This window comes from Sorex araneus, chromosome 7 (genome assembly GCF_027595985.1).
Source record: "Sorex araneus isolate mSorAra2 chromosome 7, mSorAra2.pri, whole genome shotgun sequence".
Taxonomy (NCBI): Eukaryota; Metazoa; Chordata; class Mammalia; order Eulipotyphla; family Soricidae; genus Sorex; species Sorex araneus.
This window is the reverse complement of record NC_073308.1, coordinates 57,146,893-57,291,071: the sequence shown is the minus strand read 5'-3', so window position 1 is coordinate 57,291,071 and position 144,179 is coordinate 57,146,893. Positions and strand designations below refer to the sequence as shown.

Genomic DNA, 144,179 nt, shown 5'->3' with positions numbered 1-144,179 from the left:
AAACACAAACCCAGAATTCATCAGTTTTTATTTATGCCAGATACAAACTAATAATTTGAAAGCCTATTAGAATTTCAACAAAAATTCTAAGGACCTATAGAGTGGCAAAAATGTCAGCTGTCTTAATAGTTTGTCAATTTTTATTAAATGTATTAATCCCCAAGATAAAGTGCTCTCTTTCAGCCTATTTATTTATGTGACATTTGTAACTCTATCTCAAACCTATCTAGTGATAATAAATCTTTGTTTATTTTACTCCATGTACTGTACTGTTTTCTGCCTTCATTTGTTTCAGTATGAGACACACCGGGATGGAGACAAATTGCTTCAGGAAATCAGTTGTTCTAAGACTTTCTCTCCCTTTGTTTTGATATGTTCTAAATTCTGCTCTTCTTGTGGTTAGTATTGGCATCTTTTTTGACTTTTCTTATCTGTAATCTTAGAAGGACAAAAACATTGTAGGTTTAAAAGAAACCCCAAATTCAATAAAGTTGAAAAATCAATATTTAAATGTCTCAGATAGCTGTGAATTACAGCAAAGCCTGAAGAAGCCAACCAAGAAGTGGGCACTCAAGGTTATAAATGCTGGTGCTCATCCAATACACTTCCCAGTCATTTCAGTTAGAAAGTCATCGTTGTGAATTTGCATAAAAGGTTTTAGGCTGCTGGTTTGTCCTAACAATTGTTGTAGATAGCAATATATGTGACTAAAGGTTTTAATTTCTTTTGTGCTTTGTGTTTTGTAAATCTACCATGCATCTTTCTGTGTGACCAAATCTTTGGTTTGATATTAAATAGTTTTGACAGAATTTTATAGTTCTGCTAGAATGGTGTAAGTTTGACAAAAAAGGGTTATGAGGACAGTAGCAAGGTAATTGGAAAAAAAGGTACAAATAAGTTTTGGAATAATTTTGCTTTAAAATAAACCAAGAAAATAAAATAAAGCATAATAATTGTGAGAAAAATAGGTAATTTTGTCCCTAAAAACTGTAGCACTGTAGCACTGTCTTCTTGTTGTTCACTGATTTGCTCAGGCAGGCATCAGTAATGTCTCCATTGTGAGACTTGTTACTGTTTTTGGCATATCGAATAACATACCACGGGTAGCTTGCCAGGCTCTGCTGTGCAGGCAGGATACTCTTGGTAGCTTGTCGGGCTCTTCAAGAGGGACAGAGGAATCGAACCCTGGTCAGCCACGTGCAAGGCAAATGCCCTACCCGCTGTGCTATTGCTCCAGTCCAAAAGAAAAAACATTTTTACACACTAATGAGAATGACCTAAGGAAGAGAAAGAGATGACCGAGGAAAAAAGAAGTGGAGAGTAGGTGGGATCAAATTCCCATGTGGAAGGACCAATTTGGACTGCAGCTTGGCTATCGAAGAAATGCTAAGCACATAAGAACAGGATATGCAGGTGCAGAGGTTGGTGGCTGAGTAGATACAAGTCAGGCGTTCTGCATTTGTCTTCTAATTTCTTCCATTTATTTAGTGATGCATGAATAAGGTTATCAGTTGAGAATGAGGATGGTAGGTAGAGTTGTAGGGTTGAAAATGAGGAAGTGTTGAAAATAAGAAGACAGATATCAAAAAAAAAGGGGAATTGAATGGACCAGGGATTGTTTATAGTAGCAAGGCCTTTAGAAATGAAGCCCACATCCAGTTCAATTCCAAGTTGTATACATTTCAATGTAATTTTCTCAAATATAACTACTTATTTCCTTATCCATAACTACCATAGTTTAAGCTATCATTGTCTCTTACTTCAACTGTGTCACTGTATCACTGTCATCACTGTCATCCCGTTGCTCATCGATTTGCTCGAGCGGGCTCCAGTAACATCTCCATTGTGAGACTTGTTGTTACTGTTTTTGGCATATCGAATACGCCACGGGTAGCTTGCCAGGCTCTGCCAGGATACTCTCGGTAGCTTGCTGGGCTCTCAGAGAGGGGTGGAGGAATCGAACCTGGGTCAGCCACTTGCAAGGCAAATGCCCTACCCACTGTGCTATCACTCCAGCCCTTAAACTATTAAGTTCAATTCCTCCTTAAACTATTAAGTTCAATTCCTAGTTACCATAAAATAATCTTGCTTCTCTGCAATTCATTTCTATCTTTGTCATTAGATTTATATTCTCATTCTACATTTGTTTATGATAACACTGTATTTAAAACTGTACTGGCAGCTCTGCTGTGAAGGGTCTCCAGGGAAGAAGGGCCCGAAAGATGACTCAGTGGTTTAAGAAGTGCCCTGGTCAAGAGTGAAGCCCTGCCCATTATCCCCGCTGCCAACTTGCCCCCGGCTATTGTGGCGAGGGTGCTATGTGTGTAAAAACACAAAAAAGAAAAAGAAAGGGGCGAGGAGCACCTCACCGCACCGCGCCGGGCACTGGGCACAGGGCAGCGGAGCTGACTCTCCCTCCACCCACGTTCGGTAGTCACCAGCTGCTTCCCCACCCCAGGGAGGTTGATGGCGATGATGAGGCAGGAGAAGGAATGGAGGCAAGCCGTTTGGTCTCAATCGCAGTTTATTCCAATCTCCTCTCTATACACTCCCGTCTCTCTCTGGGCTTCTTCCTCCCCCATCCTACTTCATTCTCCTCCTCTGGATCTGCCCTAGAACTCACCCCCAGCCCCCTCATACAGCCACCTTAAATCCGAACCCCCATGCATAGGTGTGGTTACAATCAATAGGGGGTAAAGTTCTATCCCTTAGGGGATGCTTTCACTAGGACAGAATCTCTTTCAGCAGGACATCCGCCCAAGAGTGGAATCCCTCCAAGAGCGGAATCCCATGGGTGTGTTTCTCCTCTCTTTGTCCAACTAACATAGAAGTATTCATATTATTAATCATTTTGTATGGACATAGCAAGAGATGTATTAAGCTTATAGAATTGCTCTCCTGGGGTCACCTTGATCTCAGACTACAGTGCTCAGGCCAGATTAGTCTTTCCTAGCCCTAGCAGGGTCCTAGTCTCGTCGTTGCTTTTGGATCATGACATGACATGTCCATGACCAAGCTCTTAACACATAGTTAAGCATTAGGCTCTTTGGCCAGGCCCATCTCGATGCCAGGGTAGCACATAACTCACTGCTTGCCCTGGGTATGTCCCATCCCTCATCGGGACCCTGCTTTTAGGGGTGCTAGGAAGTAAGGGCAGCTGAGACTTAAGTCCAGAAAGCAGATGCCCGGGAGTGAATAATATTTGAAGCCAATTAAATCCCATGTTACCAAAGCATATTAATGAATGTCTTTCTTTGTCCATACAAAAAGGATATTGTTTTAAAATAAACTATTCAAAAGACATAAGAGAGGAGAAAGACAATATTAACTTACAATACAAGTTCACTGTCCTAGCAAGGTCTGACCTTACAAATTAACAGAGTTTGATTAGAGGAAGAGCAGATAAACTGGTAGAAGTGGTTACAGATAAACAAAGGAATGGGAGTGACTCGGGAGCACTTTGATGGGCGTGACTGATATACCTAAGCTCCTAGTGGCAAGGGGAGCAGGACATACCAATGTAGTCTAGAATTGTTTAGAGATTATTACCAGATAAACCCAAACTCTGTGGCAAGGGAGAAAGGACAAACCAATGATATTCAACACTATGGTCTGGGAACCACTGCAAGATAAATATATATGTGCATATTGCATATATTTATGTCACATGTAAAACTGTGATACATTCTTCTTTGGGGGGTTTCAGCTTCAACCACACCTAATAATGCTCGGGGGCTCCTCCTAGCTCTGTGCTCAAGAGCAACTCATGGCAGTATTCAAGGGACCATACATAGCACCCCAGATCAAACTAGGGTTAGCTCCATGCCAGGCAATCCCTTTATTACTGGTCTAATGATACATTTTTCTTCATTTTTTTTCTTTTTGTTTGTTTCTTCATTTGATTTTTGGTTACACCCAGCAATGTTCAGAACTTACTCCCGACTGTGCTTAGGGATCATTCCTAGTGGGGCTCAAGGGACTATACGTGGTGTCAGGGACCCAACTGTGCCAGTTTTATGCAAAGCAAACTCCTTACCCACTCTACTCTCTCCTGGACCTTACACTGTTCATAAGAATTTGTATCCATTATTAAAGTATATTTGGAAATGTACTTTGGGAATATACTTTTTAAAATTTTCAACTTACAAATATACCAAACTTTATAAAATATATACCAAAAAAGGGAAATTCTTTTAGGTACATGTTTTTATGAATAATAAATGGAATTCTAGACTTTCTGTAGATAGCTTTATGCCCTGACATCTGTTTCTGAAAAGTGTAGAATATATAAATCACATCAAATTTGGAAAATTATGTTTTAATGGATATTATTATTCTAGTATAAAACAAATAAAATGTGGAATTTTATGTTTCAAGTTACATAGTTCCATAAAATAAAATCTGTGCTTCCTTTCCAAAACAATTTTATAGTACTAATTCACTACTGATGAATGACATTTTTAGGTCTTAATCTGCCTGTCAACTATTCAAATCAAGAGAACATCAAACTACACACTCAATAATTAATATTGTTAATTTTGAACTGACCCAAATGGTATCATCCCCCCAGGCCACTTACATGGAAAATATCAACAATTATGCATCTTGGCAGATTAATAAATAAATCTCTAGCCATTCAGGGGGCTAAAATACCTGCTACTCACATGCCATCTATTAGGAGCAAGTTCTCTTTTCTGGCCCAAAAGGATATAACAGGACCACCTGTTGCAAAGAACTAAAACTAACTCTAAATTCCTCAGGCATGGCAATCAAAATACTCAATACTGTGAAGCCCAGTGGTGGCTTCACAGTATTATATATTCAGTAAGGTGAATAGTGATTAAGCTGTGTGACTTCCCATTAGAGACACGCATCAGAACTGAAGGAATAGGGGCTGCAAATAATTTCAAATTCCTTAGGGGGAAAACAGCAGGAAGTAAACCCTTGACCACAGTAGGCTGCATTAGGTATATTTTGGGGTGAATAAATCCACAGGGGTGTCACATTAGCTCAAATGATAGGGCTTGGTTAAGTAACGCTAGTTCACATTTCCTAAATGGCAAATTGCTCTCACAGGGGCATTTATAAATGCTCAGTGACTTATTTCCCACTCATACAGGATACCACTCCTCCCTCTTTCACTTTTGCATATATGCTCATAAATTTACAGGATTGGTGACAGGCCATTGCTTCATATTTATAAGGTAGCGCCATGATTTCTAGAAAATACACTATTTCACCAAGGATATGAGTAATGCTCCTGGAAGGACTTTGGGTACCCTGTGCCAGGCTGACCACAAGTCACCACCCTAACTTCTCGGTGCTAACAGGAAAGTCAAGGTAATATTACTCCAAGCCATCTAGGGCTCCACTGACCTTTCATACTCTTAACCAACACAATTTCTTGGCTCAGTTAAGATTTAAGTGTCCAGATTCCCCACTGCTTAAATTAACTGTAGATTCAAAAGAGTTATTTGGGATAAATAATCACCCTTTTGGCTCCCATTGATCTTCTTGGATTATTTGTAGATCTTGGGAACAAATTCCAAATTCATAAGACCCAAGGCAACCAAAAGTTTGGTCCTTTGTATTCAGAACATGGTTTTGAATTTAAATCTCTTGTGCGGAAGCTAAAAAACGCATAAATCCTCCTAATCTGATTTCCAAGTAATAAGGTACAAATCTGAGCTTGGCGGCATGTTCTTATCGGCCACGCTAACACAATCAGCAATAATTGTCCAGTCACCACTCACAAAGGTAGGAAAGCTGAAAGCGTAGAAGTATGGGGAGATGTAATTCTTCACTATCTCATTCCCTCCATACCAGTTCCATGTCATTCTTATCCAGAGAATGTAGTTGGTAGATCTAGACTTGTAGATAGAAGGAAGGTTAGAGCACTTCACTGGAAATTCATATATAGACTCTGATTTTGTTTTATTTTTTAAATTTTAATTGCAATAATGATTGTTTTATATTCTTTAATTAACATTCTTGGTAAGTCACAAAGTATATTACATTCCTTCTTTCTATCTTTCACAAAACTTGATTATGGTAGCTGGCTGCCCACTCTTATGATGTTTTTTTTCTTTTGGTGTTCAGTTTTACATATATTTATTCATAAGGTACAAATACTAAAATGACTCCTCTAAAAATTAACTTAGTATTCTGTCCTATACTTAGAAAAGAGCAGCAATAGGCCTGGAAAATAAGCTTTTAAAGTTTACTATTCCAATCTTTATAACATAATCGTGTATATATTCAATCTCTTCACTAACACTGTACTACTAATGTTCAATTCAGAAACTGATTAAAAAGTGGTTTTAGATGACAATAATTCTAACATCAAAGCCAATGTAAATTTTATGACTAGCAGAATACATTTTAAATTAAATTAAGACTCAATTTGAATTTCTTTGGAATAATTTTGGCTTATACTTAATTTATACATTAGTTTTACATTTGCTTGAAAGTTGTAGAAATACAACTTCTATGCAAAATGGTTTTAAATATATGTAGCATTACCAAATTTAGTTAGTTGTCTAGGTCTAAACCCTAGGTTTTTTCTAAATTTTATTTTATTTTTATAAAGTTTTCCACAATAATTCATTGCATTTAATATTCTAACACCAACTACATATGCCCACGAGCGTATTTCGAATGTTTTCATGCCGACAGCCATACCCTGCCCCCAAAGCAGCACCTAAATAATTTATTTTGTATTGCTTGTTATGAATAATCCACTAGTGATCCAGAAGCATTTCCTTAGAGGAAAGTCTGTGAAGATTGTTGTATCTCACCCTGGAGCCAGTAAGCACTTGTATAAGAGATTACTAACATATGAGATGCTGCTGTTTGGTGCTCCAGGAACTTTAAAATTTGGAAAGTCCAGAGCATGAGGTTCTGTTGTTGATCACGATTTGTACAATTCATAACTGCAGATGTTAGCCATTAAAATTTTGTGATTAAATAAGCCACTGAAAATGAATGCCTTTATTTCTTTTAATTATGTTCACCCATAGCGCAGCGGGTAGGGCGTTCACCTTGCACGTGGCCAACCAGGTTTTGATTCCTCCGCCCCTCTCGGAGAGCCCGACAAGCTACTGAGAGTATCTCCCCGGCTTGGCAGAGCCTGGCAAGTTACCTGTGGCGTATTCAATATGCCAAAAACAGTAACAAGTCTCACAATGGAGACATTGCTGGTGCCCACTCGAGCAAATCCAAATCGATGAGCAACAGGATGACAGTGACAGTGATTTCTTTTAATTACTTTTTATATAAACAATGTGGAAAACTTAGTTCTTAAGGCTGAGTTTTATAAGATATTAGAGTTCTTAGTTCTTAAGATCTTAGATCTTTAATCATAGCATTCAAGAAAGGATTGGAATTGGCTCATATCAATGAGTGAATTTTATAAGGAAAATTCAAGTAATTAAAGGAATTCACGAATCACAAATCACAAAAATCTCGTTAATCACCAATTTCTCGGGCGGGCTCAGTAACCTCTCATTTAGTCCTTTCCCTGAGATCTTAGAAGGCTATCTTGACTCGGCCCTCCCAAGGATGTCCCAATGTGTCAGGGGAATGAGATCCAGCTTGTTACTGGATTTAGCATATGAATACACCATGGGAAGCTTGCAAGGCTGTCCCATGTGGGCAGGAAACTCTCAGAAGATTGCCAGTTTCTCCCAGAGAGAGATGCAGGCTACATGATATCACTTCTGGGAGCTTGCTTTTAAGTCTCTCTCTGGATGTTGGCTGTTTATGGGATTACACACACCTTGGTTCCTCTGCCGGCACCTTCATGCATGAGGCCTGTCCGAACGTGTGGAGAGGGGCCTCACTCAGCATGGCTGTAGCTAGGTTCCGGTGGTCTTCGGCTGCCAGGAGCTCTGCTCGGGATGGGGAGGGAAGCTGGAGCCCATCCCCTCTGAGGGGCCTTGGGGAAGACAGCCAGGCATGTGGGCAAGAGACTCTGCATCACTCTCTTCTGAGAGCTTGCTTCTAAGTCTCTCTCTGGACTTAATTAAAGGAATTAGTGAAGGCAAATTTTAAGAAAAATAAGTGACATATCTTTGAGCACAAATAATTATGACAAGTCCTGTAAAATAGAGTGGAGTGATGGAAACCTTTTAAACTCTAGTTAGAAGAATGGTTAATGACATTTACTATAAAAGCAAAATGTAATAGTTGATTTACAATGAAGGACTAGGTGTATGAAGTAGATGTGACCAGGAGAATCTCTTTAACAAATGATGCAAGTAAAACTGGATAAACATATGCAAAAAAGGAAAAGAAAAAAAGAAAGAAAGCCAAGAAAGAAAGAGAGAAAAAGAGAAAAGAGAAAAAGAAAAGGAAGAAAAAGAGAAAGAAAGGGAAGAAAGGAAGGAAATCCTTATCTCATGATGCACACAAAAGTTAATTCAAAATGAGTAAAGAAATCAGTATCAAACCTGTATCTATAAAATTCACGAAGAAAAACACAGTCAGTGCTCTTCACAATTATCGCCCTCAAAGGAATCTTCAATGACATAATTCCATTGGCAAAAGGAATACAAAAATAAATAATGGGACTACGTCAAGCTAAAAATGTTTTGACTTATTAATTAAATGAGGCCTACAGCAAAAATACACCCTGATAATTGTAATAAAATATGTGCACATTATACATCATAAATAAACTAATATTCAAAGTATATAAAGCATCCTCAAACTCAACCACAAAATAAGGCAACGAAGAAAAAAATGGGAGAGAAGATGAACACTTTCTCAAAAAAGACTCATCAAGCTGATGATCAACTTTGATCATAAACTAAAATGACAGTGAATATATCACCTCACACCAGAGAATGGCCTATATCCAAAAGTGGTGTCAAAAGAATTTGTCATTCGCTGTTGGTAGGACCACTGTCTAGTTCAGTATTTTTGGAAGTTGTTTTGGAGATTTCTCAAAAATTTGAGAACAGAGTTTCCAAGAGACCATGAAACTTCACTCCTGGGCATCAGTCCCAAGAACACAAGAACATTAACTCAAAGGAACATAGGCACACCAAGCTTCAGCACAGCATTATTTGCAAGTAGCCAAGATCTGGAAACAAGTCAAATGCCCAGTAACAGATGAATGGATAAAAACAGTGAAGTGTATCTACACAATAGAACACTACTCAGTTAAGAGTAAATAAAACCTCACATTTCTCTGCTACTTGAATATAATTAAAGAGTGTCATTCTAAGTGAAGTGAATCAAAAATAAAAAAGAACTAATTCCAGGTGCCTTAGCTCATATTTGGGGTACAAAAAGAAAAAGAGAAAGAGAGGGAGAGAGGAAGAGAGAGGAAGTGAGGGCTGGATGGAGAGAGGGGGGAAAGGAAGGAAGGGAGGAAGGGAGGGAGGGAGAGAAGGAGGGAGGAAGTGAGGGAGGGAGAGAAGGAGGGAGGGAGGGAGAAAGGGAGGGAGGAAGAGAGGGAGGGTGGAAGGAAGGGAGGGAGGAAGGAAGGAAGGAAGGAATGAAGGAAGGAAGGAAGGAAGGAAGGAAGGAAGGAAGGAAGGAAGGAAGGAAGGGAGGGAGGGAGGGAGAAAGGGAGGGAGGGAGGGAGGGAGGGAGGGAGTAAGGAAGGAAGGAAGGGAGGGAGGGAGGGAGGGAGGAAGGAAGGAAGGAAGGAAGGAAGGGAGGGAGGGAGGGAGGGAGGAAGGAAGGAAGGGAGGGAGGGAGGGAGGAAGGAAGGAAGGAAGGAAGGAAGGAAGGAAGGAAGGAAGGAAGGAAGGAAGGGAGGGAGGGAGGAAGGGAGGGAGGGAGGGAGGAAGGGAGGAAGGAAGGGAGGAAGGAAGGGAGGAAGGGAGGAAGGAAGGGAGGAAGGAAGGGAGGAAGGAAGGGAGGGAGGAAGGAAGGGAGGAAGGGAGGAAGGGAGGAAAAAAGGGAGGGGGGAGGAAGGGAGGAAGTGAGGGAGGAAGGAAGGGAGGGAGGAAGGAAGGAAGGAAGGAAGGAAGGAAGGAAGGAAGGAAGGAAGGAAGGAAGGAAGGAAGGAAGGAAGAAAGGAAGGAAGGAAGGAAGAAAGGAAGGAAGGAAGGAAGGAAAACCTGAGATAGGGTCAATATAATTTCGGACTGAGGATGGTAAAAGAGAGGGAGGAATGTGGGACAATGGTGGAGGCTCTCTGGTAGTAGACATAGCATCACTGCAAATAAAAACCAATAACATTAGGTTAATTGTAAATGTTGAAACCTCAATATGAATTTATTTGAGAAAAAAACAAATGTGTTTTGAGAAATTAAAAATTTAGAAAACCCCACAAAATGTAACATTTGTAACATTCTTTTCCAACAACACATTAGAAACATGAAAGTATGACAAAGATTTTAAAAACACACTAATATTCAAAAGCAAGAATTCGTACACGAACAATAAGGACTGGGGCTGCTAAGACAGTACAGCGGGAAGGGCATTTGTCTTAGACATGACTGACCTGGACTTGATCCTTGGTACCCCATAGGGTCCCTTGAGCCCTTCCAGGAGTGATCTCTAAGCACAGAACAGGAATAAGCCCTGAGTACAGCAGGATTGGCCCAAAATCCTAGAAAAGAAAAATCCCTGCTTTTTAAGAATAGTAATGACTTCTACATATGTTTATTTTATAATCCAGTTATGGAAATTGGTATGGAAATGTTGACTTTTAGAGAACTGCCTTGTCATATTCCCTTTTGCAGTTTTAGTGCTTAACACTGTTGACATCTGTGGGACTCAATAAATATTTTGTAATGAATTAGTGTTTGAATTTATTAAAGGAAGAGTGAAAAACTGAAACTATGTCTTTGAGGCTCTTGCTGATACAAAACTCAGAATCATTGTAAAAAATCTGAAGATTCTACAAAGTCTGTGTCTAGCTTATTTTTTAATATGCAGAAAACTTAGAATCAGATAGTGAATTCCTGAAGTTAGTTATTATGGCTTCACTGTATCACTGTCATCCCGTTGCTCATCAATTTGCTCGAGCAGGCACCAGTAACGTCTCCATTGTGAGACTTGTTACTGTTTTGGGCATATTGAATATACCATGGGTAGCTTGCCAGGCTCTGCCGTGTGGGCAAGATACTCTGCCTGGGTAGGCCACATGCAAGGCAAACGCCCTACCCTCTGTGCTATTGCTCCACTTGACATTATGGCTTAGTCATCATTTATCTTTCCTCCCACCATTGCTCTTCAAATCAGTACCAGCTTAAAAAAATCCTACTCTATTCCAGGCATTTTTCATTCATCTTACTTAGTATTATAGTCAGCTTTGGTTGCTATCCTATATATATATATATATATATATATATATATATATATATATATATATATATATATACAGACACACATATGCATACATACATATTTATGTATGTATATATATGTTGACTTGAAAGACAGAACTAGAATAAAACACTGTTTAATTATATAAGTCTGTCCAGATTTCCTTCTCAAAATTTTCTTGTCTCTTCACTCAGGCCTGGAGTGATAGCACAGAGGGTAGGGTGTTTGCCTTGTACTTGGCCGACCTGGATTCAATTCCTCCGTCCCTCTCAGAGAGCCCAGCAAGCTACCAAGAGCATCCCGCCTGCACGGCAGAGCCTGGCAAGCTACCTGTGGCATATTCGATATGCCAAAAACAGTAACAACAAGTCTCACAATAGAGAGGTTACTGGTGCCCGCTTGACCAAATCAATGAACAGTGGGATGACAGTGCTATAGTGCAGTGCTTCACTCATTAAAATTTACATTTGTAGACTTTTTTCTATTCCATGTAAACTCCAAAATACATCAGTAATTTTTAAAATAACAGGGAAGACTTGATTATTACCACAATGAGACCCTAGTACAAAATAAAACATAATGCAATATATTTCAGATGATAGAATTGAAATGAGAATGGGCATTATATTGTATTAAATTATTTGAATTTCTTTATTTCCTTTAAGTTTGGTTGGAGCAAACAATATATAGTAAATTTGTTATGTGCCTGCTAAGGGGCAAACTGGGGGTGGGGGATGGGGAGAAATCTGGGGCCCATCGGTGGAGGGAAGTTTCCTCTGGTGGTGTGATTAGTACGGGAAAATTATAGGCCTGAATCAATTGTGCTATGAACAACTTAGTAAATCATGGTATTTTGATAAATGAATCTTATTTGATAAACTGATTTTAAAAAAAATATTTTATAAAAAGACAGAAAATTAGTTTCTCACATTCTAGAAGTTGGAAATCAAAAATCTCAGTAATGACATGGCGATGTTCTGGAAAGTGTGCCTTTCCTGGTTGCTGACACCTACAAGAGTCATATGTCCTTTGTAATCTTTTTCTTGTGTACAACTAGGGGAGAGAAAATTTGAGAAAGAAATGGAACTGTCCAAGGGCACTAATTTCATCAGTATTACACCCTCATGCACTCACCTAACCCTGGTTATTTTTCAGACTCCATCTCCAAATTGCATTTTAGGGGGGGCGGTGGTTAGAAGTGCAGCATGAAATTGGAGAGACACAAACATTCAATGAGGGACTTCACTAATTATTTATCGGGTTTTCTGCTAAAATTATCGAGAAAAAAAAACTATTCCTGACAGGTAGACTTTGGATTATTGATAAGCAATAACCTACAGAAAATCTATCTACTACAGCGCAATGGCTGAAGCTTTCCCAGCTCACAATTGCGATATCTCTCACAGGATACCATCATCACTTTGTATTGGATCACCGTTGCGTGCTTGGCTGAAACGAATTTCCTCTAGTAACAGAACACCTAGGTTTAAATCCCAGTGCTGCTCTTATGAAACCTTATGCAAATTACTTGGTTACTCTGAATGTCACTTTCTTGCAATACAATTCTTTCTATGGTTATTGGTTATTGTGAGAATCCAGTAATAGGAATAAAGTATGAGTGAAAATTACTGAATGCTTCTTGGGTTTGCCTCTCACATTAATAAAGTGAATTGGGGGCTGGAGTGATAGCACAGCGGGTAGGGCGTTTGCCTTGCACGCGGCCGACCCGGGTTCGATTCCCAGCATCCTATATGGTCCCCTGAGCACCGCCAAGGGAAATTCCTGAGTGCAGAGCCAGGAATAACCCCTGTGTGTGGCCGGATGTGATCCAAAAAGCAAAAAAAATAAAAAAATAAAGTGAATTGTTCTCTGGGTGCCTATTATTCTTTCCCTGCACTTTTTGTGTCTTCCTCTAGGTGGAGTTTGCTTCTCTGTCTGGTTAATTTAGCTTGTTTCATGGGATATAAGAGGATGTGCTCTATTTAATCATCAAAAAGAAATTTTAAATGAACTTTAGCACTTCAGTTTTGCCTCTTGAGTTTCTGCTTTCTGCAAAGAGAAGAATAGATCTTAGTGGTCTTCTTTAAAATTTGAAATTAGAATGCACACGGTTACCACAGCCTAGAAACGCTCGAGTCAATACAGGTACCCTTATATTGTGTTCAAGTAATATTTATCGCTAAAAAACAATGATACTTTTGGTTATGCATGTTGCTGCGATGCGGCAGAGAAGCTCATTGATGCCAACAACTTCTGAAACATGTGCCTTGACTTTAACACCAGTATGACAGCCAGAACGGAAGTTCTTCCCGATCAGTACAACATTGCTATTCCATGGTATGCTACACTTTTTTTTCTTTTTGGGTCATGCCTGACGATGCACAGAGGCTACTCCTGGCTCTGCACTCAGGAATTATCCCTGGCAGTGCTCAGGGGACCATATGGGATGCTGGGAATGGAATCCAGGTTGGCCGTGTGCAAGGCAACCGCCCTACCCGCTGTGCTATGGTATACTACACTTTTTATTTTTTATTTTTTTATTTTTATTTTTTTGAATTTTTTTTTAAATTTATTTATTTTTAATTAGAGAATCACCGTGAGGGTACAGTTACAGATTTATACACTTTTGTGCTTATACTTCCCTCATACAAAGTTTGGGAACCCATCCCTTCACCAGTGCCCATTCTCCACCACCCGTAAACCCAGTGTCCCTCCCACCCTCCCCAATCCCATCTCCCCCCACCCCACCCTGCCACTGTGGCAAGGCATTCCCTTCTGTTTTCTCTCTCTAATTAGCTGTTGTGGTTTGCAATAAAGGTGTTGAGTGGCCGCTGTGCTCAGTCTCTAGCCCTCATTCAGCCCGCAACTCCCTTCCCCCACATGGCCTTCGACTACAATGTAGTTGGTGATCGCTTCTCTGAGTTGACCTTTCCCCGGAACGTGAGGCCAGCCTCGAAGCCATGGAGTCAACCTCCTGGTACTTATTTCTACAGTTCTTGGGTGTTAGTCTCCCACTCTGTCATTCTATATACCATAGATGAGTGCAATCTTTCTATGTCTGTCTCTCTCTTTCTGACTCATTTCACTCAGCATGAAACTTTTCATGCCCATCCACTTAACTACACAATTCTTGACCTCCTTTTTTCTAACAGCTGCATAGTATTCCATTGTATAGATGTACCAAAGTTTCCTCAACCAGTCATCCGTTCTGGGGCATTCGGGTTTTTTCCAGATTCTGGCTATTGTAAACAGTGCTGCAATGAACATACATGTGCAGATGTTGTTTCGATTGTACTTTTTTGCCTCTCTGGGATATATTCCCAGCAGTGGTATTGCTGGGTCAAATGGGAATTCAATATCTAATTTTTTGAGAATCATCCAAATTGTTTTCCAGAAGGGCTGAACCAGTCGGCATTCCCACCAGCAGTGAAGAAGGGTCCCTTTCTCCCCACATCCTCTCCAACAGCGGTTGCTTTTGTTCTTTTGGATGTGTGCTAGTCTCTGTGGTGTGAGGTGGTATCTCATGGTTGTTTTGATCTGCATCTCTCTGATGATTAGTGATGTAGAGCACTTTTTCATGTGCCTTTTGGCCATTCGTATTTCTTCCTTGGTAAAGTTTCTGTTCATTTCTTTGCCCCATTTTTTGATGGGGTTGGATGTTTTCTTCTTGTAGAGCTCAACCAGTGCTTTATATACCATTGATATCAACCCCTTATCTGATGGGTATTGTGTAAATATCCTTTCCCATTCTGTGGATAGTCTTTGTATTCTGGTCACTGTATCTCTTGCGGTGCAGAATATACTACACTTTTTAAATGATGCTCTTTTCTAATTATGCTTTAGTTGTGATTGCTGGGGCCAGAGATGCTGCTGTTAGAGTGGTATATATTTTTTATTAATAAATTTTACAGTAATTGAGGTAATGTGGTTATGTCTTAAAGTTTTTAGTATTGATGTCCAAAGTTACTGCACACGACAAGTACCAAAGTGTCCATGACCTTCCACCACTGTCCTTTATTATTATTATTTCTTCATTGAATCAAGTGAGATACACAGATGCACAGTTACAAGGTTGTTCGTGATAAGGTTTAAGTCATATAATGTTCCAATACCTGTTCCTTCACCAGTATCCATTTCCCACCACCAATGTCCCCAGTTTCCCTCCCACCACACCCCAACTACTGCTCTGGCGGGCACTTTTCTTCTTTCTCTCTCTTTATCTTCCACCATTGTCCTGTCCTGTCATCTCCAGTTCAAGCTTCATTTCTCCTCTTATTTCCCCACTGTTTGTTGATAATTTTTGTAATTATTTCAAATTTTACATTTTCTCATTGGTTTGGGTGGCATAAAAAAAACACTATTATATTATAGTCCGCAAATGTAGTATTGTGCTTTTATCATTGTACATTTTTGTTGAGTATCTTTTTGTATGGGGGGGGAACTTAGTGAGGCTCAGGTATTCTCCTGGCTCTGTGCTCAGGTATCACTCCTGTCAGTGCTCTAGAGGCCATATATAGTGCCAGGATCAAAGCGGGTTCAGAGGCATGCAAGGCCTTATCGTATGCATTCTCTCTTTTAGCCCTTTTCTGAATATCTTCTTTTAAAATGTAAATGGCTATATCATCATAAGAAATGATTGCTTCATTTCTTTACTGCTAATCTTTGTAAGTCATTTAACTTCCAGCCAGTTTGATTAAATAATAGAAGTGATGACGGGCATCCTTATCTTATTTAAGACTTCAGTTGACTAGATTTAAATTTGTTTCAGCCTATACACAGATATTAGCTAGAAAGCTTTTTAAAAAGAAAAGCATCCTTATCTCCTTCCTTTTTTAAAAATTTTCAATTATTTTGATATGCCCTGGGTAAGTAAGAGAAGATCATGCTAAATATTATTGTCATAAAGGTGGTATTAAAAGAGATGCTACTCTGGGTAGATGAAGAGTTGGATGAGTGACAGTCAGGTGGAAGATCAAGGAAGGGGCACCGATAGCTTCCAGCTTAAATATAAACAAGTGATTATCCCATGTTTGCCAGGAAACCCCAGCAATTGCCAGCTTCCGGTGCATGTCTTCAGCAGTCAAGCAAAACCTAGTAGAGAAAATCTGGAAAATTGTGGCATTTAGTTGCCACAATCCCCCTTGAATGAGGACCTCTCCGCCAGTTCACTTTCCAAATATTGTGAAAGATCCTCATGTTGGCAAACGCAGACTGAAATAAGGCAGGGAAGGAAGTCCTGGAACATGAGGTTCAGATTTCTGCAAAGCAGAGGAGACCTTAGACGAGAGTGTAGTAAGGCAAAGTTGACAGCTCACGATCTCTTGCGTTAGAGCGTATTGACATTCTCATATGTACTGAGATGGTTGCACAGAATTTTTTCCTTTTACTCTCCGTGGTGAATTGCTTTGGTAAATCTTTTTTTTTTTTTCTTTTTGGGTCACACCTGGCAATGCACAGGGGTTACTCCTGGCTCTGCACTCAGGAATTACTCCTGGCGGTGCTCAGGAGACCATATGGGATGCTGGGAACCAAACCCGGGTCAGCCGCGTGCAAGGCAAACGCCCTACGCGCTGTGCTATCACTCCAGCCCCCTGCTTTGGTATATCTTTCTGATGTGCTACTTCTTACTTTCCTAGATTAAGTACTATTTGGTCACAGTGTAGCATTTTAAAATATACTTATTTTATTAGCTGAGAAAAAATTGGGGAAAAAAAAACCACTAAGAAGTACATATTTCACACAGAGACAAAAGTTTCTGTAAGTAATTTAAGAGGACTAATTATACCAGGAAGGGAAATAAATTTAGAAGAAAACTTTGTTTTCAAGCAATTTTTTTTCACTGATGAGTTTACTTGTTTACGTAGCTCACGCATCTCTGCCTGATTCTAAGATCTCTGCCTGGATTCTAAGATCTTGGAGAGCAGAGCTGTTCACTTCTTTCTCCCTCTCTGCTCTCATTTACAGTCTCTTTCAAGAGGTAAGTGCTCAAGAATTGCACTGAATAAGTTGCACAACTTTCAAAATGAACGAATCTGTAAAAAGGATAAAAAGAATATTTCCATTGCTAATTAATTTATAAGAAAAAAGGCTTTATAACTAATACTAGAATATATGTTTTATTTTTTGGGTTTCTTCCCCCCCCCTCACTTTATTTAAACACTATGGTTTACAAAGTTGTTCATGATGGATTGTTACAGGCATTCCCTATTCCAACATCAATCCCACCATCACTGTCTGTCACCTTCTCTCTCCATCATATTGTCTCCATTTTCCCAACCAGCCTCGTCTGCCCACAGAGCAGGCTCACAATAGTTTATTTTATATTGCTTGCTACTACTAAATGGCTGATGGAGTGATTAAAAACTTCTTCAAGTAAAAGAAAATTTGAGAAAATGGCATCTCATCAAGGTTGATTAATATCATAATTAGAGTAAAAGTACTGTGTACCTAAATTTAATAATATACCTATGTCACACCTTCATTCACCCTAATATGAATCTATATTCATGTTAGCTTATGAATATAGATTCATATTCATATCATATATTACTTCATCTACTACAACTGAGTGTAAAATAAAGTGTAGCAATAAAGGGAGTATTTATTTACTAAGTCCTTGTCTGAGGGTTTACTAAACTGTTGTCACAAGTGAAGTCTTCTGTGTTAATGCTTTTGTTAGTCAAGATTAGTTGGTTTCTTTGTAATATTTCCATCCAATCTGATGTGCTCCCGCTGGGATGTTAGCATTATTGGAGATGTCCTGCTGTGCGAATGCAGTCCTATGTTCTAGAAAATCCAGAATATTTAACAGGGCAGTCCGGCCAGAAGCATGCTGGCAGCAGTTGGGGTGTGTGTGTGTGTGTGTGTGTGTGTGTGTGTGTGTGTGTGTGTGTGTGTGTGTGTGTGTGTGTAGCTGCTGTGACTTTGGTAGGATGAGAACTTGGCCAGACCCTCCTGAGATCACTCTGGGGGTCTCAGATAGGACTGGACAGCCAAGAACTTTTTGTGGCTGGTTGATGTCTTTCAAAATATATTTCTGAGTTTCTGGAACAGGGTAGGTGGATGATCGTCCATGAAAGTAGCTGTGGGATGAGAGTGACACCTAGCAGTGCTTGGTGACTACCCTTAGACCTAGGGTATGGGGGTTTGATACTGATGCTGCTTAGGGGATCTTACATTGCTGAATATAGAAATTGGGACTCCTGCATGGCAAGTTTGTGCTCCAACTTTTCAAGCAATTTCTCAGGTCCAGAGATAGTACAAATAAGCATGTACTAGATATCAGAGTTATAAATTGGTGAAAATACTCCCTTTATTGCTATACTTTATTTTACACTCAGTTGTAGTAGGTGAAGTAATATATGATATGAATATGAATCTATATTCATAAGCTAATATGAATATAGGGTGAATGAGGTGAATGAAGGTGTGACATAGGTATATTATTAAATTTAGGTACACAGTACTTTTACTCTAATTATGATATTAATCGACCTGAAGCCGTAGATGTCCCAGGTGCTGCCCAGAGATGCAAGCAGGTGGCTGTTTGTCAGTGTGCAGATAGTTACAACATGCCAGTCGACCAAAAGCTTACATTTAGTAGACTGGGAACACCTATAAGGTGATTAGAGGCTGCCCCCAAAGCCTCCATCCCTCTCAAAGAGCCCGGCAATCTACCGAGAGTATCCCGTCCGCATAGCAGAGCCTGGCAAGCTACCCGTGGTGTACTCAATATGCCAAAAAACAGTAACAATGCTATTTTGTCATCATTCCTCTGACCCTGAAAGAGACACCAATACACCATCAGGCTACACTTGACAGAGATGAATAATGCTATTGGTGCCCGCTTGAGCAAATCAATGAAGAATGGGATGACAGTGATACAGTGATAGAGTGATAAAGGTAATACATTATCTTAGAATGATAGGTAACTACCCTCTATTCAGTAAGTCTGTATGAAATGCTAAAATAGAGCAGAACTGTCTGGCATATAAAATGTGCAGTTTTCAGGGACTCAGACCCACAAATATTGATTATCTGTAGGTGGAACTCCATTTCCAAGGGATTCTGACATAGGTGCTTCATTATCTTCATCTAAGAAATTTTGCCATCTGTGAAAAGTCACATTATCTTTAGGTATCACCATATGGGGGTTTTTATTCTCTTCATAAACCCACATGTATCTGCAAATGATTTCTTACTGCCCAGAATAAAGCACTTTATTCACAGACCTGTTATAGGGTACCTAGAGATACACTGATTATTTTTTAATCAACATGAGATACAGTTACAAAGCTTTCATATTTGAGTTTTAGTCATACAATAATAGAACTCATCCCTCCATCCCAGTGCACATTTTCCATCACCAATGTCCCCAGTATCCCCCCCCCACTTCCCAATCTTCCCCCTCCCTCTACTGTAGACAATTTTCCCCATACTATCTCTCTACTTTTGGGCATTATGGTTTGCAATACAGATACTGAGAGGCTATCACGTTTGGTCCTTTATCTACTTTTAGCACACATCTCCCATCCCAAACAATACTTCCAACCATCACTGACTTAGTGATCCCTTCTCTATTCCAGCTGCCTTCTCCCCAAGCTCATGAGGCAGGCTTCCAACTATGGAGCAATATTTCTGGCCCTTGTGTCTACTATTCTTGGGGATACACTAATTTTTAAGGGAGTTAAATCTGGTAGTACTCAAGGCTTACTCATGGCTCTGTGCTCATGCAGTGCTGGGTATTAAACCAAAGTCAGCTGCATGCAAGGCAAGTGCCTTACCTGCTGTATTATTTCTCAAGTCCCTGATTTTAACATCTTGAGGAAATGTTTATATTATCTATTTTTCTCTTGGGTTTTATCCAATTTTTGTCTTTTTGCATGCTTTCTTATTTTGTTTGAATGTTAGACATTGTGTTTGAAAAAATTACAGAGTTAATTCAAGTCTCTGGATGTAATTATTGTCTTACAGAAAAGATTTGCTTTTACCTTTGGCAGACAATCAAGGGAGGAACAGGAGAGTTTAATATAATATGAGTCGATCTGTTTTGAATCTGGACTTCAGGCTTTAAAAGTGTTTATATAATTCCTTTCTACTCTTACTCGTACAGATTAGTCTTTTGTACTTTCCTTCTGTTGAAGGACTGAAGTGATTACAATGCTCTTCTTCCTCCACTAGAGCCATATGAGATAGGCTAAAGCTTAATTTAGCTTCTATTATGTTCCTGTTGAGGGATAAGATGACATGTGTTGAGATTATAAGAACTGACCTTTTCCCTGAAATCTTGGTCTCAGATCTTTCTAGCCTTGGTAGTGAGCACACTTTATTTTGATGTTTTTTTAATTTATGATGAATAGTTAAACCAAGTAAAACTCCTTGAGTTCTTGCTTCATTGCTGTGCTCTCTGTGAGATCTAAGAAGAAAGTACTCTCCTACAAAAAATTGATTTTTCTTTTTCTTTTTCTTCTAGTTGCTTCAAAGTGCTACTTTGTTAAAATCATTTGATTAAAGTTTCTTTATCTTTTCTGTTTTGCATGCAAGAAAACTATATTTAGTCTGAACATTGTGTTGAAGACTGAAAAATGGTTCACATTACTCATGTGACCACTTGCCTAAATAGGATAATTGATACAAGATAGTTTGCTACTGTCTTTTTTGAGCAGGATTCTGAGAATAGTGCATTATCTTGTGAACATGATATTTCTACCTTTAAGAGGGAATTCTCTATACACAGCATAACTTATTCTGAACCTTTTGTAAATTTCCTATTTTTGTCACAATGAAATTTTGTCATTTTTCTGCAAATACTTTCAAGATGGCAGTTTAGTGTATACACTTGATTTTTTTCTTGATGACCTGTTTTCACTTTGTCACTTTGTTCAGTATTTTCTGTTAGTGTATTTTTAGGTACATTTTTATGCTCTTCTCGATAGAAATACTTTTTAAAAAACCAACATAATTTAGAAAAAATGTGCTTTTAGTACTTAAATAGGCTAGAGCGATAGCACAGTGGTAGGGCGTTTGCCTTGCATGCAGCCGACCCGGGTTCAAATCCTCTGCCCCTCTTGGAGAGCCTGGCAAGCTACAGAGAGTATCTCATCTGCATGGCAGAACCTGACCATCTAATACAAGTGGTATATTCGATATGCCAAAGACAGTAACAACAAGTCTCACGATGGAGACATTACTGGTGCCTGTGCAAGCAAATCAATGAGCAACGGGATGACAGTGACAGTGACAGTGACTAGTACTTAAAATTTGTTTTTGGTGGAATGGAGAGGACTGGAAGATGACAACTTCTGGTAACCAACGCCTATTGACTTATATTTAATAAAATTTTTTTTTTGGTTTTTGGGTCACACCCAGTGATGCTCAGGGGTTACTCCTGGCTCTGCACTCAGGAATTACCCCTGGCTGTGCTCGGGGACCATATGGGATGCTGGGGATCGAACCCGGGTCGGCCGCGTGCAAGGCAAGCGCCCTACCCGCTGTACTGTCACTCCAGCCCCAATATTTAATAAAATTTTGAGTTTAGCATAAAATGAACTTTCTAGGCTCTGCTGTTAAGGCATATGAAATCATGAATAAACTTCTTTTGCAGTAAAATCTACCTCTTCTAACTCAAGCAGCCCACCGTTCAAGAACAGAGGCATCCTCCAGGCCCAATGCAGTGCCAAGAAGGTGAACATCTTAGGCCCCGAGGCTGCTCCATTTTCCCAAAGAGGAAATCCAAGTTTTCCCTTTAGTTTTCATCAAGCCAGGAGGTCATAGATGACCATAAATATAAAGTAGACCATTTTTCAGTGGGGCTATACTTCAGTTTAGGATACCTGTCTGCTTTCTGGAATTTTGATGCCTATAATAACATTGATAAATTGAGTGCAACCATCCAGGCTGATGCCATCTCCCAGAAGTTCTGTTTACCTCCACAATATCTTGATTGTAGTATTGGGAAGCATTTTCGTATTTCTCATTGGCAGACTGTTTGCTTAAGAGGAAACTGATAGCTCACAAGTTACAGAGAGCATTGGAAAAGAACTCAAAAGATTAAGAGAAAATTATGTTTCAAAGCCTTCTTAATCTCACTTCTCAGGATTGTAATAAACACACAAATGAAATCTCCCATCTATGACAATCCAACGTGAAATAATGTATAAAAGAAGAAGAAGAAGAAGAAGAAGAAGAAGAAGAAGAAGAAGAAGAAGAGGAAGAGGAAGAGGAAGAGGAAGAGGAAGAGGAAGAGGAGGAGGAGGAGGAGGAGGAGGAGGAAGAGGAAGAGGAAGAGGAAGAGGAAGAAGAAGAAGAAAAAGAAGAAGAAGAAGAAGAAAAGAAGAAGAAGAAGAAGAAGAAGAAGAAGAAGAAGAAGAAGAAGAAGAAGAAGAAGAAGAAGAAGAAGAAGAAGAAGAAGAAGAAGAAGAAGAAGAAGAAGAAGAAGAAGAAGAAGAAGAAGAAGAAGAAGAAGAAGAAGAAGAAGAAGAAGAAGAAGAAGAAGAAGAAGAAGAAGAAGAAGAAGAAGAAGAAGAAGAAGAAGAAGAAGAAGAAGAAGAAGAAGAAGAAGAAGAAGAAGAAGAAGAAGAAGAAGAAGAAGAAGAAGAAGAAGAAGAAGAAGAAGAAGAAGAAGAAGAAGAAGAAGAAGAAGAAGAAGAAGAAGAAGAAGAAGAAGAAGAAGAAGAAGAAGAAGAAGAAGAAGAAGAAGAAGAAGAAGAAGAAGAAGAAGAAGAAGAAGAAGAAGAAGAAGAAGAAGAAGAAGAAGAAGAAGAAGAAGAAGAAGAAGAAGAAGAAGAAGAAGAAGAAGAAGAAGAAGAAGAAGAAGAAGAAGAAGAAGAAGAAGAAGAAGAAGAAGAAGAAGAAGAAGAAGAAGAAGAAGAAGAAGAAGAAGAAGAAGAAGAAGAAGAAGAAGAAGAAGAAGAAGAAGAAGAAGAAGAAGAAGAAGAAGAAGAAGAAGAAGAAGAAGAAGAAGAAGAAGAAGAAGAAGAAGAAGAAGAAGAAGAAGAAGAAGAAGAAGAAGAAGAAGAAGAAGAAGAAGAAGAAGAAGAAGAAGAAGAAGAAGAAGAAGAAGAAGAAGAAGAAGAAGAAGAAGAAGAAGCAGCAGCAGCAAGATTCCAAGGGGAAAAAAACCACGAACAATTTGGATATGAAGTAATAGACAATGAAAGATAGGAAAACATAGGCAAAAACAATGACAAACCACACAACAGTAAAGAGGAGAGTGACAGTTGTACAAGGAATCCAGAAATCAGGAGTTTCTGTTGCAGGTGATGTACTACTGATCAGCTGTCTACTGTAAGGAAATTACCTACAGCTTCATTCAAGACCAATCAGTTTGGTTATAAATTTCTTTGGGGATGTTGTTGCTATTGTTGTTGATGGTGGTTTAAATTAGAATAAAGGCCATCAAGTTCATCACTGTCACTGTCACTGTCATCCCGCTGCTCATCGATTTGTTCGAGCAGGCACCAGTAACGTGTCTCATTGAGAGACTTATTGTTACTGTTTTTGGCATATCCAATACTCATGGGTAGCTTGCCAGGCTCTGCCGAGAGGGCTCGATACTCTCGGTAGCTTGCCGGGCTCTCCGAGAGGGGCGGAGGAATCGAACTCTGGTCAGCCACGTGAATACCACCCTGAACGCTCCCGATCTCGTCTGATCAAGTTCATACCTACAGATTACTTTGTTGTTGCTGCTTTTGGGTCACACCCAGCCCTTCTCAGGGATTACTCCTGGAGAGTCTCAGATCATATGCAGTGCCTGGTATCAATTCTGGGTTGGTCATATGCAAGGCGAGCACCTAACAAGTTGTGTGATCTCTCTGGTCCCTAGATTATTTATTATTAATCTTTGATTTGGTGATAGCTATAAGTGATAAATGTTCTCATTTACTTATCAAGGATACGCCGCTAAATATGCAGACAGGAATTTTACTTTGCATAAGAATTTATAATGTGGTAGTTTATGTCATGACTGGAAATTCGAATATAAAAAAAAGAAAAGGGACAATATAGTGGTAGTATATGCATTCTAAGTAATGCTGTGTTTAGCGTTAGTTTTTTTTATATTTGTGGACTGTGAATAAGAATGCTACAATAATACAGATGTTTTCAGTATTAACAGCTTTTTATTTACAGCTCACAAGAGCTCAACAGCAAACTGTGGCCAGGACAGCAACCCCAACAACTCAGTTTAGCCATCCCATTACCTGTACTTACATACTTTATGTATCCCCATCCCTTAGCCTTTTCTGTTGTCCAGCTGTTTATATACTATGTGAATGAGATCTTGATTAACTAACCAATCTTATCAGCTACAAAAAAAAACTAACCAGATCAGCTATATAAAGACGAATCAGCTTGTATAAATAATGACCAATCAGTTGTCTTGATAGTTGACCCTGCCTTCCCCATTTGCAATACAGCATAAGTACTAAATGTAACAAAATAAGTACATACATGGATATGTAAGCAATATGTGTTTTTTAAAGGAGGAGAAAAAATCAGTTTCAAAAAAAAATTTACCCCATTCTCTGGAAGTTTTTTTAAAACTATAACATGCTTAGAAATTAATTTTGCATTGCCTTAAACTTATTTCCTGGTGTAAGTCTAATGTATGTATTGTTTGTAAAGACAAAATGGTTTTTATTATGTACATAAAACAATTGATTAATATGGAACTGAGGGCCTCACACTTGCAAGGCATGTGCTTCAGCTAATCTACATCCCAGAACTCAGAATGAGATGATTTTAAAGTGTTTATTATTCAAGTCATGCTGGTGATTAAAATATATTTTCTGGATGTTGTAAATGAAATTTATTAAATGTCACAACTGTGTCTTAGAACTGTTGTGGAGCATACCAATGATTTAATATGAGAGAAAGCAATTACATGATGTAATCCAAGACATAAATGCATTAAAGTGGAAATACTAGTCTTGGGAAGCATACAAAGCAAAAATAAAAGATGGAGCAAGTAAAGGAAAAGAAGAGAAAAGAAAAAAGGGAATATTGGAAAAGAAGATGATAAAAATATTTGCTTTTTTAAAAGGTGATATGATTGTTACTTTTTGTGGAAAGACTTCTACCAATGTCTTAATTTTTCAATTTTCTTCCAATGACTGTTAGGAGTGTTTATTTTTTAATAAATTTCTCTAAGCCAATTTAAAATAAATATATTTGATTTTTACTTTTTATATTTCTTTTTTCACTGAGCCACTCTTAATTGATGATGCTTATCATTCTCTAACATTAGCATTACCAAGATAGTAAAATTATTAATAAATGAGACAGAGAAAGGCAGTTAAAAATCTTTCCCCTCTAAAAATCACTAAATTCAGCTATTTTTTTCCCTTCATTTTCCCAAAAGTGCTGTTCAACCTAGAGTCATTGTTTTACATTTCCTCTGTGCAGTACTCCATTTGTAATTAGAGAAAAATACAAAGCTATGGGCTGCATGTGTCCACAAATATTAACTATCTAAGAAATAATAGTATTAAGCAAATCCAAAGATTAAGGTATGACACTATTTTAATGATTGGAAGAAAATTCCTGGAGATATTTCAAAGAGTTTTATTCTCAATAGTTGAGAATTTCTACTTATAATTAATTTTTCCAGTCGTAAATACAAAATTAGATACCCCACCTTCTTGCTTTGTCTTCCAGTCCGGGGCTTCTGTGCTCACTTTTAGAAAGAGTAGGGAGACAAAGGAATTGTACCAGATTTAACATTGTAGTGAAAGAAGTTGGGAAATTCTGAGTGTAGTCAATGTGACAAGATCTCAGAACCATTCTCTAGTCAGAACCTGGTGCTGTGCTCAATTTTTATACTTTGTTCATGATATTAAAAGCAATTTAACAAATATTCTATTTGTTTGAAAAATGGAAAGCGGTGCTAAACATTCAAAACAGATGAAAAATGTTTCGTTTCTCCTGCTCTGGTAAAAATTTTGAGGAGAAAAAAATGGGTAGAGTCTTGAACCTGTTACTGCAAAATCTTCACTCCATCAATTTTTTAGTTTAGAGATTATTACCTGCTTTACCATACTCCTGCTTTCAGAAAATGCATCACTTATGATATACCACAGAGCAAAAATAAAATCATGCTTGAAGTGAATGGAAAAGTTATTCATTTTCTTTTTTACACAAGGAGCAATTTGATTTTCACATAATCCAACACAGGAACAACAGAATCCAGTAAATTCAGTGTCCTTGGCTTACTTTTGTCCTCATAATTGCAAAATATCTCCTATCCCAGGTATTCTAGCATCAAGGCTGTATTCCAGAAGGGAAGAAAGGCATGAGTTGGTCAAGTCTATTCCTGCTATACATGCCCCTAGATGCCCACTGAATGGTCTTTTGTGCTGTCTAATGGAATGAGAAAAACAGAAAATGGTGCTAAATATTCAACAGAGATCAAATATGTTTTGTTTCTCTTCTCCTGGTCAAAATTTTGAGGAGAAAAAAGTTTGTTTCTTATGTACCTCTATAAATCAAAGAAAAAAGTAATATGTTGATTCAACTAGTGCCAGGCTTTCAGATGGATCTCAAGTAAAACAAAAATGTTATAAATAATTAATACAAGGAAATTGGATGCTGGGCAGCCAGTTGAGCACAGTTCTCTGTGTGGTATATAATCCACTTTCTGGTAGTGGCACTGATAGGATCATATATTATTGCTACTTTTCATCTATTTATTGTTTCCCAAGAAGACACACTCTTAGGATAGTGTCCCTGATTCCTTGAGCTGAATCAGAGTCATCTATTTACTGATGAGCCAATAACATGAAGAGAAATGATGTGCATCATTTCCTGATGGAAAACTAAGAACTTGTGTGCATTTCCTAATTTGTTACAAAGCTGGCAATATGCCTGGTGGTATTTTCTTTATCAACCTGGATCCATGAGCCAGTAAAATGATCAGAGCCTCCCTGATGCTCACGATAAGCAAAGACCATGCAACTCCTGGACAGGATCAAGACACAAAAATTTGCCTGTTCTGTGTTCTAGCCTACCGTGAGAGTTGCCTTGTCACAATCAATTCTAGAGAGATCTGTTCATTTATGTTTATTATTTTTTCATCATTTCCTTCTCAAGTATTTTCTCTTTTCCTCTTTATTTCAAGAGTTCAACATGATCCTCACCACCCCTCATATGACAAACACACACTAATGTCTTTCCAAGTGTCGCTGCTGAATAGCAACTAGTGCCATTATTGATACTGGGTTTAAAACAGCTACTTTCACTGAGTTATGAACCAAGAAAGCACAATTTATAGTGGTTATGTCTTCCTCACCTATAACACCTTAAGCCAGTAAACCTTGTCATACAAAGAATAACATACGTCATCCTAAATTGTCTTTATTTTTCAGTTTCCTTCTAGATGTCTTGATAACATTGAATTTGGGTACAAAAAGAAGACTTTACTAGCAATTTTGTTACTTGATTAAACCTGATGAAAGCTCAGTGAGTAAATGATGATTTTAATTTAAATTTCTGTAACACTAGCCAAGAATGTAGAGGATAAATAGGAAAGCGAATGCCGGATTATAAGAAGGCAGTTCTGAAGTGTAATTGAATGACATGAGAGCATATCTCTCACAGCTTCATACATTCTGCTTTAGAGTAGTACTAATTAGCTATATATTTCTATATTTAGATGTCATGATTATGTTGTGTTTTCAAAGTAGAGACAAGTAATACCTTCTAATGGTAAGAAAGATTTTATGTTGATTACATTCTACAGAAATTATAAAATTCTTGCAAGTGTATCTAGTGTTAAAAGCAAGATATGTCTAGTAATTGGACCATAATAACTGGGTTTGCAATGAGCATATTAAGTGCACATTTCGGGCTAGAATAGAGGATGAGCAAGACTGTTGGAACTTAGAACTAATTTTTGAAAGTTTAATTATGCTAACTTGGAGAGCATCATGCAATGATGATCAGGAACTAAAAATTTTTCTACCACCATATTCTAATGGTTTAGGAGTCTTATTTTTCTTCTTTTCTTTTTTTCATCCTCTCTCTCTTTCTCTTTTGGATTATACTTTATGGTGATGCTCAGAAACTATGCAGTGCTAGAATAGAAACTGGATTCCTAGCCAGAGTAGTAGAACAGTAGTAGGGCACTTGCCTTGCATATGACCTATCTGATTCAGTCCCTGGCATCCCACGTGGTGCCCTGATCCTGCCAAGAGTGATTCCGGAGGACTGAGCCACTTTTTGTGGCCCCCCCGCAAAAAGAACCTGTTGTTCCTGCATCAAATCATCCCTTTGAACTATCTTTCAGCCAATTAAAGACAATTTTTTACAAACATTTTTTTTTGCTATAGACAATTTTCCATTTATATATCAGAAGCTACACTAATTTACTCAAGGTAAAATAGCACCACTAAAATCCAAGCTAATCATTCTTCACATACAAGCAAGAGTAGGGTCCTGGGACATAGCCCAAAGGACTGGAACAAATAATTTGCTTGGTGGAGTCCCAGGTTCAATCCCCAGCATCACATGAGTCCCCCAAATATTGATGAAGCTCTACTGGGTATGACCCTCAAATCACAAAAAGCATAATTATATTGTAAATCATTATAAATTATATCATGTAATAGGTACTAATTATATTTATTAGTTTATAATCTTTTTCTAAACACCTATCTTTGCTGGGTCTTCCATGGTAGTCAAGATTTCTATGGTTTTCTCTGTGTTGCAGAACAGTTTTTCATGTTGTATTTAATTTGCTAATGGTTTTTTTTAAATTTATTTTATTGAATCATCATGTGGAAAGTTACAAAGTTCTCAGGCTTATGTCTCAGTTATACAATGCTCAAACACCTGTCCTTTCACCAGTGCCCATATTCCACCACCAAAAAAAAAAAAACTCCAGTATACATCTCACCCCCCACCCCCCAAACACCCCCCCCCGCATAACTGATAAATTTCACTTCCTTTTCTCTTTACCTTGATTACATTTCATATTTCAACACCAAACTCACTATTGTTGTTGGAGTTTCAACACAGAACTCACTATTCTTGTTGGAATTTATCCCCCAAGAATACGGCCCTATTTACAGGGAAATATTTGATAATTAGTTTTCCACTGATGAGAATGAAGAGATAAAAAGTCTCTTCATTGTAAACCAGCCGCGGGTTTACAATTTCTGTATTTTAGTAATTAAGCCCAGGGAGATTTAAGTTGGAAATTGAATCATTTCCCTTCCTGGTGCAGCATGGAGCAAAAGCTTAGCTCACAGTCTGGATACATGGTTGCTATCACTCGCTGGAACCCCAAGTCATATAGCTGGCTCTGGATCCTGCTCGTTCAGCAGCCAAGCAGCTGTGCAAAGGCATGGCCACCCGGGTCGAATCTCGGCGGAGCTCTAGCAGGCTCCGGCCCCGGCCTGAGACTGCCTAATTTGCTAATGTTTTCAATGTAGCTTTTCATCTATTTACAGAAAAAAAGTTGGCGTGTAATAATCTTCTATTTTCAAATAATGTCTATAAGATTTTAGTATTATACTGGTTTCAGAGAGTGAGCCTTTATGCTAACCTCACTAAATAATTAATGCAAGGTCAGAGTTATTTCCTCCTTTAGTAATCTTGATAGAATTCACCAGAAAAATCTTCTGGACCTAAAGATTTCTCTTAAGAAGGCTTAGTTAAAAAAAATTGTAATTCATATAATGAACATAGATAATTTTCTTTCTATGCTTGGCAATAGCATTTTTCAAAGTATTTCTCACTTCTTCTAAATAATGACTTTGTTGCATAAAATGATGATAGTTTATTTTATTTTTATTATGTTTGTTCATTATTCTTCTTCAATTTTTTCAATCATTATTTAACATTTTTTTAAGTTTCAAATTTTGATACCCTCTTAGCTTTGATTTGTGCTTCTGTTCTCATTGGTGAGCTAGCAGAAAGAAGTATTATTGATTTCCATAAACTTTCAGGAAAATTATAGCTAAGCCTGATTTCGTTAGTTGATTTTGAGCTTCACACCCAGTGGTACTCAAGGTACAGCAGTACCTAGGGAACCGTGCTGTGCCATAAATCGAACCCCTGACTGCCCTTTTAAAAAAAAAAAACTACATTTTTTTCCATGCTTTTCTCCAGCCAATTATTGAGAATTTCTGGAGATAAGGCTTTGGCATTAACATACCCAGAATTTCCCCCATGGCGCTAATGTGCAATTTTAGTGATTCTCTAGTTGAGAATCACTACTGCCAGCACTTACACACATAACCTAAATATTAATTTTTTAAAAAATGTCTTCCAGAAGTACCTGCACGACTCAGGTGTGAAGCTTCCAGTCAACCCGACAAGGCAGTCACCAAGACGCCATTGAGGTTTGTTTGAGCTACATAGCAGAGTGCTTGATTTCCACCACTGGAGTTTTCTAACAGCTGTGGCCGGAGGCTTGAGTAAGGACTTGCTCTTTGGAGGACAAGGTAAGTATGAGGGGAGAGAGAAAGGAGTATGAGAAGGGAGGGAGGGAAAAAACATAACATGTTCAAGTAAACGGGAGGTTTCTCCAAGGGAAGCGGGTCCTGCTTGATTTTGTAAAATTGGGTTTAGTTTGGTTTTTTCCATGCACTGCCCTGGCTTGGGGTTTTCTGTGTCGGTAAGTGTGTCTGGCAAGTGTGTTGTTAAGGGAAATAAACTTGGAATTTTTTATGTTCTTTCAAAACCTTAGGGCTTTTGGTGCTGGTTAAAGCTTCCCTTGTCTTGAGGAGATCAGTGCTGGCACACGGTGCAGTGAGTTTTATTAAGCCTCATTTTCTGCATCCCCAAAGAAGCTGGCCTTCCCCTCTTGAGGCTGCATTAGGGCTGGTGGCAGCATAGCTTTTATAGATTGTATCTTAATTTTATTACTTTCTAAAATTCATTGCTAGGAGTCCCCTATCAACTCTCCTTTAAAAGCAAACCGTTAGGGGCTGGAGAGAGGACAGCTTGTAAGGTAAGCCCGACACAATGCCAGTCCACTAAGATTCCAGGCACCACATATGGTCCCTCTCAACACCTTGGGGAGTGATCCCTGAGCACAGAGCCAGTGGTAAGCCTTGAGTAATCAGGTCCGACCACAAAAAATCTAAGAAAATAACAACCCCCAAAATCAAAATGAACTTAGACTCTGACCATAGAATTGAGCTTCCCAAGGGGTGGGGATGGGAGTCAACCTCACTGTGTCAAGAGGTCAAGTGGACTGAGGTGGAGAAATATTGACAGTACAGTGATGGGCATGAAAAAGTAACATCATATTTCAAAAGCCTAAAAGCATTTAACAGTTTTGCAAACCAGTGTCTAAAATAAAACGCAAATTAAAAAAGTAACTAACACACCCATGTTCTCTCAATAAAAAATAAATCTAAAAAAGTGGGAAAAAGAGAAAAATGTATATTCATGCTCATACAAAGCCTAAGGATAATGTGGAAGCACTATGTAAATTAAGGGAAAGACAAATCTCAGAGGAGACCACTAAGATGGGCTGAAGAAAACATCAGGATAGTATTTATGCTACGGTTTCACATCTCCTCCCTCAGATAAGTGAAAGCATGATGCTGTTGCTTCAATCCTTGAACCATCTTTTAAAGTTACATTTTCTGAACCTACGCACTTGGGATTTGAGCACTGTAATAGACATGTGATCAGTCTGTAATGGTGTATACCATTTGGCCATTACAAGTTACACATGGTTTTGAAAACATTAATGTGCAAGATTAAATTTGGGAGCTACTAAGCAATCACTGCAGGAAAGAAAAAATTAAAATCTAATAATATTTTTCAGTGAAAACAGATAATACTTTTGCAGAGGAGAAACATTATTTGATTCTCAGAGTATTTTTGTTTGTTTGGTTTCATCAACTCTGGGAACTTTTTCTCGTTCTGAAAAATGGGTTGACTGTAGACTAGAGTTTGAAAATTTGTTTTCGGTTCCTCTAGAGTTTAAACTTTTAGTGGAAGTAATTATGTCTCTCCAAAGGATTCCATTAAATATGGACATCTGGCATGCTAGTGTCAGTGTGAAAGCAGATTTTCCCGTGCTGGTGGGTTCTTGAGAATTGTATGAAAGATTTGCATACAGAACTCAGAAGATTGAAAGTTTATTGTACAGAAAAGTTGGTTGGTCTCTCCCCAGATGTCCAGGTCCCTCCCCAGATGTCCAGGCCTCTCCTTTACCACAAAGGATGACCTCATCTTGTCCCTGATGCTGCCTGACCCCGTGAACGACTTCCCTGTCTTGTCCCACGCTGTCTACCCATGAACCACGACTAGGTCCTGTCCAATGTTACTCTCTAGCCTGTGGACATTTCCCCAGTGTCCTGCCAGAGCCTTGTGTGCCTGAGTAAGATCCCTATGGTCCGGATAGTCTCTGGGCCTCCCAGCTATACCCCAGCACTTACTGTTGGCTAGTCTTGGGTTCCTACTGTTGGATCACGGACATGTGTGCCTGGTGAGAGTCCCGTGCTCAATGCCTTATCCTCTCCTGGGTGCCCAAGCCGTGTCTGGGTTCTGCCCCTATCTGGTCTGAGATGCCCACCGGTATTAGGCCCTGTCCAGGCTCATACAGCCTGACCTGATGTGGAGGGTTCCGTAGAGAGAAGGGTGAGTGCAAGGAATGCGTGTTCTGAAAGGGAGAAGGGAGAGAGGGGCTGGAGAGAGGAAGAAGAGTTTCCTTTCATCTGTAGCCACATGCCACCCCCAGCCATCCCATTCCACATTCTGTTCCATGTGCTGAGGTTTGGAACAGAGCAGAGCGGAGATCATGGAGCAGAGATCCATGAGCTAAGTGACCTGTGGCTCTACACCTCAGCTGTATCACTACTATCTTTATTTGACAACTTTATGGTAGGGTACTCTGAACAAAACTCAGATGCCGAATGCTCTCTGCAGAAGAGGTCGCGGAGACACGAACAGCTGTTGAAGAATGTGGCATTCAAACATTTGTAGGCATTAAACGCTATAATTAAGAGTACTGTAAAGCATGGATACTTTAAATTTAAAAATGTTTTTACATAGATACAGAGAGAACAGAGCATGTTGTAGCCATGGGCCCACTGTGTACTACTATTTCAGATGACTAATGTGAAGGGGGGAGACGAGAGAAAGAACCTGAGAGTGGAATTTTCCTCATTGGTCTTTTTCCACCCAGTTACCCACATTACTGAGGGAGTTTCTGGGAGGGTTGACTGATTAATTGGCCCTAAGAATCCTTCAAGGAGTGACCAAACCACCAGGAAATCAGCAAACAAACCCAAATATATCAGTGTACAAGCTTATATATAAGCTTCATCTTAGTCATAGCTAAAGACTTCAATTTTAAAGAATAAAAAAAAATTAATGAAGATAATCAAGTAAATAGATTTTTACAATGGTTTATATTTCAGAATTATTGTTTGTTTAATGAACTTAGAATCTATTTCTACTTTCCAGACTTTCTTTTCCATGCTGAGTTCTAAAGCTTTTGTTCAAATTAACCTCAAGGAGTTGGGACTTCTGTCTCTCTTTGCAAAATAGAAGCGATCTAGCTTGGTTCCTGGTGACATATGGACGATAGACAGCATCTCCCTAGTTGGCAATTCTGGAAGGCAAAGAGAACAAGGTGATTGTGGTTGAAGGAGCACCTCACCTGTGCCAACTTAATCTGCCTGTTTATAGCTTCTGCATTTTCTGTCAGGTGCTTGCAACAACTGAAGCATTTTATGCATGATATTCCCTTTATACATACATTTGCATGTCAAAACATCTATCATATTGTGTTACAATAAGAAGTAGATATTAGTGTTACCTCTGGTTTCTGGCACAGAACATTATAAATGCCCTATAAATAAGGGTATTAAGAATCTCTCTGGTAGGAAAGGATTAAAGGCCAATAGGAACATTAACTCTTCATCTTTGGTGCCCCTCCAAAAAATATTTCAAGATCTTTGTAAAGCTCAAAATGGTTATTTAACTTCTTTTCTTCTGTTAATGAGAGGGCTGCTGGCTGGAGTCCACGTATCTCCCAGAGAGCTTTTGAATAGCATATGGGGGGGTCCATCAAAGAAAAAACAAAGAGTAATTCCAGGGTTGGGACTCTCAGTTTTTCTCCAATACTTCTTTGTTCTGGGATGGGGTGTTTCCTTGGTGCATAAACCCACAGGCTAAGAGAGTGCCCTTCAACTTCACAGGATCACTCTCGGCATCTTTCAGACTGTGGCCAAAAATGCTACCTTAAGTGGCTGCCAATTTGTGTCCAACATAGCAATTTGACCATAAAATCATAAACATAAATAAGCCTTTTCCTGAGCTCTACATGGTGTTCCAGCAAGTTATCAAATCTGGAGTGGATGTAGTAGAACCCCTGATTTGTAGGCACTTGGTCAGAAATACAGTGACAACTTGGGACTATGACAGATGTCTAAGCTAGGGGACACTCTTGTGGGACTGAGTTCCTCAACTGCGGGTTTACTCTAACAGTGTGTGTTACTGAATGGAATGAGAGACTTTTATCTGGTGTCTGTAGAGATCTTGAAATTGCTTGCTGTAGAAACCCTGCGCTTTTGATGTCATACACATGAGTTCTCCACCACCTTAGAGCAAACACTTTAAGTTTAGGCCTAGATTTCCTTCACTGTCCCATATACTTCCCCCGCTTAATTGCCAAAAATCCTCAAAAACCATCTCGGATCAAACACCGACTGTGGAGCCAGAAATTGCCTGAACTGGTAGAGCAGCTGGGGACCACCGCATGTCCCCACAGCCAGCTCACACAGTGGCCCCTGCAACAGTATTGAAGACATCAATACTTTTTCTCTGTTCCTTTTAAACTCTGAAGTATTTACTGAACAAGACATGTTTGGTCTTGGACAAAAACACATTTAAGATGGGAAGGGGGCCAGAATGATAATACAGCAGGCAGAGCACTTGCCTTAAACTTGGCTGACCCAGATTCTATCCCTAGCACCTCATATGGTCCCCAGAGTCCTGCTGGGAGTAAGCCCGGAGCACAGTGGGGTGTAGCCCCCAATACAACAAATAACAAATAAATAAAATAAGAGACACAAATTATACCAAGAATGTATTTTTCTCTTGGGCGGGGGGCGGAGGGTGGGGGACAAACCCAATGGTGCTCAAGGCTTGCTCCTGGCTCTGTGCTCAGGGATCTACTTCCGGCAGGCCTTACAGGACTCTAGGGGGTGCTGCAGGTCAAACACCAACTGACCACGTGCAAGGAAAGCCTGCTGCACTATTGGCCCAGCCCAAAGATACTTTCTTGACATGTAGATTGCACAAATACTTCATATTGTGGTGGCTTTAATTTTACTTAAAGGGTTTGAGAATAGTATTTTTCTAACGTAGACTTTTCAAGTAACAGAGTAAATACTGAGGAATGCAGAGTGAAAGGTTTAATTATCAACAGATATTCATAATTTCTTCAATTTAGATGCTCTGGGTCAGAACAGTACAGAAATGAAACTTCTAGAGTGCAACCACTTGGATGTGAAATTTCATCTTGAACTCTGCGTGGCCGAATCATCCTGTGTGGATTGAAGAGTGCTGAAGAGCATGTAAAGCCAGCAGGGTTTACGGGGTTTACATACACTGATGCTAAAAATACAAGCTCCCATTTGGCTTCGGAGATTAAGCATTTACTTTAGTGGGCAATCATTGTACGCATCGAATTCTACAGAACAAGAGCATTTCATTTTGTGATTACCAGCAATCTTTCTTCAAAATGGAAGGAAAGAACATTCTAAACTATCAAAGCACACATTTTCCTGCTGTGGTCCTGCTTCCTCTCTGTCAGACATTAAAGACATTTCTCAGTGCCAGAAGTAATGTGAGTAAAATTTCTTAAAAATCACTGTGCAAAAAAGTTTTTAATGCAAATATGCAAAATATTCTATTTAGGGATAATGATTGATGGGGCTATAGGGATAATACAAGGAGCAGGGCATTAGCCTTGCAAACTGCTGACCTGAGTTCAATCCTCAGCACCCCACATGGTCTTCTGAGCACTGCTAGGAGTGATTCCTAAGTGCAGAATCAGGACTAAGTCTTGTGCACCACTGGGTGTGCCCAGTCCCTGCTTCCTCAACCTCCCCCCACCCAACACACACACACACACACACACACACAGAATGGTCTGCCAAAAAGAGAGATATTTTAATGAAAATAGACAAAATATTCCACTTAAGAATAATAATTAGCAAACAAAGCCCAGATGTATAAAGCCCCCTTGGGATGTGCGCTGTGCCTATTAAAATGTAGGAGCCTAACTCTATTGCCAATAAACTATTTCTCCCATCTGTGGACATTGATATGTTCCAAATGCCACGGAGAATTTTCTTGCTACTTGAATATAGCAGTTGCACTAGAGGAAAACTGATGTATTTACCTATCTCAGAAGACACCATCTGTATTTATCAAACTCCCTGAACATGCAGTAATCTGGGCTGAGTGCCGTGCTTACATTTCTCCTGGTGACTTGTTCCCAATGCTGACACAGGAAGGACTCACCCTCCTGAAATCTGAAATCTGCAGGGTATGAGGTGGTGACACATGAGCTCAGAACAGTAAATTCTCAGCTTGTCAAAGGCAGAGGACTCAATCTGTGTAGTGTTCCAGTCATTTTTGGATTTCTTCTCTTTCACTATATCCCAGGACTTTTTTGAAACTATAAAGATGATATGGGGGGCAGAGATGCGAGCTGAAAGTAGACTATAGACCAAACATGAAGGCCACTCAATACCTCTATTGCAGGCTACAACACCCAAAAGGAGAGAGAACAAAAGGGATTGCCCTGCTGCAGAGGCAGGGTGGGGTGGTGGGGGATGGGGTGGGGGTGGTGAGAGGGATACTGGGATCATTGGTGGAGGTGAATGGGCACTGGTGGAGGGATGGGTAAATGATCACTATATGAGTGAAATGCAAACACAAAAGTTCATAAGTTTGTAACTGTACATCAGTGATTCTCTAATAAAAATTTTTTAAAAAAAGATGATATGAGGAGGGATTAAAAAGAAAACAAGGAGTCATTAAAATTCTCAACTACAGTGACTTCTTAAAAATCTGATGTTAACTTTCCTGAGTAAATGGAAGAATACTTACAACTCTACCCACCTACCAATTAAGAATGAAAGCAATATAAATCTAGTTAAACAGAACAGGTTTTCTAAAACTTAGTAACCAAAGGTTGGCTTTCACTCAGACATGGGTTTGCAGTCATTGTACTAAAGAAGCTGAAGAGATGGTAGGGCCCAGCGCCTTGGAGAAGGGATCTACTCCATTCTTTAACTTAAACTTTCTGTTTGAGTCCCGATGAGAAGTTACATTGGCGATAAGAAGTGCTGTACACCGCGTCACATGGCTTCAGATGGGGTCCTTCCCACCACTCTTCTTGTCAGCTCATATGAATCATACAATTCCTACTCAAGCAAGGTGGTCCTGATTCCAAGAAATTCGTGAGCTGTGCCCCCACAGAACAGGGTCATTTCTTTGGATGGTGTAAAAGAATCTTAGGACTGGAAGGAAAGAGAGTCTTCTGCTGAGTAAACAAGAACTAGTAAGAGGCAAAATCATGGACCAGTCTCAAGTCTTCCATTAGAAATGAGCCCCAAACCTTACCTCCTGGGACCTTGTTCAGAGGTGTTTGTGGTACTTCTCACATTAGAATCCCAGATGCTAAAACCCCACGAGTACTCTTGATATGCTGTGATAAGGTGCCTTTTGCCTGCAACCTTCTTCCCCCAAACCCATAGCTCCAGTCCTAAATTATGAGTCATAACTCCATGAGATAAACATCAGAAAAATAACTGAGCACAGTCTACAAAATATCTGGCCAGTGTTTCTCAGACACAGCCAGAATGAGTTCATTAAACCAAAGTAGCACAAAACTCCACTCATAGCTACAAAGTATCTAAGGATTCATGTCAGCTAGACCTAGCACATATCTTGCAGGGGATGCTGTACAAAATAGAGATGCTGAAAGGAATTATATTAAGTAAAGACTTTAAATAATAGGACATTTATGTAGGTTCATCCTTTGTTACAAATGCAACCATGATCATGTATGATGTCAGTATTAGGAAGAAAGGAATTTGTGGAGGTGTTATATTATTTTTAATTTTTATGTAAGCCTAAAATTATTCTAAAATAAACTTTTATTAAAAAATTCTACTCAAAAAGGGAAAAAAATAAAATAAATGAATACTATTTCCCTTGCCTCTATGCTCAGGGGTCACTCTTGGTGATGCTCAGAATACCATATGTGGTATATGTGGTGATGCTCAGAATACTATACATGGTGCCAGGGATCAAATCAGGGCCAGTCATGTGCACGGTAAGCACCTGAACCCCTACACTAGCTCTTTGGGGGTTTTATTAAGCCGAGGTTTGTATTTTCAATTGCTGTTGTAGTTATTTTGCCAATGGCTTTATTGGAACATAAAAAGTAAAGTTGTTTTCCAACTTTTACTAAGTTTACTACAAACTAAAACTGTCTCTGTGAAATCATGATCCTGTGTGCCAAGGTTCTAGAAAATTTGACTTTTATCTGGTTATGAACTCATGCATTTTAGAGCCAACTGTGACTGAGGTAGAAAAATAAATTTTTCAGACATAGTACTTCCATTTTGAGCTGATTCATGTTCCTAACTTTACTTTTTATTCAATTAATTTTAGTTTTCAAGCACAGTGGGTTGGGTGTTTGCCTTGCACTCTTCCAACCCGGGTTTGATTCTTCCCTCCCTCTCAGAAAGCCTGGCAAGCTATGAAGAGTATCCCACCCACATGGCAGAGCCTGGCAAGCTACCCATGGCATATTCTATATACTAAAAACAGGAACAACAAGTTTCACAATGGAGATGTTACTGGTGCCCGCTTGAGTAAATCGATGAACAATGGGATGACAGTGCTACAGTGCTAATTTTAATTGCTTGCTGACTCTTTTATACAAATCATTAATTATGTAGTAGTGGAAAATCCTAGGCTACCTAAGCATAAAAATAATTATATAGAATTAGAAAATAATGATATTTCACTTATTAGTTAACTCTAAAAGAAAAGATGTCAGGAACACTTATTAAAAATTAAGTGTTTGAGTTAATTGCAAATTCACATGCAGTTTTAAGAAATTACAAGCTCAATACAGGTCTCTTTCAGGTTTTAGCTGCAACATCTTACATAATTATTTTCAGCAGGGAAGTAGCATGGATGTTGGCCAGAATATTTAAAGGGATTTTTGTGGTCCTCATTGGAGAAGGCGTCGGACTCCAGTTGGGTTCCAGAAAGCATTTCAAGATGACCAAGTTCATACCATATTTCTGATGTTCTCTCTAGACCAGCTGTCAGTTTTAATGTAGCCAAGACCGCTCGCACGTTCAGATATTTGTCTATTCTCCTACTGGTATTGATTATATGTCATTCTGTTTACTGCCCTACCTTTGCATTGATAGAAAGCTAGCCACTTTATCTTAATCATTCACCACTTCATATCAACTGCAGCTGTTACATCAATGCGAATAATAATATCATCTGTTATGATAATTACAATAGCAGTATATATACATAATAGAAATAGACATTTTTCATTCTGATTTTAGCATTAAAGTGCCAAGTATGACCTAGCATGTTTTCTTAGTGAAATTCTTTTTCAAATTTTACTGGGCCATACCCTGTGGTGCTCAGGGTTTATTTCCTGACTCTGCCCAGGGAAGAACCCTGGTGGGATTGGAGGACTATATGGAATGCCAGGGGATTTAACCTGGGCTGGTCACATGTAAGGCACCTGCTGTACATCGCTCCAGCTGTATTACCTTCTGTACTACCGCTCCAGCTTTTTTAGGCTTTATACAAAAATTTAACTCTATTCATTCAGTGAATTTCTCATTGCTGAGAGTTCCTGCTTTTATGTGAATATTCCCCTTTCCTCCTGCCTATCTCTCTGTTATCAGTTAATTCATGTGCCCCTGAATCACCTGAACATAAGTTTGTATAAGAAAGAAAATTCCTCTCAAGATCCTTATTTAAAAGTTCCATCTCTAAAAACAGTGGTACACTGTAGCACTGTAGCATTGTCGTGTCATTCTTCATCTATTTGCTCAAGCGGGCACCAGTAACGTCTTCATTGTGAGACTTGTTGTTACTGTTTTGGGCATATCGAATACACCACAGTAGCTTTCCAGGCTCTGTTGTGCAAGCAGGATACTCTCGGTAGCTTGCCGGGCTCTCCGAGAGGGATGAGGGAATCAGAACCCAGGCCAGCCCCTTGCAAGGGAAACGCCCTACCCGCTGAGCTATTGCTCCAGTCTAAAAACAGTGGTACACACAAATATAAATCTTTGAGGATGAAAATTTATTTTTAAACAACTGAATTACAGAGTTCCTCCTTTTATTTAATATTTTCTCTGATACTTGGAGATAGCTTGCTCTGAGGCAGCTTATGTGTCTCACTTCTCCTCTCAAAGAAGCATCTAACTTATATGTTAAATATCTTATCTACTGTCCTGAAGTTTCTTAAGTCTGCAGTATGGTGAGAAGAACTAAAATTCAGCTGGGAAGTCTTGTGTGTTTTGTTAATTCCCTTTGACAAACCAATTTGCAAAATATGAAATAGAAGCTTTCTTATGGGAATAAGCTATATCAAATTTGTCTATTTTTCCTAGTCTATCTTGTCTGAATCACCCAAAGGTTGGATCTAGTTGATCATTTTAGACTTTGAAACTCAGTTTGAAAATAGTTAAAGAGAAATATAGTATTCTGCCTCCAAGTGTTATGAAACTGTATTTTCTTTATGATCTAGCTCAACCAGAATAAAAATTAGTTCATTGATGCCTTACAAGAAATATTTGTTCTATATGCTTTGCTATAGTTACCTCCCATAACACAAATTTACTTGTAAAGTGATGATTAGATTGCCTGTAACAAAATGTTTGAATGGGATCCATTGTAGACTGTTGTCCTTTATGAATTCATTTATTTTTTTCCTTTTTGCCCAATCCTCTCTCTCCTGGGACAGATGCAGTACGGTGTATTCCTTGACATTTGCTGATTGTCAGTAAAGCAGCTCTTCAAGAAATCAGGTAGAATAGCTCACAACAAATTGGAGTATTATACGCTTTTCATGTATTTGCATTTCTTACAAAAAACAAAGTCCCATGGATATTGATAGATTTATTTCAAGCATACTAATTTTATCATTTCTCTTACGTGCCAATATTTTCCAACTTTACATTTCATGTAAAGTTTAAAAGCTATACCTAGGCATTTCTTTTAGTTTTAGTTTTAGTTCACTCCTCGCTATGTGAATTCAGAAATATTTTGCGTATATACTAATGACATTTAACCACACTACCTCCTGTGAACTGTAGAAATGTTTGTGATGACAATAAACACAGTACAAATTAGTTATTTATTTCTTCATTCTAATTAATTTTTTATATATATCAAAGCTAATTTATTTAAGTCCTTTGTGCAGCTTGATTTTATGCTAATAAATATAAATGTTTAAGCTACATTTAATGGTTCTATTAGATTTTTAGTGTCCTGATCTATAACTTCTAACATTGTATTGTGATAGTTTTTAATTTTTTATCATAAATAATAGAAAATTATAACTACCAGTCGTAAGAGATTTGTAATGACTTTAAAATTCCAAAATTAGCAGCAAGAAAGAAATTGCAGGAGTAAAGTGCTTATCTTGCACATCCTGCCCAACCAACTTTGAACCTCAGTGCCTCCTGTGGCTCCCTGAGCATTGCCAGTGTCACTCCTGGGCACAAAACCAAAAACAGTGTCTCAGTATCTCTGGATATGGCCCTTTCCCCCAACGAATGCCAAAATAACCTTTAGTAAATAGACATTTGTAATATGAGTAACCATTGTATAGCTGTGTTTAATATCTAGAGCAATCCAGCTTGTTCTTAGTTCATGAAAATTTAAAGATAGTAAAATTCACAGAGCTATACTTACCACAGAAAAAAATCAGATCTTTACCAAATGTATAATATCAAATTTATAACTTTCCATACCAGTAATATAAAATTTGTACAAGTAATAGTATAAAAATTAGTTAATTGCCTTGATAAAAATTATATAAAATAAATCATATAGATCATATAATAAATATGATCTAATTATAGGTCATATGATAAATATGATCTATAGAACTGTAGAACTATCATCCTATTGTTCATCCATTTGCTCGAGCGGGCACCAGTAATGTCTCCATTGTGAGACTTGTTGTTACTGTTTTTGGTATATTGAATCAATCATAAAAATTATGATTTTTTAAAAAACTAGAAAAATAAGATAGAGAGAGTACAGGAGGCAGGGTACTTTCCTTGCATACTTCCCACCTGGTTTCAATCCCCAGCACTCCAGATGCTTCCCCAACCCAGGCCAGAAATGATGACTGAGCACAGAGCTATGCGTAATAAGCCCTGAGAACTGTAGGGTTTGGAACCAAAAAAAAAATTTTTGAGCTGCTACGAAATCCTAAGTCCAGATACTAAAAATATGCTAAAGACCATCAAAATACTTTAAGATCACATATTAGAAATAATAAACAAATTTATTGCTTAATTCTATGCTCAAAAATAAATTAAAATACGTCAAAGACTTACTTATAAAACCTGCAACTGCAAAACTAGAAGGCAACATACAAAAAATATTTCTTGGCTTTGGTCTTGCCAAAGAAAGTTTGGGTTTAACAGGAAAATAAAGGTAAAAGACAAAAAAAATTAAGTGGGACTATATTAAATAAAGGGCTGGAACGATAGCACAGCGGGTAGGGCCTTGCACACGGCTGATCCGGGTTCGATTCCTCCATCCCTCTCGGAGAGCCTGGCAAGTTACAGAGAGTATCTTGCCTGCAGGACACCTGGCAAGCTACCTGTGGTGTATTCGATATGCCGAAAACAGTAACAAGTCTCACAATGGAGACGTTACTGGTGCCTGCTCGAGCAAAACCATGAGCAATGGGATAACAGTGATACAGTGACACATCAAATAAATGCTTACTCCACAGCAAAGAAAACTACACATAAAATGAAAATACACCCTACATAATAGGAAAAAACATTTGCAAGTCACATATTTGGTTTCTCTTTTGTGTTATTGTTGATATTGTTTGGGCGGGGGTGGAATATCCAGTGATGCTCAGAGTTTACTTGTGGCTCCGCACTCAGGAATCACTCCTGTAAGTGTTTGGGAACCAAATGGAGTGACCGGGACAACTCAGGTCAGCTGCGTGCATAGCAAGCACCCTACTTATTATGCTATATTTCTCCGGCCCCTACAAATTACATGTTTGATGCATTGTTAATATCCAAAACATATTCTTGAACACTCATATAACTTGCAAAAATGAAAGCAATTTCATTTGAAAGTGGGCAGAGAATCTGAATAGATATTTCCCCCCAAATACATACAGATTACCAACAGATACATGAAAAGGTGTTCAGAGACACTAATGACCAGGACACGTAAATCAAAGGCACTATGACGTATCATTTTATCCCTGTGAGAATGACTGTTATGAGAAAGATGGAAACAAGAAGATTCTCAATGGTGAGAATAGAGAAAAGAGAACTTTATGTACTAATGGTGGCAATGTAATTGGTGCTGCCACAAAAAAGAAAGTAGAGATTTTTAAAAATTTAAAAAGAGAACTTTAGCTTTGAAACCTAAGAATAGCAATTGTGTAAGCAATTCAACTTCTGGGCATTCATCCAAATGAATGACACCATTTTGAAAAGGTCATTTGCACCTCCATGTTTATTGCAGCATTATTAACAATATCCTACACCTGGGAACAACCTAAGTGCCCACTGATTGATGAATAGAAACAGAAAATGTAGTACAGATAGAGACAGATGGGAAGTACTTAGTATACATGTGTAGTAAACATACACAGATATAGTAGACATATATAATTGGAAATTTTCAACCATGACATAGAAGGGAATCAGCCATCTACAAAAAAAAAACATTGTAGGGTATTATGTTAAGTGAACTAAATTGAACAGAGAAAGACATATCATTTTACTTATATATGTAATCTAAAACTACAAATAAATAAAAGCAACAAATATGGAGCACTGATGGATGGAGGTTGAGGATATGATGGATGGGAGAAATGGACAAAGGTGCTTGGCTTTTAGTTGTTTTGTTTTTGCTTTAGGGCCACACCTAGTGATACTCAGGGGTTACTCCTCGCTCTCTACTAAGGAATTATTCCTTGAAGCATTCATGGAACCATATGAGGTGCCAGGAATCAAACCCAGGGCAGCTGCATGCAAGACGAGTACCTTGCCTGCTGTACTAACTCTCCAGTCCTGGTTCCCAGTTATCACTGTATCACTGTCATCCCATTGTCCATCAATTTACTTGAGTGGGATCCAGTTAAGTCTGCATTTGTTCCAGCCCTGAGATTTTAGCAGCCTCTCCTTACTCATTTTTCCCAACAATTTGAGGCTCTTTTCACTGTCAGAAGAATGAGACCTGTTATTGTTATTGTATTTGGCATATCGAATATGCCACAGGGAGCTTGCCAGGCTCTTCCATGCAGGCGGGATACTTTGAATAGCTTGCTGGGCTCTCCCAGAGATATATATATATATATATATATATATATATATACATATATGTGTGTGTGTGTGATATATGTGATATATGTGTAGCACTGTCGTCCCGTTGTTCATCGATTTGCTTGAGCAGGCACCATCTCTATTGTGAGACTCCTGCAAAAGTCCAAAATAACTTGGAGGGAACATATTCTTCTGAAAAAAACAGGCTCTGATACAATAAAAAATAACCCAGAAAAAATTGTTCAGAAACATAAAGTCCTTTATAAAGATGTTGTCTCTGGTTATTGGATACCAGGAAAAGTAGAAAGGTGGAAGCGAGGTTCTGCTTTTATTTCCACAGATAAGGAACACCTTTGGTGTCCAACCAGAAGACTCAAGCTTCTCCATGAATCCCAACAAAAGACGGCAAATGAAAAGACTGCAGGACAGGATAAAGATTCCGTATCAGTCATCAGGCTCCGGACCAGAATGGACATCCTGAATGCAGACGCCTTCTGCCAACACGGCAAGCAGCAATTCCAACAGGGGGGAACATAAAAGCCCTGACCAGCTGTGCTGAAGAGGTATTACATAATACTAACACACAGAAAACTCCTGAAGCTCTCTTTTCAGCCATCTTATCTCTCCTGACATTACAAGTAAGTGCCTCTTCTCTAAACCTAACCTCCTGGGCTTACATTCCTTAACCCCCTTTACTAAGGGGCGTGTCTTAGATGAAGTGATATCTATTTACAATAATGAAACCTCTTGGATGCCTGGCCCATATGACTATCACGAGCCCCTCAAGTCTGAGGAAGAGGGGACAGTCTTTCCTGAATATGTGACCGGGAAAGTGGGAACGCCTATTTGCATTGGAGCAGGTGACCGTTGCCTACAATTAGCCAATCAGGTCTGGCTGACGTCGGATTTCTCAAATATTCAGCATACACAACAAAGGTTGTTAAAGTTTTCAGGGGGCTGGAGTGATAGCACAGCGGGTAGGGCATTTGCCTTGCACACGGCCAGCCCGGGTTTGAATCCCAGATCCCATATGGTCCCCCAAGCACCACCAGGAAGGAGTAATTCCTGAGTGCAGTGCCAGGAATAACCCCTGTGCATCGCTGGGTGTAACCCAAAAGAAAAAAAAAGTTGTTAAAGTTTTCAGTGACAGGCTTTAAAGCTATTGGATTGGCTGTCCCAACTATACCTATCTATCTATCCCAACTATACCTCTGTGTAAACAGGAGAATGTGAAAGATTCGTATTATTGGGTTTCTTAGAAAAATTGTAGGGGATTGGTTGCAAACACTTATACTGATGATTCTGCTACAGTTACATATTGGAGCCCTGTAGGATAACATTGGGTTTGTTCTTTCAGCCTTGCTGCAGGGAACTTAGTTTACCTTAAAGCAATGTCCTTTCTGTATGGACACAGGAAGACAGCTAATATTGTGCCTTGTAACTTGGGAGTTGATTGACTCAAATAATATTTACACCTGGGCATCTGCCTTCTCGACTCAGTTGCTCTCACTCCTGACTCTGACTCCCTCTGCTCTTACAGTCTTAGTTTATATCACAATCACATAGTGTGGTGATACAAAGACGGGTTGAACACTATCAAATCAACAAAGGGGTAAGACCACTCCTCCAGGAGATTAACTCAAGTATAAAATCTCATCTAAGGAGATTTATCCAGATTACTAGGAGATCAGATGGGCCAGTCATGTAATGCGATCCAGAGATGACTGCTGGACTAGAGCTGTTACCGACTGGATTCCACGGAACGTCAGAAGACCTCGTGGCCGCCCACCAACTAGATGATCAGATTTCTTCGTCAAATCCCTGAATGAACGATTTGAGCCTCTTTCTGTTCCTGGAGCAAGCAGATATCATTGGGCTGCACTAGCACGCGACAGGGACAAATGGAGATGTTACTGGCGCCCACTCGAGCAAATCGAAGATCAACGGGACTATAAGTGATACAAATGAAGTGATACTAGGAGATCCACTTAAGGGTGGGATCCCATCCAGGGTGTGTTGCTTTCTTCTTTCCTCAGCTAGTAACTCACTTAATTAGTTGTGGTAAATCTACTTCTAATATTTCTAGCAATGTCATTCTGTATGAGCACAGTAAGAGATATATAAAACTTAAAGTTTGGTTCTTCCTGAGGATATCTCACTATATATTCCAGACCACAGTCTTCAGGTCAGCTTAGTCTTCCTAACCCCAGCAGGGTCCTAGTCTCATCATTAATTTTTGGATCATGACAGCATTTGTCTATGACCATGCTCTCAACTTACAGTTGAGTATTGTGGTGCTTTGACCTGGCCCATTTTGATGCCAGGGTAGCTCACAGTTTTCCCTGGGTCAATTCATTCCCTCATCGGGACCCTGCTTTTGGGTTGCTAGGAACTAAGGGCAACTGAGTTGAGAAATATATATATATATATCCCTTTACGATGATGTGTCCTCATGCATGAGACTTAGCTCGAGTGGGTGGAAAGCAGGGCCTGGAGCATAGTGGCGGTGGGGTAGTGGAAGTTGGCTGCTGGAGCTGGGTCCCTTGCGGTGGGGAGGGCTCTCACCCGCCCCCCTCTGGGGCACCCCTGGTGCAGAGTCTGGTGGCATGGTTATGGGGGCCTCATTTTATGCTCCCTTCCAGGAGAAGTATCCATGAGTTCTGGAGGATGGCCAATAAGGAGATGATCTGGTGCTGGCAGGAGGTGGCAGGAGAATGTGAAATTAATTAATGCAAATTTTAAAGGCCAATTATATGCTGATTTTCTGACCCAGTTATAAGATTAATAAATATTGGACATGTAATGTTTGCCATTATTTCATTTAATTAAGCAAACATTTATATGAACAATTTTTGGGGACCCCCCGACTAGTGCTCAGGAGGTGGTGTGGGGAGGGGCCCCTTGCTAATTCTTGGCCAATTAGACTGTCAGTTTAGCTCAAAAACCTAAAGGTGTGATGCTGCTTGCACCAAGCCACCCCCAGCAGTGCTGGGGACCTCAAGGTCATAACCTATGGTGCTGGGGGGATGGGCAGCCTCCAGGCCTGCAGCCTGCAGTGCTCAGGGACCCACATGGTGTTGGGAATCTAATCAAGGTCAGACATGCGCTCAACTGATGTATCATCTCCTCATCCCAAGAGTTGCCTTTTTGACCTCTTACTGTCAACATAGAAAACCCTTAGGTAATTATAACTAGCTATATTTTCAGCTAATATTTAGAGTTACATGCCCTAAAATCACAATTTAATTCACATATGAAATTAAATTGCAAAACTAGACATGGAGCAAATATCACCGATTTTGCTAAAATTGGAAAAATTGGGGGTGGAACGATAAGCGAGCAAGTAAGCTTAGCGCTGGCCTGTTCGTGGATGCCTCGAGTTCTATCCCGCCGTCCCGTAAAGCATATAGTCTTTCTTTTATGGTTTTTGTTTTTGTTTTGGGGCCACACCCAGAAATGCTCAGAGATGAGTCCTGGCTCTGCTCTCAGGAATTACTTCTGGCAACACTTGGGGAGCTGTATGCTGGGAATTGAACCCAGGTAGGCTAGGTGTGAGGCAAGCAGCCCTATCAACTGTACTATCTCTCCACCTCCCCCTTTCCCCATATGGTCCCTTCAGTACTGCCAGGAGTAATCCCTGAGCACTGCCAGATGTGATCCAAACCTCTCCATCCATAAATAAAACAATACACATGGAAACAAATCTGCTCATACAAATTGCATAGATATCAGATTCCGTTCACAATAAAATTGAAACTATTATTTCTTCATCATGTACCAATTCAACAAATAATTAATGATTGCCTACTATTTACTAGACATGATTCCAGGCACTACAAATTTAAAACTTGTATGACCTAGTTTTCCAGTCATGTAAGTAACCGAGTGTAGACTTAAGGAAAATATTTGGCATATTAAATCTTGCGCTTATTCAATTTTTTCCTTCATTTTGTTAGCATTACCTCTTGTCACCCTTTTCAGAACCATGTTAAGACATATAAATTGCGTTCCTACAATCAAAATATTTGCAGTGGTGGAGGGTGTAATGTTGTATGCATGAAGTCTTATCACTAATGGCAGAGTAACCAAATACAAAAGCGAAAAATAAAACTAAAATTTTATACATTTTATTTTGGAACAAGTAAATCTTTACTTTTCAAAAAAATATTTAAAGTTACACAAGGGAGAAAATTGAACGTGCATTGCAATACAGCATTGAAGAACTCAGCCTCTCAATAGTTTTACATACAACATCTTGCATTGGTAAATGTAATGAAATCCTTGCGTTGTGGCAAAGGAATCTCAAAGAGAACTTCAACTGGTCATGAAAGAAATAACAGTGATGCTAGCATTGATTTTTCCTGCCAGGTGGGAATTAAGAATGCTGAAGCAAATAAAATGTAGAGTAGCAGGCATGCTAATAAAAACTGCTGGGAACCATAGACATTCATAAACCTTGTCCGAGGGCTATTTTGTAGTATAATTATAAAGTTAAATGCATTTGGTCCGGCAAATTCCACTCCTAAACATTAATCATGAGAAAATTGATTAATATGAAGATGTGTTAAATAAAACAAAGTGTATCACAGGACATTCATTATAGCCACAGCCTGCATGGGCTCTGTCACCTCCAGCAGGTAACTGTATTTACTCTTGGCCGTTTCTAGCAGAGAAGCCATAAAAACAACACAGCAGGAAAACCGTCAGTACAAGATGTTCATGGCTCATTGCTGAGAGACGAAAAGTGACTACCCACAGCCTTGAGTTAGGGTGTCACTGGACTGGAGAAAATGCATTTGTAACTTGGCAAGCACTAGCAGTCCTTCCCTACTGTTGGTTAGAATTATTTTTGCATGTGTTGCTTTTCAGAAAACTTAAAGTTTTGGGTTTTTGCTTTTCTATAAGCAAAAGGAGAATTCAGTAAACAAAAATAAAACTGTCTTGCATCACAGGGAGGATATGTACCAAAGCCTGCCCTGCTCTGTTTCTTTCCTTTTTTATTTTATTTTTTATTGAATCACCATGTGGAAAGTTACAAAGCTTTCAGGCTTATGTCTCAGTTATACAGTGGTCGAACACCCATCCCTTCACCAGTGCACATATTGCACCACCAAGAACTCCAGTATACCTCCCGTCCCACCCCCACCCCAACCCTCGCCTGTGTAGCTGATAATTTTCACTTTATTTTCTCTTTACTTTGATTACATTCAATATTTCCACAAAAAAACTCACTATTATTGTTTGGAGTTTGCCCCCCAAAATCAGACCTGTTGAAAATGAAGCATTTGATAATTTGTTTTCCATTGCTAAGAATGAAGAGATATGAGGTCTGTCTCTATCGCGGCTGTGCGGTTTTGGATTTCTGTAGTTTAGTATTTTAGTAACTAAGTCCAGGGAAGTTTCTGCCAGAAATTGCATCATTGCAAGATTGTACCTCTCTTTAGTGGTCCTTATAAGATGGCAGTTGCCACGCCTTCCCCCCTTCCCCCCCCCAAAGGAAAAGCCAAGAGAAAAACCTTTCCCCTCCTGGGGCGGCATGGGGGCGTGGCTTAGTTCACAGTCTAGACACATTTCTGCAAGAAGCTGCTGGTACTAGAAGTAGTTTAGCTGGTCTCTAGGATCATATCACCAGCACAGGAGAGGCTGCACACATGCAGCCACTCGGGTCACATCTCAGTGGATCTTGCTCTGTTTCTTTTTCTTCAAAACAAAGTCTTTAAAAGAGTTTAACTGGGGGCTGGAGCGATAGCCCAGCGGGTAGGGCGTTTGCCTTGCACGCAGCTGACCTGGGTTCGATTCCCAGCATCCCATATGGTCCTCTGAGCACTGCCAGGGGTCATTCCTGAGTGCAGAGCCAGGAGTAACCCCTGAGCGTCGCCAGGTGTGACCCAAAAAGCAAAAAAAAAAAAAAAAGAAAAAGAGTTTAACTGGACTTTCTAACTTTCTAACTCAGAGGGCTGGAGAGAGCGCTCAATGGGCAAGTGTGAATGCATTGTTAGCCTGGGCCTGAATTTAATACCCACACTGCAAGGTCTCCCAAACCCAGAACCAGGAGTATTTCCTGAGTATTGCCAGGGTGACGCCCTCCCGCAATAACAACAACAAAAATGAATAAAACTCAGAGAAATCATTCATTTTCCAATTTTCTTTGGCAGCAAATGACCATGTGGACAAATGATGACTAATGAGACATAAATGGAAGTATTATAACTCACTTTCAGAAAATAAAAATATCTAAGAGCTGTTAATATTTGCAATTACTGAACAACAATAAAGACTTTGAGAAACAAAGAGGATAGGGTTTGAAAAGAAATGCCTTAAGATACAGAAATTTCTATCATACCAATAAATAGAGCTCTATGCAATGTTTTCTTTATATGAAACTATTGCAGTGTCTGCATCTCCTGCTCTGTTGTCATTATAAAATGTCAAATTTATCTTATAGCATTTTGTTTATAATGAGTAATATGAAATTATATCACATACAGCATCGTCTTTCGGTGAATATAATTTTAGTCCGTTTTATGGAACATACAGCCCATCTTGGCTGCAGTGATAGCATAGTGGGTAGGGCGTTTGCCTTGCACACGGCTGACCCAGTTTCGATTCCTCCATCCCTCTCAGAGAGCCCTGCAAGCTACTGAGAGTATCCCGCCCGCACGGGAGAACCTGGCAAGCTACCTGTGGCATATTCAATATGCCAAAAACAGTAACAAGTCTCACAATGGAGAAATTACTTGTGCCTACTCGAGCAAATCAATGAACAACGGAATGATAGTGACAGTGCTACAGTGCTACAGCCCATCTTGAGAATTTTCATCAAACCAGGCCATCCATGGGCAAGGAGATAGAAGCATATGGTAATTCTGTACATATTTTTAGTGACAGATTACAGAAAAAGTTAACCCACACTGGTTTAATCAATGAGAATGTAGGTTAGTTCATAGCTGAAATATTTCTGAAGATGCATCGTTCTACGGCAGGTTAAATCAAGGTTTCAACAGAATCATTCCTAGCTCAAAATTCCGTGATTGCTGGGCTTTTCCCTCATTCTTTTAAAATATTGCAGTTACAGTCAGCAAAGGGCTGTCCACAATGAAGTCCTCAAACAGGAATATAAATAGTCTTCCACAGAGTTGCACCATGCTCCCTTCTTCTGGTTGGGTATCATTGTCTAAAAGAACCATCGGAAAATGCTATGATATTGTCTTCATTGGTGTTAGGTGAGTTGATGTGATAATTATTGCAGCTGATCAAGAAATGGTTGTCATGGAAATGGAGTGACTTATGACTAGTTTAAAATGAAAATGACCTCTTGCTTATGAGGGGGGCATTAACTGAAAAGAGAGGCAAGAGACCAAGTCCTGCTAAGTTAATAGGTGGGTGCCTGACATCCCATTGGACCTCACCAGTTTGGATGGGATGTAAAGTAGAAGTCAACTAATCTCAACGACCAAAAACAAAAACACAGAAGGCTTAACTTGCAACAACAGCTTACTAAATCCTCAAACAAGGACTTGAATGTCTCCCTGGTGAGACACACAATTTTCACAAATTTTGTTCTAAAGAAATATTTTTTGATGATTCCATTAACCATTTACTGTCAACAAGCAATATAAAATAACTTATTATGACCTCCGATAAGGGCAGGCTTAAAGGGTGGTTGGGAAAATAGAAACAACGGTAGAGGGAAGGTGACAGTGGTGGTGAGATGGGTGTTGGGATATTGAATGCCTGTAACAAATCATCATGAACAACTTTGTAAACGACAGTGTTTAAATAAAATGGGAAAAAATAGGTGGCTGTAATACTATGAGTCTGAAGGAATATAAATCAAAGCCAATCTGAGACACTTTGGATTCACTATCCATGGGGTGTCCAAAGAGTCCTCTATGTTTTGTAATTGACACCAGAAGTTCTGCTGAGGGGAAATAACACTCAACTCACTTGAGTGAAAAACCAAACACAGCACTTTTCAACATTGGCCTGCTAGATCTCATCTTTGATTTCTAGCCTCTAACTTTTTATGAACAGTTGAATTATATACTTACATTTTTGGCAAAGTGGATTTCACCTAATAACTGCGATTGTCATGATCTTTAATTCAGTTGAATTCTAGATGAAATCTCTGTTGGAGACCAGACAAAAATTAGTATACTGAGATTTATATGACAATTGCCTCAGGTCAACTTATGTGTCCTCCGGTCCAACATACACAGGCATGTGGGCTTAAAAATATGTGATACCATGAGGCTGACACCCAATGACAGTAGATACAAGGGCCAGGGGGATTGCCCCATAGCTGGAAGACTGCCTCATGAGTGGAGGGGGAGAAGGCAGATGGAATAGAGAAGGGATCACTAAGAAAATGATGCAAGAGGAAAATAAAATAAAAAAAGAAAAAAGAAAAGAAAATGATGGCTGGAGGAACCAGTTGGGATGGGAGATGCATGCAGAAAGTAGATAATGGACCAAACATGATGACCTCTCAGTGTCTGTGTTGCAACCTATAATGCCCAAAAGGAGAGAGAGAGTATGGGGAATATTGTCTGACATAGAGGCAGGGGGAGGGTGGGAAAAGGGGAGTATACCCGGGATATTGGTGGTAAGGAATGTGCACTGGTGAAGGGATGGGTGTTTGATCATTGTGAGATTGTAACCCAAGCATGAAAGCTTGTAACTATCTCACGGTGATTCAATAAAATTTAAACAATTAAAAAAGAAGAAGAATATGGAAAATTTTCTTCCTAAAATAAATGATTTTTAAGTAACCCCCTACCCCAAAATATGTGATACACAATTTTTTTTAATGACATTGCATTAGCAATAAAACAAAGCAGGAAATATATTTGTAAAATAAACAAATTAGGTATCTTTCACATTGAATACTGATAGAAGGGGCACAACAATATCCCATCCATGTAGATATTTTGCTTTAAAGAATTTTACTTTAAAGAATTGCTTTAAAATGTTAGAGTCTTTTCTCTAACACAAGAATAAAACCAAATATGTATGAGCTTAATAGGTGGTGAGACATGATTGTAAACATATTGTCACATACTATATAAAATGTTCTCAAGTATGATAGAGCCCTTTGAAACAAGACTCAGTCGATGTAAGTATTGACAACTTTATAGGCACTCATTTATGTAATAGAAAACAAAATTACAAAGTAATTTTAGATAAACCTTTTTGTAAGTCCTTGCAATAAACATGTACCTTCTCTAACGGTGAATGCTTTATTTCTCTTTCAGGAAAGGACAAATAATTCACACAAAATGTTCTGCTAAGTGACATTTTATCTATGTTGTCCCTGCCAGGGTCTAAATCTGTCCCTCCTGGGAGCAAATAAAGATGAAATGCTTGGCCTGAGCCTGCACTTTTCCCCAAGGGCTCAATTCCAGCAGAGTCTCAGTGCGATAAACAACTGCTCCAAGTGTTGTCCAATAATAATGGCAGATCTATAAAACAGTCAAGAATCCATGTGTTGCAAAAACTTTTAATTCAGTTAGTTACAAAATCAAATAATGTATAGTTTCGTAGTCTCACCATGGAGGCGTTACTGGTGCCTGCTCGAGCAAATCGGTGAGCAACAGAAATGACAGTGACAGTGATAGTTTTGTAGAGATTTACTTGGACTTTTTTTTTAATTGCGTAAGCTCTCCCTCCTAGAGATAAGAAATATTTACCTCATCTTAATTTACAAATGAACAAGTGAACAAGCTGAAATCTACTACTGGTTTACTAAGTCCACACAATAAGTAAGAAGGGCCATCTCCACTACTGCTTGCCACCAGCAATCTAATTCAGTGATTTTTCAATTTGTTAGCCTAAACATTGTAGTAACTTTTTTCATTCATGTTGATAATGTAAAATAAATAACAAAAATGCTAGCAGGTTTGCCTTAGAATATATTTTATCCTCTGTTTTCAGAGAAAAATATTATCCATAATGATCAGAAATAAAAATAAAATCTAATGTGGTATGTATGTTCTGTGCCTAATTTCAATGTGAAATATTCCCTCATATCACCAAACAATATTTTGGACATCGGTTGTCTGTCCTACAATTCAACTCAATTTTGACATGTCTACCTGAAGATGGACTGGAGCGATAGCACAGTGGTAGGGCGTCTGTCTTGCATGCGGCTGATCTGGGTTTGATTCCTCCACCCCTCTCGGAGAGCCCGGCAAGCTACCGAGAGTATCACACCTGCATGGAAGAGCCTGGCAAGCTACCCGTGACGTATTCTATGTGTCAAAAGCAATAACACCAAGTCTCACAATGGAGACATTACTGGTCAAGCAAATCAATGAACAAGGGGACAACAGTGTTACAGTGCTACAGTACTACCTGAAGATAACTGATCCCAGAGGGTGGAGCTTCAATCTCTTGACATTACCCCACCATTGAAGTGATGGAGACTATAGATGCAGTAGAAAAAGAATCCAGTGCAGAAAAAATAAAGTAGAATCCAGTGCACAAGATAAGATTTGGCAAGTTGATGACCACAGTTAGAGAGAAGACAAGCACCTCATTGTAATGGAAGGAAGAAACGAAGAATAGACGGGTACAAAATGCTACTATGGTGGTGGAGGTGGGAAATGGAGTTTATGGAAGTTCTCCTCTGTTTGCCTTTATATTCTGTTATATGGAGTTTTTTAAAAAATCCATGGAACTTTAAAATATGCCTTAGAAGAAGGGAGGGGAGGATGTCTCCCCTTATCTATAATGGAATTTGTGCATCACTGTCAGTGTATGTCCTCGCTCCTCCCCAAAGATAATAAAATACTTACTTAGTTTTCATGACACATCTGTGACTCTTCATTTCCAGGTTATATGAAACAGCTGTCAGGCAATTTAAATATTATTTTCCAAGATTTTAATTTATTATCCTCATTCTATTTGCACTTTCATTTAATACTTCATGCTGCAGTGAAACAAGAAGAGGACAGTCGGACTTCATTTGTATAATGCTTCAATATCAGATTTTTACCTATTAATGCTTAGCGCTGAGCATTGTATCCTTTTAACTGACCAGAAGACTATGACTTTTGAATCTTTGTAAAGATAAAAATTGACATCTAGTAGCACAGAAATAGTAAAAACTAGCATTAATTTACAACCTATACTCTACTAAATTTTTATACTCTGATTACAGCATTCAATTTTTCTAGTAATTAAATTGAGCAGTACTATAACAGCAATGATTTACAGTAGTGAATTGAGACTTTCAAAGGTTTAATAACTTGAGAAAATTAATATCTCTTAAGTTTCAGAGCTAATAAGTGGAGTGTAGGCATATTGATTACCCTGTATAGCCACAAGAATGCAAGAGTTGCCAGCAGGGAAGATTCTCCATTTGAAACTGGGAAGATCTAGGAAGGTGCACTGTGGTGGTGGTACTGTTAGACTGTGGAAGTGTGTGTGTATATGTGTGTGTACACATGTGTGTAATATGAGTAAAGATATGTTGTTGTTAATAATTTGTAAACATGCATTAGATGACTTGGGTAACCATCTTCTTTTTGTTGTAGTTGTTGCTTATTTTGTAAAACTTGCTTAGTTACCCATGAGTTCTCAAAACATTGAAGAAACTACTTGTGCAAAAGTTTCTACCCACCTATCCAAGTATTTATTTTATATAAAACTAAAAGAAATCACTTTCACATGTGTATCAGATGGTATTGCCCAAACAAAAAGAACTAAGCGCAGAAGTGAATGATGGTGATGATGAAGGACAGAGATGGTAGACTTGACTCTCAGGTCCTCAGCCAAGTCAGATGCAGACCACACTATCAAGGGCATTCTCCATCACTTCACATCCACCGATTATTCATTTTGTTCACATAAATGTTATTAGAAAATTTAGGTGTGTGCCTACATGAATGTGCTTTGATGATGAAAGTATGATTTTTATTAATTCTCACAGGTATTTTTCTTTTATGCTAACCTGTCATTTTTATGATGCGACCTATCTTATTTTATCTTAGTTTTTGGTGATGCTACTTTTTTAGTATTATCTACCCTAATGAATTTCTGACTTGTGCAGAAACCAAAATTCCTTCCCCAGTCTCCATTTTTGTTCTAATTAGATTTTCTGCTTGGTATTAATATTCCGATTGCCAGGGTCTATGTGTAAACTATTACCCCAGTTACTCATTATAAACTTATTTTCCAAGTCTTTCTTGTCTTTCAATCCTGTTCTGGACTGTACACATACACTGGATGAAGTATTCTTCTTTGGGAGGGAGTGGATGGGTCACACCTGGTGTAATTCCTAAATACTTAGGAATTACTCCTGGATGAGATCACACTGTCCCGATACTGGGACAGAATGGGGTTCTAGGATCAAAGCTGTGTCTGCTGTGTGCAAATACTTATAGGGCATCAGCATTTGACAGGAGAGGAAGTTGGCCCAGAATGAAGTCTCAGAGAATGATGTACTGAGTGAAAAGGAAGTTATAATAACAGGGAACATGTACAATTCCATTACTTGCTTTCACCGCTCTAAAATGGGTTGCAAAATGTCTTGAATTTTAGGCTGGAGAAAAATACCTTGAATTTTAGGGTAAGGGAAACTTTGCCACAGGAAAAAATCTGCAAAAGGTAATACTCAATACTTCAGCATCTTCATCATCTTACTTAAAAACGGACTCTGGTATCTAATAGGTCTACACATTCATATTTATAAAAATAAGGAAGATTTCATGTACTCGGAAATGGAAATAATACTTGAGTGAACTCTGCAAAACAACTAAGGCCACACGTAATTTATTGTAGACTGAAAGAAATAATGCAAGTTGTTTCTATATGGGTAGAACTGAAAGACATCACACCAAATGAAGTCATCCCAGATGAGAAGGTTGCAGATCCAGAATGACCTCTTATATGTGGAATATAAAGAAGTAGGGCTGGAGTGATAGCACAGCAGTTGGGCATTGGCCTTTCACAGGGCCAACCCGAAATCAATTCCTCCACCCCTCTCGGAGAGCCTGGCAAGCTACAGAGAGTATGGAGCCCGAGCAGCAGAGCCTGGCAAGCTACCCGTGCGTATTGGATATGCCAAAAACAGTAACAATAAGTCTCTCAATGAGAGACATTACTGGCGCCCTCTCAAACAAATCGATGAGCAACGGGATGACAGTGACAGTGACATAAAGAAGCAGAGTAAGTGAATAATAAGTGGCTTAAAGCAATAGTATATCTGAAATGGTCAATAGAACCGAGCTTACCGTAGTGTAAATGCAGGGTGTGGTGTGGTAAAGCTGTGCCTAAGAAGCCCTGTTATTGGCAGTACTGTACTCATGGCAACTAAAATAAATTTAAATGCAAATAAATGTGCACAAAATCTCAATTACTGTAATCTGTATTTCTATATATTACTGCTCAAGGGGCTAGAGTGATAGTGCAGTAGGGCATTTGCCTCGCACGCGGCAGACCCGGGTTTGATTTCTCCACCTCTCTCGGAGAGCCCGGCAAGCTACTGAGAGTATCTCACCCACACGACAGAGCCTCGCAAGCTACCCGTGGTGTATTCGATATGCCAAAAACAGTAACAACAAGTCTCACAATGGAGACGTTACTGGTGCTCGCTTGAGCAAATCGATGAACAACAGGATGACAGTGATACAGTGATAGTGCTCAAGATTTTATTTTTCCTTTCAGCCCCCTTTATTCTTAGGTGCAAATACAAAGAATGACTGGAAATGGGTATAGCTCTTTCAGCAATTTTGGCTACCGAGCATCCGCCTCTGATCAAACTTGCATCTTCTTATCTGTTGTCATGCTGCCCCGACCTAGTTCACAAAACCTGTCTCACTGAGTCTCAGGATAGATTTCAGCCCTAGCATAGCACAGCAATGGAGCTTCTGAGTATTTCCATTTGCACTTTATGCTTTAGGAAGACTTCATTAGATCCTTTTAGTAACCTTTTCACTGCTAACCCTAGTCACAGCCGCAGTGTAACTTGTTCTTGTGAGAGTTTTCCTCTTCACTTTCAGTTGCCTATCCTCTTTCTTTTTAATTATTTCTGTGTTTATTGTTTTTCTATTTATTTTAGGCACTATAATTTACAGTACCACTAATGATAGGGTTTTGAGCATGCAATATTCCCACACGCGACCCCTGCCCCAGCCTGTCCACTCATCTCTCTAAACTAAATCCCGTGATTAGAACTCCTAGCTCACTGCCCAGCCTTCAAAGTGGAAAGGGAATATTTCAACCTTCTCCTTTAGGTAGGGAAAGATTTCCACACCAATAATGCTGTAGGCAGCATGATCAAATCATTCAGAAGCCAATAAAAAAAGACTTTATCTTGCTGGATATTTTGCTACAACCTGCGATATGAAAAACTAACAATTGCAAATGGTGGCTGTTGGGGGGTAAGTGTCCTAGACCACGTAGGGTGGCTGACACAAGGCTGTGTCCTCACCACAGAGCAGGACATACATACCTCTGTCCTGCTGGTTCTAGTTCAAAGAAGACATTTTTTTTCTTTTAATTTTTAAAAAATTTTTACATGAATCACCGTGAGGTACAGTTAAAGACTTACAAACTTTCGTGCTTTAGTCATACGTTTTACTGATTGAGTACCCATCCCTCCACCAGTGCCCATTCTCCACCACCAAGGATCCCAACATCCCTCCCACCACCCCATCCCTCCCCCTCACCCCACCCTGCCTCTGTGGCAGGGCATTCCCTTTTGCTCTCTCTCTCCTTTTGGGTGTTGTGGTTTGCAATATAGGTATTGAGTGGCCATCATGTTCGGTCTATAGTCAAAGAAGACATTTCTGAGTTGTATAAGTAGCAAGAGGTTGGGAGATTTACAACTCAGAGGGGGAAAGAAAGAACTTCTACTGGTTATTTTTTCCATGTACAAGATTTAAGAAAGGAGAGGTCACAAGGCAATGTTAAAAGGAATCCCATCTAAAAGTCAGCCAAGCTGAGAGAAACATTCAGGCCACCTTGGTCAAGAGACAGGTAAAACTATAAAGCAAGTGTGATACCAAGCAGCATAAAGCTTCAGGATGACATCACTTGACAGGATTTATGTGACTCTGTCCAGTTCCTATCTAGAAGAATGTCTTAATTCCCTCATTTCAGACTTGATAGAGGAGAGAATTGGTGTAAGGAGAAAACAGTTCCTCACTGCAGAAAAATGACACCTCTTTGGTGTTTACAAAAAACCTTGTTGCCAGTTTGGGCCTTCTGGCCTTACTCTTGATTTATAACATTTCCAATTATGATTTCTAATAGTTGTTACTAATTATAGGGATGCATTTGGTGTCATTAATAGGTTATCTCCTCCCTCTCCAACTTTATAGAGACTCAAATCCAAATACTTGATAATAACCATCTTTTGCATAAGGTGACTATTCTCTCATTCTCTGAGGAAAAACATTCCATGGTTTCATTAACTTTGCCCCCACCTCTTCCAAATCAGCATATTTGTCCATGTTACTGGGAAGTCACTTCTACAGCTTGGAAGTGATTTCTCCCCTTGGGCAATCAAGGGGAACTTTCTTCAGCCCTTTCATTAACTTTGGCAAGAAAAACAAATGTGGAAAACATGTTTTCTCCAGTATGGAAACTTTTCTTTATTTTATTGTCTATATCATTTTATGTCCTCACAAAACTGTTTTTAAGCTTTACATTTTATAAATAAGAAGACAGAGAGAGATTCTTGAGCCACTTAAGTATTCAGCAAGAGATCTGGGGTTCAAATTGAGGCTTTTCGGATTCTGAGACTGGTGCTCTTTGCAAATTTTTGTTTTTATTGTATGGTACTACTATGTAATTCTCATTCCTGGGGAGTAGGAGAATAAACCTAAATTCTCTGGCTTTTAGTTTTTCATAGGGAATAAAAATGATATCAGCATGGAACATCAAAGCAATATTATTCTCAGCTAATGTTGAGTTTCTCAAGAGGTCCAATAATAGTTATAGAATTTTCTACCCAAATATTCTTTTCAGCAAAGAACATTAGATTATTAGGTAAAAAACTAAATGGTATCAATTATTCATTTTTATCTCACATTTAGAGGAACTGTTTCAGTAGCTTCTTATTTCCCTTTGTGATTTTATAAGCTTAGCCTGTTTCATTTTCTTTGGAGATAAGAATGTTTCAGAAAACAGTATCAGAGAACAAATTCTAATTGCCTTACAAAATTTGAACTATTTTACTTTGGTGGTTTGCTTAAGATGGTTTTTGGTTAAAGATTTAGGACTTAAAATGCAGGCAGGAATTTTCTTTCTACATCGTTCATTACACACTTGGTCATTCTTCTCTCTCATATAACATACCATGAAACTGATTCTAATTCTTGACTTTAAGAATAATAATTGGCATATCCATTTGAAAATCTGAGAAAATCTGAGTCATGCCTCATGTAATTTCTGTCCTACACATTATTCAACTAGAATCTATACTGAGTATTTCAGAAAATGCAGGTGACTCTTCTGTAGAGTTCCAAAGAGTGGTGTCCGAAAGATGGAAGTCAAAATATATGTATGACATAGGTACATCCAAAAGATGCTCATGGAGATGGCACTTTCTTGGCTGTTTTTCTTGGTTCTGCTGTTGCCATGAGTCTACTAAAGTGATGACCCTCCTCTTTGCTAGGAAATCATCCCTGTTCAGATGAGAAGAGATCTAAGAGTACTCTGATAATCTGATTGCTAGATTGCAATTGAATCCTCCATGGTAGTACAGATTCTGGGAAATCTGTGAAACTCCCTCACTCAAGAGATACTTAGCAATACTTATCAGAGCTAGATATTTGAAAGGATAACCAGTGAGAAGTAGGAACATGTAATCTCACTGGGAGAAGAGATCATAAGCGACCATACCGTATAATTATTGTCAGGCTTCAAATTTACTTAAAAATCATCTAGGGATGGTTGTTAGGCATCCAGGTCTCTGAGTCATATCCCAGTAACAAAAATTATCTCTGAGGGGCTCCAGAATCTGCTTGCTTTACAGACATGCTAAGAGGCATTTCTTAACAGAAATATAATAAGGATTCTACAAAGGTTAAATGATGCCACATGCCTCTAAATCATGACTTGAAAATGGCAAGTAATTCCTCCTAGATGGTTTTCATCATGTTCTTCTGGATAGAATCCTTGTCACAGTTTTAAAACTAAAAACACAATCTGGGGGTTGGAGAGATCATACCACAAGTAGGGTGCTTGCCTTATATGCATCTTGATTGCACCCATATGGGGTTCGATTCCCAGCACCCCATATGGTCCTCTAAGCATTGCCAGAAGTGATCACTCAGTGCAAAACCTGGATTAACCCCAACCAAACCAAACCCTAAAACTTATTCTACTTTCTCCTCAATAGCTTGGTTACCTGATTTTGCCTTTGGAAATCATTCTGTGGCTGAGTCACTGGGGAGAGACAAAATATCAAGATGGGGTCATTCTAGAGGATAGACTTTGGTAAAAATTACCTCCAGCCCTCAGAGTTGAGGCAGTTATCAATGTCCCTGAGGTAACTGCTTCTGGATTCATCACCTAATCGCCTCTCCCAGTTCTTGACAGAGTGCTTCTATAAAGTGAAAAAGTCTCTTTTGTGATTCCAGAAAAAATGAAACAATTTTTTAAAAGAATGGCTGTCCATCCCTCAACTCCTGAGTAACGTTTCTTTTTTTTTTTTTTTGCTTTTTGGGTCACACCTGGCAATGCACAGGGGTTACTCCTGGCTCTGCACTCAGGAATTACCCCTGGCCGTGCTCAGGGGACCATATGGGATGCTGGGATTTGAACCCGGGTCGGCCTCATGCAAGGCAAACACCCTACCTGCTGTGCTATCTCTCCAGCCCTGTAATCAGTTTCTTAATGTTTCTGCTCTTGCATCCAAGATTGAAGTAAAAGGTGCCATATAATATGTAGAACTTGAGAGAGATCACTCTATTCACACAAACTACTTCTTGGGCCATCCAATGTTCATGATGTCTTGAAACTCCCATTTTTTGATATCTTGCCATTGTTATTCTATATACTGTACCAATAATAATGCATCAATTTATAGTATTTGATGTAGCTTTACCTATAATGCAAGCAAGTTAGTGTCTAATGAAGGTTATCTGATTGGCTTTCCTTGTCTGAATACCCAGAAAGTTGGGTTCAAGTGTAAGCTGAAGGATTGGAAGTCTATTTCTAGTCAAAGGGCAGAGGGTATATTAAAGCTTTAATATGCTCATAGTTACAGGGGAAATTCAAAGTTCTGATTAGAATGCTACTGGACTAAAATCCTTAGCCAGATTTAAGGAAACTAAGAAGTTTCTCCTCTCTCTGATCAAAGTTTGGTTCCTATTAACAAATACTTCACAGTCTTCATTCCCTCTGTTAGAGTTCTGGGCAATTTATTGGATATAGCACTAAAGCCAGGGTTGTATGCTCTGTTGCAAGTTCATGTTCAACAAATAGTCATAATTTAACCATCTTAGTTCTGTATTTAACAAATATGTATTGAATTGAGCACTATTCTGAAAAAATAAAACAGACAATAAGGAGAAAAAGAGATTTGCATGACTTGAGCTTACAGTCTAGTTGGAAATACTAAAAAGATAACAGTACATTGGAGGAGTGATATTTTGAAATAGGGGTAAGGAGATATATAGTTAACTCACATTATCAGGGAAAGCTTCCGTGAGGTACTAACTTCTAAGTGGATTCATACAGAATGAGTGAGAATTATGTGGGTAAATAAACTTTCCTCTTAGTTTTATTTTTTTCTTCATCTCCCAGTATCTGTTGAAAATTCTGATAAAAATCTGATGGAAATGTCTATAAATTCCTTATTTTTACCTTGGATACTTTTATATTTTTTCTCTTGAACTCCTAAAAGTTCCACTATAATGTTGATGTCGGGTGACTTATATAAAGCAGGGAGGACAAAGACTGTCACTTCCTCCCCATCCGCCTCAGCCACCTGGGACCCAGGGGTACTGGGTTCTTGTCTCGCCTCGCAGAAAGGAATTTCCGGAGTAGACAAGCAGTGAAATTACACAGTTTTTATTTGGGGTTTTTGTAGAGAAGAAGAGAGAGAAAGTGGGAGAGAGTGGAGAGCAACCTGCTCAAGAGAGAGCCCGGGCTTCTCCAAGGGCGGAGAGAGCCCCTACACACACCCCAGCATTAGACATGAAAGCACGAAAGTACACATCTCAACAGGGGAGATGGGGGCGACACACGTGCTCAGGCACCATATGGGAGCAAGCAGCACATGGGCTCGGGCAGCATATGCTGCGCTTCCTTTGTTCAAGGGGGCCTTTATAGGGTTTCTCCAACCTGCCCCCAGGTGGGGCTCCTACCTCGGTCAAAGTCTGTTGTTAGGGAAGTTACCAAGTGGGTTGCGAGTGGTGAAGGTCTTCTTTGAAATTCCTTTCCTGACTTTTGTTTCTGCAGGAGCTTCTGTTGGAGGGGGTTGGTCCGGCCTCCTCAGGGTCTGTTACAGACTGGCGCCAGTTCTCCAAGAGGTCAGGGCTATTACCTCCCAGGAGATTTACTGCCATTGCCTTGGGAAGGGGCCTTGCCTACCTGCCTGCCTACAGCAATGTGTCTTAATGTGGGTCCCTTTGCATTTAAATACACAGGTGCTTTGTTTCATTGACTCACAAATTTCTTTTCTATTCTAGGTTTGGGAATTTTTTCATTATCATTTATTTGAGTAATCTGTCCATTGCTCCAATCTCTTTTCTTCTTTTAAGATGACTGGTTGTGTGTGTGTGTGTGTGCACTTTGTTTTTACTTATACAGTTGAATCATTCTCATAGTTTCATCAAATTTTTTCACCTTATATTTCTCTCTTCCATCTGAAATTGTACATTACTATCTTTGAGCTCACTAGTTTGTTTCTCCATTTGGGTTAGCCAATCTATAGCTTTCTCTAGCACTCATGGGTCTAATTTATAGAGCTCTAGACATTCTAACTATGCTTTTATATTTAAAGCTTCTATTTCTACTTTCTGAGAGTCTCTTGCCCGCACGCCTAGCTTCTTCCCCAGGGCCCCTCGGAGGGGATGGGCTCCCGCTTCCCTCCTCACCCTGAGCAGAGCTCTCGGAGCCCGAAGACCACCGGAACCTAGCCACAGCCATGCTCAAGGCCCCTCTCCACATGTTCGAACAAGCCTCACGCATGAAGGTACCGGCAGAGGAACCAAGGTGTGTGTAATCCCATCAACGGCCAACATCCAGAGACTTAAAAGCAAGCTCCCAGAAGCGATATCTTATAACCTACTTCTCCCTCTGGGAGAAACTAGCAAGCTACTGAGAATTTCCTGCCCACATGGGACAGCCTAGCAAGCTTCCCATAATGCATTCATATGCCAAAGCCAGTAACCAGCTGAATCTCATTCCCCTGTCCCTGAAAGAGCCTCCAATGCGGCATCCTTGGGAAGGCGAAGAGAGAGGCTTCTAAAATCTCAGGGATAGGGGCCGGAGCGATAGCACAGCGGGTAGGGCGTTTGCCTTGCACGCGGCCGACCCGGGTTCGATCCCCGGCATCCCATATGGTCCCCCAAGCACCGCCAGGAGTAATTCCTGAGTGCAAAGCCAGGAGTAACCCCTGAGCATCGCTGGGTGTGACCCAAAAAAAAAGCAAAAAAAAAAAAAAAAAAAAAAAAAAATAAAATCTCAGGGATAGGACGAATGTAGAGGTTACTGAGACTGCTCGAGCTACTCGACGATCAACGAGATTTCATGATTTGTGACTTTCTGTTCATTAATTTTCCTGAGTTCAGTCATTTGTTTTTCTGAAGATAATTTGTTTTATCTTTTTTATTAGCTTTTCTTAATGTTCTGCACTCCTTTGACTTCTTTTCCTGGATTTTCTTTTACTCATTTGAGTATTCTTTTTTAGTTTTTGCTTTTTGGGTCACACATCACACGCAGCTATGCACAGGGGTTACTCTTGGCTCTTCATTCAGTAATCACTCCTGGCAGTGCTCAGGGAACCTACGGGATGCCGGGAATCGAACCTGGGTCGGCAGCGTGCAAGGCAAATGCCCTACCCGCTGTGCTATTGCTCCAGCCCCTCACTATATATTCTTACTATAGCAATTTTGAATTTTATATCTAATAGGGATATATCTTTCTATATCTTTAAGGCTGGATTCTGGGAAAGTTTTCTTTCCTTATGATTTTATATTATCTTGAGGACTTAGATTGTCCTGCTTTTTTTCCTTCCCATTTTGCCACTTTAATTTTTCCAGTTGTTGGCTTACTCTTCCAGTCTTTCTTCTGCCTGGAACACACACTTCTCTATTTCTCTTCCTTTACATCTTTCTAAATAAGTTTCAAGTAAAAAGTTCCTTGCTTCACCATAAAATTAAAAATTAAAAAAAAATTTCTAGTTGTTGCTTTAAAAAGTGTTCTGTATTAGTGACATAGGGAGTGGAATTTTTTTTACTTTTTCAGCAACTGATCCTGTGTTTTATTTTTAATTTTTGGCCTTTGTCGCTTCTGTATATACTGGAGCATCTATTTACCATCATCAGAGTGGGGAAGGGTCGAAGAAGTGTCCAACTGTGTTGAGAAAATTTACTAAAGAAGATCAGATATGATGTAAACTAAAACTAGGACACTACCCTACTTTTAATCCATTTAATCCTCATGGATTACTTAAATAAAAATATCCAAAGCTAACAGTTTACACAACATACTTTAAAATAAAGTATCTTTATCTACTACCTAACAATTTTCATCTAATGATTCTGAACATTATTACAGTTTTTAAAAGACCATAGCTAGTTGAAAGATATGTAATTAGAGAGACATTTAGGAGGGAGAATGTGATATATAGATTTTATTAGTAACATCAGTATATATATTTTCTTTTTTTTTTGCTTTTTTTTTGGGGTCACACCCAGCGATGATCAGGGGTTACTCCTGGCTTTGCACTCAGGAATTACTCCTGGCGGTGCTTGGGGGACCATATGGGATGCCGGGAATCGAACCCAGGTCGGCTGCGTGCAAGGCAAACGCCCTACCCGCTGTGCTATCGCTCCGGCCCCAGTATATATATTTTCAAGTCTGACACAGAAAAGAAATAATTGTTAATATAATAAAGTTTCAGAAATATTATTTAAAAGCACAGTATGTTACCATGATAAAGAAAGATTCCTATTTCCTACTTGTTAACTGTTTTCTTGGGCAAGTTGTTAAATTCAGCGGGTATCTCCATCAGTTAAATATGGATTCTGATACTGCCTGTTATATAGAATATTTAAAAGCATTAGAGTCAAAATACATGCAAACATTTAGCATAGTATTTGGAATAAAGTATCCAGCAGATGCTAAAATAACTAATATATGTGCATATTGTGTATATAAATATGTATACAAATATGTGTAAAACACATACACAATAGTAAAAAATAATTACACATATTTGGCAAGACAAATTTGACAGATATACATCAAAACTCGGCTGATTCCTTATGATAGACATGGGCTAGGCGTGTGACAGTAGCCATTACCATGATAATCTCTGATTTACAGAATGAATTAAGAAATCTAACTTGACTTTAGGTTCTATACAGGTTACACAGAAAACCAGAAAATTCAAGAGGGAATTTTATTTTCATTGAATGCCAACAGTTAAGAAAGTTTATCATATGTCTGAAGAGACATATGATAACATTGTCACATATTTAGATCTTCTGTTTCCATGGGAAGCACACTTGAGCCCTCAAAACATAACTGGTTTCAAGTGTTTAGTTTTTGCTTGGCTACAAGGAGAAAGAAAAGCATTTATGTGTATTGACACTTTCAAAATAATGGTAAAAGCCGGAGAAATGAAAATTTTTCTAGTTTAAAACCCCCAAGACTCATTTCTTTGATCACATTTTCTACACTTCAGTTTAATGTATTTTAATTTTTAATTCATCATCTAACAACCACCTTGTTTAGCTTGAATGAATAATGACAATGAAGAATACATTAGTTTCATCTTTGATTTATCTTACCAGGAATTTCTAATTAAGCAACGCTCCCACATGACTCATAAATAAAATATATACTTTCTCGTAGTAAAAAACATCTGGAAGTCACTTTTATATATTGTAATTATGACAGATTTCATTTGCTGTCGTGATTCATGGATAATAATTATCATTTATTTGAAGGTTAACATTTTCTTTTTGATGTGGGGTTAGTTTTAGACTGAGATATTCCAGAACTAAAGAAAATTTTTGTTGCACTCTATATGAATCCATGGTGTTTGCAAATTATATTTTTCTTGTATTTCTTTCAATAACAAAATAATTGTGTGGATATATTTAATATATTTTCCGTGGTGAAGTGCAAATATAATTACATATTATTTCCAAAGAGATAATTATTACCTAGAAAACATTATCAAAAACCTTGCATTTTAAAATGTATTTAAAAACATTAATTGTTGCCAATTTCAATAGCTGATTAGTATAATATATAGTTTTTAAAGCAAGGGTATAAATGTGTAACATTAACTGGAAAAGAACCTAGACAGGCATCAAATGATTCTGTTGCTATTGGGATTTTGTTGGCAGCGTTCAGGCCTTACTCCTGGCTCTATGCTTAAGGATCACTTCTTGTGGTCCTTGGGGTACCGTATATGACCTTGGAGATTGAATTACGGTTGGCTGGATGCTAGGTACATATCTTATCCCCTATACTATGTCTCTTGCCCATTTTGTTTGTTTGGGGGTCATGATGCTCAAGGGTTACTCCTGGTTCTACACTCAGGAATAATTCCTGGCAGTGCCTGGGGGAATCACATGGCATATCCGGAATCAAACTTGGGTTGGCTGTGTGCAAGGCAAGCACCCTATCTGCTATGCTATTGCTTTGGACCATGTCCCCATTTTTTTAGGGGAAGGGCAAACACAGTCCCTCAGTACCACAAATTATTTACTACATTTTTTTAAAGTTTATAATATTTAATATTTTTGAAGTGTAGGTAACTCAGTTATAATAGTGTTAACTTTCGTGATTTTGGCATACAAAATTATTGTACCTTCACCACCACTGAAGTACCCAAGACCCTCCAACAGTCTTTTTATGTCACTTTGAGTCTGACTCTTCCTTTCCTTCACCTATCCCTCCCTCCTGCCGCACCCTGGCCCACTCCTCAGTTTTGCAATCAAATTGTTCTCACTCAAAATTGTCTATTTCCATTTGTTTCTCTATAAGATAGATGAGTGTGGTCATATATTAATTTTACTCCCTCTGATTTATTTCACTTATCAAGAGACACTTGAATTTGATGCAAGCTGTAGCAAATGTCAAGATTTTATCTATTTCAGCTACATAGTATTCCACTAATACATGTGTGTATATATATGTACATATATATACATATGGGACAGCTTTGTAAGCTTCCCATGGTGTATTCCCATGGTGTACATATATATATATGTACATATATATACACACATGTATTAGTGTTTGTATGTGTGTGTATACACACACACACACACACACACACACACACATACAAACACGAATCACATCATGAAATCCCATTAATCACTGATTTCTCGGGCAGGCTTAGTAACATCTCATTTCATCCTTTCCCTGAGATCTTAGAAGTCCATCTCAACTCGGCCCTCCTAACGATGTTGCACTGGGGGCTCTTCAGGGTCAGGGGAATGAGATCCAGCTTGTTACTGGATTTTGCATATGAATACACCATGGGAAGCTTACAAAGCTGTCCCATATGGGCAGGAAACTCTCAGAAGATTGCCAGTTTTTTTTATCTTCCCAGAGTGAGAAGTAGGCTAAAGATATCGAGGGGCCGCTTTGCAGCCATGCGCTTCTGAGAGCTTGCTTTTGTCTCTCTGGATGTTGGCCGTTGATGGGATTACACACACCCTTCATGCATGAGGCCTGTCCGAACGTGTGGAGAGGGGCCTCCAGCATGGCTGTAGCTAGGTTCCGGAGGTCTTCGGCCGCTGGGAGCTCCGCTCGGGGTGGGGATGGAAGCTGGAGCCCATCCCCTCCAAGGGGCCCTGGGGAAGACAGCCAGGCATTCGGGCAAGAGACTCTTTGTCTCATACAGACACACACACTATATATACATACATGCACACATATATAAGTTCTTAATACATCTGCAATCAGGCATTTGGGTTGTTTCATCTTAGCTATTGCATTTAGCCCTATAATGCACACAGGTGTGCATATATTATTTTTAAATTAAGGGATTTGGTAGCCTATGCTAAGAAATGAATTGTTGGGTCATATATAAATTCTTTTCATAAGTTTTTCAAGTCTCCACACTGTTTCTTGTAGAGGCTCAACCAGACAACATTCCCACTAATAGTGAAATACAATTACTTTTTCACCACATTCTGCCAATACTGGTTGTTGCTTCTTTTTGATACACACCATTTCCACAGGAGTGAGATAACACCTTAATGTTGTTTTGATTTGCATGTTCTTGCAAACAGATGATTCACATTTTTATACAAGTGTCTTATTAGATTGTTTATTAAGGTACTAGATGCTAATTTTACTTTCAGAATGGCATGGAAAATTTTTATTGGAATTAATCTTTGCAATGCTAAAAATGTGTATACTGCCTGCAAAAAAACAGGAGAGGTATGCTCTGGGAGACTGCTCAGTGGTCAGTGAGGCATGCCCTGCATGTAGGAACCCAAACTCCACATAATCTAGAGCAGTGTTTTTCAACCCTTCTACACTTGCAGATGGGCATGGAACTGGACGGGCAGCTGAAGATCACTGATCTGGGGCTGACCTACCACTCTCTAGCCCCATTTCCTTTTTTCTTTATGCCTGTGCACACAGCCATGTGAGCCTTTCCCCTCCACAGTCTTTTCATGCCACATGCATTCTGTTCGGGACTGTTTTCCCATGAAATTGTTCCAGGGTTGCTTTCTATTATTTCCAGGCTCAATTCAAATGTACTCTCCATAGAGGTCTCCACTCATCTTAAAACCAAAGAAGCAATCTTCTCCATCAAAGACTTTCTTAATTTCTCACCATCTTCCTCCCTCACGAGCTCTATTCTTTCTTTCTTTATTGGCTGTAGCACTGTAGCACTGTCATCCTGTTATTCATTGATTTGCTTGAGCGGGCACCAGTAATGTCTCCAATGTGAGACTTATTGTTACTGTTTTTGGCATATCGAATACTCCACAGGTAGCTTGCCAGGCTCTGCTGTGCGGGCGGGATACTCTTGGTAGCTTGCCAGGCTCTCCAAAAGGGGCAGAGGAATCGAACCCAGGTCAGCCACATGCAAGGCAAACGCCCTACCCGCTGTGCTATTGCTCCAGCCCACAGAGCAAGGAAAGTGTCTGCGGAAGCACGTCTCTGCCTGGCCGTGGGATACTCTTGGTAGCTTGCTGGGCTCTTCGAGATGGATGGAGGAATCAAACCTGGGTCGGCAAGGCAAACGCCCTACCCGCTGTGCTATTGCTCACATTACTACAGAAGGACATAAAAAAGAGAGAGCTGAGTAGGGTTATTCACTTAATGTCAACATTAGAATACATGCAAAAGCTTTCCCAACTTAAAGTAACCACATACGTGCAGACCATTTTTCATTCAAAACTGTTTTGGCTTTTGTTTGAAATTGAATAGTGATGTAATTTTTAAAATCAAAATGTTAACTATTTGCTAAGTTATAAGGGCATTTTTACGCAAGGTTATTTATATACTGTCTATATATTTTGTTCACATACAAATACATACCTATTTCAAACATGTTTGCACCATTTTATATTGGGGGGGCAGAGGAGGATTAGGGCACACATGCAATGGTGCTTAAGGGTCATTCCTGGCAGTGCTCAGGGGAGTATACGTTGTACTGAGGATCACATTAGGTGCCTTAACACTTGTATTAGCTCTCTAGCCTCTATATTGTTTTTAAAATTTCACCCTTAATTAAGAGTACATTGAAATAGTACAAATATGAAATTTGTAAAAATAATTCCTATCTGGGGCTGGAGTGATAGCATAGCGGGTAGGGCGTTTGCCTTGCACGTGGCCGACCAGGGTTTGATTCCTAGCACCCCATATGGTTCCCTGAGCACCACCAGGGGTGATTCCTGAGTGCATGAGCCAGGAGTGACCCCTGTGCATCGCCGGGTGTGACCCAAAAAGAAAAAAAAATAATAATTCCTATCTTAGAAAGGCTTTACTTAAGTTGGGGAATAGATACTATACCTACATAGGTATAGCTTTCAATTAGTTCTTCAGGGTTGGGCGTTTAGAAAAAAGCAATTAAAGTTACTGCCTGTGAGTAGGGTGGACAAGCATCAGAGCACTTTGGATCAAGTGAACACAGAAATTTACAAATTATTTGCTTATACAAATTAAATATGAGATTAAGGTCTATCTCTGGCAATGTAGAATCTACTGTGTTTATTTCAGACCGTTTTTAAGTTACACATGGCAACTGTACTTTCACCAAGAAGTATAACTGCTTTAAAAGCTTAAAGAGAATGGTGACGTTTATCTTAAATGTTAGGTGGGCAAGAATAGCCAAGGGAAAAAATCTAAAAAGAAGTTATTAGGAAGTTTAGATGAATTGTTGCTTTTTTATTCAGATTTCAAACTAGATTAAAGCCCATCAGAAGATGACATTCTCTTAGCAACTGTAGTTGAATCAATGATGAGTCATCAGGGATGAGCAATTTGGCTCAATCAGATCAAAAGAAAGGACATATTCTACAATCAGGGGAATGTTTTCTTTATATTTCTTCTATAGGTGAATGTGAGCATTTGAACGCTTTCTGGTTTTAACGTGTAAAATAATTTTAATACTTATAGTAAAATGTACAAAAATAAAATGCACCATTAAAATTATTTTGTGTTGAATAATTCAGCTTGCAGTCTCTAGGACTTGCTGCTTTGCCAAACAATACTTTCACCAAGAAGTATAACTGCTTTAAAAGCTTAAAAAGAATGGCAATGTTTATCTTAAATGTTAGGTGGGCAAGAATAACCAAGGGAAAGAAATCTAAAAAGAAATTACTAGGAATTTTAGATGAACTGTTGCATTCTTATTCAGATTTCAAACTAGATTAAAGCCCATCAGCAGATGACATTCTCTTGGCAACTGTAGTTGATCAGTGAACTTAATCTTAACATTTAAGATAGCACTACACCTATCAAACAACTCCTATTCCAGCTCTGTAGTTAAGACATATAAATAAGCTTTTGATATTATTTCTAAAATTACTTTTATTTCTCTGGGTCAGAGAACTAGTATAGCGGCTAAGGCATGGGCTTTGCAAGTGGATGAACCTGGGTTGATCTCCGGCACCACGTAAGGTCCCGAATCCTGCTCCACTGATCCCTGTCAGGCTCAGTCAGGAACAAACCCTGAGCACAGCCAGGTGTAGTTCAAAAATTTAAAGAATAAAATAAAATGTTTCTCTCCAGCACAGACATGACCTTGCAAAATGACGTAGGAACTGCAGAGAGAATAATCCTGAAAGTGAAAGCTCAGTGACTATCTCAAAAACGATGTTCCATAAGCTCCTGGATTTTCTGACATTTCAATACTAAATACAAGGCATTTGACTAGTTCCTTAAATCAGATAAATTCTTATTTTATAGTTTTAAATAAAATCTATACTCTATAAAAAAGGACATTAGTGGGATACTAATTTTACTAGTACAGTATGTAATGCAAGGAAAAAAACGTGTCCCAAATGGGGCAAACTAAAATGTAGTTGAAGAACATTAGAAGGCTAGAACATTAAGGAAGTATATCCAAAATATATTGTGGAGCAGAAAACTCTGGATATTAAATGCTATCAAATATGATCTAATTTTTACTGAAATTTACTACTTTAATATATTCATATTCAGTGTAGTACATATTGTATTTTCATAAACACAGAGGTATTTATGATGCATATACTTAGCATCAGAGAAAAACATGGGCAACTTTCTTTGCCCTTACTCTCAGAATAGAAAATTCACTAGGAACTACAGTTAGAAGAATACACAATATTTTTAAGTTTTGGAGTGCTAAGAGAGGGTAACTTTTAGTTTTATTTTTTTAATGATTTGAAAACTATATACTTATATTTTTTGTGTTATTTGTGTAGTTTTCTGAAGTAGAAAGTAAAATTTTTGTTTAAATTGTGTTCATTCCAATAAGATAGATCAGCATAGCAAGATAATCCAACCATACCTCACTTGAAAACCACAAACCACATTTCCTAATATTAATAACGAAACAGACAGCCAGTAAATAACATCACTCAATAGGTCTTGAATGGTTCACTTTTATTAAGCATTACATTCAAATATGTTACTAAAATGCACTTATTATACATATCTCTGCAAATCACTCTTAAAACAACCTCCTAAATTCAGTATCAAGCATTTCCTCTATCCAGGTCAACATTATATGATTGCACGTCACATCGGTATTTCGAAACAATATAATCACAAGACATTATAAAGAAAAGGAATTCCAGTATTCTCCAGTTATAACACCTGTAATTATTATTCTATCAGCTAATGCACCTGGGAAGCAGCAAACCTGTTATTTTTCTGTAGAATGTAAGCATAAGAATTTAAATATTCGACCACTGAATAATAGCCAAAATTAGATTAGGGAAAGTTGTTTCTTAGGAACTATACCATGCAACTTATTTTTCGTGAAATTTCTTTTCTCTGTGGTCTCTTGGACAAGAGCCCAACTCCGGATGAAGAAAAGTCAGTATTTCTCTATATTGTAACTCATAGTGTAGCTGCTCAAACAGCTTTATCTACTAGAGTTATGAAAATCAGAGGAAGAGGAAGGGGATTTAGGAGAAAGAAAACCAACCAAGTTAATAAGCCTGATTACATAAGTCAGTGAGATAGTTTTATCAGAATAGGAAAATTACATCCTAGTGAGCAATTGCAAAACCCGACTCCTTTGTTCTAAATAGATTTCCTAAGAATGACTAGATTTCCTAGTCATTTTCTGAACTTGGGCAAGCCGAAGATTGGGGATAGTAGCTTCTTCTACTTAAAAATAATGATTTGGACCAGGCGGTTAAATTATTAAGCTCCCTTTCATATTTCATACGTCACTCAGGGGTACATGCAACTGTGGACACTACTACTACCAGACTGCTTAGCAACAGTGAAAAATGTTTTAATACAATTTAAAATAAGAAAATGATCTAAATAGAATGTGATATGACATAAACCACTGGAATATTGTTCTCTCATGATTGGTTTCTATTTTCTTTTATTAAGGAACTGTATCACTTTTCTGCTCTGAAATACAATGTCTTAACTTATGCAATAATATTTTCTTGGTTATTATGAAACTTAAATTTTTGGTTTTCTTAAATCTATATTATGAATATTTAAATTTGCAGAGAAATTATTCCATTGATTTAGAATAATAATGAAACCCCCCTCTTTTTCATATTGAAGTGCAAACATCAAATGGTAAATACAACTTATAAAATTTAAGTTTTAAAGTTATTTTTTAAAGATTATTTTAATTTTCTTTTTGGTTTTTGGGCCATATCTCACAGTACTCAGGGCTTACTCCTGGCTGTGCTCATGGATCATTCTTGGTGGAGTGTGAGGTATGTGGAACTAGAGATCAAACCAGAGTTGATTGCATGAAAAGCAAGTGCCTTATCTGCTGTGCTATCTTTCTGGACCTTTTAAAGCCTACTTAAAAAATTTACTTTTCTGCGAGGTTATGGACAATACCAGGTATTGAACCAGAACCTAAGGTGTGCCAGGCAGACATTACCACTGAGACACATCCCCAGCTCCAAAGCCAAAAGTTTAACATGAATGTGTATATATATGTATATAATTATGTGTGTCTACAACACACATAGTTTCATTCATATATGTTAATGAGCAAATAGTTATATGATACTTTAAATTTTTCTAAGGAGATATGGAAAAGTCATACCCCATAGATAAAATATATTTATGAGATTATCAGGATTTGGTTCTCTCTTTTGAGTTTCAGAAAGTAAACATTATTTATCTTCAGCCAGCTCCAAAACTCAACACTATTCCTATTACAGGAGAAAATAACAGAAATATATAAAATAGAGATAGAAATAGAAATCTTACTAGATACTCTCAGAACAGCTTGTTCTAAACAGAAAACAATATATTATTTCTTCTACTAAGACAAAGATCCCCATTTAAGGGATGGGTAGAACTTAATGGGTCTTAAAAAACGTTGCGGTTTATCTTCCCATCCTACTTTACAAGTAACTTTATATATTAAGAAATTAATATTTTATTTTCTCTTTTTAATCACAGAATATCTCTGTATTCTTATTTAAGTGGCAGAGCCTGAACTAGCTAAACAGCATACTTCTCCTTGTGTTAAATAAATACATAATGTAGAATACATGGTAATAAGTGATAGCAACATACATTTATCAAGTTCTTATGTCCCTTATGCTTTTCATTAATTAACTTATTCAATTCTCATGAGGTAATGATGACAAATCATTAAATTTGGTAAGACATAAAAATGAGCAGGAATTTAATGAATTTTAGTTTGAAATTAATAACACATTCATGATTTATGATCCCTAAAAAGTGCTATGGAATCATTTTACTTTTCTAAAGTTGATACCTTTTTTAGTTCATGAACACTACTTCTATACAATAAAGACTATAATATAATATAATCTGATAGGTGTCATGACTGGTATCATGGGGGATACTCAGGTGAATAAGAACTTATGCTTTAATACATATTGCTGGCAATCATTTCCATTTCATTAAATGTTTTCCTAATTCTGGCAGTATAAAAAGATGTCCAGTTTTACTTATTTTTTTTTTTGTTTATAGCATTGATGTGATCCTACAAAGTGATCTATGTCACCTTTCTTAGTTGCACAAGGTCTGCAGTAAAGTAAATCATCAGAGTACAAGGCCTTCTAAGTGATTATCTCCAAGTCTATGTTGCATAACCCTTCAGTAATCTGGGTTACTGATACTACATACCAGGCCTTCAACTAACCCCTTTACAATTCTGATTTGCAATAGATGTAGTAGGCCAACTATCTCTAATAATAGAGTTATCTCTTAAAGCGAAAATATTTTCTGAACAATAATACATGGTTTTAGGCTCTGAGAGGTAAAATGTGTTTATAAGGTTGATATAATACAGAGATCATGAAAGAATTTACAATTCTCTGAAGCCATAGGAGAGCATGAAAGAGCATGTAAGCTGTAGGGGGAGAGAGACAGTTGCAAACCAGTTCTAAAATCAACTCATGTGTGGCAGGTTACTTGATTTCTGAGCCTCGGCATTAATTTGTCTGCAAAAATGAAGCATCTAACATCCATCAGGAATAGTTTTCTAACGATGGGAAATAACAAACTACAAGGACTCAGCAGAATGGACTGGCACTAAATAAATAACAACGATGTTCTCATCCGTTATCTGTACGGCATTAGTGGCAGAAATAGCATCTGAAATCTAAAGAGCATACATTGGCTCTGTAATAAAAAAAAGCTGGTTAGTTGTAGTGTGAGTATAAAATATATGCAGACATAAAATAAGGGCTTCTTTGGACAATCTGTTTTGGTTTGAATTAAATAAAAGTTGTGCTTGGGGGTTGCTCCTGGTTTGGCTCAGTGGACAATGGGGTGCTAGGAATTGAACCCAAACCTTCTGCATGGAAAGCAGCTGTTCCAGTTCTTTGAATCATTTCCCCAACCAAAACCATTATAGTACATGTATATATACACACATTTCCTTTCCATTCAGCTGTCTTCTGCATATAAGCTAGGAAACTTTGAATATGTAAAAAGCACAACTGCCTTAACCTCCGATTGTAACTTTCATCTGAATCGTGAGTTTGAATTCCTGTGGAACTGACATAACTAAAGGATATCACTATCACAAAATGACTATCTTCTGCTATCACCAAAGTAAAGTCAGAGAGAATCTAGAAAAATAAATTTCAGAGATCAATTCATTGTATAATGCCTACAATGGCCACATAAGCCTGAACAGATAAAGTAAGTACTAAAATGTAAGGTGGTCCCTAAGCACAAGGCCGGGAGGAGCCCTGAGCACTGTAGGGATGGCCCCCAAATCAAAGCAATAAAAAAGGAAGCCAAATCCTTAAACAAAATGCCGAGTATTAGAGATATTTCCATGATTACTACTGAAGCAACTGACCAAATTTCTAACATGAACTATGTAAAAGCAACAGTTTTGAGCTAAAGAGCCAGTTTTACAATAAATAATTTAAGCATAGTCCCCAGTACACCCCAGAATCTAGACTGACAAAACATTTAGAAATTCAGTTATTTTTATGATTATGGTAACTATAAGGCTTTGTTTTTTCATTGCTGGGAATAAGCATACTTAAATAGTCTGCACAGCTTGGTGAAAGTGATCACGAATCACAGCCGCTGAACAGTCACCAGTACACGACATCTTATGTATTTTAATGCTAAGAGCGATCTGATTGTTAGCTTTCCATTTGAGGCAGTTTTTCTGTGCTTAAAAAAAAATGCTCTCAGGGGTCAGAGAGATAAATCAATGGGCTGGAACATGTATTTGAATGCAGAAGGCCTGGGCTTAACCCCTGATAGACACAGTTCCCCAAGCACTGCCAGGAATGACTCCTGAGCACTGAGCCAGGAATAGCCCCTGAGCACCACCAGTTGTGGCCCCCAAAGAACAAAACATACTTTCACAGGGCTGGGGATGTGGTGCAACAGGAGAGCACATGCCTCACGTGTGAGGCTCTGGGGTTGATTCCTTGCCCAATAATAACAGTAATAATAATAATAATAACGATGATGATGATGATGGTAATGTTTTCAATGATTAAATTAAGAAGTATTTTTCACTTTTGTCATCACTACTAGCACTAGCACTTCATTAAAATACTTTTCTAACCATAAATAACAAGCAGTTTAAAAACCCATGGCTTCAACTGGCGAGTTGTTAAATGGCCCAGTAGCACTGTCATTTCGGATGATCAGAATACTCTGGAGAACACAGTTCTGTTCGGAGGGCTCCATGGAGGGTGCGCCTCGTTCTCAATGAAGGAATGACGTTTCTTTTGTCTTCGTTCAATTCTTTCCTGCCTTTCTTTCCTCTCCTAAAATAAAGAAGATTTTAAACTTAACACGGATTTACACTTCATGTGCATATATTGTGAGGTGAGGGTCATTCCTGGCTGTACTCAGGACACTCGGTGCTCCAGAGACCAGAGTGACAGGGTCTGAATCTGGAACGTGGCTCAGTCCACTGAGCAGTTCGCCGGTCCCATACACCTATTTCCAAACTGAGACTCTGGCTTAAGAGTAAAGAATAACTGGGTCAGGTAGTACGCTGGGAAAGGTGCTTGCCTTGCACTGGCTCACCAGGTCTAGTCCCCTGTCCCCCATCCAGTCACTGAGCCCCGCCAGGAGTGATCCCTGAGCACAGACAGAATCAGGAGTAAGACCTGAGCACCACTGGGTATGACCCCAAACCCAAACAAAAAAGAAGAAAATAACTATTAGGAGAGTTATATGACATTTCCTCATTTAATTGGTCATAAAGAAGTAGTAATTAAGGAATATTGCTAATTTATAAGTATACTGCTAATAGGCATTAACATACCCCATAATTTTTTCTCTTTAATTTCTTAAATATTAAAAATGTTATAAAAACTGTGTGAAATGGCAAAATAGGCCAAACTCCCTATAGCCCAAAGAGTAATTATTAGAATCTAGCACTGAGTTATGAGCAGATTCTCAGAATTTACTTTTTCTTCTGTGACACTTTTTGCCTGAGAAATTTTCATTTGCTCCCTTGGGCATATAGGTGTACATAATCAAACATACACACCTATGCACACACACATAACATATACAATATTTACTGTAAGCTGAAATTTATTTTAAAACATATTTCTGAAATTAACAAGGTGACTACAGTAAAAGGCTTAAGGAGCTAGGGAACAGGCCACAGAAGCATGGGATGCTTCAAATTTTTCACCTCAGGTTAAAATTTGACTTCACGTTTCTAATCCCTTACTCACTGAGGGCATTTTTATTTGCTTAACCTTTCTCTGAATTTTCTGCTTACTTCGTGCATCTAACTTCTCTTCCGTTCCAGTAATGATCCTTTCATTTGTTATCAATTTGAAAATTTTCCTATGTTCAGCATTTTCTCAACTTTTGTAGTGCTTACATTTTTACTAACAAAAGAGAGACATTTTTCCAGCCACAGAAAATTATTCAAAGAATATGATCAAAACCCACATGTCTGTTATCCGCTTTGTGAAATGAAAGAAGACCCGTGCTTTTGAGCTCTGTCCATTCCCTCACTGCACCTTACCTTCCTCTCACCTGCTGACGACCAGTCTCCTGGGTGCTTACAGCAGTGTGTGCCTGATGCTAACACAGACTGTATGTCCCCAGTCAACAGTAAACTTTGGCATATATTTAGAATTTATGTAAAAAAGATATCATTGAACTTAACTCTATGCTGCATGGTACAAAGCTGTAACTTTAGTGATTCATGTATGTAGCTTCAATATATCACTCTTTACTTTTAAGACCTGATGTGCTCTGGGCTGGAGCAATAGTCCAGTGGGCAGAGCCTGGCTTTCAGCTGAATGGGTTCAATCCCCAGCACCTCTCATGGTCCTTGATACTAGCATTTCCTGGGTCTTACTACTTTTGTCTTCTATATTTTCCTCCTACATGTGGGGTCTTTCCGTCTGTTAAAATCCTGAACTGAAGTTGACCAAGTCTGGGGCCAGAGTGATAGCACAGTGGGGGCGGCACTTGCCTCACATGCAGCAGCTGACCTGGGTTCAATCCCAGTCACCCCACATGGCCCCCTGAACCTAACACGAGTAATACAAGTGCCAGACCAAAAGTAAGCCCTGAACACCAGCAGGTGTGCTCCCCCCACCCCCGCCCCCCCAAAAACCCCAAATCCCAAACCAAACCAAAAAAAACCTGATATTCTCACTTTTTCCCCACTCAAAGTGATTCCGGTATCCCAAGGTTTCTGGGGAGCAGCAGTACAGAGGGTAGGGTGCTTGCCATGGACACAACTGACCTGGCTTCCATCCCTGATATCCCACCAGGTTCCCTGAGCCTGTCAAGAGGGATTCCTGAGAACAAAGCAGCCCCTGAGCATCACCGGGTGTTGGGCCCCCTCAAACAAACAAACAAACAAACAAACCAAAAAACACAACCACCAAACAAAAAACAGTCAAGCTTATGTTCATGAATAGGTCAAGCAGTAAAATTCCCAGTTTGTAGGATATCTGGACATCCAATTTTTCAGGACAGTGAGATTTTGTTCCTAACTGTAAATTTAGCATATAGCAAGTACCTTTCCTGACCTTTTAAAGAAGTTTTATATCTTTAAATTTGCTATCCATTCATCTTTGCCTTTGCCATTTCTTCTAGCACTTTGAGTTTTAGAAGAGCATCTCATCGTTAGGAGACTTATTCAATACTAAGATTTTATTTTGGTTCTTCTATTGGCAGGTATTATACAGTTACTGATTTAATTCCTTTGGAGTTCCTACCGCTCTGCTTCTTTGAAGTGACTTTAAATCCAAACGTTACACAAATAGTAATGATTTCATCACACCCTTCTCTTTATTGTTACACCTCATTCTTACAGGTGGCAGTTCTGAGGTGTCCTATTGACTCGACTTTTCTGATATCACATTGCTTTGATTTGTGTTTCACTCACTTGTCAAGGACCAAGAGCCAACTGAGTCTAGCCATAAACAAATGACTGTAAAATCCAAATCACAACTCTGTCCTACAGGAAATGTCGAAAACGAGTAAATGACAAACAGCAGGTAAATTCCACATTCGTGAATTTCTACAAAACACATACATGGGACTGGTTGATGAAGAATAAAAGGAAGCACATTTTTTGCTGCAAGTAAGTGGAATAATCACCTCTTTACTGTGAGGGAAGTGGAGCCCAGGAAAATCACCTTCATGGCGAGACATGCTGGAGAGAAGCCCCCGGGGGAGGCATTTCATGTAGGGAAAGAAGTGTGTGGTGTGAGGTCTCTGAGAATATGAGAAAACTGGAGTGCGGGAGGAAACCACTGCATCCAGGACTAAAATTTGGTGGGAGGAAAATGCTCCCAGAAAAGAACAAACTGGTGGTAGATTAAGAGTAGCTGGGCCTGGCAGGCCAGAGGAAGATTCAGAATGCAAGCGAGACAGCATCAAGAGACTCCTACGAGGGGAGAGATGCATGACAGCCAATGGGAGTCAAAAAAAGAGAAATCGAGTGCGGAACACTGTAGGGTTCAGAAAACAGGGGGAAAAAGTCCCGTTCTAATGGAGAGACAGCCTGGCCAACTGCTAAGAGGAGCTGCAGTGTCCTGATAGAGAAAGATGGGAGGATGTAAGGATGTAATCAAGGTCTTCTAGAAATCTAGTTACGAAGAGCAGCAAAATGTGGAGCCATCGCTGGAGGGAAATGAAGCATGAAGAGTTTATTTCAGATTATATTATTTGAAATATGATGGGGTTAATGTAGGAGGGAAGCCCCAGGGCAGTGGCAGGGTGAGTTTATTTTCTATTGCCCCACATTAGAAAACGTTATTTGGAAAACACTATCCTGTGTATTCTCATGTGTATTAGGCTGGAGAAGTTCTGGAATCATTTTGTTTCCTTGCGTACATCAAAGCCACGACTCTCGGATATGTGAGAGCCCAACTGAATTCAAGAAAGCCGTGACACGGTGACAGCATTAGGCCTCTCCATCTTGAAGCTTCGATTGACCCTCGACTTCTTTCAGTGTCTGCTGCTACGAGCGGGTCTGGGGTCTCCTCACGGGTAACTTCCTCAAAGAGCAGAGGTCTCTGGGGATCCCTCCGACAACCTCGCCTCTGTGGGCTGAGTGGCGTGGGAAAGGGGAGGGTTCTGGTTCAGGCCTGCACAGCAATGTCTTTATAGTCAGTACATGTGAGGGATTCAGAGAGGTCACAGGGAAAATATGAAATGGAAGGCTTCATAATTTCATAATTATCCCCATACAATAGAAGGGGTGAAAACCTATACATTTCTTTTTATATTTTAATATCTTGCTCCATGTCAAGAGAATGTTTGCCTGCTTGTTATTTGTATCGAAAGGGGGGCCTTTCAGAATCTGAATCCAGAAAAAGGGTTGCATTGGATTACGGCAGCCAGCAGTCCACCCAGTGAGGGCGCAGGCACGGGGGCGGGGGAGGGGGGGGTGAGAGGAGAGGGGAAGGAATCTTAACAGAAGAGTGCTAAAAAGGCTGAGAAGGGAAACGCAATTAATTATCCCCCTGAATAGTAATGAACACCAATCAAGGTAATCTGGAGTAATAACTCAAAGAAACTCCTTTAAAAGTCCCTCCGCCTGCGTCAGCTAAAGAGGAATCTTTTACTCATTTTATTATTAAACATAACTATAATTTGATCTGTGAACAAGCAGGAGGAGTCTTCCCTGCTCTGTGGCGGCAATGTTCTCTTAAAATAATTACCCACCACATCTTTACTACCCAGGCCATTAGATCATAATTTTGAGATGTGACCCGCCATGGAAACTGAAGTCATCAGACTTTCAGACAGGATGTTGTCCTATTCTGTCTGCAGACAGAGAGGGATATTTATAGCATATTGTATATAGGAACTTGTAAAAGTAGTACCTTGCTTATTTAGAATTTGGGGCCACACCTGGAGGTGCTCAGGACTCAGGACTTACTGCTGGGGATTGAACCCGAGTCCACAGAACATGGCAAGTGCCTCACCCCCCTCTATCTCTCCAGCCTGGCAGTGCTATATTTAAAGAAACTGTGCTACATAGCAGAACGAGTTACTTTGCCTTAGATTTTTGAAAGGTGGGCTTTTGTTCTCCTGACTGGATAGAGAAAGTGACTAAATGACATAATAAAACAAACTGAATCTATGGCTTCATCATCATTCAGGAAATTCTATGCCATTTAAAAAAGAATGTGAAACAAAACTAAAATATTTACAGTGAGTTGCTTTAAGTGATACTAGCAGGTAATATTTGGGATAATCATAGAATATAGCATTATTTTAAGAATTTAACATTACAGTAAGTTCCTCATTCCAACCACAGAACCAAGGTTGATTACCTCATTGGGCAGATAAGTAATAAACAACAATAAATGATGGTATTTTTATTATGATTGCACTTATCTTTTAAATAAATTCAGAGAAAACTGACAATATAAGAGTATTTCTACAGAAGAGCAGTTTTGTTCTATTTTCTTGAGTCTTCATTTGCATTCTTCAGGAAAGTTTTAAAGTTTTCTTCATACTGGTCTTGTAAATTTCTTTATTTAGTTCAAGTGTTCTAGCTTTTTAGTCTATCTTTAGCCTCCTTTTGTAACACATACCTACTTGGCTAAATTTGGTTATAAAGACTTTTAGTTACAAAGATTGAAAAAAAAGATTTGGTTATAAAGATTGAAAAAAATAAACAAGAATTACATAAGAAGAGCTATGAAGAGTAATTAACCCAGAAGAGGAAGACACAAAGATACAATAAAGCCTGATGCAGCAGAAAGTCAAGAAATAAATCCAAGATAAGGAAATGTATCACGTAAGGCACTACCACAAATCAATAGGTAAAGATCAATTATTTTATAAAAGATACATTTGGAAAATCTAAACTTGGAATTGCACCATATAACAGGATAAATGATCTAAGAAGACCAAATGTTAAATTATTAAGATATTAACATTATAAAGTTATTAGAAGTAAAATAAAAATATTCTTTTCATTTACATTGAGAATTTGAAGTCAAAAGAAAATGACTGATAAATCTCATACCTAAAAATGAAATTCTATTTTTCAGAGGGCTGAAAGGATAGTACAGTAGATAGAGTGCTTGCCTTGCACACGGTCGACCTGGGTTTGATACCTAAGCCCCACGAGGACTGATTCCCGAACACAGACCCAGGAATAAGCCTGAAGCACTGCCGGGTATGTCCCGAAAAATAAAAAAAAAAAACAAAAACAACAACAAGTACATTCTTCATACCATACAATGTGGTAAGCAAAATTCAGAGACTGATGATACAGTGAAAAAAATATTTATAAGTTATCAGAGATGATATGCTATTTTCTAAAGTATATTTTAAAAGTTATAAATCAGTAAATAAACTAAAAAAATGCGCTGTTAGAACAAAAAGATGCTCAAGTTCAATTGTAACCAGAGAAATGCAATTATAAAAATATGCTAGATATCTTGTAATATAGCAAACTGGCATGAATTCAAAAGTTTGATACAAAAAATCCCTACAGAATGGAGAGGAAAAAAGAAGAGAAAGAAACCTATTGGAAAAGAGGATTCTCAAATATATGGATGAATTTTAAACTTTTTGCCAGCTAAAATATGTAAATTTAACTGTTTTAATGACTGTCACCTATTCAGGTAAAACACACAGTCATATAAATGTAATGTTCAAAAATTAGTTAATAAAGACTCCTATAATACCATTTAAGCTAGAAAACAGTATTTTGATTAGTATCACAAAGTAGCCATAAACATGAGTACACTGCAACAAACAAAAAAAAAACAAGTCTCACTAGATATACTTCTCCCAAAGTCTGTACTCGATTTCTTTCACTAAACTAAACTTTCTGATGAGCTCTTGGAGGTCGTCAGAAAGATTAAAAATGCAGAACATTTTTGTCAGTAAATTCAGTATTACTCTTTGTCTATGTTCCATATAAAATACTTTGTCATACCTCCAGTAGTGTATTTTCTAGCTTTCTATTATTTTAGATATGACAATTAGAGTGGGCTGGAGCGATGGCACAGCGGGTAGAGTGTTTGCCTTGCACAAAGCAGAATCAGGTTCGATTCCTCCGCCCCTCTCGGAGAGCCCAGCAAGCTACCGAGTGTATCTAGCCCACACGGCAGAGCCTGGCAAGCTACCCGTGGTGTATTTGATATGCCAAAAACAGTAACAACAAATATCACAAATGGAGACGTTACTGGTGCCCGTTTGAGCAAATCGATGAGCAACGGGATGACAGCGACAGTGATGAGAATTAGAGCAAAGGAAGAAAGGTCATGACTGATTGCTAAGTGACTGCATGTGGGAATCCAGGGAAGGAAGAATAAGGTAACTGAAGTTTCAGGAAATAGCAGCAGCATCAAGAGAAATGAGTAATTCAAAGAAAACTGTATCTGTCAAAGGAGAATGAATTCAACAAGGCAATTTCCAGGTAGAAATGGTCCAGGGGAACAAATAAAACTGGAATGAGGGACAGGAAAATTCACCAAAAAACCGTTAAGACACTAAGTGCATAATTAACAAACAATACCTACCAGCCATTTTTCATATTGATCTATAGCTTGTTTATCTTTATCTTTTTTCTCAGCTTTTTTCAGTTCTTCCTTTCTTTTCTCATTTATTTTCTCTTTTTCTTTTTCCTTGAAAAAAGCTTCCTTTTTTTCATTCCTATGTAGTACAAAACACTGAGAAGTTAGAGGAGAATAAATAATAAATGTTGCCTAATATATCACAACAATAACATTGAGATGTGCTCTTAGTAGATTTCAAGCAAATGAAAGTTTGGCAAACTTAGTATGACACCAAAATCTCCCAGCTTATTTCTGTTTGGATTACCATTTCTCAAAGGCAGTTAAGTTGTCTTTCCTTTTCTCGGCTACGGTTTCCTGCTCTTTCAGTTTCTTTGCTCTTTCATACTCCTTCTCCTTTTTCGTCTTCTCTTTGAGATATTCCATCTTTTTCTCTTTCCATTTTTCAAAAGCCTGAAAAAGTTCAGAACTGTGGTTAGTGGGACTGTTATAAACATCTTGGGATGAAGCTAACCACTACTGTTGACCCCAAACATTAAAAAGCAAAGAAGTCTATTTAAAGCCTGTGAATACTTGGAGAGCTTCTCCTTTCCTCGCTGCGTTTTCTTCTTCAGTTTTCTTTTTGTTTTTCTCCTCAAGCCGTTTTTGGGCTGCTAGTTTCTTTGCCTCCTTTTCTTTCATGGCCTTCCAAGCTTCAAACGATGCCAATGCTTCTTCTCTCTTAGCGGCTCTTTTCTATTTTGGAAATTGGTAAGAGTTTATTTGTCTTTGAATAAATGAGTAGGCATAGATTATTTGCATTTATCTTTAATTCAATTGATATTCATTCCACAGATTTTAAATTTCAATGCTGATATATTGGCAATAGTGTAGACCAGAGGTTCCCAAATTTATTTCATCTGTTTCCCCTTTACAGAAAAAAAAAATTGACTTAGCACACCCTGTTCCTTTCCAAACTACCAGAAAGCAGCCCCTCATTGCACCCAAGGCTACTGCCACCACTCTGGATTGTTCTAGCACTCCTCAGGGGTGTGCTAGAACTCTGGCTTAAGGCAAATTTATAAAAATATCATATGAGTAATTCATTCTATTTAAAAACATTTCTAAAAGCATATTGTAACAGGTACTAATTTACTACTACTCCTGAGAAGGAAGTCAACTTGGGGAGGCTGTTCAATAAACACATCACTGTCACTGTCATCCCATTGTTCATTGATTTGTTCGGGCGGGCACCAGTAACGTCTCTCATTGTGAGACTTATTGTTACTGTTTTTGGCATATCCAATACGCCACAGGTAGCTTGCCAGGCTCTGCCGTGCGGGTGCGATACTCTCAGTAGCTTGCCGGGCTCTCCGAGAGGGGCGGAGGAATCGAGCACGGGTCGGCCACGTGAAAGGTGAACATCCTACCGCTGTGCTAACGCTCCAGCCCCAATAAACACATAGCATCACAACTGACTTCACAGGCTGAGTGGTACTTTTAAAATGTTCATAATAAATATTTCAGTAAAAAAAATAGGACAGCTGATTGGTTAATAGTGTCAGAATAAGATAAATTCTCCAAAATCCCAGAGTGACTTATAGATCTCTGCTTTTAAGCTGAGTTTTGACTGATAGCGAAGTTCAGTATTATTACTGCATAAACACATCCTAACTACTGAAAATGTATGCTGGCCTGGAAAATATGGAAGGATACAGGAAGCATGCTATTACTTATGGAGACAACAGTTTAGAAGGATGTATTACCTCCTCCCCACATGGAGAGAGCAGCTGGGACGGGGCCCAGCACTGCCCTTCCAGCGACACCTCAGAGACAGAGGGAGCCCCATCACACTGCGCCTCCGGGAAGGGAGATTCTTTCTAAAACTAATCGTGCAGAGGTCTTGAATAGCACAGTGAAGGCCCCAGATGCCCCAGGTCTTTTGTTTTAGTTAAGGGAAAGAAATGAACAGGGGTTAGAGAGACAGAGAGGGAGGGAAAGGAAAGCCCCGTGGCAGTCAGTGAGAGGAGGATGGATGTCAGGAGCACGTTGCTCTCGAGGCATAGAACATTTGGAACAAACAGGTAAAGTCAAAGTGTACGGCTGATGATCCTTTATATTCTGCTGTGGTTCTCTGCTCTACATAGTCCTGGGGGCCAGAGTCTTAACCCGACAATGTTGAGGAGGGTGGGGAGGGGGGTTGCTTATGGTAGAGACTAAGACCAGGACTTACAAGCAATAGAAACTAACCACGAATAAGCAGCAACAAAGCTATTCCATACATCAAAGAATAAATGATGAGTCTGTGTCCACGTAAAAGAATTCCTTTTTTTTTTTTTTTTGCTTTTTGGGTCACACCCGGAGATGCACAGGGGTTACTCCTGGCTCTGCACTCAGGAATCACTCCTGGCGGTGCTCAGGGGACCATATGGGATGCTAGGATTAGAACCCGGGCCGGCCTCGTGCAAGGCAGACGCCCTACCTGCTGTGCTATCGCTCCAGCCCAAGAGTTCCATTTTTACATCAAATTGAAAATGTACAAGGTACCAGAGAAGTAAAGACAACAAACCTTTCATAACAAAATATAGTTATTTTGTCACTTAGGAAACAATATGGAAATGCCAAATATTCCAAGGTATTTGACTGCCATAAAAATCTAGAACAGGACGGGGGATATGGGTCGAAGGGCTAGAGCACAGGCCTTGCCTCCAGGAGGCCTGGTTTCGGTCTGGTTTCAATCCCTGGTACCATCTGGTCCACAGAGCACTGCTGGGAGCAACCCCAGAGAGAGGGAACCCCCCGGCTCCATGAGGCAAGGCCCTATCACCACCCCCCACCCAAACAGAAAAGGAAAAAAAAAAAGTGTAGACTATATTTTACTTTTTAGTTTCAGAGTACCTGCTCATTTTGAATCCTTAAGTTTTCACTTTCAATCCTTTTAATTCTGTGCATCTCATGTAAATACACATTTTTCTTTTCTAGCCACTCCTGTGAAAAGAAGACCCTATGATATTCAAAGTTTCCAAAATGAATTAGAATTCTGATCTATTTATGAAATATTTTACTAAACTTAAAAACCCACAAATTTATAAATTTTATTAACAAGTATCATTTTTATTTTCCTGATACTATTCTACATACATATGAGCAAAAGAAAATTGTTATTTAATATTAATAACATATTTCAAAAACTGGATATAGTAGCTATGCATATTATCATTTTTCCTTGAAATTCAAATGCAATTTTTAACATGTAATTTTATGACATTTCTAATAAGAAAATGAAGATCCCTATTGAAACTGTGAATTAGTGAAATATTTTTTCTCTTTAAGCCAAATTCAAATTACACTTTCTAAAAACCTGTTAGAAAAATAGGAAAAATGGTAAATTAAAACAAATTTGTTCATAACAATATTAAATTTTAGAAGAAAAGGTATAAAAGACATTTTTCTTTTACTACATGTAACCTGTCATGACATATTTATTAAAAATACCTATAGTCGCTTTTTTGGACCCGGCTGTGGAAGGAGCATGATGGAGGGGCCCGAGGGGGCGCCCTCGGACCCCAAGCAGCCCACTGAACTAATTCCGGCATGGGACCAGAGACCCCACGGCGTGCTGAAGCTGTGGGACCCGGGCATCCCCCAATTCTTTTAACCTGTCTCTCTCTCAACTCCTCCCTCCTGAACACAGCGCAGGGGCCGCGGTTTTCCTGAGCGCAAAACGGAGTCGCCGATTCAGCCAAAACAGGACGTGAGCGCGCTTGCGGGAGTCCCCAGGGGGCGGGGGCGGCGACCCCCGCCCACCGCAGTTAGATACTTAAACCCACCTCCCCCACGTGTGCTTCCTTTTGGACCCGGCTGTGGAAGGAGCATGATGGAGGGGCCCGAGGGGGCGCCCTCGGACCCCAAGCAGCCCACTGAACTAATTCCGGCATGGGACCAGAGACCCCACGGCGTGCTGAAGCTGTGGGACCCGGGCATCCCCCAATTCTTTTAACCTGTCTCTCTCTCAACTCCTCCCTCCTGAGCACAGCGCAGGGGCCGCGGTTTTCCTGAGCGCAAAACGGAGACGCCGAGCCTCTCTCTAGGTTTCTCCATCTTATGAGCACCATAAAAGGGTAAAAGTTTATAGTGATGTTATTTCTGGTTGTACTTTCCCTGGACTTTATACAGAAACCCAAAACCGCGCGGCCGCTGCCGCGGCCGCGCGACTTAATGTCATCTTAGTATGAGCAATATGTAATGGTTCCTTTCTAATGGGGCGGACTTTTGTGGGAGATTCTAATAGTAAGTCTGTTGCTGAAATATTGAAGGCAATCAAAGTGGTAGCCATCTCACTAGACTGAACTAAGCTATATCCCCACGCCGGCTGAGAAGAAATTTTCTTCTTTCTCGGGAAGAAACGCGGTGTGTCATCAACTACAGTGTGATGCCCATTAAGCAAACAGACCTGGTGGCGTGGGAATGGGATATAAGGGGAAAAATTATGTACAAGGAACAGCGGGACGCTGGTGGAATCTCGAGCCGGAGCCGACACCAGCGCAAGACCGTCGGTTCCAGAGACTGCTTGCAGATACTCTACAAGTCTATCAACTAAGCCAGAGCCCCACGCCTGCTGATGACGGGAAATAACCATCCTTTTCGGTTTTTTTTTCCCTTGTCAGGCAGCATGGCGATTACTAAAACAGGCGTGAACTCGGTGGCGCGGGGCAAGGGGGAAAAAGAAAAACTATGTAACAAACAGCGGGACTTAATATCTCTATATTCTTAGCAATGGAGAACTATCAAATGCCTCCTTGGCAATAGGACTGCTTTTCTTTTTTGGGGGAAACCCCAACAACGGTAGTGAGTTGTATGTTGAAACATGGAATGTAATCGAAATAAGGCGTAAACGAAGTGAAACATATCATGTGCAAGGGTTGGGACTGGGGAGGTGGGAGGGGGCGGCAGGTATACTGGGGGGGTTGGTGATGGAAGATGGGCACTGGTGAAGTGAAGGGTGTTTGAGAACTGTATAACCGACATAATCCTGAGAACTATGTAACCCTCCACATGGTGATTCAATAAAATTTAAAAAAAAAAAAAAAAATACCTATAGTCAATGAAAGCTTGCAAGCAAGTGCTTCCAAAAACCAATTAGAACTGCTTAAATAGTATGATGGACAACCTCAAGAAATTAAAGGTTACATCATCAGTTTTGACAGGAAATTCTACTCCTTGATCAAGAAATAACATGATACCTACGCATAATTCTTCTAGTTAAATATATTCCTTGTTTACCTGATAAACAGCTGCCCTGATGCTATCTGCTTTGTCAGGTTCTAGGTTGTGTTTCTGTGAGGGCTTCTGGTCCAAGACTTTCAAAGTGCCAAGATAGTGAGAAGAGGTAGTTGCCGATGGACTTCTCCTTATTGAACTAGATTTCTTTGAAAACTCAGAGGTCATTAATCTGAAAAGATACAAACAATCCAAAATAAAATATTAGAAGTGTACTTGGCAGAGGAAAGGGTCGCTGACACGTGCAACTCATTAATTTAAAACTACATTAAACTTAATAAATTATAATTACTTTGGAAATGACCAGCAGTCTTTTCTCAGTATTCAAATAACTATTCAACCGAATTTAAATTTTATTATATTAATTTATCTATCTTTAAAGCGACTGCTCCTTTTGTGACTGGAACATTTTAAAGAAACGTGAATGTTATTTCCAGTTCCACATATTAACTACATTCTCATAGGTGCATTTTAATACTTTCTCAGATCATTTATTATCTAAAGCATTCTATGTATAAAGGTAGACAAGAAACGTGCTCTTTGGACTGCCAATCAGCTACTGAGGGATATTGGTAACTATTACCTGGCAGTTGCACTGGATGCTCTATTATTAGTTGACTTTTTAGTCTTCATATTTCTATCTTCAATTTTTTTCTATTAAAATAGAAAAGAGCCAAAGATATAATTCTCTGCAACTTTCTCAATTAGGTTTAGCAGCTAAGCTGCCAGTCAAATCAATCTTTTTTCAACGTCGTTATATATAAGTAGCAATCACTGAGAACTACCATCAAGAACATGAGTTCTACTTTTTTGTTATAACTATTTTTGTATGCGGGCCACACTGAGTTCGAGGATCACTCTAGGTGGTGCCTGGGAACCATCTGTGGTACCAGGGATCCATGCTGGGTTAGCGGCATGCAAAGCAAGCCCCTGCTGCTGCACTATCTTTTAGGCCCACAGAGAGAGAGGAAGATGGAGGGGGAGGACCACTCTATAGCCATAAGAAACGTGACTCAGTAAGGACTTCAGGAGCCTGAGTAGCACTAAGTCCATGGTCCCCTGCTCTGAATCACTGGCCTGGTTAGCTGAGAATCACAGGGAGTGTCCCCCAGTCCTCTGAGTACGGCCTAGGAGGCCATCCTCCCAACAAAATAAATTGAGAAGACAGACAGACTAAAAGCATCACATCATAATTTTTATAGTACAGTAGTACTATACAAAAACCGTTTAGATAGCTGCCTTTTTACCACATGAAAATGTACAGAAATTTATACTTCAGTACTTTATTACCTTCAAAGTATATAATGAATTTATAGCCCAGATAACTTTTAAAAAACACTGGGTTTTATGACATTCACTGAAAACCTTCCTTGGGGCTAAATTTCTGTTAAGTAAAAAACATTTGCCACTGTTAAAAGTTTTCCAGTACAGGGGCTGGAGTGATAGCACAGCGGGTAGGGCGTTTGCCTTGCACGTGGCCGACCCGGGTTCAAATCCCAGCATCCCATATGGTCCCCTGAGCACCGCCAGGGGTGATTCCTGAGTGCATGAGCCAGGAGTGACCCCTGTGCATTGCTGGGTGTGACTCAAAAAGCAAAAAAAAAATAATATTGCTATTCTAATGTTTTAAAACAAATTATCAAATGCTTTCTTTTCAGCAGATCGACTTTATGGAGGAGAAATGCCAAATCAATAATAGTGAGTTTTGTGTTGAAATATTGAATGTAATCAAAGTAAAGTGAAAGTAAAGTGAAATTTACCAGTTACACATGCGGGGTGGGGGACTGGGGAAGTGGGGGGAAAGTGGGAGTTATACTGTGATTCTTGGTGGTGGAATATGTGCACTGGTGAAGGGATGGGTGTTCGAGCATTGTATAACTGAGACTTAAACCTGAAAACTTTGTAACTTTCCACATGCTGATTCAATAAAATAATAAATTAATTTAAAAAAAAACAGTTTTCCAGTACATTCAGAAGTACATAACATAGAATATCAAATACTTAAAAGTTCTACACAGCTTAATGATGTAAAATAATAATTTATATAATTACTTTTGCAGATTCTGTTCCATTGGTAGACAGTGATGTACTCTGTGATTTTGACAGTGTTGTGTCAACTGTTAAGTCTTCAGTCGTAGTAATCAGCTCAGTTTTTTCCTTTTCTTCTTCAAGGTCATCAGATGTCACTTGACTTCCATTAGATTTCTCAAGTGCTACAGTATCATCTTCTATCAAAAATGAATTCTCTTCATTTTCACTTGATTTCACGGAATGATTTTCAGTGTATTCTTCATGTTGGTCTATTTTGAGACAGAGTAACAATACTAAAACTCCGTTCTGAATTAAGAAGGTGGATAAGAGATTCATTTGGTATACACTAAACAATGACTACTTATAATCCCTTTTTATTGCAAAATAAATATGAAGAAAACAATCAAAGTCAACTTCAGTAAACTTACTGCCTAAGTTTACAACAGTACAGTGGGTAAGGTGCCTGCCTTGGATGCAGCTGACCTGGGTTCAATCCCAGGCACCTCATATGGTCCCTTGAGCCCCACCAGACAAACTGATCTCTGAGCTCAGAGCCATGAGTAAGCCCTAAGCACCACAGGGTGTGGCCCCAAAAACCAAAAACTGAAACAAAATAAAAGAAAACTTACTACCACAGTGATATATCAAAGAAAATACAGCAATAGGTCTACTAAAGCATTTGACATAAGTTAATATTTATATTTAAAAAAATTTCCAGCATAGTGGCAAAATAGAATGGAATAACTACCTAATAACTACCAGTAACATACCAACAAAATAGGCCAGGTGATAGGATAATGTTTATTCTATTTTAAAACTTATGCTAATTGACTGGAACAGGCTGTGGAACTAAGAGGCAAACATCTCTATGTCGCTATAGTTACAATGTATATTATAAGACTTTATAGATCAGGGAGGCCAAGAACCCAGGCAATTTTAGAAGTGTTTACTGCACAAAGAATAAAGTCAGCCTCAGGCCAATCTATGTGTACTCAGATCAGCGTTGCCTCCCACAGCAAAGTGGCACTACAGGCAAGTCTATTACTCGTCCTATGACGCCAAGGGAAAAGTCAAGCTCTCGGATGACAAGACTGGATTTTGCTTTCACAGAATTTCTTCTACTCTTATTCTAGAACACTTCAGAGTTCTGAAGACAATGCTATCAGTACTTTCTGTGTTTTTCACTAACCTTAAGTCCTACAAGGATCCACTTCCTGGCAAATCGGTAATTTCACTGCTTGATTTTTATTCTGCTACTTAAGTTATAGCCATTGGAGGTAGGGGAAGTGAATTTTGAGGAAAACTAGGTTGAAAAATTACTTTATAATTAAGGTTGACATTCATAATTAGAGAGTATTCATGATTCCAAGTACCAGTCAGAATTCTTCAGACTATCTAATCAATGTATTAAAAGTACATGGATTTGGAAATCAAAAATTCAAATGATGAAACAATAGATGACCATGGTATATTTCTCAATATCTTTACAATTCAGCTTTTTCTCATCTGTGAAATGGCAAAAATTATACTACATAGCAAGTGTTAAATAAATTTAAGTTATACACCCTACTCTTAAACATCTACATCTTTTAACTCCTATTAAGTTACATGTTTTGCACTATGCAAAGAAATATTACTAAAACTTAAACTTCACATTTACTATGTCATATACTATGCTGCTGCTCTAAATATGTGACCTCTATTACTAACTCATTGAAATCTCACAACTGCCCTACAAGAAAGGTTAACTTTTCTTATTCACAAATTGTAGAGATCATTTGTAATGGTCTATCATAGTGATTCAATTAAAAAGTTAATTTTTTTTTAGAGATCATTATGTAGGATCTGAGATGGTAGTTACTTTGTTCATGAAATCGTACCTGGATTCAAATCCAGTTAACCTCACACTAACAAACCATGTACCTGCTGTGCTGCAGACTGCTGGAACAACACACACACACACACACACACACACACACACACACTCACATACCTCCATAGGGGACAGTTAGTGACACACATTAACATGGGCCAGGGAATGGGCTAGTGTCTAGACGCATAGTGTGACTACATTTTCACGACAGCCCAGTTGAGTGAGGGCATGCTGAAATTTGGGAAAACTGATGTACTGAGAGATTAAGTTTAGCATCTAAACTGACAGGCCTACTAGCAAACTGCATAACTGGAATTAAAAAAGGCAAAGATAAATATCATTCCTGTATCTATGCAAAATGATGTTACTTTCACTAACAGTATTCTAGATTACAGAGTTTAGAAGTAAAATAAAAAACAGTAGTGAGACATAACTACCTTTTGTGGATACTTTTTCTTCAGATCCTGGTACAAAAGAATCTTCAAGAATTTCTTTAAGAGATGATGATGATGGACTGGTTAACCATGAATCCTGCTTTGAAAAAGATACATTTGTCCATGTAAATCTAGTTCTCCAGATTTATAAGGGCTTAAAGCATCATTAAGATGAATTTACCCCTCTGAAACTTGTACTGCCCCTGAGATAATAAAAGTGTTCATCCAGGGGAGGCTAAGCTTTTCCTTTCAAGCCTGGATATTTCGATCACGGAGGGCCACTGAAAAGCAGTCCTCCTTCTTAACTGCAATCTCTCTACTTGTGACTGATCTTCAAAACTCCCTAAAAATGAAATTACATAAAAGTTTAAGGCAACGATTTGGTTTCTATTCCCTTCTAAGAAAGTATAAAGACAGTGAGTAAAAACCTTTTGTTTAAAACCAGTATTAGAAGCTGGGCAAATGAATGCAATTTTTAAAGTCAAGTAAACAACTATCTGTGTTCACTTTAGACACACTCAATTCCCTTGAGTTTCTCCCCAAATTCTGAAAATTACTTCTGACAAAAAATATTTGTCTAAACATCTCTATATGAAATACTCTAGCCTAAAAGTGATGATATAATGTAAAAAGTTAATTTTTAAAAACAATACATTCTAGTTTTTTTTAACCAATATTTTATAGGTACAAATAAAAGTATATGTCAAAAGAAGAAGAAAGATTCAGATTCAATCTTCTGCATCCCATACAGTCCCCCTCATAACACCAATAATAATTCCTGAGTTAAGAGCCAGGTGTAACCAACCCCGAAGCATTGCAGGGTATGGCCCCAAAACCAAAAAAATCCCCCTAAAACCTATCTTGCAAAGTGGCAGGGTAGAACACTGGAATTCCTGTGAAAGAAAGCATCACCTGACAATTTTCATGTGAGCAGTGTTTGCCTGTGAGCATTCCTTCCAGAGAATTCAGAAGGAGCAGAAATAGAATGTAAGATTAAAGATCAGTAGATTGGGTGAGGAGCCACGGAGGGCATGAACCCCATCTCCCTAGGAAAATTCAACCAAAACACTTGCTCATGGATGCGTGGTATGAAGAAGAGCCAGAGATCCTGTGGGAAGCACAGCTGCTAGAACTGGAAAACACTAGGCAGAGATTTCAACAGATATGTATGGCATGAGAGAAAGGCCTGGAAATGTGATTCCAGTATAATTTCAGTTTATTACAACACATGTTGAGAGGAACAAAACAGAAGGGTGAAAGAAACAGAAAGTGGTACCCTGCTCTTGAAAGCAAAACGAAAGCCATCATAGCAACCGACCTAGAGATCAGCTAGCTGCAGCGATGAGCAGACACAAATGTCTGTTAAATGTGATAACAGTATCAACTGTAAATAAATGGTGATGACTTACAGATGCATCTTGTAATTCACAAATCACAAAGAATATAGTGCAAATAGTAAGTACAGCTGAAAAGGCAGCAGAGGAATCACAATGACAAACTAAAGTGGGTGGGGGGCCAGAAAAAATGTTTGAGAGGTAAACAACTTATTTTTTTCTGTTTTAAAGTTTTAGGGATCTGCTCTGGGGCCCTACACATGCAAGGCAAGTACTCCACTGCTTTGCTACCACCCCATCCTAATACCAATATTTTTAAGACAAAAAATGAAGGAAACAGCAACAAATTGGGCCTAACTGTGCTTACATTAAAATATGGATCAAACACTTGTAAATGGAGTAAGAAGTACTCACAAGTGGACAATTAAAAAGCAAATTGTAAGATGAGAATTGACAGCCAACGGTAATTACTCAAAAGACAAATAATTTGAGAGGAAAATGATACAAAAAATATATTTAAAGAAATTACAGTGAAAATAAAAGTCATCAAAAAGTGCAGGGGAAATTTACAGTTTTTAAAAATTGTATTAGGAATGTGAAAAAATGTAATATAATGGCACATTTTCTAAGAAAAAATAAGCAAATTAAATTGATATAAATTAAAAGAATGAAATCAGTGAAATAAAAATGATTAAAAATTAATCGAGTTAAGTGTTAGTTCTCCAAAAAGCTTAATAAAGAGAGCATGCCTCATTACTAGATTTCATAAGACAGAAAGCATATCATATGTTAGAAATAAAAATTGACAGTCCTGTCACCGAAAGGGTAAGGAAATATTTATGATTATAAATTCAACATCTAAAATGAAAAACACATTTTGCAACAAATATACATTACCAGTATGTAAAATAGCAGACTGGAGCGAAAGCACTGCGAGCAGTAGGGCATTCGCCTCTCATGCGGTCGACCTGTGTTCAATTCCTCCGCCCCTCCCTCTAGGGGAGCCCAGCAAGCTACCGAGAGTATCACGCCCGCACAGCAAAGCCTGGCAAGCAACCCATGGCGTAATGGATATGCCAAAAACAGTAACAATAAGTCTCACAATGAGAGACATTACTGGTACTCGCTTGAACAAATCAATGAGCAACGGGATGACAGTGACAGTGATGTAAAATAGCAAATCTGAATATAAAAAAAATCTATCAAAAAATCAAATATAATGTGAAAAGCTTCTCCACAAAGAAAATTTCAGTTCCCAAGAATTTCACAGGTAAATTATATTATGGAGAAAAATGATGTCAAAATTTTGTTTTATATCAAATACATTTTTAGAAAAGAAAAGGAAGACAACCCCCAATTCATATCATTCCCAAGGTTAATAACACACTATGGCAAAAAGTTAAAGATGAATAGTTTTTATAAGTATAGATGCAGAAATCAACAAAATAACAACAAGTCACATGCTACAATATCATATAACAAAGTTATCAGGCAGATTTTATTGCAGGTCTACAATGTTAATTTAACGTATGATTATTTGTGCTTATGTGATGTATGTGTGCATTGTGTGCACACATTTGTGTGTATCTCAATGATGTGACATGCAGGAAAGTCAGGCAATACAGGAAGAGGTATAATATTAGTAAGTTTATGCAGCGACAAGAAGTTTTGAACATATTTGGATGAGGGTAGAAATAGACTTTTCAAAAGGTAGAGATACAGGGCTGGAGAGATAGTGTGGTGGGCAGGGCGCTTGCTTTACACATGGCTGACCTGGGTTTATCCCTGGCACCCGGGTCCTCACAGCCCGATAGGCATGATCCCTGAGTGGCAGTCATGAATAAGTCCCATGCACAGCCAGGTGTGGCTCCCGCACCAAAAAAATTAAAAGTAAAAATCAAAGGAGACAGAAAAAATAGGGAAAGGGGCTGAACAAAAGAGATGGGTAAATCTGGAGAAGGTGAGCTGAAAGAACATTCAAAACACAGTCCATGATCTTCTTAGTAAGAGGAATATGGAAATTTTATATTAAAAATAGAACTATCCAAAAAGTAGAACTATCTGATATACCCAATAATCAGACACTAGCTGCACAGCTGACTGTTATAAGAAAGTGGTCTCAAGTTCATCCCATCACACAGTGACAATGCTACGAAGTAAAAGAAAACCCATCTGACCAAACATTAAGCATGTTACTATAAGAAATATGATAAAGCAGAACAGAAAAATGGGTCAAAGAGAGTAAAGTGATGCAACACATTTTGTCTACTAAGTAGTAGGATTACAGGTAGATACGCTTTTGCTGAATCTTTGTCTAAGGATGATGTTACTTTCCAAACCTTAGGAGTAGTGTTTTGGTTTTTGTTTTTAAATCAAAGTGCATATGAATGGCGGCAAAGAGGATTGAAACTTAGGGATCTGTACCAAACCGGCGTTATGAAGAGCGTCTCCTCAAAGTCATGCCCACCCGGAAGCTCAGAGAGAGCTGGGCTTGAACTTGGTACTCGGCAGCCAGAACGGCTGAGTCCAGCACAGCCTGGTCTGGGGCGGCGCCGAGATCCTAAGTGTGTATATCAATTAAAGGAAAGAGAAACAGAGACACGGGGATGGGGACCACCAGAAGGTGGAAATGTAACGGGGACGGGGACGCTGGGGCCAGTGGAGACAGGCAGAGGCAGGACTGGGAAAGCTCCTCCCTGGAGTCACAGGGGGAGCGTGGGGGCCCCCCCACCTCGATGCTGGACTTCCGGCCTCCAGAATGAAGAAATACATTCAGTTATTTTAAGTCCTCTAGTTTGGGGCAATCTGTTATAGAAGCTGTAGCAAATGAATACAGTAGTTTTATAAAATAAATAAATAACTGAATTTTAAAAAGCCTCACTTCTATTCAATTCAGTGTCAACTGGAAAATACCACAGTGAAACCAGGCAGAAACATCTAATGGTCTGCTTCACTGGTAAAGCTTAAAGACAGCAGCTGTGAATCTGTAGAATGGTGTGCTTAGATGTCTGCTCTACATGAATCTTGGAGAGAGTCAGGCCCTAAAACACAATCGTCAGGCCCTAAATCACAATCCAAAGACACCCCACCCAGAGGCTCCACCCAGCCTGGGAACCAGAGCCCAACAGGGCCTTGCTGCGGGCAAGGAATAGGCAAAGGAAGAGTTTAGTTAGGCACTAGTTAGTTCCTTTCCCCTTCTGCTCAAAGCCCTTTGTGTAGTACCCAGAATGAAATGTACCCAGAAAACTCCCTTGCCATTTGGTGTACACTGAAAAATATAAAACAGAGTCAAGAATATTGAATGTATATACGCTGAGTGAAGTAAAACTAAATTAAGAAAAGGATAGCAACTACATTGTCTGAAGGTGCAAATTAGGTAAACACTCACACAACATTATAAAATCCTACAGTCAAAGATACACAGTATTGTAGAAATCCAAAAGGGACACTGTTTTTGTGCATCTTTCTCTAAAATAGATGCATTTTATAATCACCCATCACCCGGGTGCTATGCTTAACTGGCAGTTTCCTTCCTGGCAGGAGGTAATTGGTGCCCTGCCTCACAACTGACAGCACATTAGATTCAATGCTATGCAGAATATTTAGAAAATAACCTTGAAGTTTTATGAATGGTCAAAGAAGTCATAAACATGACAGCCTCGCACACACACACTGAGACAAGCGGCTGAGCAGTGCTGACCTCAGTGTCCAGGTTTTCGGAGCAGGAGGTCCTCTCCACTTCCGGTGGTCTGCCGCCGAGCCTCGGTAGGGGCAAAGGTGCGGGGGACTCCGACTCCCCGCTGAGGGCAGCGTCCCCATCTTCTGGGAGTCCATCTTTCTCCTCCTTGGGGCCAGGCTTCTTCAACATGCTCCTTGGCCGAGGGCATGGTTTAAAATGATTATCAGCTTCGAGGCCACCATTGTTTTCTGCTGGAAAAGAAAATGCTTTCATGTATATGTACCAGGAAATAACCTTGGGTGCACCGACACCCCAGGGTGCCGCTGCAAATTCAGTCTAGCGCACCAGCTCCTAGGCTCTTTGTCCTGGAGAGTCCAGAGACACTCACAGGCTCCAGGGCACACCGATGACGGTCCAGGGGGACACCAGCAATGGTCCAGAGGAACACCAGCGACGGCCCACAATCCAAAGTTCTGACTAAAGCTACCAGCCCGGAACTGACCAGTGAACTGGGTTTTGTGAAAGGGCAATTTTCCTAGACAACAAGAAGAAGCTTGCCTCTGTTTCTACTTCTGAAAAGCGAGGGGTCTCCCCCATCAAATCGGTACTGCCGGCTCCTATTCCTGGACCTCAACCAAGACAGTGGCCATATCTCTGACCATGGATTCTCGGGGAACAAAGACATAAAAAAAATTTTAAACAAATAAAATCATGAAAGAAGGGGAAATACTATGACAAATATGGTGCCTGAGACTGATGGAGTGTTATGCCTCTCCTGGAAGGAAAAAAGGAAAACTAAATGACCTGGAAGTTACTGTTGCTCAAGTTCATAAAAATGCTCTGGCAGGTATTAAAATTCCTTAGTTACTACTAAGAAATTACTATTTTCAATTTTATTTGTTTTTTTTTTTTAATTATTTTGGGTTTGGGTTCATATCCAGTGATACTCAAGGCTTACCCCTGCTCTGTATTCAGGAATCACTCCTAACAGTGCCCGGGGGACCATAGGGATGCTGGGGATCGAGTCAGGTATTAATCAGACCGAGGCTGGTACTGTGGAAAGCAGGTGCCCTACTGTAGTATCAACCCCAGCCCTACTTCCATGTTTACAAGAATCTAATGCTAGTTATTCTTCCATCACTTAGAACGTTCTATAATGTTTTTTTCACAGCATTTCCACCCACTGTACCTCTCAGAGAGCCCGGCAAGCTACCGAGAGTATCCTGCCCGCATAGCAGAGCCTGGCAAACTACCTGTGGCATATTCAATATGACAAAGACAGTAACAAGTCTCACAATAGAGATGTTACTGGTGCCTGCTCGAGGAAATCGATGAACAACAGGATGACAGTGCTACAGTGCTTTTTGTACACCCAGAACCCAGCGATGCTTAGGGGTTACTCCTGACTCTGCACTCCGGAATTACTCCTTGCAGTACTTGGGGAACCATATGGGATGCCAGGGATTGAACCCAGGTCGGCTGCATGCAAGGCAAACACCCTACCCGCTGTAATATCACTATGTCCCCGTGTTCTTAACTTTCTATTATATTACCTCTTACTAGACTATATCACCTCTCATTGTTAAAAAAATTTTTTTTAAAAAAGAAGTTGAAAATCATTTAAAAATCAAGCTGCTCAGATAAAACCACTCACATTTTATTTTATTTATTTAATTTTGGGGGATTTGCCTTGCATGCGGACGACCCGGTTTCAATTCCTCCATCCTTCTCAGAGAGCTCAGCAAGCTACCGAGAGTATCTCGCCCACATGGCAGAGCCTGACAAGCCCCCCGTGGCATATTCAATATGCCAAAAACAGTAACAAGTCTCACGATGGAGACGTTACTGGTGCCCGCTCCAGCAAATCAATGAACAGCAAGAAGACAGTGCTACAGTGTACCTATTATACATATTTAAAATTTCAAAACTACATCAGATTCAAAACTTTGCTTTACCTACAAATGCCACCAGAATATTCCATAACTTTAACAAATCGGTACAACTATAAAGGTTTTAGTGCCAGTTATACTTTATTCTAAATTCTGGTCAAATGCTCAAGTCCAAATCCCAGGGGTCTCTTAGATTGGTACCTCTATATCTGAAACTCGCATTCACCATACCCTGCTGGATATACCTGCTAACTTTTTCATTCATCACCTTCTACATCCCATTTTCAGTTTCTCTACTGCTCTTTCCTGCATATTGTCTCAGGGATGTTTTATATTTATGTAGATCAGATCATGCTGTGCTTTGCACAAAATTCTTCAATGGCTCTGCATGACAGAATAAAGCTTAATTGCCTTTGAGGCAGCTAAAAGCTTTCACTGGTTGGTTCTGGCTTCCTGAGCTGCCCCTCTGCTGGCATTAGTCCACTGGCGTTAATCTATGTTCCTGAAATGCTGGGCTAGTGGCTGTTGTGCTCTGATGCCACACCCCCTACTGCTGCCACACATTTACCCAAGCTGATTCCTCTGCCTAGAATGTCAGCTTCCTGCGTCTCCTCTCCTAAATGCTTACATGTCTTTTGAGGCTCGATTTAGGCAGAATATTGTATAATGCCTGAAAGAAGGGGTCAAGTAAAAAAATAAGTTTTCCACAAGAACACTTAGTAAGAGACCTTATTAAAATACCAAGTTAATATAAACATTACATTCTACGTTGGGCTGGAGTGATAGTGCAGTGGGTAGGGCGTTCGCCTTGCATGTGGCCGACCATAAGTTCGATTCCTCTGCCCCTCTCGGAGTGCCCGGCAGCTACCAAGAGTATCTCGTCCGCACGGCAGAGCCTGGCAAGCTTCCCGTGGTGTATTCAATATGCCAAAAACAGTAACAACAAGTCTCATGATGGAGACGTTACTGGTGCCCGCTAGAGCAAATCGATGAGCAATAGGATGAGTGACAGTGACATCATACTTTATCCTGATATCTTTTAGGTGACTGTTTTAGGCAACTCATACCGAATATTGGTTACTTATTCACACTTCTTTATATCTTGTATAAATCACTTAATGCCCACCTATTGGTAACTTATTCACAATCATCTAAGTCTTATATAAATCACCTAATACAATCACTTAATGCTCACCTAGCCTGGCATTTCCTTTGGGAAGATTAGGGAGAAATTCCTAACGTACCACAGGGGTCCAAGATTCTATGCACAAAGTATAAGGCTCCTGGCCTGCAGCAAAGTAATGCTGATAGTGGTAAACATCTTTTCTCCCTTTTCTGGTGCAGTTTCTCCTCAACGCCACCCATGTGAGTTCGAGTGGATTAGTACACATCTCTCCCACTCTGCCTGAGAAGGGCGGGCCCATGCAAACTCCCTCCATGACTGCCCTGAGCACAGCAGGTGGTCGGCTTGTCAGGGTTCTCCGTCTGAGTTGGAGGGGATGGAGGCTAGCTGGTGATGTCTGCCAACCGCTCGCAGCCTCTGCCCAGGTGAAGCGAAGGGCTGCCTAACAGAGATCAAACGGCCAAAACACTGCACCAGGAACGGAGTGAGCAGAGAGGAGAGGAGGGGAGGACCGTGTCAGGGAGCAGAGGAGAGAAAGAATGGAAGAGGTGGAAAGAGAGAATCAAGATAATCTGCTCTAGATGACTATGTCTCTAACCGCTACAGCAAGCCTTCGGGGGCCGGGGTGACTGTCCAGTAGGTAAGGTAAGAAGCTTGAGTTGCATGTGGTCAATCCGGATTCGATCCCTGGTGCCCTATATGATCCCCCGACCCCCACAGAAGTGACCCTTCAGTGCAGAGCCAGAGTAAGGCCTGAGCACTGCCAGGAATGGCTGAAAAACCCAAATACATGAAATAAACAGATAAATGAACAAAGCGAGAATGGCCTCCTGAAAACCCCAAACACATAAATAATAGGTAAATAAATAAAGCAAGCAAGGCCTTCTGAGTAAGGCTCAGCAGGGAAGCAAATTTCCCTTCCCACTGAAGTTTGGAGTCCAGCCACTTCAAATGGAGAGTTCTGACTGCAACCACTGCGATCTGTCAGAGGCTGCTATGACTGTCACCCCCACAGCCTTCCCTCAGGCCTGCACAGGGAACTCCCCTGTGATCTCGCTGCGTCTTTCCTTCGCCACTGCACAGCTCTGTCATCTTAGCTCAACGCAGAAATGTGTGTCCCTCCAAAATTCTTCTGTTGGAGTCCAAATGCCAACAGTGATGGTACTGGGGAGTGACCCAGAAGAGGATCCTATGTGACCACAATGGCAGCACATTTCCAGCTTCCAGAGTTGGAAGGTGCAGTTTTCATTGTGCATGAGCCACTTGGCGTGTGCTGTTCTGTCAGAGCAGCCTCGACTGACCAAGACAGCGATGCAGGGTCTGTCTCCTTTTTTTTTTTTTTTTGCTTTTTGCTTTTTGGGTTACTCCTGGCTCTGCACTCAGGAATTATTCCTGGCAGTGCTCAGGGGACCACATGGGATGCTGGGAATCATACCTGGCGATGCACAGGGGTTACTCCTGGCTCTGCACTCAGGAATTACTCCTGGCGGTGCTCAGGGGACCATATGGGATGCTGGGAATTGAACCCGGGTCAGCCGCGTGCAAGGCAAACGCCCTACCCGCTGTACTATTGCTCCAGCCCCCGGGGTCTGTCTCCTTAATGCCACTTTACTTTCTCAGGAAGGGAAGGGCAAGGAGGCGGTCTCCAAAGTGATTGAGCTCAGAAGGCCTGGGGGCTCTCCCAGCCATCTCTGGCCTTGGGCCTGCACCTGAAGACTCAGTGCTGCTCAGTGGACGCTGTGGTGCCAAGGATGGTACAGGCTCTGCCGCAGGCAATGAATACCATCTGTCTCTCCAACCCCATGTCACATTCTTGTTTGTTTTTTCGGTTTAAAGAGCCATCCTCAAAAAAAAAAAAATAAAAAAATAAAAAAAAAATAAAGAGCCATCCTCAGCAGTGCTCAGGACTTAGTCCTGGCTCAGGGGAATCAAAAAGGAGTCAGCTGCATACAAGGCTAGCACCTTAACCCCTGAACTATCTTTCTGGCCTGGATTCTTAGTTACCACTGTAGTGCCTGAAACATCTCAAAATACAATGTATCACAATAAATACGAAGGATAAATAAAATAATCTACTTGTGAATATTAATAAATGCTAATAATAAACATTAAGTAGTAAAAATAATTTATTTAATTAAAACTAAAAATAAGATGCATAAAAGCATATAGTGCTTAATTTATGCCACTATTATTCTAGGACTATGAAAGTCATTTAATTGCTACAAAGTCTCGGTGTAGTTCAATTATTATCCCATTGTACAGATAAGTAAAACAAGGAACAAAGAGTCCACAGTCAGAAAAGCTAAGTTGCAGTCTTTTTTTTTTTTTTTTTTTTTTTTGCTTTTTGGGTCACACCCAGCAATGCACAGGGGTCACTCCTGGCTCATGCACTCAGGAATCACCCTTGGTGGTGCTCAGGGGACCATATGGGATGCTGGGATTTGAACCTGGGTAGGCCTCCTGCAAGGCAAACACCCTACCTGCTGTGCTATCACTCCAGCCCCTAAGTTGCAGTCTTAAGGCAGAAGCATGATGGCTCTAAAGCTCAGGACATTAATGTTAAAAATAAAAACAACACATCCTGCAAAGATCACTTTCTATAATCAGTTATTATAGTTTTCCCAGGAAAGTTAGAGTCTGACTACTGAAGCTTTTACAAAACATAAGAATGAGTAAAAAAAAATTGGGATTTTAATATTTTTTATAAAACACTAATTGCTACTTAGAAATATATTGCCATATTAAAAATGTTCCCAACTCTAAATATAGCTCCATACTAAAAAAAAAATTCCATACTTTAAAGCATACAAATATGTTCATTAACTACATTCCTTAATAACTAACTGTTTACTATTTATAGATTCAAATCTTAATGGATTCTATAGGCATAAAATAAATATCCCTTAATAAATTCCTTACTGTTTAATAGTAAAATACTTAGTGAGTTCATATCTCACACACTCAATACTACTGGCCTCAGCTATTTTCAATTTAGAGAGGCGAGGAATAATGACTTTACTATACTTTGTACAAAAATTTTATGTCAGAACTCAGACAAGTTCTCAGAAAGAAAAAATGGGTATAAGTTTTCTAGGTGCTTTGCTGTAAATTAATGTAATAAATTACTTATTGCGCTATTTTCATATTACACAAACTGAACTGCAGGTGGCTAACGACTAAAACTAGTTAAGAGTTTGTATATACAGCACTTAGTCCTGGTGCCATCTTGTGGTTAAAGGACAGTATCTCAGAATGATCTCTCATTTGTGGGATAAAAAGCAGCACAGTAAGTAATGGCCAAAAAGGATCTAGGAACCCGTCTACAGAACGGAGCTCACCGAAGTGGTGAGATGAGGAGGGAGGGAAACGGGGAGAGGGAGGGGCCTGATCCCATGGAGGAGGGACATGGACATTCGGGTGTGGGGTGTGGTGTTGGAATGTTAGACACAAAACTCCGATCACTGACAACAGTACTAGAAAGTTGTAAATCATGGTGACTAAATAAGATTATTAAACAAATATGGTATCTATTCATCTTGTCACAGGTTTGCACAACTGTATTACATAGGAGGATTACTGATGACTACCATAAAGCTCTTATTATAAAATACATTTTCTTAATTTAATAAAAATCTTACAATTAATCTGATAAAAAACAGGAGTTAATAACTACAAATAAGGGTTTTCAAGCTGAATTATGCCTATGCCTAGTCTCTCATTGAAAATTCATCTTGCATAATTCTTGTTTGTTTGGGAGCCACACCCAGCAGTGCTCAGGGCTTACTCCTGGTTCTGCACTCTGGGATCACTCCTGATGGGGCTTCAGGGGTCAAACGGGGTGCTGGGGAACAAACCTGGATTGGATGCAGGCAAGGCAATGCAAGGCAAACACCCTACCTTCCGTACTATCTCTCCTGCCCCACGTACTTTATTAATGACTCCATAAAGCTCTCTCACAAAGAAATCGGTTTGAAGTTCCCATAACCCTGTGTTTCCCCTGTAATGGCAATGACTGACCTATGGAAAGTACTTTGGGAAATGGTGAGGTACCAGATTATTCATTATTTTCAACTATGCTCCCTTCTCTCCACCTTTGATTCTTCGCAGCACCCTGGGAAGGTACATCTCAGCATGTTAATTATGCTTCATTATGCCTCTTGCTTACATTTTTGCAAAATTTTATAGTCCACAGAACACACTTCAAAGTATTCTCTTAATAATTCTGTCGGACAGGAAGAGCAGGTTTCAGACTCCTGCTTGAGGACAGTAAGCCTTACCCTATTTTCTGAGGTCACACACATAATTAATACAGTGGTGTTTTTTTTCTCGTTTTTCTTGCTCTGCCTCTATCACCTCCCCTTCATTTGCGAATAAAGTGGATTGTGGGTTGGAGAGAGTGGTTCTCTCATACAGGTGTGAAGTAAATAAAGGTTTACCTGTATACCTAGTGACATGTAAGATCCAACGTTTGAAATATTTACCAGTATTTACTAATAACATAAAGGACAGATATTTTTATGAAGATTAGCATCAATTAGTATGATTTCCTATTTATCAAAAAAAGGAGGACTGGAAGAACTCAAACCTTTGACCTTTAGGCCATCTATCAGTGTAGTAGAGCCGCAGATCTCAAAAGAACTGGGGCCCATTACACTTCGTCTTTGCTGTGTCTGGAGCTCAAAGGGACCGCGGTGAAAACTGCTGTAATCCCAGATCACACCAAGACCATCCCATCAGAAAACTGAATTTTGGTGGACTTGCTTAGGGAATAGGTACAGAATTCAAACTGCCCTTAGGAAGGGGTTTGGAGCAGTGCTTCTCAAAGACTCAGCTTCTCAAAGAGGATGCTGGGCTTCTGTCCGCTCACCTCCAGAATGTGTTTCCAGGGGTGCTGAGTGGTTTCTTTCCTGAAAGGAGAGTGGCAGCCCCCAAAAGTCTGGGCAGCTCAGTTGAAGAGGTTGAAGCAACAGCAACAACAGAACTCCCTCCCTTCAAACCTGAAATTGTCAAAAAGCTGTCCTGGGGGATGGAGAGAGACTACCGTGGGGAGGGCATTTGACATACCCAACTCAGGTTCAACCCGCAGTACCCATTATGGCCCTTCAAACCCTGCCAGGAGCGATTCTTCAGTAGAGCCAAGAGGAACCACCCCCACCGAAGGTTTCCTGATAAAATGGTGATATGGAAATGTTTGTTTGAAGGACAAGTTCCAGTGTGGCTGTAACTCTAATCTCTGAAGTATGAAATGGACTGGGAGGATTTATCAAAACATTACACCTCCAAACAAAATGCAAATGGCTGTGCCTAGGACAGGTGCTTCTGAAGCCACAGCTGTGGACGAAGAAAGATACTTTGGCTTCGTGAGGCAGCTGAGCACAGCCCCGAAGGAACACACAGCAGCCTAACGAATCCACAGGTTTTCTGTTTTGATCATTTTGATTAATGTCTATAAAACTAAAAAGTCACTGTGTTTGCTTTTTCTTAAATATCTACTAGTGACCGGGGCCGAAGCGATAGCACAGTGGGTAGGGCGTTTGCTTTGCACACGGCCAACCCGGGTTCGATCCCGGCATCCCATAGGGTCCCCCAAGCACCGCCAGGAGTAATTCCTGAGTGCAAAGCCTGGAGTAACCGCTGAGCATCGTTGAGTGTGACCCAAAAAGAAAAAAAAATCTACCAGTGACCAATTCAAGTTATTTGAGGACTGATTATCTCAAAATAAGTTCTGAAGAAATGCAGTTGCAGGAACTTGAAAAAAATTACCTGAAGATGTGTTTTGGATGGAGAGAATTCTCGGCTTCGGCTTCATTTCAGTTTTCTCCTGTTCAATGTCCTGGTCTTTGTCTTGGGATTCAGGTGAGGGAATCACAGCCTCATCTTCACAGCCATCGGGAGCTATTTCCTCATCATTTTTGACGGAAACTATTGGTTCATCTTTTATTATGTCACTAATTGATTTCTTGGTTTTCAAAAATGACAGTTTTGGAGAATTCCTCTCTTCATCTGATAGGTGGAAGTCATTATTTTTCTTTTTAATTGAGTTTTCATCTACTGAGGTGTCAGAAAAGTCACCTAAGGAAACTGAAAGATAGGAAAGAAAAAATGTTTTCTATAGAGTATTTTTTTTCAATAGTGTATTTTTAAAGTTTCAGAGGTTTACATTAATCAAAAATTACTTTAAAGACTAGAAATGAAGATGTATTTTATAAACAGAAAACATGACTCTAAAAACAGTTTTTATTAAAATATAAATGATAAAAGTGTCAATTTCATTTATGCAAAATATACTCATCCAGAATAACCAGTGTAATGAGCAATATAATTATTGACTGAGAGAAGTCACCCTAAATTTTGAAAAATAATAATCAATCCTGGGATAATTAAGTTAGATACTATGAAACTTATATTTGCAGGCAATTTCATGGTATAAAATTAAAATACATGTACACACAGAAGAACTTCTCTTTCAATAATTGCCAATTGTAATTTTCTCCATAAAAACATGAGCATTTTTATCTTCAAAATACTAGAATTTAAAGAATAATAAAACTGTTATCTAGCAATGAAGTGACTATTATTTTGATTATTTTCTTTCCTTTTTCCTTCCCCCCTTGGGATCCTAACTGGTGCTCAGGGACCAACTCTGGTGGTGCTTGGAGAATCCTATGTGATGCCAGGGGTCAAGCCCAGGCTCTCTGCATGCCGTACAAGCGCCCACCTACTATATTAGCTCTCTGGTCCAGTTCTGATTATTTTCAGGGAAAACGTATAGAATTTTTCATTGAATAGTAAGGTATAAAACATTACATTTTAAGCTTAGTATTCTGTATGCTCTCTCCAAACACCTACCATGTTAATATTTTCACATAAAGATAAGAACAAAATGAAATTATGCCAGTACTGGTACTCAGGGTTTCTAATTAATTCATTCTAATTTGGGGAAGAGGCTCCAAGTGGTGCTCGGGAAGCCCAGAACTGCAATTGAGAGCCGGAGACGCAGCTCTGCTGTGGCCCAGTGTGCTGGCAGCTGCCTGACTCACCCCGATGGCGCCAGGGGCCTCCAGGTTCACAACTGCTACGCTCAGGGGACTCTATGTTGCTGGGACCAAACTGGGATTTGACCACGGAAGGCACGCTAACTCCTTTATTATCTATCCATCCCCTTTCCTGGATTTTTTTTTGAGGTGGGGGGGCGCTTGGGCACACCAAGCTGTGCTGGGGGCTTATTCCTGGCTCTGTGGTCAGGGGTCACTGCTGAGAGTGTTTGGGGGCTCATATGTGGTGCCAGCAGCTGGAACTGGGTCAGTGGCATGTAAGGCTATCCTACCTGCTGTACTATATCTCTGGCCCCACTTCTGGATTTTTGGATTGTTTATGTTGTGGGCCCACACCCAGCTGAGCTCAGGACTTATTCTTGGCTTTGTGCTGAGTGGTCACTCATGATGGTGCTTGGGGTGGACCACATGTGATGCTGGGGATTGAACATAGGTTGGCTGCATGTAAGGCAATAACACTACTTCTGTATATTCTCTCCAGCCCCATTAAACAGACCTGCTATTATGGTCATAAAATTTGACTTCTACAAGAATATAAAAATGATTCTGACACACACCAAAGTTTTGTTCTAAGGGCCCAGCTATTAACTTGATGTAATCGAATTCTCATGGGGTTTGACCTTAAAAATGAACTTGAACGGCTGGCTGGAGTGACAGTACAGCAAGAAAGGCACTTGCCTTCCATATAGCTGGCCCAGATCCAATCCCCAGCATCACATATGTCCCTCGAGCCCCCCAAAAATGATCATTTGCACAGAGCCAGGAGTAAGCCCTGAGCACAAATAAGTGTGGCCTGAACCTTCCCACCTAAAAAAAATTAATAAAAACAGACTTGTCTCTTTTACTAAAATCTACTGTTAATATGTATTTTCAAGCATCCATTTAAAACAACCAAGGGCAATCACACAGCTTCTTAAAAACTAAGAGTGGATTTTTATTCCAGAAAAATTTCAGGAAACTTAAGAGATTCTTTCTGAGGAATGGATGAAATGTAATTAAGGAATCAAAAAAAAAAAAAGAGAAAGAAAGGAAAAGTGGTTTACTTGTCCACCGTCTCACATACCAATCTCATCACTGTCAAAGTCGTCCGAATATTCAGAACTCCTCTGTCTGGCTGAACGAGCCGTAATTGCCTTTATTAATTCATCCTAATGAATTAATGAGATAATGAAAATTATTTTCACCTAAAATGGGATGCCTCAAATTCAAAACTAATTCTTTACAGAAATAATACTTGATTAATAATAAGAGCTTCTAAACACATAGGTTTCATGCTATAAATGCAAGTCGAGTATCAATGTCGAGTATCACAGACAAGATTCAATCTCTCTCCTCATGGGGCTTCTAGTTCAGTTGGGGAGCCAAATAATAGCAGAGACATTTTTACACAGGGTTGCTGATAAACCAGTATTCTGGAAGACACTTTCACTTTAAGATCTTTTTGCATATTATAGAAACAGATATAATGTATATTTTTGGGGATATGATGTATCAAGGAGTCAGGCCATCTGGGCAGTGCTTGGTACCCCAGCTAGGGTTGCACCAAGTGATTTAAGGATCAGGAGGTGCCAGGGATTGAACCAGGGTAGGCCACATGCAAGACATGTGCTTTACTCCTTAAACTATCTCTCTAGTCCTCAGATATAACCACTATTTACATTTGAGTTTAAAACAACAGTGACTACATAGAGAAAAATTAAATGCCATAACATTCCAACAAGAAAAAAAAATGTACATGAAAACAGCAATTCAAAGTTGCTAATTTTAGAAAGTTGGCTTAATGCTTATGGAAGTTAAGGGCATGCCTCTAAGGTCAGTTTGATAGTTTTAAGACAATTAGAGAACACTTGGCACACTTCACCACATCATTTCATTAGGATTGAAGACTTACTTCACTTTATATAGAACTGATCTTAGGACTATCCCCAACAGAGTTCACTTCGTACAGTTGCTCAAAATAAATATGGCCTCACTTTACCTGAAAAGTTGTTCTTTTGGTGACTTTTGGACTCTTTGTATATGCCAGCGTTGTGCTAAAAACTTCATTGGACATAGTGTTTTTGTTATTTGTACTCTTGACTAGTAAATGGTAGGGATAATGCAATCGCTGTCAGTGGCTGAAACACACACACAAAAAAACCGAAATGTTTTGCATGCTCAAGTATTCGTCTATGATCATATTTAGTGTAAAACGGGGGAACAAACCAGAGGAAACAAGAAAGCATCGTATTTGAACTCGGAGCAACATCTTCACCTAATATGCAAACAGTCTGTAAAAACAAAACAAAACAAAACAAAAAACTCCCCATGATGTAGATTGAAAAAATATAGACTGAAGTTATTCCAAACAGTTTTGCAAGCTGACAACTGGTTAATCCTCAAAATGCAAATGAATGCTTATGTTCATTTCTCTTCCACTGGGGGGAAAGAAAAGGTATCACTGCCATTGCCTACAAAAACCGTCATAAAAGCGACCACGAGGACTGTGAGGCAGGAGGGGAAGAAGGAGGGAGGGGAGAGAGAGAGCATCACCCCATCGTCTCACCGTGATCCCCCCCCCGCCCCCAGATTTTTAAGCGCAGCAACAGGGCAAGAAAAGAACATAACGCGCCCCTCCAACGAGCCCTACCCCGCCCCCAAGATTCGCTTTTCTCTCCTTTCACAAGAAATCAATCACTGCACTAGACAAAGCCGAGCCTCCGCAATGGGCCGCACTCGAATCTCCGTCCCAGCCCGCCTCTCCGCACCTCTTCTCGCGCCCGGAGCCGAGGCCGCAGCGCGCACCCCGGGACCGCCGGGGCCCGGCCAGGTGCCGCCCGCGTTCCCGCAGGCCGTCTCCGCCCCGTCCCCGCGCCACCCCCACCCCCCGCGTTCCCCACTCACCCCTGCCACTCCTGCAGGGGGCTACCCGCGACACCCTGGACCTGGCGGCTGGCCGGGAAAGGAGCCTCCGGCCGCCGATCGGCCGCCCGCAGCAGCACCCCGAGACCCGGCGGGGACAGGAGGCGGGGGCGGGGCTAAGGGCGGAGGTGGGAGGCGGTTGCTAGGAAACCGCGTCGCCAGGAGGAAGTGATTCCCGACCGCCGGGTCTCCCGGGTACCCAACACCGCCCTTTAGCTCCCCGGTCGCCGGGGCAACGGCCCACAGGGAGGAAATGACGTCACCCTGCGGGTTCTAGGTGCAGGAGGGTTTATCTGCTGCTGGCGCTTCTGTTGTTTCCTAGGAGACAGGACCCGCCCTGCTCCACCCGGACAGAGAAAGCCTCCCCGGGTATCAGGGTCTTTTCCCGCAGATTCTAATGACTCAAAGCTTTGCCACAATTAGAATATGAAGTTCTGTGTATCAGAATAGGGGAGTGACGTAGAAGTGGCCTGACAAATAAGACAAAGAGTGCTTTCAGTGACGTTTGCAGGCTCAAGAGTCAAACTGACCTTTGAATCATCACGGCCTTTCTCCTATGGCCAGATGCTGCAAGCTGAAGTTTCAGTTTCTTCTTTTGGAAAAAGGGAGATAATGATAATGATGATGATTATAATTATTATGATGATGATAATAATAGCTAAATCTTATTTGCTTAGGTTAGGATTAAAATACATATTCTTGCTGATGTGTCCCCACCTTCCCTACCCAAATTCACATACAGACACACACAAAAAGGTCTTTAGTACTTCTCAGTTAGTCAAGAAAGACTGCTATATACAGCCTGTCAGCTTATAATTTGATTTGTATTTTAGCATTAAGTAAATTTTTGCACAGTCACTTCCATTCTAGGGAAACTGCACAAACAGCTTCTTTTGTAATTAATGACTATCTTAAAGGGTTGCTGTGAATATTGAATGAACTACACAGATAGAATATTTGCAAGAGTACCAGGAATTGCATTCACTCAAAATTAGACGCAGTCTCATATTGCATTTTCATATTGGAAAGGTGAAAATGCATTCCAATTGCTGTTTCTATTGTCAAGTATACCCATATGTGTGTACAGTGGGTAGTATAATTAAAGTCGAGAAATAGTCTCATAGGGTGGAGGACTACAAGCAGTTAAAGCAATCAAGACAAACATTTAGCATAGGTAATCCTTTAAAAAATAAACAAGGCAAAAACACTTATTAAACACAATAAAGTACCTTGGATATCTACTATTTTTAACTTGAAATAAGTTTCGCTGAAGTGTGATTATCTTCACTGACTATTAACTAAGCTTGTTCCAGGCATTTTGAAGTATCATCACATTTATTTATTTAGAACTATTTATAAACAAATCAAACAGATTTTATACATCATTTATTAGAAAATTGAATGTGCTGACAGAATAACAAAATTCTGTTTTAAAAAAGTCTGTGATTTGTGTGTGTGTGTGTGTGTGTGTGTGTTGTTCTTGGTTTTCATTTACTTTGGTGTCACACTCTGCAGTGCTAATAGTTTACTCCTGGGATCAACTCCTGGCAGGATTCAGGGACCAATATGACGTGTTCAGAATCCAACCCTGGATAATCCCTATACTCTTTATCCAGTCTTGGAATGCATGCTTTTAAACAATGCCTGTGACACAGCTCTTTTAAAAAAATGTGGTCTGCTTATGTTTTACTTGTTCTTGTTTGAAAAATTCTTATTGAGGAATATTTGCTTAATTTAGGAATATTTGCTTACTTTTGATGCTTTCAAGTTAAATTCAAATAAGTCACATTTTAATAGTTATTGCTAATTTTCTAATTTATGTTATTAATTAAAATCTTTTAAATAGAATCTGTGCTCACAAAAGAGGACAGCATCCATATTTTATAGATGTGTATAGCACTAATTTATTTGTATTGAAATCTTTGTGTCAATTTAAAAAACTCATTTTCTTTTACTCATTTGACTGGTATAGTTTCCACTAGAGATGACTTGGGAAAATAAAATTCACAAAGAAATCTTCAGACTGACCTTTAGAAAAGTCTTTATCTTTTCTACAGAATTCATTAGATTTCTATTTTTAGTATAATAAAAATAATTGGTTAAACAAAACCAAGCTTTCATTAACTTACAAAGACATCATAAAACTTTTCTGGTAAACTCATCCACAAGACTTGAAACAGCAAGTCCTCTTATTATAGTGGCCAGAAATTGTGTACTTTATTAATATTTTCAGGGTTGCTTCCGTATCTTATAACAACAACATCTAAATTGAGAGTTAATTTTATCCCCATGCATGCTTGTAATAAGTACATAATTGTTACTGAATCAACTTATAAATCAATAAATAGAATTTAGAGCCAAAAAATAACTTTTGAAACATTCCAAAGGATTTTCAAAATAACTTGTTTTGAAAGAATAAAAACACATTAGCATACAGAATGTCACTGTTATATAAATTTCTCTATATTAACACTTAAATATTTCTCTAATATATGCCTGGATTAGAAGGTTTTTTTTTTTTTTTTTTTTTTTTGCTTTTTGGGTCACACCCAGCGATGCTCAGGGGTTACTCCTGGCTTTGCACTCAGGAATTACTCCTGGCAGTGCTTGGGGGACCATATGGGATGCCGGGGATCGAACCCGGGTCGGCCGCGTGCAAGGCAAACGCCCTACCCGCTGTGCTATCGCTCCGGCCCCCTGGATTCGAAGTTTTGAATATCAAATTCTTCTTGTGTTTGCGTTGCTCTGAGACTAGGGAGTCATCACTTCTGATGGTGCTCAGGAACCTTGAAGGACTTTGAGATTCTAAGGTTGGTTCCTGGACCTCCAGCATGCAAAACAAGCCCTTTGACCCTTTGTGCTATATCCAGGTCCTGCATTTAAAGAAATATTTTTCCATTTTTAGCCTTGTATTAGATCATTCGTTGATTGACTGATTCACTAAGTATGCCCATAGCAATAGCCTTCTGGGTCAGATTTTAAAATTTCAAAGGTACACTTGGCTAAGTCATTGCTTAGGAATCTTATAGAGGGAAATCTGGTGACTCCGAAACATTGTCACAGACACAGCTGACATGGAGCTGTTGAGTTAGTTTAGTATATAAGAAAGAATCAGAAGTACATTTATGCAGAATGTACCGCCAACGCATAGACTGGTAACATATGGCCAGAATATGGAGCCCACATTATGGATTAAAGTGGGGTTAAGAGGAAGATGGTGCTCAGAAAGGCTTTGAGAGCCATTTGTAAGAGCAAATGAGAAGTGGCCCTCTATAAAGTTACCTGCCCACACCTCAGTAGGCAAATTGTTTATTGTCCTGTGACTGACCACACAGGTTAGAGACAAAAGATCTTGTACTCAGAGTCAGCCCAACTGAATGAATGAAGCATCTGTCTAGCATTTTGAGAAATGAATTGCAGAAAGCAAATTCCCTGGGAGTCAACTGATAAGGAGTCTACTTAAGTATACACAGAATGTTCATATCAGGGGAGAGTGAGAGCGAGTGCTCAGAGTCAAGTATGTTTACCAATACTCCTTTCTGGGATTAAAGCAATAACAGATTCATATTGCTTCAAAAAGAAGATAACAGAATAACAAACAAAGCTATGACAAGTTACACCAATAGAAATCATTTTATCAGTTTCTTTTGAGGGTTAGAAAATTAACGATATTGTCAAATTTACCACTGAATATTATTTTGGGTTGTTGTATATAGATAGTGCATCACTATGCAGCAAGAAAAGCATGATTTTTCATTCTAACTTGTCATTCTGTACAATTTCTTTGTATATATGAGTAATGTTCTCAGCTAAATGCCTCCTCTGGATAATATTTTAGACAAATGTTCTTGGTGAGTGTTACCTCTACCACCTATATATATTGTTAACTGTAATGTGACTCATATAGTTCTTTATCTTTCAATCATATTATTTGAATCTCTAAAAGAAGTGAAATTTCCCTTTTTATATATACAAGTGAAAATTGAAGGTACCGAAAAATACTTTATTTTTCACAGATATCATGACTACAGATTGATTGAACTGGAATCCAGAGCCTCATCCAGAGTCAATGAGTACTTTGAACTAACTACACTTTGGGGAGGGGAAGTCTGTGGTTGGCTCCCCCCCCCCAAAGTCCATAGAACCTGTGAATATGGAAAAGGACTTTGCACCTATGATTTGGTTAAGAATCTGCCACTATTTCCACAATGAACTTTTTTAAAAATAAATCTCTAATATGTGGGAAGCAAACATAATAAGGAATCCACTAATAGTCCAGAGCATTGGAATTGAGGATTTTGTTTACAGAACTGCGTTTTCCTGGTGGGGTGGTCGTGAGGGGCCCTTGGGCCACTGGGAGGAGTGATACAGACACTGGTGATGCATGTGGTATTGGGATAATATGTGCATGGCAAGTATCCCGTTGCTCATGGATTTATTCTAGCGGGCACCAGTAGCGTTTCTCATTGAGACACTTATTGTTACTGTTTTTGGCATATCCAATAAGTCATGGGTAGCTTGCCAGGCTCTGCCGCATGGGCTCGATACTCTCAGTAGCTTGCTCGGCTCTCCAAGAGGGGCAGAGGAATTGAACTTGGGTTGGCCGCATGAAAGGCGAACGCCCTACCGCTGTGCTATCACTCCAGCCCATGGCAAGTATAATTAACAATATTACAAGTATGGTATCTCAATAAAAATGATAAAGGAAAAGGAAAAGAAGCGATCAACTAAAAAAATTTTTTTTAAATTTATTATTTTATTGAATCACCATGTGGAAAGTTACAAAGCTTTCAGGTTTAAGTCTCAGTTATACAATGCTCGAACACCCATCCCTTCACCAGTGCACATATTCCACCACCAAGAATCACAGTATACCTCCCCCACTCCCCACCACCTCCCCAGACCCCCTCCCCGCCTGTGTAACTGGTAAATTTTGCTTTACTTTCCCTTTACTTTGATTACATTCAATATTTCAACAAAAAACTCACTATTATTGATTTGGAGTTTCTCCCCCCTAAAGTCGACCTGCTGAAAAGAAAGCATTTGATAATTTGTTTTCCATTGCTGAGAATGAAGAGTATGAGGTCGAGAGGCCATACTAGCAGCTGCACGGTTTTGGATTTCTGTATTTTAGTATTTTAGTAACTAAGTCCAGAGAAATATCTGCCAGAAATTGCAACATTGTAAGCTTGTACCTTTCAGCTACTTTATATTCCACATATGAGTGCAATCTTTCTATGTCTGTCTCTTTCTTTCTGACTCATTTCACTGAGCATGATACTTTCCATGTTGATCCACTTACATGCAAATTTCGTGACTTCATGTTTTCTGCCAGCTACATAGTATTCCATTGTGTAGATGTACCAGAGTTTCTTTAGCCAGTCATCTGTTTTTGGGCACTCTGGTTTTTTCCATATTGTGGCTATTGTAAACAGTGCGGCAATGAACATAGAAATGCAGATATCATCTCTACTGTACTTTTTTGCCTCTCCGAGATATATTCCCAGGAGTGGTATTGCTGGGTCAAATGGAAGCTCAATTTCTAACTTTTTGAGAATCGTCTATATTGTTTTCCAAAAGGGCTGAACCAGTCGGCATTCCCACCAGCAGTGAAGGAGAGTCCCTTTCTCCCCACATCCACGCCAACACTGGTTGCTTTTATTTTTTGGGATGTGGGCCAGTCTCTGTGGTGTGAGATGATATCTCATTGTTGTTTTGATCTGCATCTCCCTGATGATTAGTGATGTTGAACATTTTCTCATGTGCCTCTCAGCCATTCGATTTCTTCTTTGGGAAAGTTTCTGTTCATTTCATCACCCCATTTTTGACCGGGTTGGCAGTTTTCTTTTTGTGGAGTTCAACCAGTGCATTGTATATCCTTGTTATCAACCCTTTATCAGATGGGTACTGCGTAAATATCCTTTCCCAGTCTGTAGATTGTCTTTGTATTTTGGTCACTGTTTCTTTTGAGGTGCAGAAGCTTCTTAGTTTGAGATAGTCCCATTTATTTATCTCTGTTTTCACTTGCTTGGCTGATCAACTAAAAAATTTTAAAATAAAGACATTAAACTGGACCTTTTAGGCAGGTTGACTATAATCACAATTTGCCACAAGGACAGAGGGAAGAATCAGAGAGAAATATGTAACGAAGTAGAGGCTAGAGTGATGCGTGGACATGAAGCAAGGGGTAGGAACAGTCTCCTAGAAGACTAGGAAAACAATTCTCCTCTATGACATCTTCAAAATGTGCTATTGTGCTCTTCAATTTTAGACTTCTGTCCTCCAGGATGGTGGGAGAAGAGATATGCATTTTTGTAAATCACTTTATTTGTGGTAAGTTGCAATGCCAGTAACAGGAAATTAATGATGCCGTGTATATTTTCTTTCCATACACATGCCCTTTCACGGAGTTGCTGCTGCTCAGATTGGGAAATTGAAGGCATTTCAATGCAATACAATGCATTACATAATTCTAGACAATGACTATATATTGCCATATATCTTATTCCTATTGGGGTCTGCTATATACTACAGGGAAACAAGGCAGCCATATTCATCCAGTAACTAAAAGCTTAGATTAGAATGAGCTCCCCTGGAGCTCTGCCTGGGGAATTTATTAACTTTTTTCTGTTGGAACAATATTTTAGATCAGAGGAAGAGTGTATATAAAATAAACACTATGATGATTATAGTGTTTAAAAATTATGATGGTCTGGGGAAATAGTACTTGTTAAGGTGCTTGGATTGTGTGCAGCTAATCCTGGTTTAATTCCCCAGCACTTCAAAAGGTGCTTGAAGCACTGTTTGGTGCAACCCTCAAATAGATGCAAGAGAAGTTCCCAACCACTGCCAGGTGTGTCTCAACACTCACCCTGCGAAATTGTAGTGTTAGTTGAGGAATTAATCAGGAGTCAATGAATCCAGAGGAATGATATTCCCTAGAGAGCTACTGCATTTGCTTAGGAGAGGTGTGACATGAACATAAAAGAAATAATAACCTAGTAAATGAAAAGTTGATACCTTTAAAAAGTATTTCACATATATGCTTAAAAGTTTGGTGGCAGTGGTCTGTGCTAGTGAAAGTGAAAGGGTAAGGAGGAATAACACCACGATGATTTTGAACTTACTAAGTTTGATGGACCTGTGATATATATGGGAATGAACAAGAGGCTGAATAATGAGGAAGGGGAGATGAGGAAGGGGAAGGTGAATCCTAGGGCAACATCACTAGGTACTTGAAGGAGCTGTAAGAAGTACAGGAAGGGAAGTGAGTGCCAGAGAAATCAGGAGACATCCCAAGGAAGAGAAAGGTTCCTGAAAAGGGTTGTGACCTACTAGTGGCCACATAGCTAGGGGAGAAAGTATGGCTGTATTGGTAGTTTAGGAGACCTTACGTGGTCCATACCTGGGTGGGAGCATGTGGGATGGGAGGGTCTGACACAGCTCTAGTAGTGTCAGTCATGCCTCACATCATCACATAGGAGAGGTCAATGTGCTTGATCCAGTCCCAATTCTAAGGTCAGTATGTCAACGTATAGGCTGACATCACTCTTGGGGTCATCCCATTGCTCATCGATTTGCTTGAGCGGGCACCAGTAACGTCTCCATTGTGAGACTTGTTGTTACTGTTCTTGGCATATCAAATACACCACGGGGAGCTTGCCAGGCTCTGCCGTGCGGGCGGGATACTCTCGGTAGCATGCCGGGCTCTCTGAGAGGGGTGGAGCAATCGAACCTGGGTCAACCGTGTGAGAGGCAAACACCGTACCCACTGTGCTATCACTCCAGCCCGGGTGGTTATTACAATTTTGCAAATGTGAGAATTCTACAAACGAGGGTTTTCCCCTCTCCTCAGAACCACACACTTGCCAGTACTCAACAGCAGAGGAAGTGAAGCCTAATCAGTTTGTGTAGAAGTAAGGGCAAAGTGAAGGAATAGGGTAGAGGGAGGCTGAGCATTCTTGACAGAAGTTAGTGACAAAGAGAAATGAAAAGGTAGGGTAGCATCTTGTAACAAAGGCAGGTTTAAAGGAAACATGTTTGCCTGTGAAAGGTCTCAGACGCTTCAGATGCTGATTTGTGAATAGCTTTTTTTTTTTCTTTTTGGGTCACACCGGCACTGCACAGGGGTTACTCCTGGCTCTGCACTCAGGAATTACTCCTGGCGGTGCTCGGGGGACCATATGGGATGCTGGGAATCCAACCCGGGTCAGCAGCGTGCAAGGCAAGCGCCCTACCCGCTGTGCTATCGCTCCAGCCCCGTGAATAGCTTTTTTTTTTTTTATAACATTATTGAGATCTAGGGACTTCTTTTCTTAAATAGCATTTCATATGTATACAGTCACAGTTTTCTTACTCAAATGTTTGACTAGCATTGTCTGATCATTTAGCACACGGGGCATTTTAATAAGTCATTTCTTCTACATGCCGCTGCCCTTTTCACCTCTCTCATTAGAATCGCTCAACCCATTCTGCCTTCTGTATCTTCCCTTGAAGGAAAAAATATCACGTATATTTTTGTTTGTGCCCATTCACTTTATGACATCTTGTGCAGTTAATATGCAGTGTTGAATAAAATCTAATATCACTTTCCTTGTATAAGTGATTCTGCTCAGGATTTTCAAAGGAAGAACCAGAGCGCAACTGTAGGTGACAAGAACGAAGCAAACTTTTCAAGGCTTTGGACTAAAGCTAATGTTGCTCTAGCATCTTATTAGTTTAAAAGTTAATTATTCCTTCAATATTTTTTCTCTTGGGAATTCCACGGCATGTATTAGTAACAGACTTCCAGAAGATGGCAGCAAAGGATTTAGCACACAAAAATACAACATGACCATAGGAATTTGGGGGGCATTTTTGTCTTTATTTAGAGTGATTCAAAATTACATTTAAAAGCTACCTTTAAAGTCAAAGAGCGTTTATAATTATTTTTGACTTATCAAATATTTATATTAAAAAGTTGGGAATATAGTTCAAGAAAATAGCTTTTAATATTTTTAAAGACCATATAAGCAGCTCACTCATAATCCATTTCCTATTTTCTCTCACTTAGCTATAGCTATGAACATCACTGTAGCACTGTCGTCCCTTGCTCATCGATTTGCTCAAGTGGCCATCAGTAACGTCTCCATCGTGAGACTTGTTGTTACTGTTTTTGTATATTGAATACGCCACCGGTAGCTTACCAGGCTCTACCGTGCTGGTGAGATACTCTTGGTAGCTTGCCAGGCTCTCTGAGAGGGACTAAGGAATAGAACTGGGGTCAGCCGCATGCAAGGTGAACACACTACCCACTGTGCTATCACTCCAGCCCAGTTATGAACATAATTTTTATAATCTTTTGTGTAAATACAAAAGTATAATTTTATAACTTGCTTTTTTTTTCTTGAGTTATATTTTCATGCTACTAAAAAGCTGAATTGTTCACTACCTGATGACTATACACTTATGTATATTTTGCAATCCCTACTTATGGCCCTTTAGCTTGTTCCCATTTTTACAAGCTGTCTTGAATATATCACACACTTGGTTATTTATTATGAATAAAATCCTAGACCTGAAATCATCAGGCCAAAGCGCATGTCTATTAACTCCCTTCATAGTTATTGCCAAAATGCTATGATTTTTTTTCTCCTCGTTTCTTCCTCTTTCTGTTATGCAATGTCCAAAGTTCACACACACACACTTAGGGCGTGTTGCTTACACTTTTGTTGTGGTGCTTGCATGGGGTTGCAAATTGTTTTTGCTCCCACACAGTTGTGGGGACAGTTGTGGGTAGGAGGAAATAGTACTGTGTTGTGACAGTGACCCCCAGAGAGTACCTGGCATGCTGGGCGTTGCTGGGCACTGAAACTTCCTGCCTGCAAGACAGTAATCTACCAGTGAGCCATATCCCTGGGACTCAGAAAAGTTCTTGTATAGACACTCCAGCGAACATCATAAGAAGAGTCTTTCTTGGTCAGATAGTACAGAGATTAAAGCCTTTGCCTTGTTTACTTATGGCCCCAGCACTGCGTATGGTCCCCTGAGCCCTGAGCATCAGGGCTCTCTCCTGAGCAGAGTTCCACAAAATCAGGATGCAGATTCCAAACCTTTCTTTCTTTCTTTCTTTCTTTCTTTCTTTCTTTCTTTCTTTCTTTCTTTCTTTCTTTCTTTCTTTCTTTCTTTCTTTCTTTCTTTCTTTCTTTCTTTCTTTCTTTCTTTCTTTCTTCCTTCCTTCCTTCCTTCCTTCCTTCCTTCCTTCCTTCCTTCCTTCCTTCCTTCCTTCCTTCCTTCCTTCCTTTCTTTCTTTCTTTCTTTCTTTCTTTCTTTCTTTCTTTCTTTCTTTCTTTCTTTTCTCTCTCTCTTTCTCTCTCTCTTTCTCTCTCCCTCCCTCCCTCCCTCCCTCCCTCCCTCCCTCCCTCCCTCCCTTCCTTCCTTCCTTCCTTCCTTCCTTCCTTCCTTCCTTCCTTCCTTCCTTCCTTCCTTCCTTCCTTCCTTCCTTCCTTCCTTCCTTCCTTCCTTCCTTCCTTCCTTCCTTCCTTCCTCACACCTGGCGATGCACAGAACTTACTCCTGGCTCATGAACTCAGGAATTACTTCTGGTGGTGCCCAGGAGACCATATGGGATGCTGGAAATTGAACCCGGATCGGCCGCATGCAAGGCAAACTCCCTACCCTCCGTGTTATTGCTCCAGCTCCAAACTTCTCACTTTCTCTTCATTAGCTAGACAACTTTAGATTACACATTTTTGTTGTTAAACTTTCTCTTTACTTTATTCTGTGCAACTGCATTAAATACATTTTAAAATATTTAAATAACTCCTTTAAATACATTTTTTAAAATTAGGTATAATTTATTCCTGTTTTGTTTCACCTCCACATAAATGCAATTTCTCATAGTCTCAGAATTTCTAATGAAGGAAAAGTTATTAGATAAAATCTTCAATGTAAGATATGATTTTATTCCATTTTTAAAAGAAAAATAAGGAGTAAGGAAAATAGGAATTATTTAAATGTAACTGGAAAAATGTCCTATGGGTAAACAAATAAAATCTAAGTTTTGCTAAGTTCTTTATTACTTCTAACTCTAGGAAGATAGTATTTAATAAATTTCTCTTGAGGAAACTGCGATAAATCATGAAACTAAAAGAAACACAAATGAAAGCGCTTCATGTTGTAAACAGGTCATGATGAATACTAACTCGTTGTTAAACATCTTATGTCACTTCAAAGGCTAGAGCTGCCCAGCTATGCAGTCAGTTTTAGCATGTCACATACATCCACTTTAGCCAAACTTAAACTAAACTTTGATAAAAAGAATTTATTCTATTTTGGAAGTTTCATAACCTTAAAATGAACTTCTGTGGTTCCAGAATAAATATATAAAGATGCTTTTATTTCTTGGCCTGGGTCCAGATGTCAACTTGTTTTATAACAGCATGTTCATACAACCCATACAGAGCTAAACTTTTGTATTATAATGAACGAAGAATGATGCCATAAAAATCTTTTATAGACTTCTTTTGTTCAGCATTATATATATATATATATTGTAATTTCCCTTTCCTTCTTTAATTAAAGTCCACAAAAAGTTTCCTTTAAAGAAGTAGTCCTTCAAATAAGAGTTTCTCAGTGAATTTGTTATTCTTTTTTTTTTTGTTTTTGTTCTGCTTATGTTGTTTTGAACTTTGAAGTGATTATGTGCCTGGAATTGGTAATTATTGTTTTAAAATTAGTGATATCTGAAAAGTTATAAATAGTATAGGCTGGATAGTTCTGAGAGGGCTTCAGTTGCAATTTCTAAATCTTCTGAAAGTTCAGGCTTACTATTTAAAAAAATAAAATTTCAGAGTTTTATGAAATTGGCAATGAAATAATGAGATATTTTGCATCTGGCTTAAAAATATCCATTTTATTATTTGTTTTGGGACCCCACTTGGCTCTGTCGTGGGGATCACTCTTCACTGTGCCTGGGGAACTATAAATATCAAACCTACTATTTATATTCAAGTGTTTTTTAGATTTTTTTTTTAGACAAAGTAATTCAAGAACATTATGTCTCTTCTAGAATGCTCCATTGACTAGTCGAAGTTGTCTGCATATGTGAGAGTGCAATTAAAATCTTAGAGAGCCAAATTAATTCTTATTACATGGAATCCTTTGACAATATTATAATAAAATGCCCATTTGAAGCCTTCCAATGACCAAGACTGAAATTAATATAAGATGTATGAGAGAGAGACAGACAGACAGAGACAGAGACAGAGAAAGAGAGAGAGACAGAGAGAGAGGAACAGAGGCAGAGAGAAAGTAGAAAAGTGTCTGCCATAAAGGCAGTCTGGGGGTGGGGCGTGGCAGGAGGGGAAACTGCGGTCATTGGTAGTGGGAAATGTACAATGTTCAAACATTATATGACTGAAACCCCATCATGAACATCTTTGTAACTGTGTATTTCATGGTAACAATAAAAACTACATTTTATATTTATATAAAAAAATGTACGAGTTCCTCATTGTTGGGCCAATATCATGATTTTATTTCTTATGATTAATCCTGATCTTCTTGCCTAGATCCTATATTTAGAAAATAACTGCACTGCAGCACTGTCATCCCGTTGTTGACATTTGCTAGAGCGGGCACTAGTAGCGTCACTGCGTCTCCACTGTGAGACTTGTCATCACTGTTTTTGGCATATCGAATATACCACGACAAACTAGCAAAGTACATGAATAACTTATATTGTTGGAGCCAATTGAATTATTGGTAATAGCATGTGAAAAAAAGTTAAATAGAAAGCTGCATGACCTTATAGCTGTGTCGGGCCTCCCTTCCCACTCTGTTCAGGCAAACCCATGTTTGATTATCACATACTCCCCATTCAAGAATATCTTTGAAATAGAAATGTCACCTCTTCCAGTCTTCCCACATGCCATCAGTTAGAACCATTTCCCATATTCACATTCTCCACAAAGCTTTTATAATTAATCAAATACAAAATGATAATTTCTACTTGAGCATCCACTTTATTTTTTATTTTTTAAATTTTATTTAATCACCATGAGATAGTTATAAGCTTTCATGTTTGGGTTACAATCTCACGAGTATCCACTTTTCTTTCTCACTTTAAGAGAGTTCATTATTTAATCTCTAACAAATGAAGATATTCACAGAAAAAAGTAAAATCATTAACTTGTATGTATGCTAAGTTACGGGTATCATGTGCCCTGTGTAGCTATAAATATTATGCAATTATTTTTAAGTAAATGTTGTGTTTATTTCTATTTTTATGTGCTTCTTAGCTGAGAGGGCTTATGTATGTTTACAAATAATTTTCAAAGACAGTGTAGTGAATGTTAGATAGATACCTTTAGATTCTGGAAATGTTAATAGTTCTATTTGTCATCCTCATGAAAAAGATTGTTTCTTAAGTCAGCCACCATAATCTTTCTGTCAATTTTGTTCTACATATTTTTCAGCATGGAATATTTCACACTTTTGCTCACTATGCTCATAGAATAGTTTGAATGGGGACAACTTTGATCTTTTAACAACATGTAAAGAAGACACTTAAAAATAAGAGCTATGTGTGCTATAACTAGAAGCCTTAATACTGCCACCAAAGATTGGAGTCTCCCCAGGATACAAAGATCACTCAAAGGCAGAACTCTTGGTTTCTTGATACAAGACCCTTGTATCAATGACTGGTGATGTGGTGAAGTTTAACCCTACACCTATTCTCTTAAGAGACATCTTGAAGAGCAAGACTCAAACTTTGGAGAAATTTAATGTCTAAACAAGCAAGGAAAAGGACCCATGACAAATTTACTTAAAAACGTATTGACTTTAAACAACCTTGCCTATGTTACACAGAATGAAATAATCTTACATTTTGAAAAATTCACCAAAAGAAGGGGACCTTAAATATTAATGTTTAGGGGTTAGAAAGGTAGTATAGGGGCTGGAGTGATAGCACAGCTGGGAGGGCGTTTGCCTTGCACGCAGCCAACCCGGGATCGAATCCCAGCATCCCATATGGTCCCCCTGAGCACCGCCAGGAGTAGTTCCTGAGTGCAGAGCCAGGAGTAGCCCCTGTGCATCACCGGGTGTGACCCAAAAAGAAAAAAACTACAAGAGAGGTAGTACAGCTGGTAGGGTGCTTGCTTTGCAAGCAGGTAACCCAGATTCAAGGCCCAGTTTTCCATATGGTCTCATGAGCACTCTCGGGAGTGATTCTTGAATGACCCTGAGCATCACCGGGTATGGCCCAAAAATTAAGAAAAAGATAAAGCTTAAAAATGCGGTGCTTTTATGTTAGAAAAAAGTCTGAATGAATTTATTAGAACAAACCTAAAATCACCTCTGCTTATCCTTTGGCACCCTGTTTTTTCCTTACTGACTTGTAGGCAGTACTATTACTCTTTAAAGATAGTTGAAATATTTTACAAGAACAGATTACATCTATGTACTGAAAAAATAGTATTAATTATTGGCATTCCATTTGTGTTTAGAAAATTTCTATTGCTGGACACATAAATGACAGGTGGAGCAAAATACGGTTTTCAGGAAAAAATGAATTAAAACACGTTTTTAAAAGAAAGACAATAGAAGGCTAAATCGGTAATTCATTGCAGAGAAGAATTTTTACTTAATCAGCAGTTACAATGCCATATGGATTGTATTCACACCCATGGCTCTACTTTGCCATATTTTTTGGTTTATTTGTTTCAAATCAGTGGGTGAATCTCATAAATATTCATGATGCAAGCTGAAACTGGATAGAAACATTCTCAATTTTATTCACTCAAAAATTTATTCCAGGGACCAGAGTGATAGTATAGTGGGTAGAGCATTTGCCTTGTACATGCCTGACTCAGGCTCGATCAGAGTGTCCAATCTGGTTCCCTGAGCATCACCAGAAGTATTTCTTGAGTGTGGAGTCAGGAGTAACCCATGAGCATCACCAGGTCTGACTCAAAAAGCAAAATTTTTCTTAAAAACTCCATCTCATTTTGTATACTAATTCACTTATTTCTACTATCAATACATTTTAATATGATGTATTCTTCATAACTTGGTTCTTGGTATAATTTCTATAGTTTGTGTCATGTTTTTAACTTTCACCTTCAATCTCAATGCAAATTTAAAAAATACATGTAGTCGGTGCTGCTAGTATAGATTTCACAATGATGTTTAAGTTTTGAATTAAACTTAATTAAATTTTTTTTAAAAAAAAAGCTCCTTGAATTTTAAGGTCTTAGTTCATGATCTAGAGAGGTAGTACAAGAAGTGAGGCACTTGTCTTGCAGTTTGATCCCTGGCACCATAAATGGTCTTCTGAGCATAGTCAAGAGAGATTTCTGAGAAAAAAAATAGGAATAAGGTATGAGTACCTTTGGGGGTAGCTCCCAAACCAAACCAAAATGTTCTGTATTCAAATCTGAGATATTCCACTTAATGGCATTGTATCCATTGGTAAGTTATTCATCAACATCTCTAACTTCTCTGCAAAACAGAAAATTGAGACATTACCCATCACTAATAGTTGTTGAAATTAATGAAAATAAACATATAAAACATTTATCCCAATGCTAGCTAATGGTTTAATCAAGAAAAGTTATGAAATTGAAGCTATATATTCATCATATAGCCACATACTTTCTATCTTATCACATATAATGCATACAATATTTTCCAGATCAATGCTCGTTGATCCCTATTGTAGAGAAGCAAGCTCATCCCTCCACCCCCTTAATATTAAAGTTCAGTCATTTAAGTGTTTGTATTATGGTTAAAGGAACCCAGTGGAATCATTAGTTCTTGAAGAAACAAGACTTTATATGAGTAGACTGCTGTACTTTTTAACAACTGGTAGATTACTATTTCTTTTTTCTTCTTTTTGTTTTGGGGCCACAATCAGCAGTGCTCAGGGCTTACGTCTTGCTCTGTTTTCAGGGATCAATCCTGGCAGATCTCAGAGACCATATGGGATGCCAGAAATCTTGAGCCAGCCAAGCGTCCTACCTGCTGCACTATCTCTCTGGCCCGGCTATTCACGTCTTCAAAGACGATTATTTCCCACTAGGAGATTTAGTAAGTGCTTTCAAAAATAAGAGATTAGTTATTGCTCTGGGAAGCTTGGTTCTGAAATCTAGGTCTGTGTCATAGTTTTTTTTTTTTTAATCAGAGCTTGTCGGAAGCTCCTTACTACCTACCTATATAGCACAGACACATTGAATACAAATTAGATATTAGGTACAGTTGCAAAACAACAGATCTGATCTATATCTGGAGCTAATCAATCTGTCAGTTGTAGAGATTACACAGTGAATGAAAGGGTTAGTGCAGGAACTCTTTTGTTTAACCTCTTTGCTCCTCAAATATAAAATGTACTTCCATTTTTGATGTCTTAATTTCTAAAGGAAGTCTCTCAATGTGTTTGGGGCACTGGGTCTTGAAGCAATTCCCTGAGGTGCTATGCTCATTAATATTCAGGAAAATATACTTTCCATCCCCTGCTAAGCATGACTTATCTATAGATCACTTCCTGCTTACCAGGTTTAACAGCACGAATATGTTAATATAATAAATAGTATGATCTTTCTTCAGGAGCCCTCTCAATTATCATGTGCTTATGATCTAATTATGACTAAGCTAAATTATGCTTCCCTGAATTAAGACAGTGAATGTCTGATGCTCTTTCTGTCATATGAAATAAGCTGTTTCCTATAGACTTTGCTAATCAGTATATAGAAAAAAAATTTTAGTGCTCCGTAGCTTAAACCTTAAGCTCTATGACTCTCTTTCTGTAGTGGATCAACTCTGAGACAAAATTAGCAGTTGGAGTCAGTATCTAATATTTCTGAAATAAGCCATGATACTTTTTTGAGATAAGTCTGTCTTCCATGTAGACTATGTAAGTGCATGAAATGAAGATGCAACGGGAATCAATACTGCTTCCCTCTTCTAGTCTTGGGTGAATCTAATGACATTTCTAATAATTTCAGTTATAAAATAGTGTTAAGAAGGGAACTACTGTTAAGAAAAACAGACAAATTCCAGAACTTCCTCTTAATCTTTTTTGCAACAGTAGTTTGTCAGCTCTGGAATTTCAAGTTAATTAAATAAACACTGCTATCAAGTTCAGATTTTCATTAAACCACCAAGTAAACCATTAAAAGTATTCTGGAATGCTTGAGCTAGCACATTGTAAAGACAATCTGAGAAAAACACTGCCCCAGTGAATCTGATATTATGGAGTGTTAGACTAGGTCCCTTACAACTTAACACCCATAGAATCCATTACCATAATTTTTCCCAGCTTTGTGTTTGTTTTATTGAAACAATTCTTTTGACAATTATTTTATCTTTTCCTCTTGCATACACCCTTTACCTGTTCACATAGAACATCCTGGGAATGAGATCCAGATGTAGAATTAGAACTAATAAGACATATGGAGAGAATGAAAATTCTGAGGAATGAAAATAAAATATCTTAACAAAAAAGAAAAGAAACATCTTCACATCATAGGAGCTAAACTTGCTAAAAAGAAAATTTAGCACCATGTAGACCAATTAAGCAAACTGTTCCCTCTGCATAGGCACAGTGGAATTGAAGGGTCAAAGGTCATATTATTCTGACTTCTCCAAGGTTTTCAAGTATAGTTCTTCAAGATCCATAATTTGCTCACCAAGTTTTAATTTTCATAAAAGAGAGCTGGCTAGACTATTAATTCAACTTGCAAATAATTCAGTTTTTACTGTAGTTACAAACATCAGTATACAATTTAGGTTTGCTCTAGTAAGTAATGATACTTCTTTTGGAAGTTGACGTGGAACATACTCTCCAATGGTGCTTGCAGCTACTGGAGTACTCTTGGAAGAAAGGAATCAACTTCAATAGCATAAAGCAGGAAGGCGATTAGAACTTTACTAACCAATAGAAAAACCCTTGGGAGGAATCCTGAAATTCCATGATCTTAGGAGTACAGAAATGATCAGGAACAAGTGCTAAAACTCTGTACTGTATTCCATGGCTGTTCAGGAGAAGCTCCCTGCAGTGAATAAGGCAAGGCTCTCCAGATACCTTCCAGTGCTTCAAATAGCAGGCTTCAGAGAAATCACATCAGCCATAAAATAACTCTGCTTGACTCCTCCTACTGGTGTAATCAAGACTCTTGTGTGTATCCATAAACAAGTACCATACATATTTGATTGACTAAATAAACAAAGAAACTAAAAGCAAAAAGAGTTCAGGAAAACAAACCAAGATAACATAAATATTTTCAACTGAGATCTATTTTTACTTTTAGTCCATTCATTCTTGCCATTGTTTAACATGGATTATTACAAATGTTTAACATAGCTATAAGCAATGCCTTATCCATTTTCCACCTCCAAAATATGATCTAAAAACAAAATTAGGACTTTAGAAGGGTAATTTAACATTTAATAAATTGATTTCCACGGTTAAAGTAAGTGATGTTAAACTACAAATTTCTTAGAGCTCAAATAGAGTGATCTTTTTGAATCTGCTTTTCTAGAGAAAAGCTTTTCGTTCTTTCTTTATATTTTTTTGAAAATTGTTTTTATGGAAGTACAATGATTAACAAAGAGATTCATTGTTACGTTTCAGGCGTACTATGTCCCAACACCAATTCCACTGTAAGAGTCAACTTCCCTCCACATTGGCCCCAGTTTCCCGCTCATACCCAGTCTGTTTCTTTGGCACATTACTTTTTTTAATTTAAAGAATTGTGATTTAAAAAGTAATTGATAGTTGAGTTTTAGGTATATAAAGTCCTAGTACCAAAGATGACCACCAATGGATGTCTCCATCAGTCCACAGTGTTCCCTCCTGTCTCCCTGCCTCACAATCTCCACGCTGTCACCCTGACAGGCAAATCATAAAGTTTGGTGATTGTCGCTTGGTGTCTCATAGTTTCTGTGTTGTTGAGTCTGTGCTTTGGATATATAGGTCTTCCACCCCTCACTTTCCCAGTGGAGGCCCTTTAATCGTGTTCCCAGATTATATCCCTTTCTCATCTTCTGCGTCCCCCTGTTGACTTCTATCTTTTCCTATTTGAGGCCCCTGATCCCTACAATGTTACTTTCTCCCTGATTGTTTTCTTTCCTATTCTCAGTCCTCTAATCTAGGATAATTAGGTATACCACATTTAGTAACTTGCATTCTCTTGTCTTGCTGTTCTATATATCACAGATAAGTAAGATCATCTGGTATTTGTCTATTTTTTTTCTGACTTACTTTAACATCCTATCCTCTATTTCCATTCAAGTTGCAGAGTATTATTTGTATAAAATTCATAATTTTATCCTACTGGAAGGTTTTTTTTAAAAGGTATTGTTATCTTTATTCATCACTTCTTTTCACAGAGTTGGAATGAGTGACATTATCATAGTCATTGGCCTATATATATTTTTAGAGATAACTTCTTAAAAATCTGGAAGAGGAATTTGATGTCTTTCTGTTCACTCCATTTTAGTGGTCTGGGGAGCAACCCTGGATAAGAGTTTTTCTCTGTAGTACTAAATCTCTTTTGTGAGCTATTGCAAGATCTTGACTGGACAGTGATACAAGGAGAGATATTAGTTGTCTTGACTCACTTAGGTTATGTCATCTATTGTGACTGTATAAAGAAAACAAAGCATTTCTGAGTTTCTCTGAACATCTGAAATCAGATTTGTAAGAGGTCTATATAAAACCCTATACTGGAGTTCAGCAACAACAACAGATCCATATAGCCATGCATACACATATACACACAGAACCCAACTTAAAAGAAAATTGGCAAAACACTTGAAAAGACATTTTTCTTAAGAAAGTATCACATAAGTTTACCTAAGCACTGCCAGGAGTTATTCCTGAATTCAGAGCTGGAAATAATCCCTGAGTATCACCAACTCTGACCCCCAAACAAAAAATCAACAACAATAAAATCCCAACTGTGTAATCTCCAGATGGCTAGGAAAAGGCTTGGTGGCTCTCTCTCACCGCCTGTGCTCAGTGGTCTCATTCCAGTTCCCCACCTGGGATAACCAATGCCATGGGTGGATGAAGGAGGAAATGAGGGTCAAGCTGGTTGGGGATCAGTTGCCATTTATTCCATCCTCCCACAAACCTGTTCTAGTCTCACTAAGTCCTTCATTTTAGTCTCACACTGCCCCTCATTCCCAACACCTCCTGTCTCTCCCGCTCATTTCTCCACTTTCCATCTCACGGCCTGGTCTCTCTCTCTCTCTCTCTCTCTCTCTCTCTCTCTCTTTATCTATCTATCTATCTATCTATCTATCTATCTATCTATCTATCTATCTATCTATCTATCTCTATGTCTCTCTCATCTCTTCCCCACACTCCATCATTGGGAGTAGCTGAATCAACATATCAAAGCCCTTCCTGATCACCTGATCAGGCTCAAGGGCAAAATACCACTTAGGGGTTTTCTCCTTTCCTTCGCCCAATAACTTATTTAACATTTTAATTAACATCTAAATTCTACTTCTTAATAGTAAGAGATACATAATGCTTGTAGGGTGGCTCTCCTGGGGACATCTCGCTATAGATCTCAGACTGCAGTGCTCAGGCCAGATTAATCTTTCCTAACCATAGCAGAGTCCTAATCCAGCTGTTACTTTTTAGATCATGACAAAATTTGTCCATGACCATGCTCTTAACTTATAGTTAAGTATTACGGCACTTTGGCCTGGCCCATTTCAATGTCAGGTACCTCACAGCTTGCCCTGGGTCCATCCAGTCCCTTGTGACCCTACTTTTGGGGTGATAGAAAATAAGGGTAACTGAGGATTAAGTTGAGAGAACAGATGTCCAGGGGTGAATATCATTTAGAGTCAATTAACTCCCAAGTTACAAAAGCATAGCATTAACTGTCTTCCTATGTCTATAGAAAAAGAACATTGCTTTGAATTAACTATGCAAAGAATTTAAGGAGAAAAGTAATACTTACACGTTAACAGAGTCTGATTAGGAGATAAAGGTGATTGACAAGTTAGAACACAAAGAAATCAGAGGTAACAAACTAACACAGAGGAATGGGAGCACTCTTATGGGAGTAACCCAATAAACCTAAGCTCCCTGTAGTAAGGCAGAAAGGACAAACCAATGTTATCCTATACCCAAAAACAGCAACAAAAGAGAAAATATTCTCACAGATTATAAGCACACAAAAGATTCTCAACACCAGTAGGGAAATACAAATCAAAAGCCACAATGAGATACTATTCCATATCTATTGTATGGTTACATAAGAAAACATAGAAAACAAATATGAATAAAGACGTGAAAAAGTGGAAGCCTCTGCATATTTTAAGTATGACTATAAAATGCTGCCACTGAAACATTTTGGCAGATTTGCAAAGTTAAACATAAAATTATCATATTACTCAGTAATCTCACTCCTCTATATATACTACCCCAAATTGGAAATAGATGTTCAATCAAAAACATCTACATACACAAACATTCAGAGCAATGCTAGGCACACATGCTGCCAAGATGAAACTACATGAGTCTGCAACTAAACTCTAGATAAGCAATTGTAGTATATCTATACAACTGAATAGTATTCCACCCCAAAGAAAGAATTATTGATAGATGATATATGGATGATATATGGATGAACCTCAAAAATAATGTGCCAAGTGAAATACAAGTGCTCACATATGGTATAATATTTTCATTCAAAATATTCAGACCAGGTAAAGATGGAAAACAGATCAATATCTTTCAAGTGATGGAGATGGTTAGGGATGAGAGTGATTGTGAGCATGTATAATTTATTTTTATGGTGATGAAAACATTTTGAAACAATATGAAGGTGATGGCAAACAGCATTTTATTTTATTTATAATTTTAAAAATTTTATTGAATCACCATGAGATAGCTACAAACTTTCATGTTTGGGTTACAATCTCACAATGATCAAACACCCAATCCCTCCACCAGTGCACATTCCCCACCACCAATATCCCGGGTATACCCCCCCTTCCCATCCTCCCCCTGCCTCTAAGGCAGACAATATTCCCCATACTCTCTCTCTACTTTTGAGCATTATAGCTTGCAACACAGACACTGAGAAGTCATCATGTTTGGCCCATTATCTACTTTCTGCATGCATCTCCCATCCCAACTGGTTCCTCCAGCCATCATTTTCTTAGTGATCCCTTCTCTATTCCATCTGCCTTCTCCCCTCCACTCATGAAGCAGGCTTCCAGCTATGGCCCTTGTATCTACTGTCCTTGGGTGTCAGCCTCATGTGATGCTACCCTACACTCCACAAATGAGTGCAGTCCCTCTATGTCTGTCCCTCTCTTTCTGACTCACTTCACTTAGCATGATACTTTCCATGTTTATCCATTTATAAGCAAATTTCATGACTTCATCTCTCCTAACAGCTGCATAGTATTCCATTGTGTAGATGTACCAATGTTTCTTTAACCAGTCATCTGTTTTAGGGCACTCAGGTTGTTTCCAGATTCTGGCTATTGTGAACAGTGCTGCAATGAATATATAGGTACAGATGTCATTTCTATTGTGCTTTTTTGCATCCTCGGGATATATTCCCAGAAGTGGTATTGCGGGGTCATATGGAAGCTCAATTTCTAGTTTTTGAAGGCCTGTCCATACTGTTTTCCAGAAAGGCTGGACCAGTCGGTATTCCCATCAACGGTGAATGAGCGCCATTTTTCCGCACATCCAAGCCAGCATTGGTTGATTGTTCTTTTGAATGTGTGCCAGCCTCTGTGTTGTGAGATGATATCTCATTGTTGTTTTGATTTGCATCTCCCTGATGACTAGCGATGTGGAGCAGTTTTTCATGTGCCTTTGGGCCATTTGTATTTCTTTTTTGAGGAAACTTCTGTTCATTTCTTCTCCCCATTTTTTGATGGGGTTGGAGGTTTTTTTCTTATACAGTTCTACAAGTATCTTGTATATCCGGGATATTAATCCCTTCTCAGATGGGTATTGGGTAAATATTCTTTCCCATTTCCATTCTGTGGGCTCTTTCTGTATTTTGGTCACTGCAAACAGCATTTTAAATATACAACTGTTACTTGTGTCATTTAAAATGATGTTTCTTATAATAATTTTAGCTTAAAAACCCTCCATAGTCTGTCTAAATATTTATATTGGAAAGCTAAGTAAATTTTGTGAAATAAAATAATTCATAACACCTTGATGGAAGCAGAATATCTGACTACTCATAATATAGTCAGATATGGCTATTATCAGATATGATACCATATACTGTTATATTTATAGTAACAACATATAAACAATTTATGATGTATCTTTCCATAGTTAATTTATCAATATTATTAGTATATATTTTAAGCTTAAAAACTAACAGAAAAAATTCATTTTTGTCATTATATTTCAATAAACTTCATTAACTTACTCTCTTCAAAACAGAATACCTAGATGAGTTTTGAACAAAATATCCCCAAAGTATTATCTATGACAAATTATGCCTGCACTTTAGAAAGTCATGCAACTAAATTAGGGCAACGGCTTTTTTTTTAGCTGTTGATATACAAGTGTTCTAATTCTGCCAAGTACACACTTTAATATTCTCTTTGGCATATTGGAAAGATGACTTAATCATTTGTGCCACAGTATAGGTATTTATAAAATCCATAAATTACATCTCACTGAAATGAATAAATACTTTTGGATATTAGGCTCAAAATGCTTGTGAGAAAAATGACACTTATAGCTATTATTCAACAATATAATCACCAGTTTACTTGTATAAAAACTAACCTGTGACATTTTATATTTGTACCAGCAAAGTAGAGAATTTTAAACCCCCTATAGGCTTGCAAACATTTTCTATTATGTAATTTACGCAGTTCTCAGGGCGTCCTTCTGACTCTGGCTTAGGGACCAGTCCTGCAGATACTCAGGAAACCAGATGCAGTGCTGGCCACATGTGAGGCAGACACATTAACCTCTGTGCTAGCTCTCTTCCCACACCACCACATTTATTTTTATTTTTACATTTTTATGGATTTTAACTTCTGATACATAATTTTTCTAACTTATGAAATTTGGGGGGTATTTTTTTCTTTAATTTTTGTTAATATCTTTTGTTAGTATCTTTTGAGGACTGGAGCTATAGCACAGTGGGTAAGGCATTTGCCTTGCACGCGGCCAACCCAAGTTCGATTCCCTCACCCCTCTTAGCCCCACAAGCAACCAAGAGTATCCCACCCGCACAGGAAAGGCTGGCAAGCTACCTGTGGTTTATTCGATATGCCAAAACACAATGGAGACGTTGCTGGTGCCCGCTCAAACAAATTGATGAACGGGACAACAGTACTACAGTCTTTTGTTTACATTTCTTTTGTGTTTCTGTCTTTGCTTTCACTTAACACTCATTTTTAACTATTCTAGGTTAATTATGTTCCTATGCTTCAACATACTCTCAGATTATGTTAAGGGGAATTATCAACAGCACACATCTAAAGTTTGAAAGGAAAGTATTTCTGAAGTACAACATCCTGGGAATCTGGGAAGAGTGAGGCCTGGACTGAAATCTATTTTAACAACTGGAAAACTCTTTTAGGTTCAAAGAGCTCCAGAAATAGGTTATCTGCTGACCTCAGCTGAACTTTTGACAGAACCCTGCCCAGATACCTTAAGCCCCTGTTTGGGACTTTATTTTATTTTATACTTAAAATTTTTTCACTTTATTTGTCTTCTTTGAGGCATTTTCTCTGCTTATCTGTAAAAGTATGCAGCTGTTATTCAGAGCATTGACCCTGGGCTATTGTTAATGTGCTAAAAGCACAAAGTCCTAGAAATTTACATTTCTGCAGGACAGCATTTAAAAAATGACAGTCTCTGGGAGGGGATAGCTCAGGGTCTAGGCTGCCGGTAAAACAAACCCAAAGAGTGTGTTAGAACTGAAGCCACATGGTCCTTACCTTGGCACTGCTTGGACACCCCCCACCTCTACCCTCTCCACACATGTGGGGAATAGCATGGGCAGTGTTTTGGTGTCAGGGAGATAGCTCAAAGGACCATTATTGTGCCGGGACTAGGGTAAAGCCCTGGTGGTCGCTGAGCATCACTCTGTGCTCTCCATTCGGGCCCTGAGCGGCAGGCCTCTCTAGCCAGGGCATGCAAGTCAGGCCTACATGTTAGGCAAAGTTTAGCCAGGAGTGGTCTCGGGCCTTCTGAGCACTGCTTGTGAGCACCCATTCCCCGCTGCAAAAAATAAGCACAGTCTGGCTGTATTTTTGCAGTCATAACTCATTGCCTCCTATCCGATAATTTTGAGATCTAATCTACACGCCCAGGTCCCTTTGTGAGAGCAGTCTGAACGTCAGCTCATTGCAGTGTAAGAAACTTCCAGTTTCAGCCCTGAAATTCCACAGCTGGGCATCACCTTCAGGCACAGGCAAATCTATTTAGTGTCTCATCGACTTCACATTTTTTCTTATCTTCCAGTCCTCTATCTTGCTTCCTTGTCCTTCTAGGGCTTGCTACAAGGGTGATTCCTTAGTAAATGACTTGCATTTATCACATTGTCTCAGAGGCAGCCTCTGGAGAAACAGGTGTAAGGGACTCATAACTGGAATAGCCAATCCATTCCCTAGGGTCCTATTCTGTCATCAGCTGACTAGGTTCTACAGTCTTTGAGTTCTGTTCTTACTACGAATAACAAACATCTCTAAGACTACATTTCCACTTTGGTATAGACCATTGTCATTCAGTGGACTCCCAAGATGATGTTGGGAAGAATTGAGATTGATTTTTTTGGACATGTTTTTCATAAAATCTTTTCCATTATAAACAGTAACAACAAGGACATTTTGTTTCTATTTCATTAAATGATGAATATCTTATCAATTCAGGAGTCTTATCTTGTGCTACAGAGAAGGAATTTTTAAAATAAAAGTAACTGTAATAGATATGTTAAAAGGCAAACAACAAGTAAGTTGTGGGTTTCGATATGAGACAATATAAGACAAAATGGAAGCAGAAAAAATTTTATAATATTAAATTTTATTCTTTAATGCATGTGTTATAATTTCAGGGAATCAGTTCCTAGCTTGTTCAGCTTATGAATACATAGCATTAAAGATTTTATCTACATGCTATTAGGCAAATCTACTTAAAACACTTATGGTTTTGATGTGAGACTTTGGGGCAATGAAACTTGATTTCTTTTTCAAGCTCTGCAATTTGTTTAAACTTATTTATATAAGGAACACCCAATTAGCTTGTTATACTTAGACTCATTCAAGTATGTCCAATTTGCATTCCCATATTTGAATCCCACACAACCAATTAAATTTTCTTTCCATTGCTTTCTCTTGCTTCCTTAAAAAGATTAAGAACGACATACATGTTTTTAGAAGTTTCATAGCTCTACATCTCAGAAAATTTGCCTGTTCAAAGGAATTTATTTTATTTTATATTTAAAATTTTTAAAACCACTTCCTTTTTGCTAAAGTGAGACTCTGAATATTTAAAGTTTTCTAAGAATTTTTACATTTATTCCAAGTTGAATGTATGCAGGAGCAACACTTAGAGTGCCTGTTTCTATTTTTAAATATAATATTATGCTCATTGTTTTAGTTTGGAACTGGAAGGTACTTTTAAAATACTTTTGGTAATTTTTATCCTTTTTCTTTGGACATTAATGTGTTTCCTGGATAGTCCTTCATGTTCTTCTGTAAGCAAACTGCCGAGATGTTTATTCTTCTTTATGAAAATACTGATAAAATTCAGCCTGAAGCAACGTGGCTTTTGTTTTTTAAACTGAGCAGGATATAATGTGTCATAAGAAATAGCTTTTAGTTTATCATTCATACATACATGAGTTTTTAGTTTACGTTTTATTGGGGGGAGGGGTGGAGGGAATACATAAAGCTATGCTCCTGGGTCACTCCTGGCTCTGCGCTCAAAGACCATTCCTTGGTGGTGCTCAAGGGAGTATATATGAAGCCAGGTATTGAACCCAGATCTGAGGTAAGAAAAGCAAACACCTTTCCTGTCATATTTTATACCCTTCATTTGGATTTTTCAAAAGCTTCAGTTTATTAATCAACATAATTAGTGTACAGTTACAGATCAAAGATTACTGACAAGCTTTCAGTAAAATGAATTTGTTTTCATGATTCTAATTCACCACTTTGCACCTCCAGTCCTAAAACAACTATGATTAATGGAAGGTTCACTTCTAATGATGTCCCACAAAAAATCATAATCTTAAAAGCATAACAATTGTGATTAATTGGTTTATAATTTTAAGCACTTTACACTTAAGTATAGGTTATTTCTTGGCTCATTTACAACCTGCTATCAAAATATGGTTGTACCTCTTTGGATTCTTAAGCTGGGTTCTCGTAATCTTAACAAATCAATATCTCTTCAACTCTATGTGTCTGCCTCTATTATACACTATTCTCCTCTTTGTAGACACACATATATCATTGTTACATTATCTGAGATCAAAATGGGAGACATAAAAATAGTCTGTTTAGTCATAAGCATAGAGAGGTTGCCAGTGGTATCATTATAAATCCCTAAGATTTATAACATTGTTAATACTTAGCACCACATTGCTTAAGATAGTGCTCCAAATTCTTATGTGTTACTTCCAACCTTCAGATCCCCGAATAAAATGAATAATCTCAATAATAGCACAAAATCATAATCTCAGCTGCCCTACAACAATAGCATCTATGTTCAGATGTTTTTTAAATGTTCTTAGGTTTTTAAATCCTCACCACATTTACATTAGGAATTATTGTGACCATTTCACAGATGAAAAATTAAAAATACAGAATGATTATCTCTAAGAATTTTCTTATAATAACAGTGACTTCTCCTAATCACTGTTACTGTAAAATAAACCACTGTAGGACTGTAGAGAGAGTTCTGTCATGTGTGAGGTCCTGAGTTGGAACCTGAGTGCATTGTGGCTCTCAGAATAGTGCAGGGATGGTCCCAGTGATCCCTGAACACCAGTAGGTCAACTAGCACTTGAGTCCAGAACCATCATTGCTAAGAGTGGTCCCTAGGCCCTCTGAGAATGCTAGAAGTGACCCCTAAAATAGTAAAGAATAAATAATCCAACACATAGTGATAAAAAGCAGCCATTAATCACGCATATGCCATCTGAGACAGAAATTTGGACTGTGACTAGTTGAGGTATTTAGTCTCTTTTTGCTCCAAGATAGTTATGATTTCTATGGAAATGACCATCATGAACTGGAATAATTTTCATAGTTTCCCCCTCACGTATCAGACAGATCATTGATGTTGCTACAACTTTAATTTTTAATCTTAGTGGAAATATCAATTGGAATTCCTGTATCTTCACACACAGAGTAGATTCCTTACAGCAGGGTGGTCCCTAGGATTTCAGATTTTAACTGTAGCAGCTTTAGATGTACAGGGATGGAAGAGAGTTGTCCTGGATAACACAGGGAAGTCTAATTTGTCCTTTGTAACCTAGCATTAAAAGTCATGAAATGTTATTTATGTTGTGCCCTTTGGATACAAACATTTACAAGCCTGTCATAACTTGAGAAGATAATGTGTTTTTATGGCCATCTTTGAAAGTGCTACCTTGACTGGTAAGTGCTATTCCAGCTTCAGAGTCCTATTATTGTACATAAACACTTGCTGATGCCACTCTAGAGCAGCTCTGAGCATTCTGTGATGTTCTCTTTCTTTTTTCCCTTCATTTAATACAATAGATGTTAAATGTTTTTTAAAACCCCTGAGCTTCTCTATTGTATTAATAAATCATTGTGGTAATCCTCAGTATTCACCATTAAAAGCCTATAGTTGACCCTACTACTTCATTAGGGCATTATTTACTTATTTCTTATAAATATCGACTCCGTATCATCTTTTATTAGTCTTTTGGCTTGGCTCACTCTTAAATATGTTGAATGTCTTTCTCTTAATAGCTTACCCCTATTTTTTTCTAAAGGGCAATCTTAAAGTTCTTATTCTTTTGAAATTTTCTTGGAAAAACAGGGTCAAATTGGATCGCTATTCTTATCCTCTTGAGTGATTTCCATACTGTTTATGTAGGGCCTGAGCCAGAAAATATTCCCACCAGCAGTGAATGAGAGTTCTTTTCCATCTCATACCTGCCATAATTCATTATTCTCTTTTGATATATGTCATTCTTAGTATTATGAGATGATATCTCATTGTAATATCTATTTACTTGATAAGTGATGAAGTATGCATATGTGTGGGGGTATTTGGTGGCCAAATGCCACCTCCCCAGGCTCCCCAGCAGAGAGACAAAAAGATAAAGGACCTTGGAGAGATGGTAGAAATGGCCCCTTTAACACAGAGTTATTAGCCTATTTATAGAACATCTGAAGGGGTTCAAGACATAGGGTTGCACATAGGTGTGATTGATCACTTATAGAGGTAAAAGATTTCAGCAGAGGCAATTCTCTTGAGGAGATCAACTCTAGTAGATGCTCTGTCTCCCAGGGATGTCTAAATTGCTTTTTATCTTTCCCCTTAGTTGTACATATTAAACAATTAAATTTACTTCTTATTTATATTTGCTGGACTGGAGCAATAACACAGCTGGTAGGGTGTTTGTCTTGCACACAGCTGACCTGAGTTCAATTCCTCCATCCTTCTTGGAGAGCCCGGCAAGATACCTAGCATATCCCGCCCCCAAGGCAGAGCCTGGCAAGATACCATATCAAATACATGGCGTATTCGATATGCCAAAAAACAGCAACAAGTCTCACAATGGAGATGTTACTGGTGCCCGCTCAAGCAAATGGATGAACAATAGGACGACAGTGTGACAGTGCAGTGCTATTAATATTTGCCATTATTTGCATAAACACAGTAAGAGATATAGGTTCCAAAACCTATTTCTCTGGGCTCCAAGCAAAGGCAAGCAAGGCTTTTACCATATATTACAGACTAAGTCCTCAAGCAAGTTCAGCTTGTTGGTCCCTATGGGGGTCCTATCTCTTAAGTCATAATCGCTTGCATCAAGACTGTGCTTTTATGCTTCCTAGACTGCCCCATTTCAATGCTGTGGTAGTTTTGCCACTCACCCCGCGTCTATACCAGTCCTTTTGTGGGGTATGGTGAACTATGGCAACCAAAGCCCGTGTCAAGTAATTATGATGGATGCTCAGGAGTAGATATATTTCAGACTCAATCAAATTGCAAATATTAGGAGCAGCATTAACAGTCTCTGGGTTTTTTTTTTTGCTTTTTGGGTCACACCCAGTGATGCTCAGGGGTTACTCCTGGCTTTGCACTCAGGAATTACTCCTGGAAGTGCTTGGGGGACCATATGGGATGCCGGGGATCGAACCTGGGTCGGCCGCGTGCAAGGCAAATGCCCTCCCTGTTGTGCTATTGCTCCGGCCCCTAACAGTCTCTGTTTTTAAGAAAAGGACATTGCTTTATGACAAAATGTTAAAAGGCTATA

The 144,179-nt window shown here is 39.0% G+C and overlaps 1 protein-coding gene across 4 annotated transcripts; it reads right to left on the bottom strand.

Annotated features, from left to right (window-relative positions):
• Nucleotides 1-74,088: 74,088 nt before the first annotated feature.
• MAP9 (microtubule associated protein 9) lies at nucleotides 74,089-113,858 on the bottom strand. Of its 4 annotated transcripts, none has more exons than XM_055144444.1 (14): nucleotides 113,701-113,858; nucleotides 112,796-112,934; nucleotides 111,881-111,965; nucleotides 109,526-109,843; nucleotides 100,772-101,001; nucleotides 95,741-95,837; nucleotides 93,452-93,699; nucleotides 91,983-92,053; nucleotides 91,403-91,571; nucleotides 89,018-89,107; nucleotides 86,714-86,875; nucleotides 86,448-86,593; nucleotides 86,147-86,279; nucleotides 74,089-78,931 (listed from the first exon to the last, which is right to left on the bottom strand). In XM_055144444.1, exons 2-14 carry the CDS (start codon nucleotides 112,868-112,870, stop codon nucleotides 78,809-78,811), a joined length of 1,947 nt encoding a protein of 648 aa, XP_055000419.1. In that variant the 5' UTR covers nucleotides 112,871-112,934; nucleotides 113,701-113,858; the 3' UTR covers nucleotides 74,089-78,808. The 4 variants fall into 4 exon arrangements, with proteins under 4 accessions (XP_055000419.1, XP_004606221.2, XP_055000420.1 ...); XM_004606164.2 differs by having other exon boundaries at nucleotides 95,741-95,834; XM_055144445.1 differs by having other exon boundaries at nucleotides 100,772-100,998.
• Between the last annotated feature and the right edge of the window lie 30,321 nt (nucleotides 113,859-144,179).

Bases quoted from the DNA above. Each gene is read 5' to 3' on its own strand.
- MAP9 (XM_055144444.1), bottom strand. From the start codon at position 112,870: ATGTCCAATGAAGTTTTTAGCACAACGCTGGCATATACAAAGAGTCCA. The intron at 95,838-100,771 runs GTCAGCACTGCT...TCTTTTTCAAAG, and splicing joins CCGAAAACCTGGACACTGAG to CAGGATTCATGGTTAACCAG. The intron at 91,572-91,982 runs GTAATAGTTACC...GTATCTTTTCAG, and splicing joins GCATCCAGTGCAACTGCCAG to ATTAATGACCTCTGAGTTTT.